General features: G+C 38.2%; 3 protein-coding genes across 8 annotated transcripts; 2 read left to right on the top strand and 1 right to left on the bottom strand.

The window, feature by feature from the left end:
• Window positions 1–10,580: 10,580 nt before the first annotated feature.
• LRRC8B (leucine rich repeat containing 8 VRAC subunit B) lies at window positions 10,581–55,203 on the bottom strand. Of its 4 annotated transcripts, none has more exons than XM_063298228.1 (6): window positions 54,967–55,203; window positions 32,828–32,874; window positions 30,568–30,634; window positions 20,686–20,788; window positions 16,856–19,015; window positions 10,581–15,434 (listed from the first exon to the last, which is right to left on the bottom strand). In XM_063298228.1, exons 5-6 carry the CDS (start codon window positions 18,989–18,991, stop codon window positions 15,162–15,164), a joined length of 2,409 nt encoding a protein of 802 aa, XP_063154298.1. In that variant the 5' UTR covers window positions 18,992–19,015; window positions 20,686–20,788; window positions 30,568–30,634; window positions 32,828–32,874; window positions 54,967–55,203; the 3' UTR covers window positions 10,581–15,161. The 4 variants fall into 4 exon arrangements, with proteins under 4 accessions (XP_063154298.1, XP_063154300.1, XP_063154297.1 ...); XM_063298230.1 differs by having other exon boundaries at window positions 55,088–55,203; XM_063298227.1 differs by lacking the exon at window positions 30,568–30,634.
• Window positions 55,204–62,049: 6,846 nt separating this feature from the next.
• On the top strand, window positions 62,050–86,929 carry KYAT3 (kynurenine aminotransferase 3). Of its 3 annotated transcripts, none has more exons than XM_063298225.1 (13): window positions 62,050–62,182; window positions 70,068–70,126; window positions 70,878–71,022; window positions 74,241–74,390; window positions 75,528–75,614; window positions 76,382–76,507; window positions 76,597–76,717; window positions 80,572–80,648; window positions 81,594–81,683; window positions 82,533–82,719; window positions 83,446–83,519; window positions 83,816–83,902; window positions 85,338–86,929. In XM_063298225.1, the coding sequence occupies exons 2-13, from the start codon at window positions 70,071–70,073 to the stop codon at window positions 85,392–85,394; spliced, it is 1,257 nt and encodes a 418-aa protein (XP_063154295.1). In that variant the 5' UTR covers window positions 62,050–62,182; window positions 70,068–70,070; the 3' UTR covers window positions 85,395–86,929. The 3 variants fall into 3 exon arrangements, with proteins under 3 accessions (XP_063154295.1, XP_063154294.1, XP_063154296.1); XM_063298224.1 differs by lacking the exon at window positions 62,050–62,182 and adding an exon at window positions 66,033–66,131; XM_063298226.1 differs by lacking the exons at window positions 62,050–62,182; window positions 70,068–70,126; window positions 70,878–71,022 and adding an exon at window positions 71,548–71,655.
• Window positions 86,930–90,384: 3,455 nt separating this feature from the next.
• On the top strand, window positions 90,385–124,558 carry GTF2B (general transcription factor IIB). Its single transcript, XM_063298223.1, has 7 exons — window positions 90,385–90,470; window positions 95,313–95,419; window positions 114,258–114,391; window positions 120,838–120,984; window positions 121,116–121,245; window positions 123,068–123,349; window positions 124,035–124,558. Exons 1-7 carry the CDS (start codon window positions 90,454–90,456, stop codon window positions 124,166–124,168), a joined length of 951 nt encoding a protein of 316 aa, XP_063154293.1. The 5' UTR covers window positions 90,385–90,453; the 3' UTR covers window positions 124,169–124,558.
• The last annotated feature ends 3,891 nt before the right edge of the window (window positions 124,559–128,449 follow it).

Raw genomic sequence — 128,449 nt, 5'->3', positions numbered from 1 at the left:
TCCACTGAATATAGTAAGAACTTATTCCCAAATAAGCATATGCAAGGTTGCAGCTGAACGGTGCCAACCTATGCGGGTCTATTCAGAAGCAAACCTCACTGAACTCATGGATGCTTATTGCTAAGTATGTATAGGATCACAGTGCAGCCTCCGTTTAAGGATTGCTTATTGCCCCAGATTTCACCGAACTTCTGTCCTTTGCGCTCATAGGCTTAACATGAAAAGGCAAAGTGGCCCACTTCTGAAGGTTTATCTGCACAGGGTTAAATGATCAGTTATTGCAGGCGCAGGAGTAGGGCATGATGTAAGTTTAGGCTGCTTTCTTCCCTGTCTTTTTGTTACTATAGTTTTTTTTACGTGTTTTTAGTGGGTGAATTATGTTGATCTTTTAGTTCTTGTTTTAATTCTGTACGCAGCCCAGCCACTTGTCACATGCAAGTGAGATGGTTGGCTATATAAGTCAAATAAATAAATAAATGCCGGACCATGTCAGGATTAACATCTCTATAACTCCCATGACTATAACTCCTATCTTCCCTGGTTGCTGGCGGTGCTGTCTGGGTCTGCTCAGAGTTTTAGCAACCTCCAGAGGGCCACAGGAACTCCATCCCTGACTTAATCTTACCTTCTGGAAGATTATTACTGTAGTAAGATAACCAACCTGACATCATCCAGCAGCTAGAAGGGCCTGCTGTGAGGAATATGTTCCCCCTTCTTCCTTTTATCTCTGGGGGAAGGGGGCAATTGGGCCCAATCTTCCAGTTGTTACAGGTCTTCAGAAGAGAAGGGAAACCCGCTCTGCTGTCAGCCAAGGGGCCGAGGTCATACTATAAACTAAGCCCAAACTGAACAAACACCAGGCACTGTGGAAGCATTCTCCATAGACAGATGTATGTGAGTGAGTGAAAAATGGCTGATTTATGTATTGTGCGAATGTGGCTTAGTTTTAGCTTAGTGTGATGTGTGTACCCAACTGCTGTGATTTGTAAACTATGGTATAGCATTATTTATGAATTTGGCCATTGTTTAAACCAACAAAGCATGGTTAAAATAAACCATGCTTTAATGCAGTGTAATCCATGTGGTATTAACTGTGCTTAATAACAACAGTGTTTACCCTGGTGATTTTTTCTTTGGAGAAATTATGCTTACCCTAAGGATTTTTATCCTGGGATCCCAATTTAAAACTTAATTTGGAGTGGGGCCCCACCATTTTTTATTTTATTTTTTATTTTAGGGAAAATATTTCCCCAGTGCTATTTTTCTTGAAGGTACTGTTTGTAGTAATGGGGAGGGGAGAGTGAAGTCCAGCCGTACATATTCCAAATTAGGACTTTGCTTTTTCACTAAAATAAATCCAGACTTGTTTAAACATGTGGTATGACTAAGATTGCCTGTAGTTTGCTTCTAACATCTGTAGTACAAAAGAAAATGACTGTATTCCGTGAATTGGTGTTTGAGAAACACTGCCGCAAATGATGGACTAAAGTATTTTGATGACTTCCAGTTGAATAATTTTATCCTGGGATTTCTAAAGGGAAATACCTCTGTTAAAAATGGCAACTTTTACATTAGTTGTAGTATCTTTCCCCACTTGCAAATATGTCTTGGCAACTTCTTTTTTGCTGTTGTATCCCTCTAATATTGTCTTCATCTCATCCTCCAGCCGATGACTAAGACAAGCTTAAGTCATTCTTTACTGTATCACTGTCTGTCCTTATGACAACACCATCCAAGGGCAGGCTGAAAGTGTATAAAATCTCTTAGGCTTGTTACCTGTTATCTTTTTGGGAAATCAGATAACCACAGTGACTTCAAACAGAGAGGTAAGATAGTGATTCATAATGGGGTTACCAGATATCTGAATAGGCAAAGGAGGACATGAACAGTTAGAAAGGAAAACAAATTTGGAGGGTGGGCACACTAAATGTTTAACTTTCTTGGCATCTGCAACAAAAATTACAGTGAAAAACTGCAAAAAATATACTTGGGCCTACATGTATATGAAATTACTTTTTCCAGCATCAGAAAAACTCTTTTTTCAATTTTCCCAACAAACCTTTCCTTTATTTTCAAGGACATACGCTAGTGATAATGTAGGGTTGATGGCAATGCGCTTTCCAAATTTCACCGTAAATCATATGATCTACAGACTACAGTGATCATAGATTTGAAGGGCTGGAATGAAGCTAATTGATGGAATCAGGAAATTAAATAAATAACATAAATCTAGGCTGTTGAATCTGTGGACGGATGAGGGAAAGAAAGAAGCAGACAATTTGTAATTTGTAAACCATAGTTCATAGCTTAGGATATAATGTAAACCCAGCCAACTCTGGTTTTTTTCAACAAACTGTTGTTAAAATAAACATGATGTTGTACAATTTCTGACCCAGCTGTGAGTTCAACTCATCTTGCTAAACCATGTTTCAAGAGGGCCAGAAGAGCAGCAGTTAGTCTTGACTAAATTGCCTGATAATTTTCAGTGGGACAGCAGAGCTTTTTATCTATATCAATAATAAATGAGCAGTATCTGGCAGATGCCAGTGTATAAATGTGATAATCTGATATTAAGTTTGCAGTCATTGGGCCCTTGAGACCCTGAACTTGGAGAGAATAGTTTGACATCAGCTTTTCCTTCCTCAATCATTGGCAATCCCATTATAAAAAATTCTGCCATGTAGTAAAAGTTGAAGGAGGCATGGTGAAGGTTAGTCAGTTGGGGAGGGAGGTAGAATCTTAGGTTGTAAGGATTGGAAGGGACTGGAGATAATCTATTCCACTCCCCTTAAAAACATTGCAGGAATCCAGTACCATAGCATCATAACGAGATGGTTATCCAATATCTATTTAAACACCCCCAGTTATCCATCCCTGCCTGTCCTCCACATGCCCAGTATTTCAAGCACCTGTTAGGATAATCTAAATATTTTTCCCCTCATTTTGAGTAATCTGTTGGCCTCTCTTGTTGTCCTAACATTCTAGTACTGAATATACTAATTTTATTCCATTTTTCAGTAAAAACAATGCAAGCACATAATTCTCCGAAGAACTTCAGTGATAAAACCTGGTACGTAAGAAGGAACATGAGAAAATAGGTTCAGCCAAAGGCCAGGGAACTTTTTGTTTTTCTTGGTTAAGTCTTCTTTGCTCAGAGCTCTTTACTCTTGGATAGTATGTATTCAAAACTATATTTTGCTGACATTCTACATGCAAACCACAGGTCAGATTCTTTCTTTTGTGCATCTGCTTTGTTTCACCAGAGCTAGAGCAGGTAGAGCTGGCCTTAGGAACTGGCATTAGTGGGTTGCTGCAGAGGACAACCAGCAAGCATAGGTTTAGTTTCTAACTTTCCTCCCACTTTGCTATCTCCTCCTATTTAGCTTTCCTCTTTGAGTGAGAGAGAAATCACACGATGAAGGAAAAGGAGGCGCAACTTATAATTGCTTTATCTTCTTAGTAGTGTGAACCGAGCACAGAGGAGTGAGGCTGGGTGACCTTGGGCCAGTCGCTCCTTCTCAGCCCAACTCACCTCACAGGGTTGTTGTTGTGGGGGAAATAGGAGGAGGAAGGAGTACTAGGTATGTTCACCGCCTTGAGTTATTTATAAAAATAATAAAAGTGGGACAGAAAATAAATAAAATAAATACAATAATATTAATGGAAGGGAAGAGGCACTACTAAGGGAACCTTGCCAAAGAACTCTAACAAAATGGGGCTCCTTCCACTGCCTGGTCCTCAAGTTGTTTCTGAGACTTCCTTTGTATGTATATGTGTATGCATGGTAAAAATATGATTTTTAGATCTCCATAAGCCAAGGATGGAAAATCTCTAGACTTCCAGACGTTCCTCAGTTAGAAATCTCAGCATCTCTCACCACTGCTCTTTTTGGCTGCAGCTGCTTAGCAGAGTATTGTTTAGCAATTTATGGAGATCTCTAGGTTCCCCATGCTTCCCATAAACCATGCATGAGGTGCTCTAGATGTTCCAGAACAAATCTTGAAACTGCAAACATTAATGTGTGGATTTGAATGTATGTTTCCTTAAGCATAATTATATTGTTTCTATTTTTTAATATGCATGCTTGTTAGCTACTCAGAGCTATTTGATTAAGATGGACAGCCATATACATTTACGTAGTAATGTAAATAAATATATGGGGATATACTGTACATGTTAGACCAAAACAAATTTAGTCTTAAATATCTGATGCACTTTCTTGCTGCTCAGAGCACTCTGTTCAAAAAAAAAAAAATACTAACAAGAAGCCTTGTCAAGTAATTCAGGAACTTTGAGACCAGTCTAAATATCTGTATTTTTGTACACTTAAAAATAAACATTGTTTGTTCACCCCAATTAATTGGCCATTTGAAACCTGATGGCTTTAACATTAAAGAAGCCAGAATATTTGTAAACCAAAGTGAGGAATTTTTTTTTTGTTTGCTTAAATATATTAACATACCTAAGTATTTAAGCAATCTAAATGCTATCATTGTTTACAACAATGCCTTAATTTTATATTCAGCTGATTTCAAATACCATGCAAGTGGGAGGGAAGGGAGGAGTGAAAGCTGATTTATTAGGGGCAGAGGAAAGATGACTTCTTGGGGAATTTTTTATTTTTTCCAAAAGAAAAGACCTCTTATTCTGACTGCAGAATGTTATTTTGTGGCTCTTCTTGACATATTTTGGCTCTGACAGGATTAGTTTGTGGTGTGAGCGTACCTGCTATTTGGTTCTCTTTCCCCAAAGCTAATCAGGACAGGTATTTCTTTTTTCTTTTTCTTTAAGAATGCCCAGTAAGATGATTGCAGCCCAGTGGTAAACTTGGGATTTTAAAAACTTTTTCTCATGCCTGTTAGACTCTTGAGACACAACCACAAATCAGATTGATTGGTTGCTTCTTTGTGAGTTTAAATATGGAGTGCTGCAGGAGGGTGCAGTAATGATCATGATCTCTGCACATATTGTACAAATAGGTACTCATTTGCCATCTTTTTAGTGATATACTTTTCTATACCATTGTTACTTATTTATTTTACCTGGCAGAATGTATACTTGAAACCAAGTATGTCAGGGGAGAGTGGTAGCATCATTCAAAAGTGTAATTACTGAGTGTTTGATGAAGAGCATTCAGTGTCCTGTTCCAGCATGATAGAGTCCCAATAGACAATTTTATGTACTTAAACAAAAAAAACAGCACTTGCTGTTAGATTGTGCAGACATAATTTGAAAGAGGATTCTGTATAATGGCTGCTGCAAATACATTTTTTTTTGGCCTGGGGGAAAAAGGAAGAAAGCATGAGCAATTTAGTGGAAATGAAAAATCAAAATTTACACTGAATTTCAAAATTTCTGGCTGACCTTAAACAAATAATTTCTCTGATAGCATAGCTTGCATCATGTCTGACCTAATCTAATGCATTAAAGACCCAAACAAAATCAAAACCACAACATCCGAGCCAAAGCAGATGTGAGGCAACAAAACCAGAATCATTGCTGGTTTACATTTAAAAGGCTAACATATTTTTTTCAATTTACATTAAAAGCGATGGATTTCCAGGAAAAGATGTTTCACAAAACAGATTATGTAAAAGTTGTTAATGGATGGAGATTTTAAGATTATTGCATTGATGACCACATTGTTCCATTAAGAGTTTGCAAAAAAATCAAGATAAAGGGGTTGCGTGCCTTGTATAGAGTGAATCACACATACATTTTTAGCAACAAAGTGCTTTGTAACATCTTAAAGATTATCTCATATAATAATTTGTGTATCATATCCAGTTTTTGGTAGGCAAGGCAATTGGAAAAGGGAAGGAGAGAAACAGTAAGAATAGATGGGACATAGATATAATGTGCTGTGTAATGTAATAAGAATACTTACTTTTGTTTAATCCTTGCAAATTGTATTAAATTATTTAGGCTCTGCTTCCAGATGAAATATCTGTTTATACTTCATTTTCTAAAAGAATGTATGATATTGTGTTACGATTTTTGTATGTAACAAATAATCAAAGAGTTTCAGAGATCCAAGGCTTAAGAGTTAATAATGAATTGCGGGGGTGGGGGGAAATTCTGAATTTTCTATGACCCTTCTGTCTCAATGGAAGCATTCATATTCTTTCTAGCGCACATACATGCACGGTTAATCATACTCAGACCTGTTGGGAAAATTGCTTCAAAATAAGCATCATGTAGAGTTTAGTACAATGAGTGAGAGAGACTATAAATTTAATCAACATTACTAATATTCGCTGAATTTGTTGGAATTGATAAGTGGAAATCTCATGTGGCAACCCATTATTGGTGCTTCCAATATCAAGAAATTGTCTTTTGTTAGGCTGTTGACATGCTAATAATTTAGGATAATCCAGGGAGATACACTGAGGTTGCAGTACTGTCAAGAAATGTTCCTGTCCTAATCCAAAACCTTTCAGCTTTTGCAATTTATCTAAATCAGGGAGCATTAAAAATTTTTTTAGCGAACTGACAAATGCAGTGGGTGGGAAAGTGATGTGGGATTTCCCCATGCAACCCAAGTACACAATATTTATCTACCTAAAAAACTGAAATTTATTATGTGATTTTGGGGGATGAAAAATACCTCTATGCTGCCTACATGTTGCTAATATCTGTTCTAATTAATGGATTATTAAGGCCAAAAACTGAAAGATCTTAACCAAGAATGTAACACAAATCACAAAGAAAGGGAATGATTAAGAGATCTCTGTCAATTGTCAGACTGTTCAGGACAAGAACATTGAAAGGCACATACAAAAAACATTGGAAGGCATGGATGAACTCCATATACTGTTTTCTACATGTATAAAAATCTGTATTTTTTCCTGAGTGGGATCATTAAGGCAAAAAACAGCGCAGCAATATTTAAGATGAACAAAAAGAAAGGTTTACAAATTAAAATGGGACAAATACAGTATAATTTTAATAATACAGTTATACCAATAGATGGAAGTAGAGAGAAGCATAGATTTTTACAAAAATCTTGAAATAAATAACTGGCTTAAAAAACGAAGCACTGCTCTTAAGTAAGGATCTTTTAATTTCAGTTTTTATATACTCCCTTTGTTTCAGTTATCTAGGGAACAGGTAGGCTTTGTCCTCCTTACCTAAAATGGGTTCTTTTAATATGAATTTGGAAACTCAGGAAGCCAGAATAGAGAGAAAATTCAAATATATCTTTGCTGTCAATATACTAAAATACAACTGCAGAAAAATCTGTCTACACACATTTGTGTTCCTACTTTTGAGTTTCTTTAGTATTTGTTGGTCCTACGGAACTACACATTTCTTGAATACTGCATATGTCTCACCTTATTACATTTGAGGATGAGAGATCAAACTGACTGAATTTGCAAAATTGCTGAGTTACAGAATACGTGTGGGAGAAAAGTATTCTGGTCATCCTTTACTTGGGCATTCGTCCTAATGGCAGAGAGAGCACATTATTCTCTACTAATATTTCCTTAGCTAGATTTTGCAGAATACCACAATTTCTGCATCAACCGCCTAGCTTACATGATTCTGAAAGTTTAAGAGGTAAGGTTTGAGTCTTAAAATACAAAAATGTATAATGTAAAATCTATTAACATTTCCTTTGCAGCTCTGTCTTTATTCTAGCAACCTGCCAATTCTATCAAATTGATGGGAAAAGAATTCTCAGTTATTCTCTAGAAATAATCTGGTAAACTTTGAGGGGGGCAAAGAGGGGGGGGGAGAGATATAATGTAGCTACACTATGCACTAGGAACTATTGATTTGCCTATTTCAAAAGAAGTTCCAATCACAAAATAAATTCAGATCTCACTGAAACAGAAGCCTCTTTCACAGAAGAAAACTTTCAAGACACTGGTGCACAAATTTTTGAGTCACAATTGCTTTTATTATTTGTATTATTATTACATTTCTCTACCACCTTCTTTTGAAATAGGCAAATAAAAAGTTCCTTTTAAGTCACACCTGACATTTATGAGAAAGTGTACATAGGCGTAAGTTTTCTTTTTTTTCTCATTTGATTTATATATCAGCACATCTCAGGGCAGTGTACATCCTGAAATAACAATAAATTCCTTACAATCACCCAATAAAAAGCCATAAAAACATAAAACCAAAACAGAGACGTATAAATTGCTGGGAAAAAATGTCATCCAATGGGTCATACCATTCCCAGACCCCATGCTTCAGGAAAGAACCTCCAAAAGGTAAGTAGGGACATCCAGCCAGAGCCAGAGCGGGGGATGGACAATAGGACCCAGAGCATGCTATCCCTGCCAGAATTTATTGGACAGTCAAAAATAATTGGAGATAGACAGTCCTGCAAGTGACCTAGCCCCGTGCAATGAAGGACTTTATAGGTGTCAACCAGCACCTTGAATGTGCCCAGAAGCAAACTGGTAACCAGTGCAGCTTGTGGAGGTGTTATATGGCCATAGGAAGTATTCCCGTAACTACCTGTGCCATTGCATTTTGGCCAAGCTGAAGCTTCTGAGTAATCACCAAGGGCAGCAATATATAGAGCGCTTTGCAGTCCAATCATGAGATGACTAAGGCATAAGTAACCATGAGAAGAGTCATTTGATCCAGGAGTGGGTGCAATTAGTGCCCAAGATTAAACTGTGAAAGGCCCTCTGAGCCATGGCCACGTGCTCTTTGAGCAGGGAGCAGGGAGCTGTGAGTCCAGAAGGATCCTCAGATTGCCCTCTGAAAGTATTTGGGGCAGTACAATCCTATCCAGAAGCAAAGATGAAAAATCTTCAGATTCAGTGGTCCCACAATGCAGATATGAGTGCTTATATTCAGCTGGATAGTGCTTATCCAGGCATACCTCGTTTTATTGCACTTCTCAGATACTGAGTTTGTTTACAAATTGAAGATTTGTGGCAACCCTGTGTTGAGCAAGTCTATCGGCGCCATTTTCCCAACAGATTAGCATTGTTAAGCAATAAAGTATTTTTAATTAAGGCATGTGCATTGTTTTTTTAGATACAGTGCTATTGCATACTTAATAAGCTACAGTATAGTGTAAACATAACTTTTACGTGCACTGGGAAACCAAAAAGTGACTTGCTTTATTGCAATATTTGCTTTACTGCGGTGATCCCGAACTAAACCTGCAACATCTCCGAGGTATGCCTGTAATTAACACTATTGTTCTAGATTTATAAATTTATGCAACCCCCACTCCATTAACAAATTTTTAAAAAATGGAATTGAGACAAACATGGACAAGACAACTGATGTTTATTCCATTATTTATTCAAATTTTATTTTCAACAAATTTGTCCATATAGGCAAGATCATATTCAAAGCCCTCCCCCAGCCCGGCAGCATTACAATTACTGAAACACCATGGTGTACCGTATAAAATAAGTGCTATGTACAAATAAGGTTTGAGCTTATTTATCCTAGAATCATGAAGGAGAATAGTTCATTAACTCCCAGCAACTTTTCCTTCTAATACATAAATAGTGTGATGATGGAAAACAATAGACCAGGTATTAAAAATACTTATAGGTCACTTCTGCTACTGGAGGGATGAGGCCAGACTACATAAAGGAAATCCAGAAGGCACACTGTGGCATGCATTAAGGCTAGAATTACCAGCCTTTCGATTTCTCGCCTTTTGTGAACCATATTTCACAACAAATATTAAAACACCAATTTGTTTGAAGTCTTATTACATGCACTTATCCCTAGAGATTCTAACTATAGCTTTTAAAAAATACCTTATTTTTCAAAAGTGTTGTTAATTACCATTTTTCATTAAAATAATCCCTAAAGCTTGTAATTTTTGAACATGATCAATTACAACTCCCATCATCCAGCAGGCACCAATACAGTTACAGAGTTGGTGATTTGTGGTCATACATCAGGCTGGCACCAAGTCACAGAATGTTATTTTAAAAGCACTTTCTTATCTACCACAGCTTCTTTATGAATGCAACAAGAAACCTTTTTACATTTGTTCCTGCTATTTATTTCAAAACATTATTCCACTCTTCTCTAATGTACTGTCCTCCCAACGTGTTGGACCTCAACTTCTTTATCTTGTCAGCTTGTACAGATAATGGTGGTTGGTGGCAATAGGAGATGGAAATCCAGAACATTTGGAAGGCATCAAATTGGGGAAGGCTTCATTAGAAGATAAATATCTGGATGGAGAGAATGTTCAAAGCTATTTTTGGTGAAACACAGTGGAAAAAGAATGCGGAATATCAGATTCATAATAACCTTAGAATGTTCTCAAGATACAATCCATAATTTTGTAATATTAACATCTCACAACAAACAAACAAAACCCAGCTTTTTTAAAATGGTATTTGGAATTACGATGGTCCTTTTTCTACAGCAGAGACAGGGCAGCCTAAAGTGAGTATCTTCCCTCACACTGGTGGTAAGGTTAAAAAGCTACCTGAAATTGGTTCCTGTGGAAGGAGACAGTTCTTTTCTCCAATTTTGGAATGGCAAGCCAGGAGGAGGACTCAGGGTAACAAAACTTGAAATGTCAGGAATACAAGAGAGACATTACAACTTGCAACTTGTAGATTTGGGGGGGGGGGGGTCAGTGCCTGAGTAGGCTGGATGCCCTGTGTACACTGTAGAAGGACCTTCATGACAAGTCCAATGTACTATTTTCTTACAGTAGACCCAAGGTAATCTTAAGTGGTATATACCAAAATTACACCTTGGCATAGGATAATAGTATCTGGAGGGCCCCTAGTTCTTGCCAGGAACTATTTTCTATAGTACCTTCCTGCTGAAGGATGCTTTGACCAAGGTGTAATCTTATAGTGCTCTATAAGGGTGGGCACAGGATTACATCCCATCCTGATATGCTAGGGAGTCATTAGTATTAAGGGCAGCTGAGTCAGCTGTGCTTATGGAGTGCACCACCTTCCTGTGGGGCAGGCTTATTTTGAGTCTTATAGGCTAGTTTGATGTATACCTTGATTCCCTTGGAAATCATGTTAGGAAGGTTTTGTGGCTGAAGTGCCAATGTTGAAAGTAAACCAGGACATTGTCTGATATTGTGAAATCCTGTTTTGTTCAGGAAGATTTTGATGGTTCATCTAACATCCAATTTGTAATGGCCCAAGTTGGTTAGATGGTTCATCTAACATCCAATTTGTAATGGCCCAAATCCCAATTTGGATTTGGGATTGAGGCAGAACGAAGAGATTATTTCTAGTCCTGGTGGAACACTATATTCACACCAGTAATGAAAGTGTCTAGGTGTAGAGTAATGGTGTTCAGTTGGATAATGTGGCTCTCCTTTTTGGCCAAGACGCACTTCTATTTCTGATATCCACCTGACTATATTGTTATTAGGAACATCCCTTTCCATATCTGGTGTTCTAAGGAAAACCAATGCAAGGGTTTGAACAGGGATGACTGAAGGCTTCTAGTATTAGCTGAAGTCCCATGACAGATACCTGTGGATAGGCCAGCAAGATAGCTCCACTCAACCTGCAGCCATGTAATTGTAAGCAGCTGAATGTGGATAATTGAATCCCCCTTGGCTCAGCAGTTTTGGTGATGCCTGGTGACTTAATGGATGGGAAGTTGACAGAGCAACTAGAATTGAGAGCCAGGGTTTGTTGGCCCAGTTGGGAGTTACCAGAATCAGGTTTCTGGCTTCAAACTAGTTTCAGGAACAGGAAATGAATGGGGGGAAAGATGTATAGCAAGTCTTTGGGCCAGGTGGCATTGAAGGTGTTTGTTGCCTATGCTCCCTAGGATGGGAAGTGTGAGATGAACCGTTCTGTCTTGTGATTGGTAGGAGGTGCTAGAAGGTTCCCAAAGATTGATAAGATTTGTTCAAACAGTCTGGGATTGAAACTGCATTTGCTGCAATTCAAATTTTGGGACCCTGAGCCAGTCTGCCACTGTATTGTGGATCTCCTCAATGTATTCTGCTGTGAGGAAATATATATTGCCCTCAGCCAGACAAGATTTTGTCTGCCTCTTTCATCAGCTGTCTTCATCTCTATGTGGGCTTTGGTGGTCACACATCTGTTCAGATGGCAAGCTGGCCTTTTAGGAGAGTCTGCCACATGCTCAGGGCTAGATATGCTGCATGCAGCACCAAAAGGCTTATGCTACTTTGGGCATCCTCTTGACTCCTGAACTAGGAAGTAGCTGTTTGGTCCAAAGGATAGAAAAACTGGCAAAAGTTAAGGTAGGCAGAGAAGCCCTTGAGGCTGAGGCTGTTAGTTCATGTCCTCTGCACTGCAGTATCTCCATTCTCCTGTCCTCTGAATGTTGGGAATGTACTCCCCATCTTTCCTTATAATGGCCCTCAAAATCAATACTGCCATGGGGGTATCTGCCATAGGGGTTTTGAAGAGGTATAGGGTTGCCTTAGGAAAAGAATAAAGTTTGGCAGCCAGGAAGGAGCCACCCTTTGTTGTTTCATGGATCTCCCCACTCTGTTGAATATTTTTCGGAAGGGAAGGCATGAAGAATGGTTCCTAATCACCAGGAAGACTGCTACCACCAGTAGATCCAGAAGGGGGGCATTTGGGGGGTGCTGTCTCTGGTTTTGAAAGTCTTGCAGACCACCTTGAGTAGTTGTGCAAAATCTGCTTTTTGGAGTAGTCTGGAGGATATAAGGACTGCCCATTGGTCATCTTCCTCATCTACAAAAACTTAACTTCATCCCTCTCCCATTGGGTCTGAAGGAAGATTGATAAAGGAAAAGTGCAGACAATCTGTGATCAGGGTGGTCCTGGCCACGCAGATGTCAGTGAAGCTCATAACCATGCATGTTATCTGGAGAAAGGCAAGGTTGAAACTAGGGATGGGGGATAACATCAGGAATTGACACCAGAAGTCTTTCTAGTTCTGCCTTTGCAGCAGGTGGGACATACCAACTTAATTATGCCCTGGCTCTAGTACAGGAAAATCAAAGTATCCATCAACTTATGAAGAACAAAGCAGGTTAAAATTCTAATAATCCATACTAAGATAAATGCCACCCATTCCTGACTCTTCAGAGGCATGTCAAACTGAAAAAAGAGAGAGATGGAAAGAAGTACAATACAAAAAGATAAGACAGGTAGAACTGCAGCTGCTTTTTACGTTATGGAAGTGAATATGAAGGCTAAAAAAAACTTGACATTGAGAGGTATTTTTACATAAGGCAGACAAAATCAAGCAGTCACACACTCGATACCTATTGAGTTCTATGTCTGCTGGGTTTACATGAGAACCAAAATTTTTAAATCCCAGCATCAGGATTCTCAATGTGCTCATCTGGGCTGAACAATGCAGATATATGCAGATTGTGTGTGTGTGTGTGTGTGTGTGATACTGCAAAGCTTGCTTCTATTATTTAAAGAACACATAAAGGTGGTCTAGGATATTGCACGGTTATAGTTAACATCTAGACATGCATATAATAAATTGTACCTTTAAATAAAAAAGCTGGGGGAATTTGAGTTGCATCAAATCTATGAAATCATAACACAAGTTTGTTCCCTGAGAGTTTTTCTGAAAGGTCTTTGGAATGTAATTATTCTGATGGACGTAAGATGAACGTTGTGAATTTTTCATTTCATAAACAACTCAATTTTATGGCATCATTAAAATAAGTGTGCTGTATTTAAAGAAGCGATAAAAAATTTATCAAAAAATATACCTTTCCAGTATCTCATTCAACTCAACCACAAAATTGGGCACAAAATGAAGATAGCGGACTATAAAACTATATCATACAGAAGTAAAAGATCCATTTTCTCTGAAAGCATGCTATCAGGTTACTGTATTTTTACAATGGAAGCCAAAATCCCCCCAATCCCCACACATAGAGCACCATAGCCACAACAAAGATGTGCCCGAACGAGACTGAAATGAATTAAAAATACCATGGACTGAATCCAGAGCTTTCTTCTGGGGGCAGGAATTACTCTTCCATTCACAGAAGGAACTTCAATCTAATACAGGTTTCTGTTAAAGGGATCAGTTTTCCCCATTCTCCTCTTGTCTCCCTCTGCTACTTTATATATCATCACAGAAATTCTCCTAGTTCTTTAGAGCAGAACTCTGTTAAAGAGTACTACTTAGGATTCAGCTCTGTAGGAATAAATATTCTCTGTCCTGCTTTAGCGAAAATAAGGAATGGTATGTTAGTTTTTCAAAGGACATCTGTGAACAAGAGAGAAATATATAAGATTTGTCCATTCATGTGCTTTTCATTAAATACCTTGCTTTTTATAAAGACCCTCTATATTAAGTGCTTAAGCTGCTATTTCTACCACTACTTATAACTCAAGGACCATCTTTAAAACCTTTAGTATGGTGGGCCAGAAAATTGGGGGAAAAAGACTAGCCAGTTTTTTTAAAAGAAAGGACCCTCTATATTGCATATTGCATTTCCATCGTTGCTCAAAATTAAAGCGCTAGAGTTTTTTCTTTTAATGCAGGCAAGCAATATACTAGTATAGGTTAAAAAAAAAGTGACATGTTGAATTTTACTACTTGCATAGTTCTCCAAGACTTGATTTTAACCTTTACATCAGGTCCAGTTGTATTCCCTTAGGTACACATGATTAACTCCAGTATTAAAGCAGCATAAATTAAAGGAAGTTGGATTGCATGAAGTTTAGTACCATAATCTGGACAGAGTTCATAGAGCCACAATGAAATTTCATTATGCCTATGTAGGAAAACATTTCTATGTTTCATAAACAGAAGTGAACATTTAGTTCTGAAACAGATTTTTTGAAGAGTAGTTTTTATATAGGGGAGTTTTCACTAATAGCCTCTCCTTCCCTCCATAAATGTACCAACAGGTAACAGATATGAAAAACTGTATTAGTTGGTCCTTACACAAACTATTAAGAACTGCTATTTAAAGAAAAGAAATAACCTTTCTAGACCTTGAATAATGTTATTCAATCTCAGCCACTTAACTACTGATTACACTGTCCACTTAATTTTCTGCACATTAATTTCACTTGTAATGTTTTTAATGAAATGCATGCAGATACTTGCCAGGTCTATATTTCTGCTTAGGATTTTAATGTTAATTTCTTATCGGAAAACTGAAATCAGTGGGCAGACCTGTATTTTTCTTCTTTCCATCTATATATTTCTTTTGAACCATGGTTTTGTCCACATGCACACAACTTTTCTCAAACTCAAACTTTGTCCAAGCATATCTGCATATGGTCTGTTACTCGAAGGGGAAGTGTTTTTAACAAGCATTCTTCTACAATTAGACAACTCCGTTTCAGAGAATTACATTCCTCTAGCTCAGCAGGAAGTAACTCCAGATAGTTTCCCTTGAGCTCCAGATGAACAAGGTTGGAAAGCTCACCAACTCGAGGAGACAAATGCATTAGGCTATTATGTCCCAGAAGAAGGTACTGTAGCTTTTTGCACTGGAATAATTCGTCAGGAAGTGCTTCAATCTAAAAGAAACGAGCAGTAAAAATGTTTTCAATTTATAAATCAGTCCTTAATAAGAATATACCATGCAAAGGCAGTATAAGGAATATGCTCCCCCCAATTTATAACAGTACTTGCACTTCCCTTCTCCTGTCATCGGTATAAGTAGTATTAAGAAAATGTATATTTTTGAATAAATTCCTTTACCAGAACAAGACTTATCAAGTAGCAGCACCACATACCTTTTTATTTTGTTTTCTTTCTGTACTTATAATTCATGTCTTCCAACATATAGTAGTAAGATTTTTAGTTATGCTGTCTTTTATATTTTCAAAACAAGCAGAGGATTTTGTATAACTTGTGATAGTTTGCACCATCACTAATACAATTAGTCTGCCATGTTTTGATCAGCAGTTCAGACTATGGAGCACTCAAGGGATATAAAGACAGAGCATTCTAAAATAATGTACTTTGATAAACATATGGGGCACTCTTAGTTCTTCAACTGTCAGCCCTCCTAGGTAGTTTCTGTTTTGGTTCCTTCAAGTCAGTACTTGACTTGACTCCTAGTGACTGCCTGGACTAGTCCCTGCAGTTTTCTTGGCAAGGATTTTCGTAAGTGGTTTGCCATTGCCTCCTTCCTAGGGCTGAGAGTGAGTGACTGGCCCAAGGTCACCCAGCTGGCTTTGTGCACAAGGTGGGACTGGAACTCCTGGTCTCCAGCCTGGTTCCTTAACCACTACACCAAACTGGCTACTAAGTAGACTAGACAATCAACTCCACAGGAAGACTAGAACTATACTTCATTGAGGTAGGCTACAATAAGAGAATCTTGCAAGTCAGATTGTGCTGTCCCTCCCTCCTCCTCATACTCCAGTGAATCAGGGAGGTTTTTGCTTGAGCCACTTCCAAATAATGTGCTCTCCAGGACTTAAAAAATGTTTCAGCCCTCTTGCATATTTCTGTCAAGATCATTTCCCTTACTCTACATCCATAAGCACATTTTTAAATAAGAAATGTGGCCAACTGTGAAAGATGTAACCATGTGACACTCCTTCATATAATCCTGTTTACATCAAGGTAAGCTGACTTGTGGTCCTCCATATATCGCTGAATCTCAACTATCAGCATTTCTACCCAACATGGCCAATTATGAGGGATGCTGGGAACTATATTTTAGCAATGTCTGAATTACCACACCACTTCCTGTTTACAGGGATCTTACTGTGTGCTTTATGCTCCTTAAATAAACATATAAGTGAAAATATATCAATAAAACTGAATGAAGATAAATTACGTCAGCTGAACTTTGCTTGCTGTTAACACACTCAGATCAGAATTCAGTCAAATCTGGGTACAGTATATATGAGAGGAAAGAATAAGGAGGATCTAAAAAGAGTAATATTCCAGAATTCACTTTAAGGCAGTATTAGCTTCTACTTACATGATTCTTTGTCACAGCAAGGTACTGCAAATTTGTTAAATATTGGATTTCATCAGGAATAGAGGTTAGCTTGTTGTAACTCAGATCCAGATGATGTAGCTTTTTGCAAAGAAAGAGCTGTGGTGGGATTTTTTTAATGTTATTGTGATTTAAATAGAGCTGCTCCAAGTTTGCTAAGGTTCCAATCTGCACAGGGATGTAGGAAATTTTATTGTGCCACAATTTCAGGCAAGAAAGATTTTCAAGGTGTTGAAAGCTAATAATTTCTTCTACTGTTCGGAGATTGTTTTCTTTCAAATCTATTTCACGCAAATAGTTTAGGCTGAAAATAGAATGAGGAATGCGCTCCAAATCACAGCTGATCAGTTCCAGGATTCTCAGGTTTAACAGTTTCTTCAAGTTGGTCAACACTAACAGTTTTCTCCCCTCATTGTCAATAGATAATTTCTGTAGTGAAGGCAATTGGTCTGTAACCACCTGAGGTATGCGGGAAAGGCTGTTCTTTAAATGAATTGCTTTCAGATTTACAAGATCCTGAAAACCTTCATTAGAGAAGCCATTCTGGGGTTCTGGCACATAACATCCAGTCAAATACAGTTCCTGTAAGTTTTTTAGATAGAAAACCCAGCGTGGAATCTTTCCCATATCAACAGATTTCAGACGTAGAATTTTTAGATTATCTTCAAGGAAGTGCAGTGCTGGATATTCTACAGTTAATGATGAATGATAAATGTTCAGTTCTTTAAGATTGGATAGCTGGTTTAAAGATGATGGAAGTTTAACCTCAGGAATAAGTTCTAGGGTTAGAACCTCTATCTCTGTGAGTTCAAAGACATCATCTGGAAGACCACTAAGCATAAAAAGATGAAGTTCCATTTTGTCTTGAGGATTTCGTATCAGCTTGCTCTTCAGTCTCTCTAAAGACCATTCATTATTGAGACTAATTTGCTTCAACTTATTTTCACTCACTTCAGAGAGAAATATTGAGAACCGCTTTGAATATAGAGGATCATACTGGTCTGCTAGGTGGAGAATAAACGCAAAATCATTTTTTACATCAGGGATATCACTGTAATTACTCTGCTCCCTCAGCTTCTCAAAAGAATACTGTTTAAGTGAACTTCTCAGCATCCATAACAAACTGTAAGTGCATGTCAGGCCATATAAGATTACCAGGACAACATAAAATGAAGCAAGCACTTTAAAAATTTCAGCCAGCGAATAGACACACTGGTATCGCTTGTAGCCAGTAAAGATTTGAATATCAACTATACAATCAATTTCTAGGTTAATAAAGGTTAAATAATATGGAACATAAATCATTATTAAAATGAATACAATGACCTTGATCACAATCTGTTTTAGGTACACTCTATAAATGACATCCTTCTGCTCAACATGTACCCTGAATCGTTTCACTTTCTCGAATATTGACTTTGCTTGTTCCCCTTCTCTTCTGTCGAGAACATTTGAAGAACTCTCTCTTCCAGCTGTTTCTAGTCCAGTCTGTGAGTAGGACACTGATTGCCTCTTGCTCTCCAGCTCCGTTAAGTTGCTTGGGGAGGAAAGAAATGTTTTAGATTTGGAGAATGGCACAGTCCTCACAGATTGTTCAGCAACTGTTTCTGATAGGGCACGTGTGGTCCAGGGAGAATCAAAACATTTGTGAAGTATGGCTACAAAATGCTCTAGCCTTGAACTGGTGCTGGGATAGTAAAGCCAGAAATTACTGCAAGCTGCAAAAATGAAAGTATGGAGAAGCACTAAGTATGGAAAAAATTTGGCAAACCAATGAAGTTCTCTCTCATAACACACTGCATCAATGTAAGAATACTGCTGCCTGTGAAGGTTAGTCTGGATTCTAAGAGAATGAATTTCTGGTGTTGCAGAGCTGATGGATTCATTGATGTTGCTTTTAACCAGATGCCAAGGCACTGCACAACGATTGTCAAATTCAAGCTTGCAAGGAAGACAACATAACAATCTAGTTTGAGTGAGCTGAAGAGCCCCAGCAAGGACAGCCACAAGCAGCATTATCATGGTAAGATAGTAGCAGAAGACATCCCACCATGGTTTTAAGATGTGGAATGATGCCTGGGCATCTGCTAGACATCTGAGTTCAGTTAACGTGATCATGACTTGCTTATAACGCAGTAGCAACTGGAAAAGAAAAACAAAGGAGAATGCTTAGCTGAGTTATCTGGGTAAAGAGTAAAATTCTATTACACTAAATAAAAATGTAGCTTTAACATTTTAAACATATCAGAATTGATTTATTGAAATAATTGATACATTTATTTATGTTCACGATGTTTATTTAAACATATGTTTACTGCAAGAAACCATAACCTATAGAGAGAAATGCAATTTGTATTTAATTGCAATTTTGTCACAAATGAAACATTTCTACGAATTTGTATAAAGACAAATCTTATCTGTTATTGCATGTATTAACTCAACTGTGGTACAACTGTGGTATGTATTAACTCAACTGTGGTACAACTGTGGTATTGTGAGATATTCATATCCTTTTCAACCACATTCCTTTTGCATGGACAAAGAAAGTGGATTTTCACTGTCCTATTTACAACTAAATGACTTACTCTTCAGAATTAGAAGGATAAACCTATGCCTCAATTACTCAGTGGTCTACAAAGTCAATGTTATTAGCAACATACGAACAAAATACCTTCAGTGTTAGCTATAGATTCAGTTATGGTTACCATTCGTTGAAGTGTTTATGTAGAATTTTTCTACATTATAAAAATTTATTATTATTTTATATCCTACATGTATTTGTTTATTTTACAGTTTTTAGCTTTTTATTGTATTTATGTACTTTTGGGTTTTTCTCTATTAAACTAATAAAAGCAATTTACAGTGCAGTACTGTAAAAATAAATCTATATGCAATTTTAGCTATTTAGTCAAATTTTCTTGGGTTTTTGTTTGTTTGGGATAAAAATTCCCAGGATTTCCCCCTTTTTAATTTCAGTTTTATATGATACATATTATTTATATGGTTAACTGTTAAATACAGTTTGCAAATATTAGTATAATATGAAATGATTAATTTCACATTTGTATTTTTTATTTCTACCATTATGGTATTATTATTTTGATTGTTAAATAATTCAAAGACAATGCTATGAATACATTCCACAATTCACAAGCAACACTGACCAAATATTCAAGGAGCAAACAAGGTAACCAGTCTGGTCTAGTGGTTAAGGTGCTGGGCTAGAAACCAGGAGACTGAGAGTTCTAGTCCCGCCTTAGGCATGAAAGCTGGCTGGGTGACCTTGGGCCAGTCACTCTCTCTCAACCCAACTCACCTCACAGGGTGGTTGTTGTGGGGAAAATAGGAGAAGGAAGGAGTACTAGGTATGTTCACTGCCTTGAGTTATTTATAAAATAATAAAGGCGGGATAAAAATTTAATAAATAAATAACATTGTGTTCACCACACACTACTTCTGTGCTGGATTATTCCCTTTAAATTACACATTAAGTGAAATGATAGGTCTTTTACTTTGAGCAACCCTCCCAGCTCTTGTTTAGAGGGAACTTCTTCTAAACGATCGAACTTGTGATATGAATCTGCATACCGGCAAAGAAGTAGTTTCTTGAGGCTGTTGTCCATTCCCGTGTGAACATTTTGCTGCTAAGGATTTTCACTGAATTTGTTATTCATGCATGGCACAAAACCTATCTTGTTGGTATAGATTTCTGTGATTATAATTACTTCTGAACCTGCTAAATAATAAAAAATAAAAAAGACTTCTGATATAAATGTGCAACTTATATGTTGGAAATAATAATTTGTACTTACTTTCCTAACTGAATGGGATAAAACATAGAACTACCATTTTCAATCAGGCGGTCTGCATCTTTTAAAACTCCTGAGGCATGCCATCTTCACAACTGTCTTCATCCTGAATGTCAATATACAACATACAAGGATTCAAAACTGAGGTTGCCCATATTGCAAGACACACAGCCACGCACAGTATCAGAATTTTGGGGATACTGTGTTGCAAAATAGAGAATCTTTGTTTCTCAGGTTGTATTAGTAATTAGTTATATAAGGAATGGATACAGTATTGAACAGATTTATCAGTTTCAAAGTTGAAAAATAATAACATATTTACTCAATCTTTTTGTAAGTGCAGATGTGGGAGAAAACTACAAACAGGAAATACAGTCTAAAAAATTTCAATGAAATCTAATTTAGAACACCAGAAAGTTTCTCATCCAAAATTCTTGAAATGTCGTATCTCTAGTTTAAACCTCATCCTTAACATGCCATTACAACAATAACACTTACTTGTGTAAGAATGTATTCAGATATAAACATTAGGAGAGTGTTAATTCACAAGTTACTTATCACATGAAGAAATAACGTGAACAAATTCCATACGGCATAATTAACTACTTATTTTTGGTCTGATTATACTATTCAGTTAGAAACACTGCTCCTGACATCAGAGAGTATATAAGTTGCAAGTAGAGAAGCAGCAACAACTTCCACAAAGCAGGTATAAAGCTAGTGTAAACAACCCGACATTAATTCAGAAGGGTATCACCATTGATAAATACTTCTAAAAGCTCTTCAAACCATCCTGCAGTTCTGTGCTGACTTGTACAGTAGATTTTATTTCAAGTTAGCTTGGCATCTCATAATCTTAGCCCTCTATACAGATTAAGCCAGAAATTTTGCCTTATAGGGTTTCTTCCATTGCTTAAAAGATCTCTTGTTGTGCTTAATGGGAAAAGAATATTGCAAACATTCCAAAGGAGGTAATACTTAAGACAATTAGCTCCATATCAGCTCTGCTCTAGTCAATATGATGTGCTGACCCTGTTGCTAAAAGCACATTTTAAAATAGGCTGAAACATTAGAAAATGGATAATATGGATACATGCTAAAATGGAAGTGTATATGTGTAATTATGGATCACTGGAAGATGAAATGAGTGATTCAGCTATGTGTCACATAACAAATATTGGTGTTTTAAAAAATTACTTGTTTAATCCTTATGGCTGAAAGAAGCCATGGAGAATTCTGGGCACCACAAAAACACATGATTGTTTCTGATTTTCTATTATGCTGTCTGAAGGCTAGCAAAGGAAAAGTCCTAGCCAGCAAGGAGATTCTCTGTGAAGAGTAAAGAAGTATAGAAACAGATGCTATTTCCTAGCTATAGTGCCATGTGATTTCTTTCTAGGCTATTTTTACAGAGTATATTAGGATTTAAGGATACACTATGGTAATGGGGGCATGGCAGGAGAAGGCTCATTGTCTGCAGATTCCCTCTGGTTTCACATTCCAAGACAGAATTTTCAACCCCAGTGAAAGGAAGTTCAGTAAATAGCATACAGGTAGTCCTCACTTACTGACCATTCATTTAATGACTGTCCAGAGTTATGGCAGCACTGAAAAAAATGACTTATGACTGTTCCTCACACTTACAACTGTTGCAGCATTCCTGAGGTCACATGATCACGATTCAGCACTTGGCAACTGTCACTCATTTACAATGGTCGCAGCATCCTACAGTCATGTGATTGCCATTTTCAACCTTCTCAGCTGGCTTCTGATAAGCAAAATCAATAGGGATTCGCTTAACGACCACGTGGTTCACTTAATGATCATGTAATTCACTTAATGATCATGGCAATTTGCTGAGCAACCACCACAAAAATGGTTTTGAAAATCGGGTCTGGATTCGCTTAACAGCCACACTGCTTAACGACCTAAATTTTGGTCCCAATTGTGGTCATTAAACAAGGACTACCTGTATTTTGAAATGCTGCATCTTAATTGAAAAAGACTGAGAGAATGTAATTACTGACCTCTTGCTTATCAGAAGCATAGGGAGGAAAATTCTATATGCTTGTGCCACAAATTTATCTTGACAAAATGCTATTATTCATTTCCTCCTACAATATAGTTCTTCCTAGAAAATACTTTTATCTTCCTTGCTCTCTGAATACATTCAATTATTTTTATGACAGCACTAAGGCTATAACTAAAGGTTGAATACATACAATGGTAGGTGCACTTATTAGTCTTAGCTAAAAGCAGTTTAATGTGTGTTAAACGGGGAGATGCAAACACAATTCACTTGTGATTTTAATTCCTTGGTTAGAATACCAAAGCTGCTCTAATATACCAAACTATGTCAGTCTGTAATGAAAAAACCTACTTGCCTGAATATTCCAGTGAAGGCAATGAGACTGAACTTCAAAATGTATTTAGCCTGGAGTGTCCACATGTGACCATGATCCCAATGAAATCCATATAGTAAAAAATGGTTTCATTTGACAAGGACTATGTCCTTAGAAGGAAAACTACTGAAAAAAGGATTGAAAGTGTAGCTGAAACAAACTAGACTAGATTATATTACAGCAAATAGTTTGTCGGGGATCCAAGTGAAGAGCAGTACATTACTCAGAAATTTAGCCACTTGTCTTCTTTGAACAGTACTTTGCTCTCTCGTTTATAGCAGATAGAGCTCAGAACAGAAACTAAGATGTATCCAAAGCCTCATTTTCCACAAAACTAAGGACACAGTCCAATTGACTGAATCCAGATATTGCTTCAACATCAGGATTAAAACAAAATAAAATCATAATGAAAGAAAAGGTGTTCTTGAACACTTTGGTTGAAGAAATGCTAACCTACTAATTTTGTTTAGTTCTAAAGATTATAAAGAAGAATACACACATTTCATGCAATTTAATGGGTAATGCAATTAATAGATCAGAACTCCTTCCAAACAGCTTTTAGCTCATAAAACCATAAAAGCTCTTCAAAGTTCTCTAACTCAATTGTGATTATGTCCTAAAATTGGAACTCGGAGTATCTAAAATGATCTCAACAATTATCTCATCATTTTGGTGATCCTTAGGTTGCAATCCTCTTTGCATTTATCTGCAAAAAAGCCTCAGTTCTACTTTTTGGTATCAGTGTTTCAGGATTAATCCACAAAAACTGCAAACCACACAGTTACCTTACATTGCAGGCCAGCTTTTTAAACAACATTTTAAAAATATATTACTCGCCCAAATGTTTAGTACTGTAGCATTTAGGAATAATAATTTCTATACATGCTGTAGAGCAATAATCATAAACAATATAATAAGTTCAATTTTCTATCCAAATTCTCTTTAGTCAAAATAATATATTTTCTTTTCTTCACTATAAAAATTATGCTATGTTCCTACGTCTTGTATACAAACTGTGCAGTGTGTAGTTCTTTATTGGATATGTTCATAGTTTTGCTCTACAAAGCTGACGTTACAATTCAGCATGTACCCGGAACTAAGTGTAATAGAGCTTAATGGAGTTTACTTCTGAATAGACTTGTCTGATAGGGGTAGGCTTTGGGGCAGGTGAAAGCTGAAACCCTGCTGGGTGGTTTGTACTGGGGTGGTGGTGATAGTGTTATATGTTGTCCTTGGGGCTGCTCATGATTTCCTTTTTATATTTTGTATTTTTTTAAAAAAACTTTCTAATTGTAAGAGTTAGAGTTGTTGAGAGTCAGGTGGTCTATAAATTGTATGACTAAAGAAAGACTTAAGAAATAGACTGCCCAGTGGATATACCAAAGCTCTCAGTACCCTCCTAGAAATCCCTGTCTAGCCCCTTCATGGACGACTTTCCACCAACAAGAAAGTAGCTGTTTGATCATCCTATCCTATCCTATCCTATCCTATCCTATCCTATCCACATTTATGCTTCATCCTTCAGCCTAACAGGCTCCCGGAACAACTTGTAAAAAAAAAAATAAACACAGACAGTCCTGTTCTCAGGTTTATAATCTAAAAAGCCATGGCACCAAAGAAAAAGGAAATTCAGATACCAGTACTTAATATTTCATTATTTCTATAATGGCTAGTTATGATGGAAAAGGATTCGCTCAGTGAGGTCCAGATGATACCATAACTTCCAGAATACATGGCTCTGTTGCTTTTTCTCCCAAGGCATTAGCACTCAATGGCCTCTGTGAAGAGGGAAGCCCAGCCTTATGGGTCACAACCACAGCAAGGAGAAATGGAGCTCCAGTGCATTTGCTTCTTTTTCACTGGGCTGTTAGCTAGGCTTAGAGTTGAATGCTATTTCTCCTATGTTGCAGAACAGTAATCTGACTGATACTGTATTATTCCATTACTAAATTGGTTTTATTTGGTCTTTTATTATGTACTGTATGATATTTGATTTAAATTATTATTAGTTTCATTTTTTTTTTAATTTTTGGAAGACACCCTGAATACTAAATGTGGAAAGACAGGATACACGTTTAAGATACAAAATGCATTCAGAGATACAAATGAAAATCTAGTTAAGCCTTTATGCTGCCACTTTGAGTAGTATCTATGAGGTTAAATAAAACAGAAACGTATTAATTTCTCAGATACCCTTCCTGTGTCTGTAAAAACAAAGCATAGAAACATATGCATTTCATGACCTGAAATGTACTAAGGAGCTAAGCCACAAGAAGAACAGCTGAATATATAATCAGTGAGTAAGGTTATATTAAATCAGAACTACGACCAAGAAGATTAGATTTGCTTCTTTGTTTACAGAGTGCTGGAAGTCTTAAATTTCCAGAACAGTGCTAAGACAATTTAATGGAAAACAGGCTTTCATGTGTATTCAAAAACATCTTCTCTATTAGCTTCCATTTCCAAAGATTTATCTTCAGTAATATTCACACTAATTCTAATCTCTTTAGTAGGTTTCAGTTAATGGAGCCAATAGGCTACCATTCAGAAACTGCGGCTATATGAAGGGGAAAGAGTATCTCTCTGTTTTTATATACCTACACCTATCTGCCTACACAGGCACATACACATGGACCCCAAACTGTATTTATGTAACAGGGCTCTGTGAGCCTTGTTTTGTAAGAGCAAGTCCTAAACAAAAACTGGGACAGCCAATCACAGAAACAAGTAATTTTGCTGTTTTGGCTATTGAAAGAACAATGGATTCTGACATGCCCCCATCTCTGGTTCAAGAATCTGAAAAACCAGGTCTCTGTAGTTCAGCCGGCAGAAAGGTGGTTAACATTACCACTTGTCAGTCACTGAAACGAGGCTTTGCAGATGGCTACCCTAACAGAGGCTAATTCAAGAGGAAATCTTGAATAGAGTGTATTTGTAATCTTAACTCCCAGAAAACAAAGCACGCTAACAGATGACATTTAAGTTCTTCAAGAACTGTTCACTGCACACGTTATTAGAAAAGTATGTGATGACAAGCCTGCGTATGCCATGCAGAATGTGTCAACTGCTGACTTCCATTGTTTGAAGATCATCAAAATACGGTATCAAAACCTGGTAATTTTTATATGCCAAAATACGTAAATACAAACTACCAGCATAAACTAGGATTTTGCAGTCTAGTTCTGTGGAAGAGTTCTCCCTACTTCCTTTTTTTCAAGATGATGAAATGTGGGGCAGAGTGCAATTGGCTATGGAAAAGTGAGTATCTTTTCCCTGCTGGACATGGCTTTCATATATTTAACCTTTCCTCTACTAGCCATGGTTTTAACATTTAAAATTTTGAAACGGTTATAGTTTTGAATGAGGTATTTTTCCAACCATATCAATGTTGTAATTGGGGATGGTTTAACTAAGAGTGGAGTCAAATGTGCTTAGGTGAGGAATTGTAGGAGGCACATTTATTGGTAGAATGTCAAAGAGAAAGTATGGCATTAAGGGTAGGATAGGACAGGAAAAGTGAAGGTGGTTTTGATATTCAAGTGCCATCACTGTTTAGGTTCCAGCACCAATCTATAAATAAGATCTAGAACTCCACAACTATTGAGACTATTTCACATTTGTTACAGGTCTGATAATGAAAACAGTGGAAGGACATGGAGTAATCACACTACTAAAGCTTGATAATTGCATTTTCATACAGACGATGAATGCTTACCTTCTAAAAAGACCTGTTTGCAAAACAGTTTTAAAAAGCCATTCCAATGGCCCCCAAATCCTAGAATCCTGGAATCATCATAGAGTTGGAAGGGACCACGGAGGTCTTTTAGTCCAACCCCCTGCCCAAGGCAGGAGTCCTCATACCATTTTGGACAAATGGTTGTCCAATCTTTTCTTGAAAACCTCCAGGGATGGAGCACCCACAACTCCAGGAGACAAGCTGTTCCATTGCTTCATAGTTCTCACTGTCAGGAAATTCCTCGTTTCCAGGTTGAATCTTCCTCTGATGAGCTTCCACCCATTGCTTCTTGTCCTACCCTCAGCTGCTAGGGAGAATAAATCGATACCCTCTTCCCTGTGGCAGCCTTTCAAGTATTGGAAGACTGCTATCATGTCTCCCCTCAGTCTTCTCTTTGTTAAGCTAAACATACCTAGTTCCTTTAGCCATTCTTCACAGGATTTAGCCTCCAGACCCCTTATATTCTTTGTTGCTCTTCTCTGAACTTTTTATAGGGCCTCAGCATCTTTTTTGTATTGTGGTAACCAGAACTGGACGCAGTATTCCAAGTGTGGCCTCACCAGTGCAGTATAGAGCGATACTATCACTTCCTGTGATCTTGATGCTATCCCTCTGTTGATTCCTTCTATAGGAAAAAACATTCTCAGTTTAGGATCCTGAAGTTAGGGGCATAAACTCTCCTTTAGAACATGGCTAGATGATAGAAAGTTAAACAGCATGTCTTAGGTGCCTTGTACAGCTTCCCTACCTTAGTACTAATATGTCTTGAAATTCCACTTTCAGAATTCCCAAAGGTTAGGATTCAGAACTCAGAAAACTGTATGTACTCTGGAACATCTAGGGATCGCCACTTGGGGAAAGCTGTTCTAATGCAATAAGCTGCAGAGATTGTCAAGCAATTACAATCGCCTCTTGAAATCTTATATATGCAAATATCATGAGCAGTTACACAACTAGGACTATCTGTGATCTTAAATAGCATGATCAAAATCTTATCTTCCAAGTCTTTCTTAACTTCAGACTCTTCAGTTGAAATATACTAATATTCTTAACAGCTTCTCTATCTTAGAAAGCAGCCAGGACTTCATTCAGCCTTATTTAAAATTCTTTGGCAAGCATTAGCTTACCCATGACTGGATTCCCATAAACAGCACATTTCATAAGGCCAGAACATCCTGGCCATATTTTTAAATCCATTACACAAATCAACAGTGTTGCTTAAATACATCTTGCTTTGGCAACACCCATACAGTGAGTTAAGACTGACATATGGCATTCTGTGCTAGGAACTTTAAAAATAACTTGAAAATTGAATTGTTTCAGCCCCACAGTACATATTTTTCAGTCTAATATCTGACTTGCCATTTTTTAGGGAATTTGCTGTAAGCATCAGGTTGGTTGTTACAAATGTTAAAAATAAATGAATAAAGTATTCTTACAATTTATTTAGTATTTTATATGCCATTTACTTTTGTACGGAATTCAACAGAATATGGAATAATCAATTAGCCTAAGTGCCATTTAACACTTACTCATCAATACATTTTTAGTAATAAAAACTATAGTCTTGGTTGAAATTCTTACATAATGCACTGAAATACTTGAAATGCTAATTAGTACTCTGTATAACAAATCTATTGCTATATTAATGAATGCCATACAGTATTCAAAAATTTTATTAAATCAAGAAAACACATACAGTATTCTCATAGACAGACATGACCTACCCAAATCCGTTTATCACCTCTATGCATACTATGCAGGCCTTCCTAAAAATTAAAGGACGTAGATATCTCTTCAATTAATTTCAGTAGAAACATACATGACACAAACTTATTCATTCAGTTATAGACTATGAGAATAACTTTAGGAGACATACAGAAGAACTACAGTCTAAACAATGGTCTGATAAATGAAATCTGAATGCAAAGGAGGGGTTGGGATGGAGAAGGTGTCCCAGAATTGACCCTCCCTAGTTCTCTTGAAGGTAAAGGCAGGGGAGGGGGGAAGCACTTTCAGACTTGCAAGATTCTGTTACTGTAACTTTACAATAAAGGTAGTGTTAGTACTCATGGTTTGGTTTTCTGTCTGGACTACCTTGAAGGGCTGACACATTCCTACCATCTCCCTATGTTCTTTCAGTATTTTTTTTATAATATTGTTTGGTAGAGGCTACGGCATTTTCCTAATTATTTCTTTGTATCAGTGCATTACTTCTCCTCAAATTCCTTTTTTGTTTGATTAGCCAGAGTATTTCCTCTCTAGTTTCTATTAAATTAAGCTTTCCAGTTAAAAAAAAAACCCTTGTATCACAAGTCTTTTTGACAGTTATTTAACCATGCTAGTGCTCTCTTCTAAATATTCATACCATATTCTTTCTAAAATGTGGTTTGATTTTAACTTACCTTCTTTTATAATAGTTTAAATAACTTCCAGTGTTTTCCTGAGGATTTTGATCTTGGCTATTTCCTTAAATAAAACCCTTATTTTCCATTTTGAACATTAATACAAATGTTTGAAAATAACACCGTTTTATTATAGTCTGTATTCCCAAAGCCCCCCCCCCCCAAGTCCTCATCGTGGCAGAGGGTTGTTCCTAGGAGGGATGAGCAAACAATGCCAGGAACATACTCCCAGCAGGCTAACCCAAGGTGTGAAGCCAGCTGCCCATCTAAAGCAAGCAGGCACCTTATATTGGGCAGCAGTGATATAGGAAGATGCTGGAGACAGATGATCACTTCAGTGACAATGGCAAAAGCATCATCTGATACTGTGTGGGAGAAGGCAATGGTAACCCCTCCTGTATTCTACCAAGAAAACCATGTGGATGTACAATATAAAGTGATTAATGATATAGTGCTGGATGATGGGTTGAATGGCACTCAACACGCTCCTGGGGAAGAGCTGTGGATTTTTTTTGGAGCACTAATAGTGTTTATGACATGGCTAGATTAAAACCTTTGGGATGTCTAATTGCTGATACTGCCACATAGGAAAAAAAAATCTGCAGCTGCAAAGTCAGAATTACATTGGGGACATGGAATGTACTGTAAGAAGCATGAACATGGGAAGGATCAATGCAGTGAAAGATGAAATGAATCAACTACTTATTGATGTTTCAGGCATCAGTGAATTGAAATGTTCTAGAACCAGACAGTTAGAAGGTACTACTGTTTACTGCTCAGGACATGGAAAACAAAGAAGGAACAGCATTGCCTTCATAGTCAGGAAGGATACTGCAAAGACAGTACTTGGATACTATGCAATCAAAGATGGAATAATATTAATTAGATTTGCAGACAATCCTTTAATATGACCATTATCCAAGTTTTTGCTCCAACCACTAATGCAGAAGAAAAAGAACTTCACAAGTTTTATGGTCAAGTTCGATCTGAAATCAACACAACATGCAAGCAAGATGTGCTGCTTGTGGTTGGAGACTGGAATGCCCAAGTTGGGAATAGTAAGGAGGAAAATGTGTTTGGACTATATGACCTAGGAAACAGAAATGAAGCAGGAGAATGACTTATCAGTTTCTGTCAATTCAATGAGTTTTTCATTATTACTAATGTCTTCAAACAACACAAACAGCACCTATATACATGGACATAACCAGATGGAGTACAGAAATTAAATCAACTGTATTATTTCTACAAGGAGATGGAAGACCTCAGTTATAACAGCAAAGATATGCCTAGGAGCTGATTTTGAAACAGTTCTACGATATGATCTTGAGCACATACCCACCATTTTCAAGGAGAACATCAGAAATCAGTTTGAAGTCCTGAACCTCATTGATCGGGAACCAGAGGAACTGTGGAATGAAATCAAAGAGGCTGTTAAGGATGAATGTGAAAAGAGACTGCCAAAGACCAAGAAACAGAAGAAAGCAAACTGGATGACAGAACAGACTGTGGAAACTGTGAAGAGAAGAGAAACCAAAGCCAAGGGAAAAAAAAGATCTCAGGAAGGAACTTAACAAAATTTCAGAAAGGTGTTAGAAGAGATAAGAATAAGTATTACAATAACATCTATAAAGACATTGAAGATGGAAATAGGCATAAAGAATCAAGGAAGTCTTCCAAAAGGTCTCTGAAACTTGAAGGATGTTCCAACCTTGACATGGTATACTAAAAGACAGTAACTGATTCCAAGATGATCAAACAAAGATGGAAGGAGTAAACTGAAATGCTGTACAATAGAGTTGTCAGCATCCAAGAGAAGATATTCCCTATTTACAAGAATCTCTACAACTAGAAGCTGAAATTAGATCAGCAATCTGGTCATTACACTGGAAGCCTGCACAAATTAATTTAATAACTACAGAAATATGGTAAACAATATGGTAAGAAGAATCAATAAAGGTTCTAACCAAACTATGTTAGCAAATCTGGAGAATGACAGTGGCCAACAATTTGGAAGAGGTCAATCTATATACCAATAACAAAGAAAGGAGACTTAAACAGAATGTGCAATCTATCATACAATAGCCTTAATTTCACATGCTGGCAAAATAATGCTCAAGATCATCTAATGCATATTAGAGTCCTACATGGAAATAGAGATGCAGATGTTCAAGCTGGCTTTAGAGACGGCCGAGGAACATGAGACATTATTGCTGATGCATACTAAATAACTGAGGAAGCCAATGAATACTTTTAAAAAGTCAGTATGTACTTCATTGATTAGAGAAAGGACTTCAGTTGTGTCAAGCTGTGGAATGTCCTTAGGACAACTGGAATCCCAGAACATCTGATTGTCCTCATGTAGAATCCACACACAGGACAGGAAGCAACTGTCCAGATGGAATATTGTGAAACAGATTGGCTCCAGGTCAGCAAAGCAGTGAGCCAAAGCTGTACAGTCTCCCTTATCTATTCTGAATATACGTTAAGGGAAGCTGGATTGGAAGAAGGTAAGTTTGGTTTTAAAACTGGAGGAAGAAACATCAAGATCTGTAGTATGCTGATATTACCCTGCTAGATGCAAATATGAATTATCTGGAAGCTCTAGTTATGAAAGACGCTTCATTATTAGAACATAGTGAAACAATGGGGCTAAGGTTAAATATAAATGATTAAAAGTAATGAAAATGGGTACCACAAGCAGCCTTAGAATTGATAATGAAGTTACTGAACCGGTGGATAGCTTCTGCCTTTTAAGATGGACTATCAACAGTAAAGAAAACAGAAGTCAAGAAACATGCCACAGGGTAGCACTTGGCAGAGTAACAATGAGAGCCTTAGAAAACATTCAGATGCTGTGGTATGTCTGAACTACAAAGATGAGAATTGTGCAGGCAATAGTTTTCTCTGTGACATTCTATGAAAGTGAAAACTGGACTTAGAAGCAGCAGAGGACAGAAAGAGTACTGACCCTTTTGAAATGTGGTTTTGGGGAAGATTCCTCAGAACACCACTGATGGCTAAGGAACCAAACAAATAGATCACAGAACATATCAATCCAGAATTCTCATTTAAGTACAAATGACCAGGCTCAAATGATCATAGTCTGACACATTATATGAAGACCTAACCCTGGAGAAATCTATAATGTGGACAAAGATGAAGAAAGAGTAACACAACAACAAGCAGCAAGGTGGATGGACTCAATTATAGTGGCGATTGGTGTCCTAGTAGAAGGCTGGGGACAAATCATCTTGGAGAAAGTCTACAGTATGTGATCACTAAGAGTTGATACCAAGATGATGGCACAGGGTCAGTCAATAATCAATTCCTAAAGCTGTTCTGTAAACATATCTAACAAGAATCAGAGCACTGTTATTATTAAATCAAGATATGTTGTCAATCTTGTCAGCTCCGGAAATTTCTAAGGCATGATAATTTAAATCTAGAAATATATACCATCAATATCAGAGCAGATGACCACAAGCTTTACTTTTTAACTTTGAACTCTGCTTATATTTAGGCAAAAAATATAATTTAAATTAATATATTAAACAAACAACAGTTAAAACAGCCAGATAAACAAATTAACATGTTCTTACCTGTCGATGGCCAGTCAGATATAATTCCTTCTGGAACTTGACAGTTCCTATAGAAATATCGTTGAAAGAGTTACTGCATATTTACAATACAAAAGTATAGAACAAGATAAATTTATAACAGTCACATAGTCTGAAATCTCTAATTATGGTTAATAAGGTTTAAATACCAATCCCATCATGTCTGAAAAATATTTAATCCAAGGCACCACCTAGTGGCATGGTTTAATCACAGCACTTGTTTCTACTAAACCCCAAAACTCAATTTCAAGTCTAAAAAGTTTAAATAAACATAGATTTCACAATATTTTACATCAATTACCATTACATTTCTATCACACATACAGTAGACAAAGTACAGACAGCTGTAACCAAGGTACAAGCAAAAGGAAATGCTGCACCGATGATTCGTCAAGCACATCTTGACAAATTTGAAAAGGTCAGTACTGTGAAGCTACTGTTACAAGCTGCCAATCATATTAACCAGTTCTTATTGACAGTGGTTGAACCATTTCTTGTACTCTGTTACTGAGCAGAATTGATAAACTTCTCAGCAGATCTATTGCAGCTTTTTCAGAGAATTTACTTTATATGGAATTTCCTGTACTAGTCAATATTTATTACTGAACTTTTATTGTTCAATACAATTTTGTATTGGATTCATTTTTGTTTTACTAAGCTTATTAGTGCTGTTTTTTTAATTGCCAAGAATATAATTTAAAAAAAAGGTATTTCTAAACTTACACTGGCAATTTTGTATTAGTCTCCAGTGAAGCAGGTTGTAATCCATAACAAAGGTTCAACTCTTTAAAAAGGCCACAATACTCTTAGTTGCTTCTCATTTTAAAAAGTTTAAACTGCAATAAAATAGAGCTTAGATCATGTTTATTCAAAAGATTACTCTAGCTTATAAGATATTATTACTGTGGCAGCCCAACACTTTTATAGGATACATAGTATAGACCAGCATAACATTTAATGTCAGAATGAGCCTGGGAATAGAAAGAGTTTTAATGTGATTATTTTACAGTTGTGGAGAGGTCTAGCTATGGGTGTGCTGAAAGGGAAGTCAAACTACCCTTGTCTAATGAATGCTGTCCCCGATAAGGGGTGGATTCAGATAGGCTAGGGCTACAGATCTGCACAGGGGGAAAAAAGATCCTCATTTTTCCAAAACTGGAAAAAAATTGTAATATTTCCTGTTTCTTTCATATACTGCTACCCTACATTTACATCTCAAACTAATTTTTAAAAATCTATGAACTGGTAAAACATCTGTGCAGGATTATTGAGAACATCAGATCATTACAATTCCCATATGCAGAGGACAATCTATATAGCACAATTCTGAAACATAAGCACAAAACTTCATTTCTTCTTCTGGGAGTCACAGGCATCTACAAGAGGTAGAGGGAGGCAGGCTGTGTGTGTGTGTGTGTGTGTGTGTGTGTGTAAATGATGAAACATGCTTCACAAGCCAAACCATGTGACTTAAGTACTGCAACCAAAAGATCACAAGGTTGGAACACAAGAACAAAAGGCCAGGATTTGCCTTGTGATGTTTCAACATGTTATGTTTTTTTGTAACTGAGGTTTATATCAGATGCCTCTACTGGGAATACTGACATTTAATTTCATAGGAGAAGAATGGAATCAGTCCTCCTTTGCTTATGGATTTGCTTCTCCTTTTTAACACTTGCTTGAGAGGCTGGGTGAAGTTGTTCCTGTTTTCCACTAAACCTCAAAGCATTGAAAATGAAATAGATACTGCTAGCATCATCCATTACAGGCAGAGATATAAAAGTTTGCATATATTTAAATTTCCCAAATTTTCTGGAAAATTATATATCCATAGCCAAGACTTGAAGACGTCATATTTCTTTTTTATTAGAACCTTAAGGTTCACCAAACCAAAATACAGAAATGTGGTGGTATAGCAACAGAGCAAATGATGTCTCAGAAGACAAAGCCAATTATTTACCAAAGTCACGTGGTGGCGCTGTGGGTTAAACCGCTGAGCTGCTGAGCTTGCCGATTGGAAGGTCGGCGGTTCGAATCTACATGACGGGTGAGCTCCCATTGCTAGTCCCAGCTCCTGCCAACCTAGCAGTTCGAAAACATGCCAATGTGAGTAGATTAATAGGTACCGCTTTGGCGGGCAGGTAACGGCGCTCTGTTTAGTCATGCCAGCCACATGACCACGGAACTGTCTACGGACAAACGCCGGCTCTTCGGCTTTGAAACGGAGAAGAGCACCGCCCCCTAGAGTCGGACACGACTGGACTTAATGTCAAGGGAAACCTTTACCTTTACCTACCTACTATCTAAACTTCAAGGCCATGGTAATATATAAATCTTCAGTCTACATTTGAGCTATCACAGATCAGAAATGCTAATAAAAATTCTAGAACTGGATAGCATACCCATACTAGGACCACTGCATAATTGTATAGCTGAACGCTACTGTGATTCAGAAATAAGGATAATTACAACAACATCTGCAATCTTATTTGCTATTGTTAACTTATAAGAAACTATTGCTAATCACCTAAAAAGTGTCCTAGAAGTTTACCAACAGATCCTTAGCTACACTGTAACACTCTTGACATAATTTTAACAGTTTTAACATTTATAGCTTCTAGTCACAACTGTACAATTTCTGTGTTACACTTCAGAGGAATAATGGCAATTTCACCACAACGTTAAAAGCCACAAATATCTGCTTCCTTTAGAGATGCACCAAAATAACTACTGTATGTACCATCATTAGGCAAATCTACCCACAGACCAAGCTGATAAAGACGTAAGTTTCAGCAGGCAAAAACTTAATTATTTTAGAATATAGGGGCTCTGCATCCTTTTTTTCTGTGATTACATCCTCAAGTTTGCACAGCCCAAGTAACAATGTCTAAAGTGAAGCTGTAATAGGAATAGAAAGTTAGGACTACATAGCACTTTAGATTTGAAATGAAAAAGATGCTCAGAATGTGCATTCCTATGCCTGCTGCACCTCTCAGCAACTCCTTAAACCAATCATATCCCCAACAGCCTGTGTCTGAACACATCCAGGAAAGGCCACCCAATCACTTCTTTGCATAACTGGTCATACTTTTAAACTGCTTTGTTAGAAAGCTTTTTCAATTATTCTGTCAGAATCTGCCTGTACTTTAAAAACATTAAATAGTGTCTTGCTCTCTGAGATAAACAGAAAATAACTATTGATCCATTTCTTTAATCAATCAAAATCATTTTGAATTTTATCTGTATCTTTTATGTTTTAACTATCTCATCCAATTTGTATTTATCTGCAAATCTGATAAGTGAAGGGGCAACGTGACATCCACGAAGCAGGTTTTGTGTCATCATTTCGATTGACTTTTGACTTCCGGTGGGATGGTGACGCAGAAGCTGGCACGTATGTGAGCACCTCTAGGTAAGTGAAGGTGCTTTTATGTTTTCATATTGCTAATTGCTTAGGAGATACCACAGATGCTACTAAATATCGGTGACTGTCAATAATGAGACTTGGAGACTTATTTAGATAGTCCTGGTACTCAAGCGTCTGATATTCAGTGCCTCAGCCACAGGCTAATCAAATCCCGAGAAATAAATAGGGAGAAAATCCTAGAGAATCTCATTTTACCACCAGGGATCATTTCCAAAAAGACTGAAATCCATCCTCTAAAGAAAGAGGGGCTAAGCCCAAAAGAAAAAAAAAAGTTTTAGCCAAAAATGTATTAGAGATATCCATCCTCTAGCCTTGAATCTCACTAAGACAGCCTGTAAATGCAGTGGAGGACCTTGAGTTCCAATCTTAAAACTATAAACCAGGTTTTTTTTAGTAAACAGCGCAATTGTGCACTGCAGAGCATAAGTGCCAGTGTTTTTGCTTTAAATATTTTGAGCGCAGCAGATGCCTTCTTCAGTTTACAAGAATTGAAGGATATTAGATATACTTCTCTGAGCAATTCGGGCAGTAAAGGAGGCAAAATATTTTCTTCTAACAAGGTATGAAAAACTGGTGGATTTCTGCAGTGCCACTTGTTCTCAGGAAGGAGGGAGCACATTCCAAGGAGGTGGTAGTGATAAGCGGAGGCACAGTCCGGGAGGCAATGGTGGGAAAAGGAAGAGGTTCAGAATAGCCCCGCCCTAGAGCTCTCCCAGTTTATTTCCCCTTAGGTTAGGTAGAGTAGCTTTAGTCTGGCAAGATTCTGTCTATACGGTGTGAGAAAATAAAGAACTGAAGTTTGAATGGACTGATTCTTCATCATTCTTGAGCTGGGCCTGACAAAATCACCTTCAAATATTTAGAAAATGTTGTCTGCTTGACTGAATGTCCATCTTATATGACACGATAACTCCTGCGTTTCCTGGCAAAGTTCATGATTTTAGTCTTATGATTGCTTTAATTTTGTCCTCCATGCAGAATTGTGTAAGGGTCCTCGGAGCTTTTCCGAGATCAACTGGAATCAAAGATAATATAACTATCAGCTGCATATAGTAGAGTGAAAAGAAATTTCTCTCACAGCTTAGGGGTGGTGAAAGTCCACATTTTTTAGGTAACCTAACAAGTCAAACACAGAGAAGTTAAATAATAATGGGGGCTAAGAGTCAACTACGCTTAACTCCATTTTTAGGTGATACAGCAGATGTTAAATGACCTGGAGGGCTGCACCTGACTTTAAACATCATGAAGAATGCAGATTAAAAATAGCAGCCTTTTGACAATCAAAGGGGCTTTCAGCTTCTCCCACAGTTTACTTTGATTAACCCAATCAAATACTGGCTACATTCTAGGAGACTGTGGAAGAGGAGAGTATTTTTCTATTAAATATTGGAGGACTACACACATTGGTCAATAGTATAGGAATCCTCCTGGAAGCCAGCCAGTTCCTCCAGCAGGAGATTTTCCCTGTTCTAGCCAATCCCTAACCTTCTAATAAATACGTCTCATTTAAGTGTTTGAGCTGATTGTATAAAGCAAACTGATAAACCAGTAATTTGCTGGGACATCTCTCCCCTTTCAAAAAATGGGGACTATAAATACAAGCCTCAAATCCTCAAGATACAATCATACTTACATCTAAATATTAACAGTGAAGCCAAGGTAGGTGCCCACTAGGCTGAATGATTAATTCAGGAGGAATTAAGTCACTGCCTGCAGGCTTCCCTGATCTTAATTGGGCAATTAAGTCCTTAACTTCTGTATTCATTACTGGAGGCCTGCAGAGGGTACAGAAGATGAACTTGATGGAGATAGGAAAGAACTGTTGCCAGGGTGACGAGGGGTAAAACATATTTTAAGTCCACAACAGAGAGATAATATCTGGAAGCAGCTCAGACAGACACCTCCCTAATTCACTGTAATTGAACTGTAAGTAGGAGGAGGAGGTACAACATAATTAGACTTGCAAGGTTCTATTATTATAGCCAATCTCAAGAAAAGTAGTTTTAGCCTTCCTGTGGAATGGATCTTTGTCTAGTCTGCCTAGTGGGGCTGACAAGGCCAAACCCATAGGTCCTTTATACAGTGCCTACATTTTCTGATCCATTACATCATAATTATATAATTCTCAAACGTATTTCTCTCAAGCCTCAGATGAAATGCAGTGACTAACAGGAAACAGGCCATTTTGTAGGTGGTCGGCTGCAATGTGCCAAAAGAGAGCTGAGTTCTTACTGCTTGTGCAAGACATGTCCCAGGTATCTTTTATGGAGGCACTTAATGTAATATTTATTTTTGTATTAAAGTACCAACTATTTTTTGATACAGGTAGGTTTCCTCAAGAGGTGAAATAACTTTTATCTGGACAAATGCTGAATTATATGGAATGAGAAAACATTTAAATCTTCAGTTCCAAATTGTAGTAAGGAATAAAGAAAGAGAAGTGAAGGAAACTTAATATTGAATGAAATAAACAATACAATGCTGTAGAGCTGTTACTGCATTCAATCATATGCAGAGTTCACTTGGAGCTCTGTGACAGATACTCAAAAGTACTGGAGTAAGAAAAGAACACAGGAGATTCTCCACATATATATTACAAGACGGGGCAAACCAGCTTGCCAGTTTATTCACTACAGTGAAAGAATAAAGAAAACAAGAAAAAACCCTCTAGATATGAGGTAAACATTTACAGTATCCATTTACATATCTAAAGCTGGGATGTACAGAATATTTTGAATAGAACTGTTTTGAATGCAGAATAGCCATTCGGAATGAAAAGTAGCTGTTCTGAGCATTTTGGAAGTGTTTTGACCTCAAAAGGAGTGTTTTGTGCTGAGGACATACAGTAAAGGCTTGCAAAAAGAATGTTTTCAATGCACACACATACACACACAGGGACAAGCTTCAAAATTCCTGAAGCCAGTACCTCTAGATACGTCTACGAGAGAGTTCCATTTCTTATTTGCTGAGAGCTAGAAGACGTAGGTGCTTATCCACTTTAGACCAGAAGATGGACTATCTAGGACTGTATTAATGATACGAGAAAGCATTTTGCCCATCTGCTGCCAGACTGTCTACACCGAAGGTTTCCTATCTAGTAGTCTAGGACTTTAAAAATACATGAGCTAGCCAGTGTAAAAGGCATTTAGGCAGTCTTGATCAAGGCAGGCTGTACTGAACACAGGAAATGTACCAGCTTCACAGGCAGTGGGCACCCGGCTCTAGGAATAGCTCTTGCTCATTGGTAAAAATAATCCTTGGTTAGCAGATTGAAGAACAGATACAAGAGTAAGGCAAATCTTGCAAGCACATAAATTACAGTTCTGGAAAACAACTGAAATGTGTTAAATTTGCCTTTACCATTTCTAACAAGGCAAAAAGAAAATTTTGAGTCTTTATTTACAACTAGACATACAGATATTTCTATCATTACTATATTCTGCATATTTTTCTATAGTGGCACTAGATTATGCTCTTTACTAGGCATGTTTAAAGATTACAGGCGGTCCTCACTTAGCTATCACAACTGGGACCGGTAACTCCATCACTAAGTGGAAAATCATGACTGCAATTGGCTTATGACATCACTTCCCATTCGGTCGTTAAGTGAGACATGGTGTGACCACAACTTGCAATTTTATTTACGCATTTTTCATTAACCCTGCTTGTTAGAAGCTGGTTGAGAAGCACACAAATGGCAATCATGTGACCGCAGGACATTGCAACAGTCGTAAATGCGAGGATTGGTCACAAAGCTGATTTTTTTTACACTGTTGTAACTTCAAAGTCATTAAATGAAGCAGTCGGTAAGCGAGGACTACCTGTAGTTGTGCTAGATTATGCTCTTTACTGGGCAAAGTTAGATTATGTTAATTGTCAGACTTAAAAGGCGTTATAGATGAGAAACTATTAATGTCCCCCTGCAATCAGAGTCTAGGTAAATAGTACCAGACTGGATTTAAATTGATGCTTAAACTGCACAGCACTGGTTGAAACATTTGCTACAGTTTAATACCATAAATAGAAGTGAAGTAGCATAGTGTCTGCATAAACTGTGTTTCTGTATTTGGCAATAATGTTAAAATTCAGCAAGGAAATTGTAAGCATTGCTAGGAATAAAACATGATTAGTACCTCTTCCAACCTTCTACATTTCAACTACGCTTCTTTTCTTACTTAGCTTGACTTAGAGGTTTGTGTAGTCTCCTGTGGGTATGGCAATTTGTATGGAATTAAACACATTTCAGGTAAGACTTGAGCTAGGAGTGTTAATTTTTTTCTTAAAGTTTACATAACAAAAAGACAATAGCCCCTATTTGCTTTAATTCAATATTTCATATTCTTCAAACACATTCAGCAAATATTTGCATGATCACTCTTTCTTTCCCATGTTATAATGCTTAGTTTTGATGCCAGCCATTGTTCAGCAAAATAACATATCCTTGCTAAGAAATGAATGTTTAATGTGAATGAAAATAAATATATAGTTATACTATTATTAACTGAAATACTTTGGCCACATAATGAGACGACAGGACACCCTGGAGAAGATGATGATGCTAGGGAAAGTGGAAGGCAAAAGGGAGAGGGGCCGACCAAGGGCAAGATGGATGGATGATATTCTAGAGGTGACGGACTCATCCCTGGGGAGCTGGGGGTGGTGACGACCGACAGGAAGCTCTGGCGTGGGCTGATCCATGAAGTCACAAAGAGTTGGAAGCAACTGAACGAATAAACAACGAAACTATTATTAGCATGGGGGAATATTATGCTGTCCATAAGATTCCCCCATATTAATGTTTCCCCCACTTCCTGTTTGACTGGATAATGTCATGAGTACTGATGGTGAGCAGGAGGGGGCCTCTATCCAGGGGGGAAAACGCATGCGTAGTACTGAGGAGTTAAGCAGCCATTCAAAGAGACACAGATTAGCCTTAACCTTTGGGGTTTATCTGTCTGGGTTTTTCCCACGCTTCTTCAGTTTGTTAGGATTTTCTGTCTAATGTAGCAGTAATAAAGCACTAGAGACCTATTCCTTGTCTCAGCGTGGTTCCTGGATGTTAGGACAGATAATGTGTTCTTGATTATGTTGATTATGTGCCATCAAGTCAGTGTCGACTCTTAGTGACCACATAGATTTTTTTCCGTGATGATCCATCCCTAATCTGGTTCTTCAGGTCTTCCAACAGTGCACCCATCACCACTGTAACTGAGTCCATCCACCTTACTGCTGGCCTTCCTTCTTCTCCTCTTTCCTTCCACCTTTTCCAGCATCAGAGCCTTCTCCAGACAGCTAGGTCTTCGCATAATGTGTCTGAAGTAAGATAATTTGAGCCTGATCATTTGTGCCTTGCCTTGAGTGAGAATTCTGGGTTGATTTGCTCAATTATCCATTTGTTTGTTTTCTTGGCTCTCTATGGATTTTCGGAAGTCTTCTCCAACATCAAAATTCAAAAGTGGCAATAGTCTTTCTATCTGGCTTTTTCAAAGTCCTAATTTCATTTCCATAAAAAATCACATGGAATACCATTGCCCGTACAATTCTGATATTTGTAGGTATAGACATATCAAGGCATATGAATATCTTTCCCAAGGCTTTCACGACTACTCTATCAACTGCTAATTTGTGGCATATTTCTCGATTGCTTGTTCCATTACTGTTGAGAGTTGATATTCAAAGGCAGAAGCTATTTAGTTATTTACCACTTCAGTATCCTTACTGTCAATTCTAAGGCTGGTTGTTGCACCTGTTGTCATTAGTTTGGTCTTCTTTATATTTAATCTCAGTCCTATTTTTTCACTGTGCTCCTTGACTTTTATTTTTATGGCTTGCAGATCCTTTGCATTTTCAGCTGTCAGAATGGTGTAATCAGCATAGTACAGATTATTGATGTTCCTCCCTCCAGTTTTAAAACTACACTCATGTTCTTCCAATCTAACTTCCCCTAATATATATTCTGCATATAGGTTGAATAAATAAGGGGTGAATATACAGCCTTGTTCCACTCCTTTGCCAACCTGGAGCCAGTCTGTTTCACCATGTTGTGTCTATACTGTGGCTTCCTGACCTGTATATAGTTTTGCATAAGGACAATGAGATGTTCTGGGATTCCCATATTTCTAAGCACATTCCACAGCTTGATGTAATCAACACAATTGAAGGGCTTTCTATAATCAATGAAGCACATACTAACTTTGTTTTGATATTCTTTGGCTTTCTCAATTATCCAGCATGCATCTGGAATAATGTCTACTGTTCCTGGGCCCTTTCTAAAGCCAGTTTGAAGATCTGGCATCTCCTTTTCCATACAGGGCTTTAAATTGTTTTGGATGATCCTAAACATTATTTTGCTAGTATGTGAAATTAAGGATATTGTATGATAGTCTGCACACTCTGTTAAGATTCCTTTTTATTGGTATTGGAATGTGGATTGATCTCTTCCAATCTGTTGGCCAGTGTCGATCTCCAGATTTGCTGGCATAACTTGGTTAGAACCTTTACTGATTCTTCTTCTATTGCTTGCCATATTTCTGGGGATATGCCATAAGTTCCTGTAGGCTTCCGACTTGGTAACGAAAAAAGTACCGATCTAACTAAATGCCCAGAGTTCCTCTTTTGGTGGAGATGGGCAGTAACAAAATTTGAATAATAAAATAAATAAATAAAATAACTCCATCTTCTAGTACTAAAAGTTCTTACAAGTAAGGACTATCTGCTAAGGTATCTTGGATGCTGGATCCAGAAAGATACCATTTGGATCTTTCTGTCATGGCCCTGATCCCTGATCAGCACTTCTGACCCACTTCTGATAGAAGGATTTTATTGAGCAGTGATCCAAAGCAAACTAAAGATCTGAATGATCACAGTTTCTAATTGTCAGCATAAATACATTCGTTTCCCGCTCCTCCCAAAAGTTCCTTTCATCTGGTGGCACCTCTCTTCTCACACCTCCCCTGTCCAACTTCACTCTCTGGCATGCTGTTGGTCTAAGGTGCTGAATCGCCATCGGCTCCTCTCCAGCTGCACATCCGCTGGTTGTTGCTGTTTATGGGTTGTTTAATGATCATTCTCCACTGGCGCCATGTCAGAATAGCACCTGGCCAGGGGCTATTCATGACACCTATTCATCAAAACTTCTTTAAGTTCATTGCACAGTTCCTCTAGTTGTCTATCAATGAGGTTCAGGACTTCAAAGCAATTCCTGATGTTTTCCTTGAAAATGTTTGGTGGCTCAAGATCATATTGAGTAAACTGGTTGGCTTTCTTCTTCATTAGCTTAACTTGGGGCTTGCACACGAGCAGTTTGTGACCTGTTCCACAGTCAGCACTTAGCCACGTCTTTGATGCTATAACTGAACTCCACCTCCTTTTAGCAATAATGTAGTCAGTTTGATTTCTATGTATTCCATCTGGTGATGTCCATGTATACAGGTGTCATTTTGGCTGTTTGAAGACTGTATTAGCTACGAAGATATCGTTGGAGTGGCAGAAATGCTAAGTCTTTCTCCTGCTTCATTTCAGTTTCCTAACTAATACAGTCCAACTACATTTTCCTCCTTAATATTCCAACGTTGGCATTCCAGTTTCCAATCACAAGCAGCACAACCTTTTCTTCTTCCGCATTAGCAGCTGGAACATAAACCTGGATGATCATCATATTAAAGCATTTTCATGAAGTCTAACTGATATTGAATAATGCAATCAGTAACTGAATAGTTACTGGTTGCATTGTAGCTACGTGTGGTTCTTGCTATACCCTCTTAGTTATAAAAGGAATGCTGCTCCTTCTTTGTTTTTCATGTCCTGAGTAGTAAGCAGTGTGATCTTCTGACTTAAAGTGTCCAGTCCAAGATCATCTCAAATTGCTGATGCCTAAGATGTCAGTGTGTAGTCATTTTATTTCATCTTTCACCATACTGAACTTTCCCATGTTCATGCTTCTTAAGTTCCATGTTCCCACTGTAATTCTGTCTTTCCAGTTTTGGGTTATCTTTTTCTATATGCCAGCATCAGTAACTAGACATCCCAAAGGCTTAAGCTAGCTATGTCATTAGTACTCCAAAAGATCCCCAGCATTTCCTCAGTAGCATGTTGAATGCCATCCAACCTGAGGGTCCCATCATCCGGCACTACATCATTAATCATTTTATATTTTCTATCCATGTGGTTTTCTTGGCAAAAATAGAGGAGTGGTTTACCATTGCCTTCTCCCACGCAGTATGAATTGATGCCTTTGCCATTGTCACTAAAGTGATCATCAACCTCTACCATCTTCCTATACTGCTGCTGCCCAATATAGGTACCTGCTTGCTTTAGCTGGGCAGCTAGGATGACCTTCACACCTTGGGTGACCCTGCTGGGAGTATACCCTCTTGTCATAGACTCCTAGCCTTCTTTGCTCATCCCTCCAGGAACACTTCCCCCTCCCCGCTACAATGAAGCAGCACAGCAGGACTTTGGAGTGGGGAGGAATGCATTCTTACTCTTCTCAGATTTTGGGAAGAGACCTTATCAGTGACCATATGTTGTTCCTGAAGATACAGAAGGAGGCCTTCAGTGCTATGATGTGTATAATGGTTGCCCCTCTCCATCCTGTATAAAGCTGGCCTGACAACTGGAGATTTAAACAAAAAGGTTGGCTCTGAGCTAAATCTAGCAACTTTTATTGTGTTATTCTTACTCTGACTCTCTCCCCCCACCAGTAATTATACATACTGTTATCATTACTAAACTATAAATAGCTATCCTCAATTACCACTCCCTGCCTATGTGGCTATAAAAGTAAATTTCAGAATAATAATACTATTCATGTTAGGAATATATTAATCTTATAAACTGCCACTGTTAAAACAGACTAACACAATTCTCATTTGGAAATTTTACTAAGAACCCCTCTAATTAAAAGTTGAATATTAGGGGGTAGTCTACATTAATATTCCATAAAACAATTTACAGAAAAGCTTAGCCCAAAGGCTGAACATTACTATAGGAAGTTGTTGCTCATGATAAAAAGATGCACAGAGCCATGTAACCAGTCCACATTGTTAATTCTGCTTTGCTACAGAAGCATTATAACAGTTTTGTGCTAAGATAATTATTACCCTACAGAAAATTCCATTTTTTTACGATTACCTTAGCCAATTTGAACCTTTCAGGATGAGAATATTTTCAAGCATATTCCTAGCCTCCCTGATTGCTTTTGAAAGCAGAAAAGCAGGATATACAGTACAATCAATAAAACAAATTTCTGTTTCTTTCTTCTCCTTGATTCATTGTCATTCTATCAGTCCAGTCACTAGTTAAAAAGTTCCCAAATCTGTCCATTTAATTTAGATTTTACTCAGCTTTCTCTAGTCATTTTCAGATTGACTATATATTACAATTTCCCTTGTTTTTGTGTATACAAGACAACAGTTTCACTCTAGGATCTACAGTATATGGTAGCAATATTAGTGTTTAGAATTATATGCAACAACAACTGGGCTGATATGTCACAGAAGCACATTTTACAGGAAGACCACAGAAATAGTACTGATATTAGAGAAGGAAGGCCATCAACAGTTACACTACTTGTATTACTACAAATAATAAAATAGAAAGAAGGGAAAAGTTCATTTGCCTATTTATTACCCTAAGAATGATTATGAAAATAGGTTCAAAGTACTGTATATTAACATAATTTTCTATCATCAATAGCAAAAGACAGCAGTTAAATGTCTTTTAAGCTTCAAAGTCTTTGTCATAGAATATAATTCCATTAAGCACAAGAAACAGGACCTTTTCTAGGGTCATAATGCAATACTGAAATGTTATCTTGATGTGCAATACCTGTAATTTTTCAGATACAACATTCAGCTTTGCCTTGAAAGTTTTTTTAGTGCAGATTCTTTTTAGAATTTTTTCCCATGGTTATATGTTATCATGGTTATATTGCAAGTAACTCTTGGTATCTTTAGCAGAATCATGATGCAAATATATATGTTGTATGTCTGCTGTCAACACAGACAAAACAATGATAAATATGTATGTATGTATGTAGATGTCATGTTCACCGTTCCAATGTTGCTGGTACATCGTAACGTTTCGCATGTCATTTGGCTGATGCATGTTTCGTCTGGGAGGGGAGGAGGATTCCATCTCGTGGGATTGTTGTATGTTAGCAGCTGGGTTGGAATGTGTTTGGGTTATCTCGTGTGTTCAAGGTTCCTTTCCCAGGACATCAGCAGAAATGGTTACCAGCACCTGGGGGGGGGGGAGTTTGCAACGGCAGGGCGAGGGGAGGGATTACGTTTGAGCCGAGGGTTTTTAGTTTGTATTTGGTGCACTTTTACTCATTCTCAGCTTTCTCTGTATTTGCATACTATTCTTTAATAAAACAGATATCATTAAGTTCCTGCTTGTGAGTCTGAGTCTATTAGAGTAGGCAATCATTACATAAAGCTGAGAATCCAAAAAATTTTTCCGTTAGCCCCTTTCCAGATTTATTTTGTGAGGGAGAAGTGCTAGCGATGAGCAAACCAAATCCCCAAACCACGGAAAGCGAGGAATCGAGCGAGGGGGAACCCAACTCCACAGTGATAAGAACGGAGAGAGTCCCTCCTCGAGAGCCCTCAGAAGTTCGAGAGAGGTCGAGCTCCAGCCTAGGAGAAGAGGAGGTTGGAGGTAAAAGAGCCCCTGAACCGACTGGTGAGTCACCAGGCGAGCTGCTCACCTGGGATGAAACACAGGGATCCCTACCAGGGACGTCCAAAACGTCTTGGAAGCAGCGATACCCGATGTCCCCAACCGTGGTGAGGCAGGAGGGAAAGGAGGATTCCCAAACCCCTGATTGTATAAAACTGGTGGAGGCCAAATTGGAGTCACTAGAATTTATGTTCCGTAAAATGTCCATGGACTGGGGTCCCCGGGAGAGGAGGAGAGAGGAGTCTAGTAATAGGTATTCGACTCCTTCTTTGCCCCCCCCTTCCCCGGGGGAAAGGAGTAGGACCCAGCACAGAAAGGAAGTAAGAGTGCCGAGGGTGAGAATTTCAAGGTCCCCTCCTCATGAGCGGAGCTCCCAGGGAGCTAAGAGGAAGCCCGACCGACCAGCTGTGGCGAAGGGACCGCCCGGAGTGGGGGTTAAGGACTTTACCATTAAATTTGATGGAGATCCAACTAAGCTATCGTTCTTCCTTACCAATGCAAGGAGTTATATGGATGAATGGGAACAGTGTTTCTGCTCAGAAAGAGCCAAGATTAATGCCATTGCCACTAAGCTCAAGGGGCGAGCTGCCGATTGGTATGTGCAGTTGTGTCAATCGGATGCCCCTGAGCTGGAGGAGTTCGAAGAATTCCTGTGGGCGTTGAAACTACACTTTGAAGACCCGTTAGCTAAAGAAAGGGTAAAACGGGCATTGAGGGAGCTGCGCCAGCGGGCATTGAGGGAGCTGCGCCAGGGGCCACGATCGGTGGCAGATTACGCTCTGGAATTTAAGGCTCTGGCTGGGAAGGTTGAGGATTTGTCCCAATCCACATTAATAGAACGTTTTAAGGACGGTCTGAATACGGAGGTCCTGAGGTGGTTGCTTGGCAGGGACGACCCAGATACCCTGCATGAATGGATACAGCTGGCAGGGAAGGCTGAGCATGCCCATGAGACTTTTGCTCACCGGAAGGTGATGAGATATGCTGGGCTCAGCAAGGGTTCCCGCATTGCCTCACCCACTGGAAAGACCAGTCAACGTACCTGGGAAGAGGAGAGAGAGCGCCGCTATGCGAAAGGACAATGCCTTTGATGTGGGAAGGAAGGTCACCGAGCGGCGGCGTGCCCGAAGGGAAAGACCGATGATCGTCCGGGAAAGTCGTCGGGGAAATCTCCTTCTTTACCCAGGAAAATGAAGGCAGCCATGGCTGAAACTGAAGTGGAGGAGATTCCTTACTTCGGGGACGAGGGGGAGCCCGATATACTCCAGCCGGCGGGAAACACCAGCCACCTGCTTTAAAGAGTGCCTCTGGGCAGGTGGTGGAGGAGGGGCGCGACCATATTTCGATGAGTGGCAACTATTGCACATTGACAGTGAAAGTGAAGCTAGGCTCCCGCACAAGAACCGTTGAAGTTTGGGCATTGATCGATTCAGGGTGTTCGTGTTGCTTGATGCACCCTGACGTGGTGGCTGCTTTGGAGTTACCCAGCTTTCCACTAAAATGTCCCATGATTTTTACCCAACTGGATGGTTCTACGGCGGGGGGGAAGCCAGTCACCCATTCCACGGGCATGGTGGCGTTGCAAATGGGCAGCCACTGTGAGGGGCTGCCGTTTGTGGTGGCGCCTGTGGGGGGTCCCTTAGTCATTCTGGGGATTCCTTGGTTGGTCCAACAAAACCCATATATAAATTGGGTGCACAGGACTTTGACTTTTGGGGATGGTTTCTATCAAGCCCCTGGGGAGGATGATGCTCTGCAGGCTGCAGTGGGAAGGGTGGCAGCAGCAACCCCGCATTTCGCTGTCACCCCACTGGAGGGCTTGCCGGAGCAATACCAAAGCTTTGCGGATGTGTTTAGTGAGAAGGAAGCGGACCAACTTCCACCTCATCGAAAAACTGACTGTGCGATAGAGTTGGTCCCCGACGCGCAACTGCCCAAACCAAAAATCTATGCCATGACGCAAAAGGAACTGGCGGCGTTGCGGGAGTTTGTGGACAAAAACTTGGCCAGGGGTTTTATTGAACCAGCAAATTCGCCAGTGGGCGCCCCCGTCTTGTTTCGAGCGAAGAAGGATGGGACATTGAGACTTTGTACAGATTACCGCGGATTAAATGCGGTCTCGATATTAAATATCCTCTGCCAATAATAAAAGACATGTTAGCACATCTGGCTAAGGGGAAAATCTTCTCTAAGCTGGATTTGAGGGAAGCCTATTTCCGTATCTGCATATGGGAGGGGGATGAGTGGAAGACTGCTTTCAATTGTCCTCTGGGTTCTTTTCAGTACAAGGTTTTGCCTTTTGGGTTGGCAGGGACACCAGGGGTGTTCACGCAATTGATCAATGAAGTGTTACATGAACATTTGTTAAAGGGTGTACTGGTCTATTTGGATGATGTTTTAATTTATACTGAAACGGAGGAGGAACATGAGCGCTTGGTGAAACAGGTGCTTAGCAAACTGAGAAAGGCTGAGCTTTATGCTAAACTTTCTAAGTGTGAATTTCATCAGACTCAGCTTGACTACCTGGGGTACAGGATCTCTGACAAGGGCATTGAAATGGATCCAGCAAAGATTCAAGCTATTTTGGGGTGGGAGCACCCGCGTACCTGCAGGCAGCTCCAAAGTTTTCTTGGCTTTTCCAACTATTACCGCCAAATCATCCAAGGGTTCACAGAAATTGCATTGCCTCTGACTGATTTGTTACGTACGAAGGGGTTGGGGGACACATGCAAGGTGAAGAACCCGGGGGCATTGCTCAATTGGACACCTGAATGCCAGTTGGCTTTTGACAAACTCAAAAGCCTGTTCACTGCTGAACCCATTTTGCAACACCCTGATCCCACTAGACCCTTTGTGGTTCAAGTGGATGCTTCCGATTTCTCAATTGGAGCGCTCTTGCTGCAAGCGGATGCTGCTGGCCGCCTGAAGCCCTGTGCGTATCTGTCCCGGAAACTTTCCGAGACGGAAAGGCGATGGCATGTTTGGGAAAAAGAAGCTTTTGCAGTCAAGGCTGCTTTGGAGGCATGGCGCCACCTCTTAGAGGGGGCTAAATGTCCTTTTGAAGTTTGGACTGACCATAAAAATTTGGAAGCGCTCAGCACGCCCCGTAAGCTCAGTCCTAAGCAAATCTGCTGCGCTCAATTTTTCAGTCGCTTTGACTTTAAGTTGAAGTTCATTCCGGGCAAGAAAAACTTCCTGGCTGATGTGCTTTCCCGCCTGCCTCAGGATTCAGTCCAGGCACCTGACGTTGTGGGTACGGTGTGGACAGCACCCCAATTGGGGTTGCAAGCTGTCACATGCAGTCAGACTCATGCACAGCTGCCCCCAGTGTCGGTTTCACCGGCTGGGGGAAGAACACCAATTCCCTCTCAATTGCAACAACAGTTTCTGCTAGAGCTGAAATCTGACACTTGGTTGCAAGCGAATAGAGACAATGTTACATTTGACAGAGGCTTCGCTTGGAAGCAGAACCGCCTCTATGTCCCTGACAGTTTGCGAAGGGAAATTTTGATTAGGTCTCATGATGATAAAGTGGCCGGTCATTTTGGGTTTGTCAAAACCTTACACCTCGTGCGCCGCCAATTCTGTGGCCCACATTGAGACGTGATGTAAAAAGTTATGTTGCTTCTTGTCCTGTCTATGCCCTGTCTAAACGGAAGGGGGGCAAACCGCAAGGGCTACTTCAGCCGGTGGCCAGCCCCTCCCGTCCTTGGGAGGAGGTTTCCATGGATTTCATTGTGGATTTGCCTCCTAGTCAGAGAAAGACTGTGATTTGGGTGGTGAAGGACTACTTTTCTAAGCAAGCCCATTTTATTCCATGCGCTTCCATTCTGTCTGCGCAGCAATTGGCCCGCCTTTTCCTAGTCCACATCTACCGGATTCACAGGAGCCCCTCCCGCTTGATCACGGACCGCGGAACACAGTTTACTTCCCAGTTTTGGAGGGCATTTTTGAAGCTGGCGGGCACCAAGCAGGCGTTGTCCACTGCGTCGCATCCAGAGACTGACGGATCTACGGAGGCTCTTAATTTGACCCTGGAGCAATTTTTGCGGGCATTTGTCAACTATCAGCAGGACAATTGGGTTGATCTGCTGCCTTTTGCTGAGGTGGCTTATAATAACGCTGTCCATCAGAGCACAGGGCACACCCCTTTCCGTACTGTGTTTGGCCGGGACTTTGTTCCCATTCCTGACTTGCCTCAGCCCTCCACACAGCCCTCCTCCACTTCTGATTGGGCTGCTCACCTGGCTGATTCGTGGCCGGTAATTCAACAGGTGTTGGCTGATGCCCAATCTGCCTATAATCTGCATGCTGATAAGCGACGAGCCCTTCAACCTGCTTTTAAAGTTGGTGATAAGGTCTACCTTTCCACAAAGTTCATTAAATCCCCTCAGCCCTCAAAGAAGTTGGCTCCTAAGTTTGTTGGTCCTTTTCCCATTGTGGGAGTTGTGAACCCTGTCACGTTTAAACTCGATTTGCCACACAATCTAAAGCGTTTACATCCTGTTTTTCATTGCAGCTTGCTCAAGCCTGTCAACCACTCCGATCATTGGCATCCGCAACCCCCACCTCCTGCTCCGATCATGATTGACGGACAGCAACATTTTGAGGTGAAGTAGGTCCTTGATTCTCGCAGACTTCATGGCACCCTGCAGTACCTCATTCGGTGGAAACAGGTTTCCCACCCTGAGTGGGTGTCTGCCCGTGATGTTCAATCTCCTGTTTTAGTTAGACGCTTTCATCTAGCTTATCCTATGAAACCTGCTCCTTAATATTTTTTGGGGGGCGGTATGTCATGTTCACCGTTCCAATGTTGCTGGTACATCATAATGTTTCGCATGTCATTTAGCTGATGCGTGTTTCGTCTGGGAGGGGAGGAGGATTCCATCTCGTAGGATTGTTATATGTTAGCAGCTGGATTGGAATGTGTTTGGGTTATCTCGTGTGTTCAAGGTTCCTTTCCCAGGATATCAGCAGAAACGGTTACCAGCACCTGGGGGGGGGGGGGAGTTTGCAACGGCAGGATGAGGGGAAGGATTACGTTTGAGCCGAGGGTTTTTAGTTTGTATTTGGTGCGCTTTTACACATTCTCAGCTTTCTCTGTATTTGCATACTATTCTTTAATAAAACAGATATCATTAAGTTCCTGCTTGTGAGTCTGAGTCTATTAGAGTAGGCAATCATTACAGTAGATGTTTCAGGTACAGGCAAAGGGAAAGAAGAACCATGCTCCTGTACTCAACAATTAGCCCATTAAGTATAATATGTGGATATTATTATCATAATGATCACGTCCCAATGCTTCTACTTAAATACAAAATGATCGGGTCAGTTTTATTCCCTTTTATCTTCTTCAGATAGTTCTGAAAAGGCACTTGAGAAGATAAGTCTAGATTAGGCATATTAATTGAGTTCAACTTAATGAAAGCATGTCAAACATAATAAAATGCATCTTGGGGGATGGGAAATAGATGTATTTTCAAATTGTCACATAGGAAAGACATTCCACTCAGATGGCACCATGGTTTTTAGTGTCTATAAATTTCACTCTAATCACCAGTTAGCTTTCTTCTGGGAACATATCTTTGCAAATGAGCAGTAAATGCCACATTATGCCAAGCTAACAGGCTGCTACACTTTTTCTTAACAATGTTCTTTGTGACCCAGCAGATGACTTATGAATTTTTCAAATCAAATATGCCTGTTTGATTTAGAAATTCTGAACTACTGTACACACAAATGGTAAAAGTATGTAAAAGTGTTTTATGTTATAACTGATTTTTTAAAATCATCAGGGCTGACAACAGAGCATAAGCAATATTTCCTTTATTGTAAAGCCTATTAGAATAAAGAACATGGATACAGGAATTTAATGGAGGTGGTAGCGGACAAAGAAACTACTGGAGAGTTAATCCCTGCTCCTACGCAGGATGTCTACTAATTACAGAAAAGTAGCCACTTTTTTTCTCACCCTTAATTATACAAATTTTAGGATGGAGTAGTATTTGATCCTACTGGACAGTGAATCCAGAAATGCTTTTGGGATGCTGCCTAATGCTCCAGAGGGTAAAATAATTTTCTAAGCATTTTTTGAGAGTTTTGATAAAACTGCTGGTTGTCTTTTTCTGAAAGGATTGATTGCAATGAAGTCTAAATTATTCAACTTGTACCAGTTCTGTAATTAACAAGAGGCATTTAAAAATCAGATAGAGTGTCAGTACTTTTTGAATATCAGGTCACCCAAGTCAGACTTGGGCTTAAGATTTACATTATTTGGAAGAAGTTTAATCTAGCAATTTATTTAGATATATCTTGGGTTTATCAGAGAAGTAAAACAATTATTAGTGCTTCTAGTTTCATTGAGGGACACAAACATAACCCAAAATCAATTTTATTAGATTACCAGAATTTAAGATTACCATATCTTGGCTGCATAAAACCAGACCACCACTTTCTTCTACTGTATTACATTCCCTTCCTAAATATATAGAATCTCGCCTATTACCATTTGCTTGCAAGAAAACAACTAACAGCTCACCAACTTGTTTTTACTCCTTCAATATTAACATGACTGGCTCTGTACCTTGAAACCAGAAAGGAGAGCAAATTTTTACAATAGGATTCATACTGTAAATGACTCCTTATAGTTTATTTCTTAAAGATAATTATAGAAAAAAGGTAATCAAACAGAATGAATGTGTTAACACAGTCTCAATAACACATCCCACTGGGTGACTTTGGGACAATCAGACTCTGTCAGCCCAACTTACTTCACAGGGTTGTTGTGAGAAAGAATGGAAGAAGGGAATGCTATGTATGTCACCTTGAGCTCATGAATAAGAGGATATATATCTAATAAAATAACTAATATAAGTAATCAAATGTAATGGTTATCTTCATACAACATTCTATGGTTTATTGCTTTTAAGTCAATTATGAAAGCCATATAATAACGATTTCTGCTATAATACACTGAAAGACTAAGTTAGGTTAATAAGTTGTGTGAACCCAGTCAAGAGAACATTTCTGGCTCAAAGAATTTTAGATAATACAGAAATTTTGATCATAGTATATGAGCTGGGAATGTACAATGAATTAACTCCTATCCCATTCAAAGCAAGTTAACCCAGTCAATTAAAGAAATAAGATTTAGCCTGCAATCAGTCAAAAATCAGGAGTCTGCTAACACCTTTTCAAACTAACAAATTTGATTAGCTCACAAAAGCTTACGCCTTTTTAATATTTTTTTTTTGGCCTGAAAAGATGCTAGCAGGCTCCTCCTGATTTTTGGTTACCCTAGACAAACAGGCCTTTTCTACAATGCCTGTGATCATTAGGACTTTGTAAAACAAAAACATACTAACGTGTGACTGAATAATGTTTATATTTGGTACATTTCAAAACAAGTGTTTTTAGGCAAAGAAACCTACTTCTGCTACTGGAAGAAATGGCTGTCTTCACCATAACAGCATGGCCTCAGGCTTCTCTCAATACCAAATACCTCTGAGAAGTCCTTCCCTTCCCTGTGATCTCTGTTAGTGGCAATTGGAACCAGCCACTTCAGAACCAGCAAAGCAGAAACAGTCTTGTGGCTCATAAAGGCTAATATTTTTTTTAAAAAAGCAAAAGCTCTTTCAACCTAGAGTCCACATTTATCAGAACTGAAGCAATCTATTCCAGATTAAGCTCTAATACTTGCTACCTTTTAACACTTCACCAGGAGCTGTTGCAGGCAAGCCATTAAGCAAAACAATCTCCATTCACTGGAAAGGGAAAGGCACTTAACACATGCCCGGATTCCCTTTTTCGCAAGTTTTAGATTCCAGCGAGTAAGTAGCAGGTTTGACAGCTTAATTAAGCGCGGGGAAAAAAACAATCGCTAGGGGTTGAGAAAGAGTTGCAAGCAGAGAGACAGCCGATTACTCTTTCTCGTAATCATTCCCCACCATCTTTCCAAAACTGTGAAAGATGCCTGAAGAACAGATGTCAGGAATTTGCGCCAAGTTCCTACCTAAGAGAACGGGCGGAAACTCAATCCTTAATCGTCACGCCGCAAACGTCAGGTAAACCTTCTCAGGTGCGGCGCCTCTGCCCGCCTTCTCTTTCACCTTCCGACTTTCACTCCCGCTTACCGGATCCAACCGCCGCCCGGCGTGCACGCTGGGCCGCCCGGCTCCTCTACGCCAGCCCTCCACGGCCGCGGAAGGGCGAAAGGAAAGCAAGCCTCCGAAGAGGGAAAATAAATAAAAAAGGGGCGGGTTCGGGAGCCGGCTTCGACCAGAGACTCCACGGCTCAGACTCCGCCCGGCTCTTTTTGATGCGTCACCAGTCGCGTCTGCCAATAGGATTCTCGCTGGCAGAACCGCTGACTGGGCGCGGAGGGAAGCGCAAGGCAGAACCGCAGGAGGGGAGGGGAGCGAATAATAAAAGGGGCGGGACAGAAGGGCGAAAACAAAAGGAGTGTTGCCTTTCTTTTCGCCTCAGAATGGAGATGGGGGATGCCAGCCTCGTTCCTACTTCGGAAAGGGACGCGGGGGCCGACCGCACAAAAGTGTCCTCAGATGACCCTGTCAGTTTCATGTTTTTGCTTTGGGGACGGGGAATAAGCCTTGTTGAGCGCAATGGGGCTTCCTCACAAGCAGGCCTGTCCTGTATTTAGGTAGCTGCCGATCCTTTGACGTCCCTCCCTTACATTTTAAGTTGTCTTAAAAGCACTAGATTTGCTTTCCCCTTATTAGCCTCTTGAATGTTTGCCAGAGGCCTTCTCCGAAGTGCATAGTGTATAGAAGTGTAAAGCATGGGCCAATTAAGCTTGCTCAGTGGGGTGGCAAGGCTTTTGTTACTGCTTCTTACTATTCAGACCTTATGGGTCCTTATGAATAAAAGAGCTGGGTGTAGCTATTTATAAAATAACAATGCCTAGGATACAGGAGACAGCTTGATAATACAGGTAGTCCTTGTTTAGTGACTGCCTTGGACAGCGACTGTTTGCAGTTATGACAATGATGAAAAAGTAACTGTGACCAATCCTCACATTTACTACCTTAATAGGTCTGTAAAGCAAAGGAAAGCTGAAGTAAGATCCTAAGCACAGGTGCAGTTTCACTTAGTGACTGCTTTGCTTAATGACCAATTTGCCAGTCCCAATTGTCATTAAACGAGAACTACCTGTATAACAATGATCCTCCAGTGGCTGCATTAGGTTACCAATAGGTTTCCAAGACCAACTCAAGATACTTGAGTCTTGGGTACAAGATACCTTATGGATTGTCTCCACCATATGGAGTCTGCCTGGCCTGAGCATGCAGGCAGATGAGTGCAGTATTTATGTTCCCATCCCTAACAGAAATTAAGGGGATCAAAGGCAATGCTTTTCTATGATTCATACCTTGCCTGTGCTTAGGATCTTCATACCTTGCCCTCAGGGATACTGGGTCCCTCTGTATTATCCTTCTGTGAAGATGGTTTGTTTAAATGGGTATTTGCTTGATTATTTTATTAGAAGTATATCCTGCTTTTATTTTATACAACTCAAGCTGGTGTACCTAATGGTCCCATTTTTATCTTGAGATTTTTATGGTGACCAGGCTGCCATTTTTATTGGCTTTGGTTTTATGTTGCATTTATGTGATTTATATTTTTATCTTAGTAGTGTTAACTGCCCAGTCTTTGGAGCTGGGGTGTATGTAATGAATTTAATTAGTAGAAGAATGTTTCAAAATGGAATTTAGGTTGTTAGCTGTGTCCTAAAATAGGATGGAGTTACTTCTGAATAAATATGCATAAGCTGAGCTTGTAAAATTTTAACATTTTTTACTCTGCCTTTTCTTAGAAGCAGCACAACAAGCAGGAGGGTGGCTGAACTGCTATCATATTGGTAACCTAGCAGGATGCAGTCTTTTGCTTCCTGTTACTGTCTGTCCCATCACAAAAGCAAACAGGTGGTGAGGGGGCTAGTGCTGTTTCTTTTTCAGGCAGAGTCATTCAAAAGGCTGACATTGAACTTACAACTGTACTTTCTCTAGAATGAGCTGTCTGTAGCTCAGTAGGAATCTTTCCCAGAATCTGTGCTGTAAAAGATGCAGGTATATTTAATTTACCCTTGTCTACTAATTACAGATGAATGGGCTAGTCAGCTTTTCTTTAGTGTGTGATTTTGCAATCTAAAAATAGTTTTCCTTCTCTCCTAAAGTCTTATTAATTTATAAAGAAGTTTTTTTTAACTTACAGGGCCTCCTTTAAAAAAAATCTAAACTGATAGATGATGTAACAAAATCAATTGAAGTCTGTGTTTGTATGATGTGGTTAGCTATGGTTAACTTTGCCATGGTTTAATCAATTGATCCATTTTTTGGCCTTACGTGAAACACTGAACCATAAAACACACACACACACACAGATTGTTTTGCCCAAAATACTAGGTTCATATGTGCTTGGCTAGTTTGTGTTTCAGTGTATCATGAGAATGCAACCATAGTTAGTTAGTTGCATTGAACTGTGTTCCAGGAAATCTCCACAATAATACATTTGTTAATCTTTAAGGTATTGCAAGATTCTTTGTTGTTTCTACTTATCTACCTAAATAAAACAACCTGATGCATCTTTAACCCAACCCTTGGATGATATGCATCTATTTGCTTACGTATACACAGAACCTAAAGAAACAACAGGCCATACTGTGATGATTGAGATAGTAGAACCATTGCCACTATCTTGTGGTAGACTGGATGCCAACTCTGCTCCTATATGTATTATAGACCTAATAATGTCAGCTCAATATTGGAGAAAACATATTTTTCAATGTGATAGATGACATATAGCATTTTGAATATCTCTATATGATGGAACCAACTAGCCACTCAATACAAATCATATATCAACAATGGCAGCATCCAAAAAACAATGGATATTTCAGTATTCCATACATTCTGATTGTGTTTGCACAATTCATGTACCAATTGTTAAATTTAATAATTTAACCCAATTTTCTGAGTTTGCACCAATGGGTACAGGTATTCCAAATGTGAAAGGCAGGGTAATAAAGAAGATCGGGTTTTTATTCTGAGCATTTTTATTCAAAAATTCAAATTTTTGAATTTGAACAATTTTAGCTTCAGGTTATTGATGGATTCCCAGGGTTGGAGAGTGACAGAGAGTGATTTTTATTAAATATGGAATAAAGGGAAAGCTCAACACAGTGAAATATGAAGTGAATCAGTGACACATCTTAGTTATCAGTGAATTGAGATGGACTGGAATTGAGCACGTTCAGTCAGATGATTACACAGTTTACTACTCAGGATGTGAAAAACCAAGAAGGAATGGCATTGCTTCCATAGTTAGGAATGGTATAGTAAGAACAACACATGGCTACAATACAACCAGTGACTGAATAATATCAATTGGACTTTATGGACAACCCTTTAATATAACACTAATCCAAGTTTATGCTGCAACCACTGATTCAGAAGAAGAGAGGGTTGATGAGTTTGATACCAAATTCAGTTTGAAATTGTCTGATCATGCAAACAAGATGTGCTGTTTATGGCTGGAACCTGGAATGCTGAAGTTGGAAATAATAAGCTGGAAAATGTAGTTGGACTGTATAGCCTAGGAAACTGAAATGAAGCAGGACAACAACTAAGAGTCAACACAAACTTCATAGCCCATAATTGATAAAGAGACCAGGCTACCATGAATTTCTAACTTCTAGATTCCTATATTGTCTAGCTTTCAATAAGGCTTCAACAGTTAGTGTATAATCAAGTCTTAGCAATTCTGATGTGGTTCATGTTGACCTGGTTCATTTGTTTTGAGACAGTGGCGTTACCTACTAATTATTTATACTAAAAGTTCAGATTCTGACTTCAAACCTTGGCATGGCTTGGGTTCTGATTATTTTACTGAACATTATTAAAGCATTTCATGGCCTTAGGCTAATGTTTTAAGTATGCCTATATAAAGGTAAGCTCCATCATAAGACTTGCATCTGAGTAAATATATACAAAGTTTGGTTTACAGATCTTGTTTGATGGGAAAAAGTCACAATAAACATTTCTGGGACAAAGGAGTAATGAACATTCTTTATTTCAGCAAATAAAAACCAACACTTTTTAGTGAGTAAGCCACATTCAGTATAAGTTAACTTTACCAAGTAAATAGAGGTAGGACCAGGGCACAAAAATATATCTGTCGCTAGCTTTAAAACTGAAGTTCTTCCTTTCCTTATTGCATCAGCTGTCTTGCTTAAGAGTAATGCCAGAATAAAAAGGAAAACAACAATATGCTATTCCAAAAATAATGTTAAAATTAATAAAAGTCTCTCATCAGTGTGAAAAATATTGATTACTGAACTAATTGATGAAGTGTTGATGCTGAAAATGTATATTTTTCATAAATGTATATGTAAAGAATATATAACATATTCTTTCTTACTTACAGAGTGTGTTTGCTTTACAAGCCATCATACTATGCTATTGTTTGGATGGTGAGAAATTCCAGAAGAAATAGATTTTCATCAAAAACAACAACTACAACATAAAGTTTCAGTATCATGAATATATACCATAAAGAAGACATTTGTTAAAATTGTTTTTCACCTAAAAGTCTCAAGCTTTAAAGAAATGTAGTTAATGGAACACTGCCCTCTACTGACCAATTTGGAGTAGTTATTTGAAGATTGAAATAGGCAAAGATTCTGAAAGTTCAGTACACTACAGTATTTATCTCTTGCTTAACTCAAATAATCTAGTCCAGAATACTCTCTCCCCAGATTTTCTGATGGAAAGCTTTTCTTCTACTGCTATTCAAAATTATTTAATTAAAAGTGCCAGGAATTGAAACTGAATGCAAAATATGTCATGCTGTTTTTCCACATTACAGACTGCCCTTCCACATTACCCTGTATTTTGTATGAAGCAGCCATTTTTACAATTGAAACCAAAACAAATATTCATCCCTTAGGCAGGGCTTGTTCATTTTCATCTAAAATAATTTTATTTAGTGTCCATTCTCACAACAATTCCAACATATATAATCAATATGCTACTACTTGTCTTTGACAATAAATGGTAAATATATCAGTAGCATGCAGGCAAAAGTATGTTGGCTTGCATGATAGTTTCTAGACTAGAGATCCTAGCTTGCAAAAACTGGAAGTCCTTTAGAATCTTGGCTTCATCCCAGATTTCCGGGAGCGTGATTATTTTCTCCTCCATATGGTCCTGCAGCAGCATTTTGCTGGTATCTATACTGCATCAGCCATTGTGATGTTACTGGATTCAAGAATGAACATGGGAACATGCAGCTTCATCACAAGGACAAACATGGGGACAGTGAGGCAGTGGAGGAAGCAGGTTTAATCATGGCAGCTTTCCACAGAAGATCAAGGGAATGATCACACGTAACACAAAAAAGTTGCCACAACAGCTGCTCCTCCTATGAGTGCTGTAATGAAATGGGCTTCAGTGGGCACCTCTGGAACTGATTCTCCCTATACTCTCTTCCAGTTGGCCCCTACTCTGTGAGAAACCCCAATAACCATAGCAACATTACACACCCGAGACTCCCTCTCACCAGCTTGGATTTTATACCTTCTTGAATTTTATATTTATTTATTGTATTTTATAATAGTGATGTGGCTGCTTTTATGAGATTTTAATGTTTATGTTTGGAGCTTGATTTTATTGTAAACTGCCCAGAGTCCCTCTTTTGGGGGAGATGGGCGGTAATTAAATTTGAATAATAAATAAATAAATAAATAAATAACATTGCACTTGTCCATTTATCCCCCAGATAGGAAACCCCACATTTACACTGCTACAGTTCAATATGGAGGAATAAAGCACATGTGGCGCATGGGTTCCCAAAACTCAGCCAAAGTATCCAAAGTAATGATAATTGATACCCTGCCATAGTGAGTTTTGGGACTGGCTAATTACCCCGTCATAGCAATGATAGGATGATGATATAAATTATAGATGAATGGGAATATCACGATTGCTGGACCAGTAGAGAGCACTGGGATATGAGTAGCTGGTATTTATTAAGGAAGGAAGTGGTGGGCTTATCATGCTTGTGCAATCCTTGTGCATTGCTGTTGTGCAATTGACCTGAAAATTTAAAGAGAGAGAGAAGAAAAAAAACCTTGGGCGAGTGATTTCTTAGTCTGATTCTCATGAGGCAAATGCTGAAGGAGCATATGAGGTCATGGCTGGGGGAAGAGAGCCATCCAAAGCACAGCCTCAGAGGCAAATGAAGGTCCTAGCTGCTGCTACAGAGATTGCATCACATGCCACAACTTGCTCCAGCAGAAGATGTGATACAAGGGAAAATGCTGGCAGAGGAACAGAGCCTCTAAATCTGCCATCCAGGTGTCTCAGCTACAGGCTGACCTCAAGGTGTGGGGCGGGTGGGGAAGTACAACTATGCAGCATGGGAGCAGATACTAGGTGGGGATGACTGGGTGGGTGTGCCCATACTGAGTATCTTTTATGAACAACAATGATGCCACTCTCTTTCAGATTCTTTACTGAAGAATTCTCTGAAGCAATTCATATGTGGCCCAACACAGATACGGTCTTCAGGGACAAGCTAAAACTTTGAAAGAGACAGGCGAACATATCATCTTTTCTGCTCAATGTGTGTTTGTGTGTCTCCAGTGAGTCCGATGGACACTCACCCGAGAAAGTGTACATCGGATTTTAGCTTTGTTTAAACAGTGGCGGCTTGGTTCTCTTTTTTCTGCTAAGGAGAGATGGCATCTCTTGAAGAAAATTGGAACAGATTGGTATTATTCGCTACTTTATATATGCTGTATACTCATAGTTTTGCTGGACTGTACCACTTAAGCCTACAGGTGGGATGCTACATATCTGATCCCCCCAAGGACAACGCTCCTTACACATGGAAAAAAAATAGTTTGTAAAAGCAAAGACCAGACTGAATATCTCATGCTAGCTTTTTGCGTGTCCGGCGAGCATGCAAACATGCCATTTGCATGTTGAGTCCTTAGTTTCGAAATGGTACGGTCTGGGAAAAGAGACACAGAACGGTGGACTGCCAGCTGAGATACTTACACGCGTAGCTCCTTTGCTTCCGGTCGCTCTCGCGTTTTGTTGGGCGACTGTGATAAAGGACTCAAAGTAGGCAGCGCCTGTCCTCCCCAGCGATTAGTCTTGCCCACTTTGTTTCCACCGCCTCTTCGGGAAGGACGCGCCACATCCTGGGTAAGGACGCAGGATTGTTGATTTAGACACAGAAAGTGCTGAAACTCGTCGCTTCAACGCCGAGGGAATGTGAAGCGCGTCTCTGTGGGCTTCTGTTCCTTACCTTCCGTAGTTAAAACTGTCGCTAGTTTCTTCCCAAGCGATTGAGCAAGAAGACGAGGGGAAAATGGCCTCCGCGGGAGGTTTTTTTTTTTTTTTTTTTTTTTAAAGAAAATCCGCCTTTACTGCCCCAGGAGGACGGGAGAAACAAGAAAGTGAGAAAGTACTTGGAGTTAGCAATGGATGGGAACAACCGCACTCTTTGGAAAAGGACAATATGGGTTTGGTCCAGGGAGTTCTTGTAAGATTTGCTTGGCTTTCACCTCTCCGCTTGGACAATAAATGTTTTGAGTGTGTGTGTGGAGTGAATTTTGCTCTTTTATGAATAATTACAGTAGTCCCCTTATAGCTAAGATTTTATCACAGAATAGTCTGCGGAGTGGTGAAAATATTAAGTCTTTTTAAGAGACGAATGAGCAAAAGAAACCGAGGTGGGTGGCTATAAATGGGCATAAATACAAACAGATACATTGAAATCTTGACTTTGAAATTGCCGAGTCTGTTTAGTGCTAGATAGCCCCTGAGCTCAGTGTAGAATATCTGTATCTGGAGAGTGTTGTGCACCATAACAGATCCCTTTTTTTTCTTTTATGCTTCAAAATGAAAGCCTAACTCAACTATTCCTAAATTAATCAGGATATCCCTATTTCTAAAGGATCTATTGATTTTGCCCTTATCACCAAGCCCTTTCCTGATCTGAAAATTCTGGGTTTTTTACCCCACCCCCCATTTCTGTTCTGTTCTGTGTTTCTAATATAACAAAGTTTGGTGGAAAGTGAGGAAGAACAGTGCAGTTCACTTTTGGAATAAAAAGGAACTGAAATAAATATTACATTATTTATAATAGGTTGTAAACAGGCTCTTTAAGATTATATTTCAGATTAACTTCATTAGAGTATGTACTTTCTTGGGCTTGCACTGCAAGATGACTTGTAGTAACTTATATTTTACAGTGTATCTATAGGCTGCCAACCCTTGTGTTCCCTGGCACTAAATATATATTCATAAACCTGTTATTCTGACAGATGGCTATTTTTCTGTAGGCAGGACTCCGAGCTTCTCTGAAACCTACCCACCTTCCCAAATTCATCCCTCCTGATTCCTCCCTGCAAAATATTAACTGGGAGGACATGCTTTGTATTACCATGCTTTGACTGACAGATCTAGTACCCAGTCATCACAGAGAGATCCAGCTTTATTTATATTTGATTTCCTTTCTGTAATAATTATAGTTACTGAGTTCAGCTTAGTTATGTCTCTTGTCACACTCCCAAAGCATTTTTTTTTCAAATTTATTCTTATACAATCGCTACCAAGTTATATTTGCAACAGAAATAACATATAAGCATTATAGGATATAAAGGTCAGTAGTTCCTGGACTTTGACAGGAAGCAGGCCCTCTATTTAGCATAAAAATAACTTCAAGGAGCTGCTTGTAAAATGTGCCAAAATTGACAGCTACTGTCCTTACTACATCCTCTGGTCCATAGAATCACTGAGAATCAGACATGATTGTACAGATAGCATCATCATCATCACTGTCCTTAATATTAACAGAGGATGCTGCATTTGGCAGGGGTGTGATTAAGGCTGGATACCTAATCAGGAGAAACATAAAAATAAATTGAATGCAGCGGTAATGAGTTATTTAGGAAATACATGTGATAAAGCAAGAACTAGCATGATAAAAGAATGAGTGATGAATGTATGCGGATTGAATAGTGGGTTGACCAACGTTATGTAAGAAATGTGCTAAGGTTCGGCCGTACAGAAAAAATGAATAGCAAAACAAATACATGAACTGAATTGGTTGAGAGAAGGTGGAAAACTGAGAAAGTCATAGTAGGATAGAGTTGAGAAATCCTGAAAAAGAGAGAGGTGAGACATTTAAAGAGCAAAAGGCCTTATATGAGTCTATGTAAGGATTTGGGATCAAGGCTGGTTCGCAAAGGATTGAAACAGGTATAATGAATAAAGTTGGTGTAAACTAAATTGAACTATATATCCTTTCCTTTTCTCATATTATGACTTACTTGGCATAATAGTTCTTACCGGTTTTGGCACTTTGCATAAAGTTGCTTAGCTTGAAAGGGAATAACATGAGTATACTACTGTCTTATGACAGACACCAGGACTCTCTTTACTTTTTAGGAAAACACAAACTCTCAATACTTAGATCCCTTCCAACACTTCGTTAAAACTCTCTATAGATCTTTCTTCAGAAGAAACTAAGCTGTTTCAAGCTTTTAGTTTTGCTGTATTTTTTCTATATTGAGCCAGTCCTGTCACATAGCCACCCATAAATCCAAAGAGGCACTCTGTTCTGGTTAGCTGAGAGTAAGAGATGGCTTAGAGAACCAGTCTGATGTGGTGAAGGCATACATGAGTTCTAGTCCCGTCTTAAGCACAAAGCCAGCTGGGTGACCCTGGGCCAGTCACTTTCTCTCAGCCCTAGGAAGCAGGCAATGGCAAACCACTCCTGAAAATCCTTGCCAAGAAAACTGCTGGGACCTGTCCAGGCAGTCTCCGAGAATCGGACACTGGACATGATAGAAAGGATTTTTAAAAAGGAGAGAGAGATAGCTTACCCATAGAAAGATTTTTCCCCTTGAAGAAGGGAGGAGCAGCTGCTGAGCTAGCAGAGTTGGAGTCTTTAAAAAAGGGAAGAACAAACTTTTTGGAAGGAGAGGTGGAGGAATGAAGTCTAGCATCTCACAAAGGATCTAGATGATATTTCATGTTGAATACTTCTTTTTGGATTGTTAATTCAAGGAGAGTTTGAAGTTTCCTGAAGTGAAGCCAGGCACAATCTGGAGAAAGTGCTGAAGCAGAGGCAGGACAAATTAACACTGGGCAGATGGTCTTCACTGAGGTCAAGGTCTATCAGCCAGAGACTAAGTGACTGCTAGTATGATAGAGAGAGAATGCTGGCCAATCTAATTCGCTCCTGTCTTTTCCCCGGCATTTATCAGGGAGAGAACAGAGAAAAGATTTTGGGCTTATCTGGTTGTAAATAACTCTTGATAAAACAGAAAATAGAAACCATTTTGTTGGTTGTATTAACAAAACAGAAAAAATCCCAAATGGTGCCTGGTGTGTTATTGTCAGCTCTCCCAGGTAAACCATATAGGAAACATGACCAGATGAGCTAATTCTACTTTATTGTAAGGCAACATTAGTAGAATCTTGCAAGTCCGAAGTACAAACCTCCTGCCCTCCCTATTTGCCTCCAGAGTAATTAAGATGAGCCCTTCCTAAGTTTCTTTGGCCGTCACTCTGTTGTGGACTTCTTTCTCTTTCTGGTTTTCTTGCTTGGGAATACTGGTACAGATCTCGGTGGATGGATTCTCTACATAGTGAAAATGGTCTTAATGTTTACTTTCTGAATTCCTTTTAAGAAATTATGAATTTCCATGAATGGAGCCAATCTATAAATTGTGATAAACATTACAGTGAAAGTAATTCTCATCCTGTTGCTCTTTTCTAACTAAATATACTTACTACTTTTTGCACTTGCATTCTAATCCAATAGGTGCAGCAAGTAGGTTTATCCCTCCTGACTTCCTCATGTTTCTTGATTTCCTATTTCTCATTTATTATCTGCTGGCTGATTACCACAACATATAATATAAATCTATATGTGTATATTAATTTTAAAATATTTTGAAAAATAGTAATATAATCTTTGCCTGTTATTTGGCTCTATGGTATCTATTATTTTATATTCTTAAAAACTTATTGTTACACAGGGATGTTCTTTGCTCATCAGTGCTTCAGTTGTCTTGGCATTAGAACAGCTCTACTGAAGATTAATTATCCTTTGAGATGCTTCAGATTTTCAGCTTCCTCAGTATGTATTCAGTCTCTTCATAGATTTCATAATTATGCATGTTACTTTGTTACATTTACAGTACTATTGAATCACTTATAGCAGCTACTGTGCACTGCATAACACAAATTTCCTCAAAATACTTTATTTGCTTTCCAGTACTGCCAAGTATAAAAGATGGACACATCTAGAGAGATAATAACTTCAGTTTCTCATCGTATTTGTAGAATGTGCAAAGAGGAAAAAAGACTATGGGAAAACTAGAACTAAAATGGAAAGTTACCTTAAATTTGGTCTTGCTGGTCTTTTAAGCAGGAAGGGAGGGCAGCTTCTTTTAGACAATTAGAATCACCAACCAAAAAAAGGAAAAAGTGAGGGAGGACAAGCACTTACTGAGTTAATTTTGATGTTCCTTTGAGGAACTGTTAGAATGACTATTGGCATCATGGTATTAAAATAAATGGTTCTGATGCTTGTACTTGGTTTATAAAGTTTTTATAATAATGAATCAAGGCCGAATTCCTAATAATATTTAAAAGATTGAGGGAGATACAGAATAACAGAAGTATTTTTTCATATATTCTCTCATTCATCCAGGATTTCTTTGTTCAGCTGGGTTGTATGACCAATGGGTACAAAGACTGACCATAAGCCAACCAAAGAAATTTAGCAGGGGTGTATTTTATAATGTTGCTATACATACATGTATGCATAATGCCCATTGTGCTATTCCATTTTGGAGTAAGAAATAGTAAGCCAAAGATATTAAAGGTATACAGTATTGAAGAAAACCAAAACAAATGTCCAAGAGAAAAGTGAAAAGTCATAAATGCTGTGAAATGTTAAAAAATCATTAAAATGTAGGTAGGTATAGATAGTGTAAAAGGACCCGATGGCACTGCGGGTTAAACTGCTGAGCTAGCCGATCGGAAGGTCAGCGGTTCGAATTCGCGTGACGGGATGAGCTCCCGTTGCTAGTCCCAGCTCCTGCCTAGCAGTTCGAAAACATGCAAATGTGAGTAGATTAATAGGTACCGCTTCGGCGGGCAGGTAACGGCGTTCCGTGTAGTCATGCCAGCCACATGACCACGGAGAGGGTGTCTACGGACAAACGCCGGCTCTTCGGCTTTGAAACGGAGATGAGCACCGCCCCCTAGAGTCGGACACGGCTGGACTTAATGTCAAGGGAAACCTTTACCTTTACCTATAGATAGTGTAAATATAGAATTATTAAAATATGGATGTGGTTTGTTTATGGAGCTTATGCAACTTGTTTAATGTGTGTGAAGACTGCATCTATAAATGCTGTTATTGTTTCATATATACAATACAAAGGGAAAGACAGCCAGAGCGAATGCAAAAAACGGGGGATTAGTTTGTTAAGTGTGGCTTGAAAAGTGTTTCACAGAATTTTGATATGGTATAAAAGGTGACAATAAGCAAAATTTGGGAACTGCAGTATAGGTTTGTGCTGGTCAAATCACTGAAAAATGTATGAATGTGAAAAAGAAAGTTGCTATATGTTTGTTAAATTAGGAAAATAATAGGATAAAGCAAATAGATTTGAATTGTTGAATGCTTTACACAAATACAGAGTAGAAGGAAGGTTGGTGGTTGAATCAAGGAAGTAGCATATGATGGAAGTAAAGCATTAGTGTCAATCCTCCCAGGTAAACCAGACAGGAAACATGACTAGATGAGCTACTTCTACTTTATTGTTAGGCTACATTAACAGAATCTTGTTAAGTCTGAAAGTACAAATCTCCCACCATCCCTTTTTACCGCATGATCAGTTAGGGGGGATCCTTTCTAAGTTTCTTTCTCTGTCTGTTACTCAGTTGCAGGCTTTTATCTAATCATTCCCTAAGCAACATCTCCCCGTGCCCCTGCCCCCTTCCAAGCTCTTTCTCACATCCCATTACAATTAGTGAGAACAAACTGAATCCTTAGTGAATGGTTCAACACTGAGCAGGAAGATACATGTGTTTAATGTCCCATAATATATTTATGGATAATTTTTTAAGGAGTTCTGTGATGATGTTAGAAGTGGGGGGTGGGGATGTAAATGTATATATAATTTTGTATGCAGATGATGGTGATGTAGTGTTAGCCAAATACCTGATTGATCTGTCCATGTTCTTTTGTACTGTCAGTGTTATAGGGACATTCACCACCAATTGATTACCCCCCCCCTCACCTTTTATTCAAATTCCAGGGGCACTTTGATAAATTTTACTCGCATTATCCGTTAAATAGCCAAGACAAATGTATTTCTCTGAAAGTAGCAAAATTCTGCTACATGTAAGCTTCGCCCACAAATGGTTGCCAACAGTTATTGATATTAGGGGATAATTCTGTTTGTTTGTTTTATAGAATGTATTTTTATTGGTCAATGACCGAAATAAAGTTTCTGTCTGTCTGTCTGATTGATTTGCAGCAAATGTTAGATGGTATGATGCAATTAAGTATATGGATCTGAAAATTAATGTATCAAACACCAAGGTAGTGGTGTTTGACAGGGAAAATGAACAGTTGCAAGTTACATATAAAGGGTGAAAAACTAGAGCTAGTAGATGGTGATAGAATATGTATTAAAGATGGGAAAATGGGTAGAGAATGTGGTCTGTTGCAATGAATGAATGTTTATTGAGAGAAGTGAAAATGGCTATGTACTAAAAGCACACTTCGACCCAGTTTGTTATTTGGAAAGGTAGTTATGTCAGGTGAAACATAAAAAGTAATTGAGTGCAGTTGGAATGGAGTCATTAGGAAGTATGTGTGATAAAACAAGAATAGTTAGATCAAGAGAAATGAAGGCTAAATGAGTTTGACTGAATATAAAAGTGTGTGATCAGTATGAAAGAAGCACTCTGTGGTGGTTTGATCATATAAAGAGAATGAATGGGTCAAGAGGAAAAGGAAAAAGGAGAAAATTGTGGTTAGATTAAGTTCATGATAAAAGAGAAAAGAAAGAAATTTAAAGAACAAAGGCAATGTATTAATTAGTGTATTGATGTGCTGGAAGCAAAGATGATTTACAGGTAGTCCTCATTTAGCAACTGCCTTGTTTAGCAACCATTCACAGTTACAACACTTATGAAAAAGTAACTTTACGACCAATCCTCGCATTTATGACCTTCGCAGGTCTGTAAAGCAAAGGAAAGCTGAAGTAAGATTATAAGCACTGTTGTGGTTCACTTAGCGACTGCTTCGCTTAATGACTGAGATGCTGGTTCCAATTGTGCTTGCTAAACGAGGACTAACCTGTATATCATTCTCATTTCCTAACAAATCTCAAAATACTCAAAATAACAGCATTTCAACACTTCAGTTTCATCCCAAATCATTTTACAATTTCTAATTCCATTCACTCTGCTGAAAGCTCTTTGTTCAGCCCTTCACCCATTCTCAAATGATTTTTTTAAAATTTTCCTTCAAAATCACTTCGTGTTCACTCTTTCTCTTTTAAACTTATCTGTTCCTTGTTTTCTTTGACTACTTTCTTTGTAACTATCTTTTTGTCCATAGATACATTTACAGAATCTTTTGTGGCAATCCTGACATGCATTTGTTCTTTCACTTCAGCATCCAGCAAACATCCTTTTCACACTTCTCCTGAGTGTAACTCTACACATACTTCCTCTTACTCCGATCGAAGCAGCTTCCACACTCTTGTCCCTTACATCCATTTTCCATTCATTTGGATCTAGTGCTTTTTCATACAGGATGCACTTCCTTGTCTACCTTCACTCTTGTTTTCTTCTTCAGTGTTGAGTGAAATTAGTTTTATATTGCAGTATAGTTGTAGTCTATGTTATTTCATCAGTGGGGATCGGTTTTAGAGGGAAATACAAAAGGAGAGGTGGTACACATTACCATACTGCATAATAATATGCTCTTTTTTGGCTCTAACAAAACGATACCCTCTTTTTTTGTCTCTTTGATTTTTGCTGATAGGCCATGAGCTTCAAGCACAAAAATGCTAAAAGAATTGAAGGGCTTGATAGCAATATGTGGTAAGTCCTAATGAATGAAAACATTAATTTAATTTAATGAATAATTAAACATCAGAACTTTGCAGCTTAAGAAGAGTGTTTGTAGGGAAACTAATGTTTCATCTGCCTTTGTGCCTTCAGTATCACTTTGCAGAAATCAGTGGTTTATATCATAAGGAGATAAATTTCTAAATAATACTTGCACAGCACGCTGCTACTAAAGGTGCAGCTACAGAAGTCAGCTCAAAAGTTGGCGATTTTCATTTCAGCACTTTTTTTCATCTTTTTTTCTAAGTTCACAGGAGAAATTTTGGCATTTTTCCTGATTTTATCTTCATTGAGGTCTATCCATATACTTGTATTTAAAAACACCAGAAGTCAATGAAAAAAGCATTAATTGAGATTCCTAAAAATTAATTTAGTGTACATTTAGCATGCTCTAGTTTGAAGGGGTATTGTGAATTTGAAACATTGTTAAACTTTATGGGAGATATTCTGGTGCTCTTCTGATCATTTCAGAAGTGTCCCCAAGTTTGAAATTGGTTTTCTGAGGGAGGAAGGCAGTTTTGAGCACAAAGTATTTCCAGAACAGTCAAAACAGCATTGGATACACTTCCCATAAGGTTAGAACAGTTGTTTCAGACTCAAAACGGAATATTGGAATTTGAAAAAAAATGCACATTGTTACTATTTTTGTGTTATAATTTCCACAGAAATGGAGTTAGTCTTTCTTGAGATTTTATAGGATTGCAGTAATTTCTATTTTCCATAGGGTGGAATTTACAAGTGCCTCTGCAGATCCCACTATTGTTAATCTTGGACAAGGACTTCCAGACATATCTCCTCCTAACTATGTAAAAGAAGAATTAGCAAAAGCATCCTTGGTGGATAGGCTGAACCAGTACACCCGGGGTTTTGTGAGTACATCATGTGCCTGACTTTCTCAGAAGACAGTTCTTTAAATGAAATGCATGGCCTCAATGTTTCTCATCTGGTTTGTTTATCCTGCCTAGTTTTGGATTTTATTCTGAATAGAAACACAAGGTCCTGTTCTCTGGCTGGCCTTCATCATCTGAATTAGGGCTGTGTGCAAGTGCAGCTAAATCCCATCTCATCCATCCACACAACGTATTAAATACATTAAACTGGTGTGGATTTCCCAGAGTTCTCGAGAGCGCATTGAGATATTTGAAATAGGAATTTTTGTTCAGGTTCAAACCTTATTCTGTTCAGTGCCCTGTTTGATGATGATGATAAAGCAACATGCTTTGCAAGACTCAGTACATGTGTGAAACTAATACGAGTGTTTACATAGGTAGAGTGATAGTTAATATGGAATTGGTCTTGGTACGTTTTCTTAAGTTAGTTAATCTGTCCCACAGGATTGTAAAGAAAAGTTTAAGTTGTCTGTTGCTACATCATTTTTCACAGGTTACACAAAGATTCCCCTTCAGTAGAATCTTGGTTATGAAGAAGAAATTCCATGTGTATTATACCATATAACTATGTCATATTCAGATTTCTCTCAGATGTCTGGTCAGCCCCTAGTTGTATGTGTCTGGATCTTATTCTTAGACATACTGTTGGGGGCAAAAAAGCCAGAAGTAATTCTGCAATCAGCACTGCAGGTGTATCATTTGGATAGTTTTATTATATTATTTTTTTTACTGTGATGGAAAACATTGTATAATGTGTTTCGTTTAGTTCATTAGGAAATGCTAATTTTAGTAGGCTTTAATTGCGGTATGTACATTCATTCTCTCTCTCTCTCTTTTTATTGTAATGGGAGTTTTAAAAAGCCAATATAATTATTCAAATTTATTTTTGCCTTATGAACCTAAGCCACCTAGGAGTTGGCTCTTTTGAGCTAATTTTACTGCATCCAGCCATTAGAAAGGTGCTATTCCTCTTATCCAACAGGTATGAAGATTTAGAGGTACAGAATGTAGAGAAACGAGACTTAAATGTTAAAACATTAAACATTATCCACGATAAACAGGTACTGTAGGTGAAGGGAATAAGTACAGTCTTCAGTGTACTCATAGTTACTTCCCTTAGAAAGAACAGTGAGACAGGCAATATGGCATTGGCTCCTACAGTTTGCTGAAGGGGTTCAGACTTTTGGGGAAGATAGAAATCATTAGGGAGATGTTCTCAGTCTGTGGTTGTGACAACCCTGGGGGTAGGGTTGCAACGTTTCTTTAAAAGCTAATCAGACATGCACAAGTGAACCAGGGAGCAAGCCCGGAGGGCCCATGTAGCCTACAAGGCTTGGGCCAAGCAGGTAGTCTGAGGACTTCTGTTATATTTAGATTAAAATTTAATCATTAAAAGTATGTAATAAATTGTTTGCCTAACCCCAGTGAAATCATTAATTTTGTTCATGGGGCATGTTGCATACATTCATTTATCATTTTAGGGGTTGGGAGTGGGAGGCACTGTTTTGGAGGGGTTCTCTTCCTTCTTCTATGGCTGGGTTGGTGGGGGAGCCCTAGGCCCCTGCAATGTGTGGTACCCCAGGGTTTGGGACTTTTGCCTCTCCTCTTTAACACCTACATGAAACCACTGGGCGAGATCATCTGACAGCATGCCAGTATGCTGATGATACCCAGGTATACATCTCCACCCCTAGCCAGGCAGGTGATGCTGTTGCGGTGCTGACCGACTGCCTGGAGGCTGTAAGGGTCTGGCTGGGGAGAAACCAGCTTCAACTCAACCCTGGCAAAATGGAGTGGCTTTGGGTTTTTGGCCCCCAGGCCGGTGATATGTCATCTTTGACTCTGGACGGGGTGACACTCCCCTGGACTGAGCTGGTGCACAATTTGGGGGTCCTCCTAGACTCATGGCTCCTGCTCGAGGAGCAAGTGGCAGCTGTGGCTAGGGTGGCTTTGCACAGATTTGTTTCATGAGCCAATTGCGCCCTTTACTGGACTGAGAGGCCCGGCCCGGCTCACAGTCATTCATGCCATGGTCACTTCTGGCTTGGATTACTGCAACGCACTCTTCATGGGGCTGCCCTTGAAGACCATCTGAAAGCTATAACTGGTCCAGAATGTGGTGGCACATGCAGTGTTGGATGCCCCTAAGTTCACCCACGTTACATCCCTGTTCTGCAAGCTGCACTGGCTCCCAGTTTCCTTCTGGGTGCAATTCAAGGTGCTGATTATCACCTTTATTTGCAGCACCACTTCTCCCTGAGGACATCTGCTTGTCCCACCAGATCAGATAGGATAGGCATGCTCCAGGTTCCTTCCCTTAATTGCTGCCATATTACAGGACCTAGGAAGCATGCCTTTTCTGTGACAGTCCCTGCCCCGTGGAGCACCCTTCCCCCTGAGTCCAGTAGGGCCTTACTCTTTTAACCTTCTGAAAACCACTTAAAGGCCTGGCTTTCCCCGCAAGCAATGGGATAGGGTGAGATTGGCATGGGATGAATTGGAAAGTTTCAGAGGCTGTATCAGAAAGCTCAGCTGTGGTGCCGGGTCTTTTTTATTTTTTCCTTTATTGTTTTTATTTCATGGGTGGTATATAGTGTTTTATCCTTGGGCTGTGAGCCACCCAGAGTTTGGTTTAAGATGGGCAGCCATATAAATATATTAAATAAGTAAGTAAGTAAGTAAGTGTTGCAGAATTTGAGATCTCCTGCCTTATGGAATACAGTCTTACTGATTATCCATCTCAGCTTAGTTGCTTTTACCAAACAGTGAAATAGTTCCTTTCCTTGTGACATGAAATACTTCCCATCTTTTATAAAAATATATTCTGACGTTTAGAACTACCAAGGCCCCAGTACAGTGATTAAGACATAATATTCTAAGGCAGAAGTTCCCAAATTTTCTTGATTCACAGCACCCTTAGTGTCTCAGTAATTTCTTCATGGTACCCCTAGGCCAAAAGACCACCGAAAACCCAGCTTCGCAAATGGACATAGCAAAAATATATCCCATGGTGCCCCTGTGAGTTTGTTGTGGTGCCCTGAGGCGGCACACAGTTTGGAAACTGTGGTTCTAGAGATTTATGATCTATCTACTTGTGTTTTGAACTAATGCATGCATCGCTCATACTACATATAACTTGTATTTTTCTGTGTTTCTCATTAACTATTTTTCTTTCTCTTAAAAAAAAATGTACTCAGGGTCATCCACCATTGGTGGAAGTCCTGTCCCAAGTGTATGAAAAAGTTTGTAGAAAAAAGATTGATCCGTACACTGACATTCTGGTGACAGTAGGGGCATATGGATCCCTATTTAGTGCAATACAGGGACTTATTGAAGCAGAAGATGAAGTAAGTCTCTATAATATTTCCTGATATAAAATAACTGGTTGATTATTTTTTTTTATTAAAAAACAGTGTTGAAATTAAATGCAATTTAATTGAGTCTCCTCCCCTCACCCAAGTCCCCCTGTTCGGGGGGAGATGGGCGGTGATAGAAATCTGAAAAATAAACAAACAAATAAATAAATAAATTTCTCAGTTCATTTCAGTCTGAGTAATAAGTTTCCTTGTCAGATGTGCATTAAAGGGTAGAAAAAGGACATTCCTTACCTTTTGATGCATAGAAATCCACTTTCAGTTAAAGATGATTTCCCATTCCCCCCTTGTATTTTTTTAAATGGTTCCATACCTGTAGCTTTAACACCAGGCTGATACACATACTTTTAGCAGTCAACGGATACCCTGGCATTGGGATAATGCTTTTTGCTTTCAAAAACATAACACTAGAGACAGTGAAAAAACGATTCTAATAGGACAACATTCTATCATGGATTTTCTAACAATTTACAATAATTTTCAACCCATAGTAAATTTTATTTCATGATGTTTAAAAATTGGATGCTGACTCCTGAAGTCAGGAGATATGATTTCAGCTTTGTACCAAGTCTTTTGCTTGAAATGATACACGACTTCCAGTAATGGGGTTTTCTCTCAGATCTTGTAAAATTAGGAACCAGGTAGGTTCAAAATTAGCATACATAGGTCACTTCATTTAGGGGAAATCTGACAGTGAAGTCATGGCTTCCATATACACACACACATATACAGACACATTCTCTCTCTTCACTGTTCAGTTCCATTCTCTTTATTATATATCTCCAATTCCCTCCTGTTATCTCCAGCACACACAGTGTAGACATTACCTCTTGATCTGTTATTTACTGCATCCTTTTCTATTTCCTTCCATACTTCTTGTTCATTCTAAAGTTATAATAGCTGTGGTATTTTACAAAAACAGACCCTGAGAAAATCTGGTATCTAAAATACTGCCCCTCTTTGCAGCCCCCCAAAGACTTGGTTTTAATGCAGGAAATGTTTATTAATGTGTAGAATGATCTTTAACTCAGACTAAATACTGCTTCTGACATTAGAAAAAAGGTAGCTCACTGTTTAAGTTCTTATTCATGTACCTTACATTTGTTTTAGGTAATAATAATAGAGCCCTTCTATGACTGTTACGAGCCCATGGTGAGGATGGCAGGAGCCACACCTGTTTTTATACCTTTGAGACATGTGAGTAGTTTGGGTGAACTACAGATTAACAAAAGTGGAAAGAAAGCTTCTGAACTGCTCTTTAGAGCTTTGTGGGAGGAAAAGAAGGGAGGGATGAATGTCCAGGGCTTGCCTAATTCATTCCAACATTTCGAATACTTGGTGTGATATATGGTGTGATATATGAACATAGCAATTACCTAAAACGTAAGAAATTAAGAAATTATTTGCTTCAGGACTACATTAAGCATAAGCAGTGGGACTGTTATATCCTTATCTTAATTCTGTACTCATACCCATTTTAATATTGCTGGTTTCTCTCGCCCATCTATCCATATAGAGATATACTAGGAAGTAATTAATGTATGAATATGCAACAACTGTGTGATAGTAGTAAATTCATTCATATCACTGTGAAAGTTTTGCACTGTCATTGCTGTATGTGCATGGTGACCATATGTCCTTTATTATAAAGGACAGTCTTTTATTTTAGAAAGCAGCCCTTTAGATTTATTTAATTATTTATTTTCTTGGTTTTGCTCTTGAATTTTCCCTTGTAAAGCAAAGTTATAAACATAAACAATTACTTTTTTATCCTTATGAACCTCTTTCAGATTTGCCCTTTATTTTTTCCAAGAAAATATGGTCACTGTATATATATGTGATATCTAATAATTTAGCATTCATCTGATTTTGTTTGTTGGGCCTGGATAACAACAGAATCTATCGGTTTAGGAGATTTGGCACTGGGCAGTCCCAGCAGCTAATAAAATTTTACTTTATTCCAGAAATCTGCAGTTGGAGAAATTGCTTCTAGTGCTGACTGGATCTTGGATCCCACTGACCTTGCAAATAAATTTAATTCCAAGACTAAAGCTATTATACTGAATACCCCTCATAATCCTATAGGAAAGGTGAGATTCCTGTTTTAAAGACTGCCTCCTACACACACACACACATTATTGAATATACTGATCAGTATGCTTGTTCCTTTTTATTTTAGGTCTATAAAAAAGAAGAGCTCCAGATAATTGCTGATCTCTGTATTAAATACGATACACTGTGCATCAGTGATGAGGTGTACGAATGGCTAGTTTACACTGGAAATAAACATACTAAAATAGGTACTAAAATTTTTAAATGGTATGGATGGTACACGATGGGAAACCTAAACACACATTTTAGTTACAGTTTTTAAGAAATAGGTTTTACATAAGGAATGTTACATAGTAATTTTTAAAAAAACTATCAGTAAGTATTAAATGTATTTTTAAAAATATAAAGTATTTTGAATTTAGCTGTTGAACAAAAGAGAAACATATTAAGTCTATATCTCCTTATTTGAGAATATGGTTGTATTTGTATGTAATGCTAAGCTTGTATAATTCAACCAGGATGTGTTGAACAAGGTATAATGGCCTGATTTACACACAATGATAAATCGTAATAAGTGGGTTCACATATTATTCTAAGCCAAAAACAAATCAACTGTTTATAGCTTAGAGTGATGGGTATACCCAACTTATTTAATGAAATATTGCCTGTTAATTACAGCAAATTAAAAAAAAATTAAATGCCCAAATGCCAAAAGGCACACATGTTTGATTTTAGACAATGGTGTTGACACTGAAGAGTATTAAGAATCTGACTTAAAGTAAGTCACATAATTCAGTGAAATTTTACTAAAATGGTAAAGAAGTTCTCAAGCCGAGCTGAGCTCCTGGGGACCACATGCATACATCCGCACCGTTTTCTTTGCAGCCATGCAGAAGTGGCTTGTCACATTGCCTTCTTCAAGGAAGTTTTTTTCCCCCCACTTTCCCAATCTAGCCTACAGCCCTGAAATGGTGATCTCCTATCCAGGTAGTAACCAAATCTGACCCTGCTTAGCTTCCAAGCCCAGACAAGAGCATCCAAACACTATTTGATATGTTCAAATTGTGGTATTTGATATGTTACCCAAAGGTAACTGAATATTTTAACTCCTAATTTTCTTCCTGTTGGCAGAGACATAAAACATATGGATGCAAATTGATTATAACATTCTGCTCTATATATTGATTTATTTTCAGCACTTTAAACTTCATACACCTTAATTAGATATACATTCACCCAGTAGGTGGGATGATGTGGTTTGGAAGGTTTGGATTCATCTGATACCCAGACATCAGAAACAGAGGTGTCTGGAATCTATCTGGTTATTTTTACAGCGTATGTATCAGAGCCTACAGTTTTTGAAGCCTTTTTTCACCCTACTCTGGATAAGATTCTTTTTCCTTTCCTCTTTTCTCCGGGCACTGGAGGTGTAGACAGACCTTGGATACACTTAGCTGTTGTGTGTCTGAGCCATTCAGGCTTCATTGCTTTCACCCAGTTTGGATGCTTCCACACAAAGGGTTCTTTGTGCTACCAGTCAAAAGACTTTGTGCAGCTATTCCATCTTTTCTCTTTGGCTGATTTTTAATGAAAAAAATATAGAAGCAGTAGTGGGAAAACATGAGAGTTACCAAAAGAAAATCAGATTGCCTGTACTGTTGCAAAATGAAACAGTATATTCACTGAAATGTCTATGAATGAAGAAAGGCATTTGCATCATAAAAAGCTGCATCTGTGAATGCTGAATTGATATGGGACAACATGAAGAATGTTCCTAGACTCTTTTAATAAAATAATAGAGTTGGAAGGAGAAGTTAATCAATGAAGTTCAACCCCTTGCTCAATGCAGGAGCATCCCTGACAGATGGCTATATAACTCAGTTTAAATGCATCCAGCAGTGGGGGAGCTTGCCACCTTTCTCCATAATTGGTTCTTTCTGTTTTGTATAATCCATAATAGGTTTAGTATTTATTATGCATTACAAACCATTAATGAAGTTTTATATCGGAATGGGAATTGAAAATGGCTTCTTGACAAATTTAATTGGATACATTCATTGATATTACTACCATTTATTATTATCATTATTATATTTATGTGCCATCCAACTCCCAGCAACTTTGGGACATTTACAGATTGTTAAAAACATGAAAACAACACAAAACAAAAACAAGAACAAAGATGACAGAGATAACAAACCAGATGGGAACAAACAAGAAGAAGAAAAGGGGGCTTCAATCACACTTGCTAAAGGACTGGGTGAAGAGGTCAAATCAGCAAATATCTGTTTTGTTATAATTACATTCTTATTTTATTTGTGAATTGTGTGTGTGTGTATTAGATAATATGTTCCTGATAGACATAAGGCATTTTTACTGCACAGCAGAGAATGTTTACAAAATTCAGTATAAATTATTTGAGATGAAGTTGTTGTTAACATACATGTAGCCGTCGACTTATGACCACAGTTGGGACTCGAACTTCTGTAGCTAAGCAAGGCAGTTGTTAAGTGAGGCACACCTTATTTTATGACATTTTCTGCTGTGGTCATTAAGTGAATCACCATGGTTGTTAAGCAAATCTGGCTTCCCCCCATTGACTTTGCTTGTCAGAAGCTGGCTGGGAAGGTTTCAAATTGTGATCATGTGACCCTGGAATGCTGCAGCCATCGTAAGTGTGTGCCAATTGCTAAATGCCTGAATTTTGATCATGTGACCGCAGGGATGCTGCGATGGTCATAAGTGTGAGGACCAGTCGCAAGTCATTTTTAGTGCTGTCGTAACTCTGAACAGTCACTAAATGAATGGTTGTAAGTCGAGGACTGCTTGTACACTTCTTTTTCCTTGGTCACTTTTAAGCAAATCCCATTAAACAGTTTCAGATCATAAAACCTAGGTGTAAATGTCAGTTTTGTTTATAAACTGAGCAAGCCATTTTTCCCTATTTTTTAAAAAGTCCTCTTACTTATTTTGTACATGAAGTTTATACAAAGAAGAGAACATAAATCCTCTCCCTGGAGACAGAGTTGTTATATTACGCTTCTTATATTCCATCAATTGAAGTACACATCCATCATGAAAATACAAAATGAATACTGCATCAATTTACAGCATTGGGTTATAGTTCTCCAATACCTTCTTAATAGAGACTGTGAGTGATAGTTCATAAAATCAGTATACTCTTTGTGCTGTCATCAAGATAGTTTCCTCTAGTGTATAATACTAAATCACTTTTCTTATCTGGCTTGTGCAAAATGGAAGTTGTGCTGACAGATTTAAAGAGTGCATACTGTAAATGAGGATTCTCCTGGTAGCTCTATAGGGATAGTGCTGATGTGAATCTGTATGTTGCCTTACTGATACTACTTTGTAACCTGACTGGATATGAAAATGCATTCAGTCTGTTACTTCATATAACGAATCAGTGATGCAATGATAACCTTGATTTTTAAATCTACTGCTAATATGGAATGGCTAGCTTTTGGGTCAACTTCCCCAACACCTTCCAGATGTACTGGGATTCCCAAAATTCCTGGCCAACTCTTATCTGGAGAATGCCAATTTAAGACTTTTTTTTTAATCCGTTCAATCATGTCCGATTCTCGGAGACTGCCTGGACAAGTCCCTGCAGTTTTCTTGACAAGGTTTTTTGGAAGTGGTTTGCCATTGCCTTCTTCCTAGGGCTGAGAGAGCGGGACTAGCCCAAGGTCACCCAGCTGGTTTTGTGCCCATGGCAGGACTAGAACTCATGAAGACTGATTTAACTCAATGCCAATTTGTATTATAGAAAAGTTTTATTATGCCTATCCTTGTGAACTTTAGAAAAACAATTTTATCTTCTCAGATACTTATCTTCAGTTCATTATGTACAGCTCTGAATGTATTTGATTGATCCGTAAATGTAATTATTTCTACCTCTCTTTGTACTGTCATTTTAATGGATGTTTGAATGTGTTTGTAAAATTTTTATTGTTAGTAAAGTGAAGTGTGTTATCTCTGCAGAATGTACTTACTAACACTGCCCTGAATGGTGACCATGCACTAGAAGGGCAAAATATACATTTTTAATAAATAAAATATTAACTTGTTTTAATGTGAACAGCTACTTTGCCTGGAATGTGGGAGAGAACAATAACCATAGGAAGTGCTGGAAAAACATACAGTGTAACTGGCTGGAAGGTAATGGATTCAGTTAGAGATTGCTTGCATGAAAAATCATGTGTTGAAATAGTGTTGAATTATAATATCGTCACTGGTGAATGTGGAGCAATATTTGCAAATTATTAAAATATTAAAGGCTGGAAAGAACTGAAGTTGGGAAGCTTTCAGTATCCACATTAAGTAGTAAACAGTATATTTCATAGGGCAATTTGAATTTAAAGATGAATATTACTGAGTGAAGAACTAAATCTAAATCTAGACCATGCTTCTGCAAGGCATTTTGGTCTTCTCTTCTTCATAGTCGTACTGAAAAGATACTAATGAAAATTGAGACATAACCACTACAATAAAATATGTCATGAAGGGTTGCATTCAGAAATGGAAATTGAGGAAATCCCATACATATATAGATAGGCCTCAAATGGGCATGGTTGTGGGGGAAATTAATATGTCAGCATTTACAGCTGTTTGTGGAAGCTATAGAGACATAAGTGATGCATGTATGTGTATTTTCAGATCATTATTATATATGTCACTTGTATATAAAACACAGATGTTTAATTCTGGAAAGCATAGTTTTCCTTTTTCTTGGAGGGTTTTTTTTAGTTTAAAGTATACTTTTAAATAAAGGGTTAATTGCAGAGTCCCTGATTCTCTTGTCTTCCACTGCTGAATAATAACTGTTTCTAAAAGACTTAGGGAGAAAATTTCTCATCAGCTAAAAGAGAGTTCTTTTTCTCTAAGTGTATCAGTTGCCTATCAGTGACTGATGAGGTTTGTGTGGGCAAATAAATGTTTTTGTAGGTTATATCTTCGGTGAATTTATCTGCACAATAGTATAGCGTATACATCATGACATAGATAAAATGAGCGAATGCCTGAATGCTTCTTAGCATTCATTGTTTGTAAATGTACTGTAAGTAAACAGTCAAGTAGTAATGCACATTTTATCTTTCATTTCAGCTTGGTTGGTCCATTGGTCCGCCACATCTGATAAAGCATTTGCAGGTTGTTCAACAAAATACCATCTATACATGCCCAACTCCATTACAAGTAAGTACAAATGCATACAAAGGAAATTGTGTTTTTATAAAAATCTTACACCATCTGGGAGGTTAGAACTATAGAAAGGCTGTAAAATTGATTAGAAAGAAGTGTACTGATGCAGACTGTAGGTGAGTTCTTCAGTGAATAGGCCCAATGTGAATCAGCATTGGAATATTAATGATATAGCCACTTCTTTGTTAATTGAGAAAATAGACACAAGAAATGAAACCTGGAGTGGAACAGACAGATTACCATTTTACAATACATTGCTTACATGAAACGTATCCAGTAGTTTCAGATGATTTATGGACAATTTTAATTTGTCCGAGCATCATCTATATACAACCTTTAAGTTGAATTGTAATGTCCTGTATACTTATGGTTCAATTTAAGCTTTATAAACATTTGGGAGCCTTCTTCCTTTTGTAAGTAAGAAGAGAGGAATGTGAATAGATATCTAGACTTTATTCAGATAATGAAAAATTATGAAAAGGTATTGTAGATTCCATTATAACGTTATATTATCTTAAAACCATAATCGTGGTTAAATCATTTGGAATAATATTGACAAATGTTAAAGTCAGATATGAATTCCATTAATTAAAATGATGAGACTGAAGGTTGAAAGAAAACAAAAGAACCTAAAATGTAGCCTAAAATGTAGAAGGGTATCCATTGGGCTTATGTGTTTCCTGTTAATTGAATATATGTTTTGCTGGGCACTCTTAGGGAAAAAAAATTACAATTTTGAGCTTTAAAGGTAGCGTTTTTTTTAATATTAAAACTGGATCTTGTAGGTATCTTCCTGTTTCTACTGATTATTTCAACTTTTTTTTAATGGGTTTGGCTTTTCAGGAGGCTGTAGCACAAAGCTTTCTGCTTGACTACAAACGCATGGATGATCCAGATTGCTATTTCTTCTCCCTGCCTAGAGAACTGGAAAGTAAACGGAACCGAATGGCTCAGATGTTTCGGGAGGTTGGACTGAAGCCTGTTATTCCAGAGGGAGGATATTTTATGATTGTTGATGTATCCACACTAGGTTAGTGACATTCTTAATTTATGGCAAGGAGGAGGTTATCTTCATCAGAACTCAAGCTGCATCAGAAATGTAGTAGGAGAAAGGAGTCTGTAGTGAAGGCTACCTGAATTCTGCACTCAGAGGTTTGGAACAGTAAATGAGAAAATATCCAGGTTGATGACCTCAGGATTTAAGAAAATTATTCATTGCATTTTACAGGGAATGTGATTCTCTTTTTTCGCCAGTAGACCTTTGATTATCATAATGTCTAATTCTACAGTTTGAACAGCAGTTGCCAACTGATAATTCATGAGGTCCTGATGTGGGTGCTCCCTTCTGCCAAAAATAAAAAGGCCAAAATCTTGAATATGGCCACATTTTACAAGATTTTGGCATTTTTGTCCAATGTAAGGTTTCTGGCAAGAACATGAATCTTGTACAATTTGAAGATTTTAGCCATTAAAGGAAAAACAAGTGTCCTGCAGACGTGCACCATGATGCCCATGAGTGTCAGGTTACTAATCTCTGACTTGTATGGTGGTCCTCAAAACCTTTCAGTGACCATGTACTGGTCTGCAGAAAGGAAAAGTTTGGGGTCTGCTTCAGAGTAGATACAGGGAAAGGAAAGCAATAAAGCAGTTCTCATGTTATTTTCCCAGCTTAGATTGATTTGGTTTATCTGCAAAAATCTCAGTGTGGAATTGTCCTGCTTGACGTTTCTGTGCTGTTATTTATTTATTTTTTAAGATATAGATCTGTCTGACATGGAAAAAGAAAAACCTTATGATTATAAAATTGTGAAGTGGCTGATAAAATCTAAGGTAGGTTCTGCTTTCTTTTTTCTTCCTATTTCAGTTATCCATCTGTAATATTTTAAATAAAATTGAAATGGGTAATCCTGATATAGAGGTGTCATGGAAAGTTATATGTCCATAAATGTGCAGAGCTTTTTATCTCCCAACTGTGGGCCTTGGCATTTAACATAGAAAAGAACTTCTTTACTAGAAGCAATAAATGAAACGATATGCAACATCAAAAAGCTTCATTTAAATAGATTCCAAATACTAAATTCATTTTAATACATTGCAAGCTCATAATTCTGTTTTGTTTTTTTCAGAAACTATCAGCTATTCCTCTGAGTTCATTTTGTGGGCCAGAAACCAAAGATCAATTTGAAAAATATATACGCTTTTGCTTCATCAAAGTATGTTCTATGGTCTATTGGTCTTACAGAATTTCCTTTTTTTCTCTTCTAATTTAAACATGTAAAGATTGTTTTCATCTGCTACTATCCATTTCTGCATCTTATTTATATAACATTTACATTATGTTTTTTCTAAGTCCAAAAATGCTACTTAGAAGCAAAATACTGTTTTGATTCTAAAGTATTCATTTCAATAAGAAAGACTTTTCAGGAGTAGAGTGTTGAATGATATTCTCTTTCTGGTAAATTTCTGTTTTTCATGATTCCATTTTGAGAATGTACATATTGCTGCTGATTCCTAGACTAGCAGCCAGGTCATTGATAACCATTTACTTATTGAGAGTAAATGAACAAATGAAACAAAAAAATAAAGTTACAAACAAAAGCCAGTTTGGTGTAGTGGTTAAGGTGCTGACCTAGAAATCAGAAAGTTTCTGGTTTCTAGGCTGTGAGTTTCTGGTTTCCTAGACTGTGAGTTCTAGGCCTCCCTTAGGCAAGAAAATAAGCTGGTGACTTTGGGCCAGTCACTGTCTCTAAGCCCAATCCACTTTACAGGGTTGTTGGTACGAACATAGGAGGCAGGAGAATTAGGTATGTTTGTCACCTTGAGTTGACCAAAATAGATATATAAAAAGGTGGGATGATGATGATGATGATGATGATGATGATATGGGAGAAGCAGAGGAATGTCCCTGGGATTACACCTGCTTCCTGCGGTTGGTGATCTTGGTATCCTAGCTCATTTCAAACAATTACTGTTCCAGCTGCATCCTGAACTGTATCAGCAGCTAGTAATGCCTAGCTGACTTTGGCTGATCTAGAAAGTTAAGCATCAACTCTCCCTGGTTAGTATTGGGATGGGAGACCACATGGCAAGTAGAGTTGTAGATCCTGTACAGTTGAAAAAAGTCAACTCCTCAGAAGACAATAGCACACCACTTTCATAGCTAGGAATCAAGTTGGACTCAGGGTAACCTGGCTTTACATCCTGAATTACATTGTTCTCTCAGAGCAGGAGTTGGTAAAACATTGAGAACAGGTTTTGTGGGGTAGGAGTGTCATATGAATTCGTTCTCAAACATGCAACTAGCCTTTAATAAAATCCTGCAAAAGTTATTATGGGGAAGATGAGAAATTTCTCTATTGAGTTATGCAGTGACTTCACTGGATACTCAAAGAGAATAATAATTACTGCTCTGAGAAGAAGAAGGGTTGGTGTTGAGATGACCATGCTCAAACAGATGCTACTTTCGCTTGGTCTCCTGTTAGTTCTCTTTCTTTATATGCTTTTCAGTCCTAAACTGAGTTCCTGGTTTGTTAGAAAAAAGATATTCACTATACTGTAACCAAATCACTTTTTTCTCTCTCTGCTCTTTGATATATTCTACCATGACTGAATCTTGATTTTAATCTTCATGGCATTCTTTCTTGACAGAAAGACAGCACATTAGATGCGGCAGAGGTGATTCTGAAGAACTGGAAGAAACAATGACCTAGAAGTGAACAGCTTCTGTCATGGGGGGGCAAAGGGGGAGACAGATCAACAAATTATTTAAGATTGCAATGTGCTGCCATCTGCTGGGTGTTTAGAATTAATAATTTAAACTAAAGGTGCTGCCATTGCTATCTTCCAATTATAGCATTTTTTAAAACAAATTCAGTAGAATTCTACCCCCCCTAATTATTTTTAACAGTCTTTGATAAAAAGTATAAATATTATTGAAAAGCGGTGTTTCTCAAACTTGGCAACTTTAAGACATGTGGATTTCAACTCCCAGAATTCCTGGCTGGGGAATTCTGGGAACTGAAGTCCACAGGTCTTAAAGTTGCCAAGTTTGAGAAACACTGTTCTAAAGGAATTCAAACTACTGTGTTCCATTATACTGGCTACCAAAAGATACTGTGCTTTTATTGCATGGCATATGATTTCTTTTTGTCTGATAGCAATAATTCTACATTTAAAAATTGTCAGCATAAACTGGTATTTGATATCCTTATCCATATAGTGAAGCATGGCAATAGAAAGATGTACACATTTTCTGTACCTGATTGTACAAACGCTGAGGATCTTTGCTGTGAATTCAGGATTCCCAGCATGTAGAAGAAGGAGATGGCAGGATGGTAGAATATCCATATCCCCAGGTGCCATGCTAATCTTGCTATACAGTACTCTTTTTCAGCATCTTGTGTTGTCATAAACAATTTTAATCTCATGGTTTTTAAACAAAAAGTAGGGCTCATTTTCATGTATTATTTGTTGTACATTTAATCATACATAAAATAGGAATACATTACCTTGGCACTAGCATTTGTAAAAAATTCTGTTCAGTGCTTTCCCTAAACAAACAAACCTGCAACTTCTATATAATTTAAAAAGTAGTAAAATACAGACCTTTCATTTTTAGCTTCTTGCCCAACAATATGATAGAATTCTTCAAGTACAACCTTCTAAAAATTAGGAAATACTTATTAAATTCTCCAAATTGTAAATGCCAAGCTGGCTAGAAATTCTGAGATGTATAATGGAAACCTATCTGGAGGACACCAGGGTGGAAAACAATGTTACGTATGTATTTCATCTTAACAAAGCATCATTTTTGTACTGAAAATTATACATAAATGAAACATTTATATAGATATAGTTCTAACATATAAAGCTAATAATGTAATAGAAAGAATGTAGGACAACTATGATGGATTACTCTAGAAAAAAGGAACCAGATTGCTTTAGAATCTGGGTTCTTCATCTCCCCATTTTGTGTAAATTAGATAAGCCATTTGATTTTTTTTTTCAGTTGACAAAATGAGATGTCTCATCTGTCTTAACTGGCTGTTTCAAATGATTACCATTTTATGTTATAATTCTATTCCTTAAGAACATGTTAAGAATTGTCAGCTAATTTTATGGAATGAAAAATTGATTTAACAAATCATTAAAAGTGTATAGTCATAAATCTTACCTGATTATTTGTCTTCGTTGATTTCATAACTATGAAAAAATATATTAAACATAATATAGAAATATAAGAGATTAGAGTGGATTTCTTCATTTTCTTGTTTAACTAAAGAAGAAAAATAAAGTAAGATGGGCAAGGAAAAGTTTTGTAAAATTGATGTTAAAATAGGTTTGTAGTGGTGCTGTGGTGGTTGTTGCTATTATATTTTTATCCCGCCTTTTTTTTATATAGGCAAACACACCTAGTAGTCCTGCCTCCAATTTTCCCCACAATAACAACAACCCTGTGAGGTGGGTTGGGCTGAGAGAGACAGACTGGCCCAAAGTCACCCAGCCGGCTTTCATGCCTAACGGAGGCCTAGAACTCAGAGTCTCCTGGTTTCCAGGCCAGCACCTTAGCCGCCACACCAAACTGGCTCTGTATCGTATGCAGCATTGTTATCTAGCTGGGTCAATTTGGTTCCCAAGGACTGATGGCTAACTTTTTTCCCACGACAGGGTGACTCCCCAGTTAGCCTTCAGGAGGATATGGAAGGCAGAGTCCTTAGAAAGAGTCCCATCAAAAGTATTTGCCAGTGGCAGCCCAGAAGCACAAGGGACTAAGCACAATGTGAGGAACCATATCCCACTGCCTGGAGAGCAGAGTGAGAGGAGAAAGTCCTTTCCCCACTGCAGAAAGTCATCTCTGAGTGCACAGATCCTCCCTCCCATTGCTTGATTGTCCCATCCTTTATCTGCTAAGGAACTGGTTGTTGCCTAATTTAGATAACACACCTGTTCTTTTTTATCTATTCAATCATGCCCAGTTCTCAAAGACTGCCTGCACAAGTCCCTGCAGTTTTCTTGGCAGGAGTTTTGGAAGTGGCTTGCCACTGCCTCCTTCCCAGGGCTGAGAAAGAGCAACTGGCCCAAGGTTACCCAGCTGGCTTTGTGCCTAGGGTGGGACTAGAAATCAGTGTCTCCCGGTTTCTAGCCTGGTGCCTTAACCACTACACCAGACTGGCTCTGTTTGTATTTGGAAGTAATTTCCCATTGTGCTCTTACAAAATTCATAGGACTGCAAACCTTCCAGAAAAATCATATGCATATTGACAAAGAAGTTAGTTGAATTGTAATCAATGTAGCTTACTCTCAGATGCATTAAACTGCACCATCATGCAACTGTATGCATTTATTCTGCCATGAATCTCACTAAGATCAATTATACATATTCCTAGCTAATTCTGCCACCGAAATGGCAAAAGACAATCACAGATAGATCAACAAGATATGTCTCGTATGTGTGTTCGCAGAATTAAGAATGTCGTCCTGCAAATGGGCAGCAAGTCTTACCAATATTTGTAGGATTTCTCAGTAAATAATGGGTGTGACTTTCATTGAGCCTGGTAATCTTTGACCTAACTAAATTTATAACCAGAAATGATAATTGCCCGACATCCCTTATTTCAGAACTTAAGTTTTGAAACTGAATTACCAGAATAATCAGAGATGGTTAGATTTTTTTAAAACTTTGTGTTATGTAGCATGTAACTGTATTTTAATATTTTTAACGGTGTTTAACTTGATTGATTACATGCCATGTCATTGTTGACTCTTAGTGGCCACTTAGGCAAATTTTCTCAATGACTGTCCCTAACCTGGTCTTTCAGCTTTTTGGTGTACTCATTGCTACTGTTACTGAGTCCATCCACGTTGCTGCTGGTTATCCTGTCCTTTTTCTTTCCATCTTTCTCAGCATTAGCGCTTTCTCCAGAGAGCTAGATCTTCACATAATGTTTCCAAAGTAGGATAATTTGAGCCTGGTCATTTGTGCCTTGAGTGAGAACTGATTTGTTCATTGATCCATTTCTTTTCTTGGCTCTCCATGGTATTCTCAGGAGTCTTCTCCAACACCAAAGTTCAAAAACATCAATACTCATCTACTCTTGCTTCTTCAAAGTCCAACCTTCACTTCCATAGAGTGTCACAGGGAATACCATGGCTTGCACCATTCTGATCTTTGTAGGTATAGACATTACAGCATTTGAATAACTTTTCTACAGACTTCATGGCTGCTCTACAAAGTGCTAGTCTGCTAGTCTATTTCTTGACTGCTTGTTCTTTTACTGTTGATGGTTGAACCTAAAAGGCAGAAGCTATCCACCACTTCAATATCTTCACTGTCAATTCTAAGGCTTTGCATTTGTTTTGTACAGTTGCTCAGAGAATTTCATAGGACTGATTTTAAAAAAAATAAATTAAAAAAATATTTTACTAATAAAGCTCTATAGCTTTTTATTCAAATAGAAAGTATTGTCTCTGATAAATATAAGCTGAATTATTTCTCATAAGATTTTAGGAAGCATGATAAAACTACTGAAATAAGATTTTATTGAAGTTTTTTTCTTTCTTCAAGTGTATGCTGGTAAAGCTTGTAATTTTAATTGATGAATAAACAACCTTTCTGCCAATCTTCATTAATCTAGTCATCTATCTGCTTGTAAGGATTTGATGTTGAGGCTGAGAAATTATAGTTAGCTTCTAAATTCCCCCCGCCCTCTACTTTTCCTCAAGACTTTTTATCTTTTATTGCTAGCTCCTGCTCAAAAGATATTCATAACTAGGTAACATTAACTGACAGGTGTCTGAATTGCTGAAGAAAGTTTTCAGAATGAGAGCAGATGGGTTTCTTTACCCAGAATAACGATCTCATTGTACTACAAGGAATGCATAGAAGAGTTTCTGTAATACTGGCAGGAGAGTGAAATCCAATACTGACCTCGGCGTCCAATGGAAGGTGTGATGGAATAGCACGTTGTTACATGCCAAAGTCTTGTCTATACACTGTATGCTACACATGCTCAAGTCCTAAATACTATTTTTGTGAGTTCTAGTCTTGTCTTAGGCATCAAGGCAGCTGGGTGACCTTGGGCCAAGCACACCCTCTCAGCCCCAGGAAGGAGGCAATGGCAAACCACTTCTGAAATCTTGCCAAGAAATTGCAGTGACTTGTCCAGGCAGTTGCCAGAAGTTAAGACTGACTCGAAGGCACTATCATAGACATACACTACAGACAGACAGACAGATACTCTGCAAGGTAAACTACTATGTTAGTGGAAAATTTAAGCTAGAATCTTTCCCTTCCTGTCTTCCAAGTTGCTTTTGCTCTTTTATTGCCTGGATTTAATCAGTAAATAAACAGCATTCAAACGGTTTATTTGTAAATAGCATTCAAACGTCCTTATCACCCTATGCAACATTACATGCATATGTAATACACAGGTAAATGCTGTCAATATTACTCACGCAATATTACCCTACAATTTATAGGTATGCAACAGGAGTATAAACGTCTTTGCTAAAAGTAACCCCACTGAGTTAAATCAACCACACCTCCTAGCAAATATCCCTAAGATTACCCCTTTTATGCAGAACTGGGAACGGCACTGCCTCTCCCATTCCCTCCTTCCCGCGGAAGCGAGGAAAGCGCCATCCTTTGCTTTTTGACCTGTACGGCTTTCCGTCGCCGAGGCCTCGGCGAGTCCAGCCCACCGGAGCTTCGGCTTAAAAGGAAACCAACTAGTCTGCCTGCTGGAGTTGACGCAGAGGGAAGAAGATGGCGTCCACGAGCCGGTCAGTCGGGAAGTTGTCTCCGGTGGGAGGCTTTGCGTGCTTCGGGAGCCTTGACATCGGGTTTCAGAGGGAGCGGCGGTGGCCGAGAGAATGAAGGGTGTCCGGGGAGGCCGGGAACAGCCATGGCTGTGGCTGGAGCTCCTCTTAGGCCTCGGCCGCCCTTGCTTTGACTTGCTCAGGCCGTTCTAGCGAGCATCTTCCCTTTATGGCCTCCCTCAGCGGTTTTCCGCCCCTTGGCTCGTCTTTCTCGCCTTCTGCTCCCTCCTCGGCCCTTGCTCGTGCCGTTCTTAGCGCCCATCGGCGCGGCGCTTTGAGCCCCTAACCTAAAATAGGCTTCCCGTTTTCCTCACGCAATACCCGCCGGCACCCTCCCCTTCCCGCGACGCTCCCCTCGCAGCGAGCGGCAACGTAGCCGGGATTGGATCGACGGAGCAGAAATGAGTGCTTAAGCCTTTAAAAAAATAACCACCACTCTTTCCCCGTTCTCCGGCATCATAATCCCTTCGTATGATATATGAATTTGCATGACTAAAGTTAATGATTGTGTTAGAGTTTGGCGAGAAATAAGCGTGCCGTTTTTAATAAGGGGATGTTGTAATTTAAATATTTCAAATTTTGAGGTGTCATAAGTGCCCACTGGGAACTTGCGCAGGCAAAGGCCGGAGTATATTTGAAAGCCCTTTCTCTTGCAAAGAGTTACATTGTCAATCTCACTCCTGTGTAAACCTGTAGCCTGCTTGTATAAATTAACCGGCGAGCAAATCCAGGAACTAGTTTTGCCAGTGCCTCATTTGTTCGTGTGAGCCCAGTCTGTTTAGGGGGAAAAAAATTCTCCCTTCTCGGTTCATGATCTTCTGGGGAACCTAACCCATAACTTGAGAACCCTCTAAGCCAGTGTTTCTTAAAGTGTGGTCATAGTACTCCTGGGGGTCCCCCAAGACCCTCTTAGGGGTCCCCAAAATAAAAATTATTTGCCAGCCTATGTTGAAAAATAATGTATTAAAATACCATTAAACAACTGTGAGACGCAGTAGTGAATGCATCAAATTTAATTTTTAATATGGTAAATAATAAATATATCCCATAAAAACAAATGCTCTTTGGGGTTCTCCATAATTTTTAAAAGTGGGAAGGGGCTCTGAACAGGTTTATGTGATAGTTGTAAAAATTTATGCCAGAAGAAATTCATTAATTTCTAAAGCAACAGGAGGCTTACTTTAAACCTCTGCAGGTATAATATAAACTTCATGGCCATTTCTGATGTTGCTTTTGTATGTAGGAAAATGTTTTATGATATAAATGCTGGGGATTTGCTTTGGATTATTCACTGTGGATTATTCACTGTGAATCTTCACCTGTTTTTATGTTCTTTATCAGTACTGTATAGCATGTTCAGTTTTCAAATTAAAAATATTTATCATGTAAATAAGACTATCCTTTTCATTTTCTAAAAATATCAGTTCTACCCAATAAACAATTACCAGCCTTTGTTTGGGGTTATTAGTTGTCTTGTTTCTAAAACGTAGCTAATAAAGATACAGGAACTGAATGTGCAAAAGTTTGGTTTGTTTTTACTTTTGGGTGGGATGGAAAAGGAGTTACGTAATTAAGCAGCAGTTTTAGAAGGAAATATGTACTCCTGTACTGTATGTTCTGTTTGGTTTTCATTTTCCATGTTTTCTAGATTGATTAAAAATGTGTATAGTTGTTGAGAAAATATATTACTAAGAAGGTGAACTTTGTTGATCAATACATTATATTTTTCTATACAGAGGAAGAATGATAGCTTAGTAATGATTGCCAAGAAAAAAAAACCCATCTCTGCTATCTCCTGCTAGTACTGAGAAATAATCCTATCAGTCAAATGTCAATAGTATTGAGCAATATGCACCAATAAATTCTTTTTATATAAAGATGTTCTATATTCCTAAACTAGCTACAGATAGTCCTTGTTTAGCAATTGTTAGTAGTTATGACAGTGGTGAAAAAGTAACTTTGCAACCAGTCCTCTCATTTACAACCTTTGCAGGTCTGTAAAGTAAAGGAAAGCTGAAGTAAGATTGTAAAATTGTGATGTTTCACTTAGCGTCCACTTCGCTTAATGATCAAGTTGCTGCCCAATTATGTTGCTAAACAAGGACTACCTGTATTTCTAAAGCAGTAGCAGTGAACATATAATACAGTTTAAGAGCACCAAGGGTAATAAAGTGCAGATTAAAACTGGTAGCAATGAAACATTGTGTGGCAATAAAATTAAGATCAAGAATCTTAGCTTTTCTGGCAGAAGACACAGGTAAGGAGAATGACTGAATTTAATTGAAGGAGTCCTTCAGAGTAATGGAACAGTAACAGAAAAAGTCATTTGCTTACTAAATATCTTGTGGTAGTACCTAGAGCAAAGCTCAAAGACCTTCAGGCATGGAAGCAAATGGTTCTTAATGCGACTTGGCCCATTTAAAGGTTTTAAATGCTAGAAGCAAAACTTTGAATTCAGCCTGGCAATAAACATGAAGCTAGTATACCAGAGCTGAAATAAGATTTGACTTACATCCCTCAGTGTTTTCCTACCTAATTCTCTCCAGATGAATGTGGAAAACAGCTCTCAGAATGCTTGCATTAGAATTTAAACAGGTGTACAAGTTTGGCTTGCAGGATACATTTTATTGGACTAGTTGAGATGTTAGGGCTAAGGTGGCAAAATTGTTGGGTTCCTTTCTATGTGCATTCATGAGTGTGCATTCCTGTTTGTAATTTCAAATCTTTTATAGGAGATGTATGTTTTCCAAGCTGATACAACTTGGGGGTTGTGATTACTTTATGACTAAAGTTCAGATTAACTTTTAAGAGTTAGTAGGCTTACTAGAATCAATGTGGGGGGGAAATGTTTCAATAACTCGTTTGTCATATAAAAAAAGTTCAAATAATGTAAAGATGTTTGCTTTCTGAAGGAGGAATCAGTTAAGGGTATATTTAATGTACACTATGGTTTATCTTCAAAACGTTACCAGTGAAATTATTTTTAGAGTACTGACAGAGTTTTGTGGTTACTTCCAATTCTGTTTTTTGAATTTCACATCTACAAAATTCATTGTTAGGCAACATTCTAGCTGCTCTGTGTTTCCTTACTATTAGTACCATGAAATTGGTAGTTTGAGGAATTGGCTTAGATTAGTAATGTGAAACAGGTAATTTTGTGTGTGGTATTCACATACTAATTTACTCTTGCTGATGATACTTTCAAAAGCCAGAGGCCAAATGATGTAGGCTAGTTCTTATTTTCAGTCCCTCTTTCCTGCCAGGAGATTAAATTGTTTTGGGGTTTTTTTTTGGCATTGTTTCCAAGATGCAGACAACAGCAGTAGAATAAAAAGTACATTTTTTCCTATCATTAGTCTGTTGGTATTCTTAACTTGTACTCATCGTGTTTATGAATATTATTTTACTTCCAGATTCCTAATGTTATGGATGACATTTATATATGCATAAAGGAAAACGTATTTTTGAATTCAGATACCAATGAAGTTCAAAAAACACATATTGTCTTTTTTTTGATAATTTTTATTAGGATGAATAAAAACATACACATTTTTTAAAAATAAAACAATCTGAAGTTAGTTTACTTGCTTGAGAGCATCTAGGGGAGCCAGGAGACTTTTTGATGCATTGGTAACATTTTAGCTTCCAGTTGGATTCTGCCTGTTTTTGTTAATGGCAGGAAGAGTTTGAACTCTCCATAATTCTGGCTCCTTATTACATGCAAGAGTAGCTAATGCTTTTATTTGTTTGTTTGATTTCTATAGCCGCCCATCTCAGCGAGTGACTCTGGGTGGCTTACAACATATTGTTTATCCCATGGGCCTATTGCAAAGAAGTTAAACAAGTATCAGTTAAACAAATATTAAATTTTAGTACCACCAACAGACAAAAGGCTGTTCTTCCCTTTAATACATTCAGCCAAAACACTTGTAACATGCAGCATTCAAGTAGAATAGCTCGTATATTAAAGTTAAGTGATCTGATTTCCATTTTACTCATGTAGTGTTTACTTCCCTAGTTAATAGGTGGTAAACATAACATGGGGTATGTTTAACATACTTCTTTTGAATAATGTACCCGTTTCTTGAATTTGATGCAGTTGCTTTTGAAAAAGAGGCTACAGTGCTGCATGTAGGATTATTTTAAGGTTGTTAATGGTAATTCTATAGATAAGTAATTGTAGAAACTTCTGTTCAAAGGAAGAAAAATCAGGAATTTTATAGGGCATACCCTTTGGATATTTTTCCAGTATGGTAAACTGGTATTCTTGAGTGGCGCTACCGCTTCCAATACTATTATCTATAAATTGAAGTATTTTTTTAAAAAATCAGTGAGCAAATTCTTATCGGTTTGATTAGTTCAGCTACATGAACTAGGCCTCTATATTTAATTTTGCATAGTTTGTTTCCCATTCAGGACTATATGTGACTTTTAAGTTAAATTAATTAGTAATTTTATATGTTAATCTTAAATAACTACATAAACCATCTTCATTTATGTAGTTCCATAGTACTGAACCAGATTGTCCCCCCCACCCCCATTTTGGTAGTGGCAACTCCATCAAGCCAGCTAGCATGGCTGGTGATAATATATGGCAACAGTAGTCTGACACATCTGAAAAAGACCAGCTGGGGAAGGCTGGTTTATATAATACTTTAGCAAATGATATCACTTTGTTGTAGCTATGAATTTCATTTAAAAATGAACTTTCCAAAAGCACTAGAAATGAATAATTCAGAAATTAAACAAAAATGTGATATTTACTGTAAATTGTCATATAAAGTTGAATTTTATATTTTTTTAAAGCTTGGATGTTCTGCCTAGAGTGACATGTCCAAACCACCCAGATTCCATTTTAGTAGAAGATTATAGAGCTGGAGACATGATTTGTCCAGAATGTGGACTTGTCGTAGGTAAGTAATTATATAGCAGATATTTCATTCTTTCGTTTTTCATAAACTTGATGTTTTATAATTTTCTCAAAAGTTTAAAATGACTGTATATGTATTACTAATCACTGCATTTTTCAAACTGTTCTGAATAAACTTCCACATTCAGTAACTAATAGATGAATAGCCTGAACATGTTTATGCAGGTGATTTGTGTTACTGAGTTAAGTACTCTAAGCATACTAAAAGAGCATCTCTTAAAACTTTGTTCTTTCCTGTCATTACTGGCTCTCGCATTAAGTTGCTAGAGAACTTGCTCATTTGTGGCAGCAAACATACTCAGCCTTACCTTTAATGTAAATCTTACTGGATTTGTAACTACAGTTTAGTTCTTTTTTTCCCCTTATAGGACAGAAAAGCTTACTTGGGAGTTTGTAGTCTGTTCTGAGTTGCTCAGGGGCTGTAAGAGTTCTGCAGTTTGTATGATGGCATTTAACACCATAGCTATTTTTGACATTGATTTTTAACTCTAATAGGGCTGCAAGGCTCTTAATCATAATTAAGCCTTCAAATGTAAACCAGTGCTTTCTCAACTATGCTGATTTCCAGTCAGCTTCCCAGACCAAGTCAAAGAGCTAGTTTTAAACTTTAAAACCTTGGTGTTGAGCAAGACGATCTGAGTGATCTCCTTATTGCATATATACCTATCATTGATGTTTACATTTATGATCATTTGGGTAAAACATAGGTTGAGCCTGTGGCTACTGCAAGGAGGATCTTTTTAGTGATAACAGGTAGATGTGTGCAAAGGTCACAGTTCCCTTTTTTTTCCTGGAATACCTTCAATTACTTTCGGGATATTTACTTCTAGAAAAATGCTGAACTCTTGAATGTCCCAGTTACCTAAAGGGTTCTATTCCTAAATATTAAATTTTGTCCATCTGTAGTAGCAGTTCAGTTGTAGAATTCCTTCTTTAGAGAGGTTTATTACCTACTGTGTACTCTTGTTGGTGCCAGATGAATTCCTCCCTTTGTAAGAATTTTCCGGGATTCAAGTGGCTTAAATAGAATTAATTGGTGATTTTTATGGACAGGGGGGGGGGTCTAGCTTGAATCTTTGCTTCTGCGTTTTATTATTTGATCTCTGCAGTGTGTTGCGTTATGTTGTGATTGTATTTTTATTGTATTACAAAATTTAAATAGTTGGCCTTCTGTTTGTTGACAATTTATAGAGACAAGCCCAGACTGATTATAAACTTCTGGACAAGTAAATAACCTCAGACAGCAACACCTCAGTAGCCAAATGGGTTAAAAAAGGTTGTATGTAGTGTTGATGGCTTCTAAAATGCATCTTTAGATGGAGCATTTTTGAAAGGGTTATTGTACAAAATGAAAGTAATGGCTTTAATCAGGTAAAATAGCTGTTTAGGGAAAACTGATTTAAGGTAAATAATTATACTGCAAAGCTTCTACTGAGAAAAGTAGTGAAATGTTTATAATAAAAAGGAGACTAGGTGGGAATAGGGGTTTGCAAAACATGTAAATCCAGGAATACCATGTTTCATCTGGAACAGGTCAAACTGCATCTGACTCAGGATGACCCTGGAATTGTATGGTTATGGTAGAGGTTTAGCATACACTACAGAAAAACAAACTGCTCCAGAATTCTATAGATTGTTCTGTTTCTAAATTGATGAATTTTGGATGTTCTCAATTGGGAGTATGTATGGACAAGTCACATTTATTTTGAATACGTTGGATTAAATATTGAAAAGGGTCTGGAGGTAGGAGCTGAAGGATAACACTTAGTGGTTTGGTTCATGTAGCATAGCAAACAAGGTCAGTTAAAGACCTAGTAAACGTGTTTGCATAAAATGAGAGACCTGGTTAGGTTAGGTTTTTTAACATGTATAAACTTTGCCAGTTTGATTAGTTTATGATTCATTGTACTAGGAACCCACAAAATTAATCAAGTTAAACAGTCTTTGAGAACTCCTGGAGTACAGGGAAGTGTCAAAAGATTGGAGAAGAGCTGATGTTGTTTCAATCTTTTAAAAAGGGGATAATGTGGATCTAGGAAACTACAATTAGTTTAATATCAATACCTGAGAAAATCCTAGAAAAGATAAGCAATGGGTTCCTTAGCAAGGAACAAGGTGATTACTAAAAGCCACCATAGATTTGTTAAAAATAAGTTGTGCCAAACAAATCTTACTGCTTTTTTTTTTTTGACAAACTGATGAGATTAATAGACCAAGGGAACACTGGATCTAGTGTACCTAGACTTCAGTAAAACATTTGATAAAGTTGACCATAGTATCCTTCTTGAAAAATGGAACAATGTGGGATGGATGGATGGTCCCACTAACAGAGGGATTTACAGTTGGTTGAACAACTGCACCAAGCACATGGTCCTTAATGATCTACATCTAGATGGAAGGAGGTACTAAGGCTTCTGTCCTGGGCCCTGTATTTCTCAACATTTTTATAAATGACTTAGATGAGGGGATAGAAGGATGCTCATCAAATCTGCAGATGACACAAAGCCTGGGGCATGTTTGTGCTAACATTTCAGAAGATAGTGTCAAGATTCAAAAGGATCTTGATAGACTTGAATGTTGGGCCCTACCCAACAAAATGATGTTCAGTGGTGAGAAATGTAAGGTTCTGCACTTAGAGAAACACACAGATGTACAAGTACAAAACAGGTGGTATCTGGCTTGGCAGTAGTACTTGTGATCTGGGTGTTCCTACTAAACCATAGATTTAAGCCAGCAGTGTGCTGCAGCTCCTAAGAAACAAAGTATTGAGCTCCATCAACAGAGGTAAAATGTTGAGCTCATGAGAAATGATAGTTCTGTTCTGTGTTGCACTGGTCAGATTGCATGTGGAATTCTCTGTCTAATTGTGACCACCACAGTGCAAGAAGGATGCTGAGGAACTGGAAAGAGTGCAGAGAAGAGCAACAAAATTAGTGAAGGGCTTGGAGGCTAAATCCTATGAAGAATGGTTAAACGAACTAGGTGTGTTGAGCCTGAGAAAGAGAAGAATATGGAGAGACTGATAGCGGTCTTTGGAGGGCTGTGACAGGGAAGAGGATATGGATTTACAGGTATTCCTCATTCATTGACCACTCAAAGTTATGACCATGTTGAACAAGAAGACTTAATGACCGGTCCTCCTAGTTGCAGCTGTTGCAGCATCCCAGTGCTCTTGTGATAGCAATTCGGGTGCTTGGCAACTGGCTCACAATTATGACATTGCAGTCCTCTTCAGTCACATGATCGCCATTTGTGACTTCATTGCCGGCTTCCAACATGCAAAGTCAATGGGGAAGCCAGCAGGAGATCTCAAATGGCAATCATGTAACATCGTGCCCAACTACCACGTGGGATTCACGTGGACCCCAGTGGCGTGGACTATGGGGGTAAAGCCGGTGGAGCGTAACCAGTGTGGTGGTGCTCAGTGACAGGGAATGATGAGCCTTGGTGACTCTAGGCCCCTCTGCCAGAGTTCCCTGGATGAAGACCTTGGGGGTGGGGGTGAACCTTTATGGTCTCAGGCCCCTTCCCAGAGCCCCCTTGATGAGGAAGGGGAACCATGGGGGGCACGGTTGGCAAATTCCAACAGTGCAGAAGACCCAGCTGGCATAATGGGCCTTGGCATGATAGGCCCTGACAGTGAGGAGGGGCAAGCTTGGAGTTGAGTGCTGGTCATCCCCTCCCAACCTACCCAGGTAGTTTCATATACTGGTAGTCCTCACTTACTAACTGTAATTGCTCTCTGTCGATTAGTGGTACAGTCGTTAAGTGAAACATCATGTGACCATGCTGACTTATGATGACAGTTCCAGCTGCAGTCGTTAAGCAAATCACTGCAGGTCATTAAGTGCCATCACGCAATCATGATTTGTGCCAGCTTCCTCATTGACTTTGCTTGTCAGAAGCCAGCTGTGAAGGTCGCAAATGGCAGTTACATGAACGTGGGACGCTGCAACCATTGTAAATGCATGCTAGTTGCCAAGCACCTGAATCACAATTTTGAGGACCGATTGTAAGTTTCCTTTGTCAGTGCTGTTGTAACTTTGAACAGTTGTTGAACAAGTGGTCAGTAAGCAAGGACTACCTTAGCTCTAGACTTTCCTACCCTTAGTGTGCAGCTTCTCCAGATTATCCCCAACTTTTGCAACCCCCAACCAAAACATAGTATGCTCTGATTCTACATGGTGTAAAAATCAAGATGCTGTGAACTAATTGGCCATAATTGAATGAAAATATTTTAGTCGGTAAAGACTTGAAATTCCTGAAAGAAGATTTCCTGTTGAAGATAACATAAAGGTCAAATTTTAAGGAACTACTCTAAAGTTAGATAGGCTTTTTTACACAGTAATTATCAATGTAGACTTGATGCTTCTAAAGACTCGGTAGTCTAGAACCAGGCTGGTCTTCCTTTGTTAGTGATCTGCTTAGGTAAAGCTGCTGCAACTGATGTAAAGCCAGAGTGTGGTTCTCCTGACTTTTTAGTATAAAGGAGGATGCTTGTAATTGGAGCAGAGTGGTTTTTTAAAAAAAAATTCTTTAAAAAGAAAAAACATGAAGCTAAGTTACCTGTAGTGGTTCTTCTCTGGCTCATGGCTGAGCCAAGGCTGATTTTCTCTCTGCTGTGTGTTGAGGTTTTCCTACTAACAGATTAAGACTGCTATATGTGCCTAGTCATTTTGGCCAGGTGAAGGGGTTGTATTAGATTGTCTCCTCTCACGTGCTTCATGCAAAATAGCCTGGGGGGAGGACCTGCCCGGACTTGTTTTCTCACTTCCTTTTTTTCTCACTGCCGATATGTAGCTCAGCAAGGCTTGCTCCAAAAAGGGAGCTAAGTACTTTAAATGTTTTGCTTTTGTTTTTGCTTTCTGTAAATAAATTATTTTTATAGAAATGCTTGGTGTGTGACTTTTTTGACCTCTCCTGGGCTAAAGGCTTTCCCAGCATCTGCCAACAGGTTATGGGCCCAGTAAAACCCAGAGAAAAAAGAGAGATCAACTCCACACCTCATGCACAATTTAAAGGCAGGTAGCAAAGACCTGTGAAGATTTTCTTTGGAGCCACCTGGAGATTTTCCAGCAACTGCCGGTCTACAGGACAAAGAAGCTAGCTGAGGTGACTTGCAAAAGAAGGAAGAAGCCATGGCTACCTCCCAGCCCTCAGCGATGCCTCTGGAGTGCCTGTCAGAGACCAACTATTTGAATTGGGCCCTGAAGATGGAGATGTATCTTCGCAGAGAGAATCTTTGGCTGCAAATTGGTGAGCAAACCCCCCAAAATCCCAGTGCTGAATGGCTGAGACAGGATGAGCGGGCTAGAGCCACCATTATCTTGGGAGTTGAGGACAATCAGCTAGTCCACGTGCGAGGCATGCAGTCTGCAAAGCAACTTTGGGACGCTTTGAGAGACTTATATGTAAAGGCAACAGCAGGGAGTAAAGTTACTCTGACGAAAAAGCTGTACAGAGCCTACCTTGCAGAAGGAGATAGCCTTCCTGAGCACCTGCATCATATTCAGCAGCTGTTTGTTGAGTTGCAGGAGAGAGGAATGGAATTTACACCTCTCACAAAATCCTATATCCTCCTGTCCTCACTAAATGAAACGTGGGACACGCTGATTTGTACCCTGGAGGCTATGCCTGAAGCAGACCTCACCCCATCGTATGTTACACAGCGCTTACTCGCTGAATGGGAGAAGAGAGAGGAAAGATTCCCCCCCATCTCTTCTGGAAAGCTGCAAGACCAGAAAATGAGGGAAAAGAAGGGAAAGGAACCTGAGGCCACAGCGCTAGCAAGCCAGCGATTCTTCACTTGTGGTTCAGCTGGACATTTGCAAAGAGACTGTGCCATGAGACCCAAGGGTAGAAAGACAGAGCAGAAGAACACAAGGGCAACACAGAAGAAGGCTCTTCAGACAACCCAAATTGCACAGGTTGCTGAGAAGGGTAATTCTGATGTATGGGTGTTAGATTCTGGGGCCAGTTGTCATTTATGTAATTGTAAAAGCTCTTTTGTGTCACTGTCTAAAACTGAAAGACAAAGTGTATCTTTGGCTGATGGGTCTGACCAAAATTATGGGACAAGGTGACTTGTATTTATCCTGCTTAGGAGAAACTGTAAAAGGTGTGTTGTATGTGCCAAATTTACAATCAAACCTTTTATCTGTGGCACAATTGGCTGCAACAGGGTATATCATAACATTTAAGAAAAATGGTTGTGAGATACGTAAAAATGGGAAATTGTGTGCTACTGGTATGTTAAAAGACTCCTTGTACATTGTGCAAAATGCAAGGAAGCCAAGCTGCAAGGCTGCAGTTGGCAACATTCCATATCATGACCAATGTGTACACCTGATGCACAGGAGATTTGGTCATGCTAATTTCAAGTATATAGCACAAATGCCACAGCTGTGTGCTGACCTAAAGATAAAACCCTGTAATAAGTACTTAGACTGTGTAGTTTGCAAAGAATGCAAAACACTAAAAGCTCCTGTGAGTAAGCACAGTGACAGAGTTACAACTAGACCTTTGGAAATTGTACACTCTGACATTATTGGTCCTTTTGCTCCAAGTCTTGGACAAGCAAGGTATGCAATGACCATCATTGATGATTTCTCAAGATACACATTTATCTACATCTTAAAACATAAAGATGAGGCATTTGAGAAATTTAAAAGTTTTGTGACATGGGCAAATGGAAAATTCCCTAGGCCTGTATCTGCACTCCAATGTGATAGAGGAGGAGAATACCTTTCTCACAAATTCAGAAGGTTCCTAGTGGAAAAAGGGATAGAACAAATTCTTTCTAACCCGTACACCCCTCAGCAAAATGGTGTTGCTGAAAGAAAGGGCAGAACCTTGCAAAATGCGATGGAATGCATGTTAAAAGATTCACGATTATGTTTTAAGTACTGGGGAGAAGCTTTATCGACTGCTTGTTATGTACAGAACAGGTTGTATAACTCTATGATTCAGGACACTCCATTCCATTTGTTTTATGGTGTGAAACCAAAGGTAAGCCATCTTAGAGTGTTTGGTAGCACTGCATGGGTTCACATTCCAAAACAGCAGAGAAGGAAAGGAGGCCCCACAACAAAGAAAGCCATCTTTGTTGGCTATGAACAAAGCCAGAGGAGCTACAGGTTCATAATGGGAGAGAAATTAATAATTAGCAAAAGCGCTTCTTTTGCTGAACAAAACTGGGGGAGATTAAATTCTAGCTCTCCAGTTGAACTGACCACCACAAGAGAACAGCAAGGACTTGCTGATGGTGATCTTTTGCCTGATGAGGACATTAAACCAGAAAAGCAAACTGAAGATCTGTCTGATGAGATAGATGCTTCTCAGGAAAGTGATAGGAGTCAAAATTTAAGCCCTGTATTAGCTCGCAGATCTCAGAGGAGTAATAAAGGCGTTCCTCCATCACGTTTTCAGGCTGAAACAGTAAAGGCTTTTCACATATTTACAGAACCTGAGTCTTTAGAACAAGTGAATGCTTTACCACCTGAGATTGCACAAAATTGGCATTCTGCCATGCAACAGGAATTAGCATCTTTGAAAGAAAATAAAACATGGAAACTGGTAAATCTACCTCCCAATGAACGCTGTCTGGGTTGTAGGTGGGTTTTCAAACTGAAAAGGGATGCTGATGGCAAAATCCAAAAATATAAAGCAAGGTTGGTTGCAAAAGGGTTCACTCAAAGGAAAGATTTAGACTTTGACAAGACTTTTGCACCAGTTACTAAAGGTGAATCAATTAGATTACTGTTAAAAGTTGCTGCACTCAAGGGAATGTCAGTTAACCACTATGACATTCAAACTGCATTTCTCTATGGTGATTTAGACCACAGATTATACATGCAGCAACCCCCTGGCTATGAAAAAGGGGAGAATCTAGTCTGTGAACTGCAGAAGTCAATCTATGGGTTAAAACAAGCTGCTAGATCCTGGAACCAAAAAGTAGATGAAAAACTGCAGAATTTTGGTTTTGAAAAAGGAAAAGCAGATCCCTGTGTATATATGAAGGACAAACAAGGCTGTATGTATCTGTGCATTTATGTTGATTTGCTGCTGTTCACATCAACAGAAAAACAAAGGCTTGATTTTGAAGCCTGCATGAAAAGCCATTTCACATTAAAAAGCCTTGGAATTATAATAACCTAGGTTTGGAAAAACACAGGAAGAAAAATGGTAACTTTCTGTTAAACCAAAGGGGAGATAATGGTAATGTGAACGGAAAGACATATAAAGTCAGAAGATTGGTTTGCAACTTAATCTATAGTGTAAAAAGGGGAGTGTTGAGGTTTTCCTACTAACAGATTAAGACTGCTATATGTGCCTAGTCATTTTGGCCAGGTGAAGGGGTTGTATTAGATTGTCTCCTCTCACGTGCTTCATGCAAAATAGCCTGGGGGGAGGACCTGCCCGGACTTGTTTTCTCACTTCCTTTTTTTTCTCACTGCCGATATGTGGCTCAGCAAGGCTTGCTCCAAAAAGGGAGCTAAGTACTTTAAATGTTTTGCTTTTGTTTTTGCTTTCTGTAAATAAATTATTTTTATAGAAATGCTTGGTGTGTGACTTTTTTGACCTCTCCTGGGCTAAAGGCTTTCCCAGCATCTGCCAACACTGTGTTCTTCCTGGGAGGTAGGAACTGCCGTGCCTCAGTAGTAGTCTCAGTTTCCATGTTTTTTGTTCTGTAAAATTGCTAATGTAGGAAATAGCATAGAAAAAGGTAACATGACATATTATAGAACAGGGCTGTAGGAATCTTTGGTCTCTAAGATAATGTTGAATTTAACTTCCCAGCAGCTTATTTGTGGCATTTCTGACATTTAAATAGATCTCAAATAGCAGGGTTCAGAAGGATCGCTGCTAGAGCTCTAGAGAACTTCTTTTAGTTAGTTCAGCTAGACAACTCAGTCTAGATATGGTCTGAGCCGGAACAGGGCTGCTTTGAATGTATAATAAATCGTATGAGATCTCTGAGGTTGCATAAAATAGTGTAATTGATAGACTAAATTAGTATGCGTTTCTTTCCTAAATTTTGTTGCCATGTAAGAAAATTTGATTTTCCTAGATCCATATGCCACTACTCTTTAACCTCTCAGACATAATCCAATACTATTCTAATTTTATAACTGTCCCTTTATTCTGTTATATTCATTTTTATGGGTAGTTTTCTGGTTTTATGATTTTGACTGTTTTAATTCTACAAAGTTGGTGTCTTGAAGTTTTTGTTTTTGAAGAGGGGAGCTGGTGACATTGCCAATCATTAGAGGGCAGCACATTCCCTATTTAACATCTGAACAAATTATATGGGATTGTCTTCTATTTAATGTTCCTAAAATACAGTGCAGTATTTACATTGGGGAAAAAATATTAAAACAGATGGCAGCAGAAATCCATAGTATGGAATATTAACATAATAGTTTACGATTAATTAGAATTAGATATGTGTTTTACAGAAGTAATTGGCTATCCACGGTCTCCTATTATGGGAAATACAGTCAGGACCAGAAATATTGGAACAGGATAACTGTTTTGGAATTTGGCCTCTGTACGCCATCACAATGAAGTTGAAAGGAAACACACCCAGATGGGAGCAAAGTCAGGACTTTCAGCTGTAATTCAAGGGGTTTGACAAAAGTGGGGCACTAACCATTCATGAAGTTCAGCCAGTAGCATTTTTTTATGTTAATGTAGTTGGAAATAAGTTTAAATTTGGTATTAAGAGAAAAGAAGCCAAATTGGGCTTCCAGCTTCTGAGTGCTGGAAAGATTGTACCCTGGAGAATAAAGATCCAGCTGCTGGGCTGGAGAGTATTATCCAGTATTTTTAGTATTGATCTTGCAAGCTTGGGGAGTATTTTAAAAAAGGTACTAAAATTTTATCTGCTACTTTGGGTGGTTCAGTAGCTTCAGAGACCTGAGCGGGAGCTTTGGTATGGGAGGGGCAATGCTTACAGCCCCAGAAACTTGAGAGGAGATGGGCTCATTCATCCATTCATTCCCCCACTCAGTTTACTCACAAGCATCCACGCTGGCGTTCCAGTTGCCTGGCTAATTGAGCCACACCATGACGTTTTCAGGAACGTGCCAATGTCCATAGGCAGCCTCACCCCACCCACATCCTTAGCTTACAAAAGTGAACTAAGACAGAGCGTGTGAGAGTGTGTAGGAGAAAAGGAGGTAAGAAAACAGCAAGCAGATGAGGAAGCAGGAGGTGGCGTCTGCAGATTTACACTATTAGAGGCAGGCAAGAGGGCTATCAGTCAACTGCCAGGACCGTAAGCTACGGTAAGCAGCATATCCTGGTGGGAACTTGGCTTGGGAGCTCAGCTGGAGTGCTCAAAAGCAACACTGTTTAAGAGCAGTGCTTGGAGCTTAGCCTGGAGCTTGGCAGTAACCAGGAAAGGAGCAACCATGCTGATGCAGCACCTAATCCCAACAAATGCAAGAACTTTTGGAGGGAGGCAAAAGTTGCATGCCACTTTACAAACTTTAAGACTTTTATTTGTTATAAGGATTAACCATCAAAGACTTATTTACTTAGCTACATCAACTTGCAAAGCCTGGGGGGGGGTGGAGTCAACCCAGGGCAACAGCCTATTATTGGGAAAGGTGTGTGCTACAATAAAGCATTTTGTACAGTTATCTTCTACACTGTGGTATCCAGTCCTTGGAAAACAAAGAGCCCTCAGAGTCTCAGATATTGATATTGATATTGATATTTTTATCCTGCCTTTATTACTTCTATGAATAACTCAAGGTGGGGAACATACCTAATACTCCTCCTCTTTTCCCCACAACAACAAACCTGTGAGGTGAGTTGGACTGAGAGAGTGTGACTGGCCCAAAGTCACCCAGCCGGCTCTCATGCCTAAGGCGGGACTAGAACTTTTGTAGATGATATCCTTGGTTAGATACAGTTGGTTGTTAAGGCAGAAATGGTGCCTAATTCACAAGAGGGTACTTCTCTCCAGTGAGTCATATAGGTCATTCCCATGTGTGTGGAAAAATATTACATAATAGCTATGCTCAGTGTTCTATTTATATAGTGCCAGAATTTCAAGTACATCTTGCTTTTTTTAGATGCAGTAAACAGTAATGAGAGTTTGTCTCAAAGTGAAGTTATTGCTAGGCCTTAAAAGGAACAATGCTTAAATATTTACATAGAGACTAACAGCCAGAAAGAGAACATGAATCCCAATGTAAGCTTGCCAGGAGAAGATATGATGGTGGAAGGAATGCATCTTAGCTGTTCTTGCTGTCAGTGTTTTAACCTAGTTTTTTCTTAATATATACTTTTTTAAAAAATACAATTACATTAGCAAACAAAAAATAAATTCACCTCAGGGGTTGGTTGATGCCATCATGAGAAGCAATCAAAATGGTCCCGAAGTATTTGCAGACATTTAAGTTCTTCAGAACTTTTTGTTAGACAAGATGTTGCCAAAAGTAGGGGATGTGGCAGAAGCATAGATGTGCAGACATTAGGCCAATTATGAGATCTGTAGTTTAAAGTCTGTTGCAAGATGGAGATTGTACACAAAATTAATCAGGCAGTGATTGGTAGTGTTGTGTCAAGTTACACCTAGCATGCAAGGCAAAGAATAATGGCTGACCTACTGCAGTTCTGAAAAAAATCTGTTCTCAGCCTTCTCAGTTATGATTCATCCCCTGCCATATCTGTTTCTAGAATAATTCTTAATTACTTTGTAGAAGGGACGCGGTGGCGCTGCGGGTTAAACCGCTGAGCTGTCGATCGGAAGGTCGGCGGTTCGAAACCGCGCGGCGGGGTGAGCTCCCGTTGCTCGTCCCAGCTCCTGCACACCAAGCAGTTCGAAAACATGCAAATGTGAGTAGATTAATTGGTACCGCTTCGGCGGGAAGGTAACGGCGTTCCGTGAGTCATGCTGGCCACATGACCCGGAAGTGTCCTATGGACAACGCCGGCTCCAAGGCTTTGAAACGGAGATGAGCACCGCCCCCTAGAGTCGGACACGACTGGACTTTACGTCAAGGGAAACCTTTACCTTTACCTTTTACTTTGTAGAAGCTATTTTGTCATTTTGTTCAATTGATTCAGCTGGGGGTAAGCTGTAACACAATTTATTACAAAGTAGCTAGATGTTACTAGTACTGTAAATGTTGGCAAATCTCAGTCATGGTATTACCTTAGCAATACATCTTTTTAATTTGATCTTAACTATTCATAGCTATTGCTTAATCTGATTGGTATAGCTGACAAGATGCTATGTGCAATCACTATACTTTATATATTCTGAGAGAAGTCAGATAAAATTCTTGATGTTCTTGCCTGTTTTCTATGTGCATAGCCTTAGTAGGTGTCTTCTGAAACACGGGTTAGTACAAAGCACTAAGTTTAATTATTTCTAAGACTTCTTCAAACCTCTTGCCTTGTCTTTTTAGAGGAAGCCTTTTTTGAGTCATGATTTGGAAAATAGCTCCACTTAATAATGCCAGTTATTTTGGCTCATTTATAGTTTATGAAATCATGACTATATCTGGAATCTTTTCTAATGACAGATTGTTTCTACAGGCTTGATAGCAAGCCAGCAGCTGAATAGCTGAATACCCTTCATTAGCAACAAATCAGCCTTCACAGTTTATATGAAGTATTGTTTATATATAGTGGGAAATTTTTGGGCAGTGAGATTATTCTCCACTTTAACATATAGTTCATTAATTTTAAATGCTATTAGGAAGGGCTCTATTACAGAATTTCTAATGTAGTTTAAAGTTATAATACAGTTCACTTTTTTAAAAAAAGTACTGTAGTTATGAATGGAGTATTAGCACAGATGATGCATTGTGTCAGAAACTTGCAACTCAAAGATCTTCAGACTCTGAACTAATGTAAACTTTATGCACCAATAAAAACCTGTCAGTAAATATATATACAGTGTATGTATGTGTGTGTGTGTATGTGTATATATATATATATACACATACGCGCACACACACACACACGTACCAATCAATTGGGGCCTTGTGTGGCGCAGAGTGATAGGGGTCAGTATTGCAACCGAAACTCTCCCCACGACCCGAGTTCGATCCCAGTGGAAGCTGGATTCTCTCTCCGGTAGCCAGCTCAGGTTGACTCAGCCTTCCATCCTTCCGAGGTCGGTAAAATGAGTACCCGGCTTGCTGGGGAAGGTGACAACTAGGGAAGGCAATGGCAAACCACCCCAATATAGTCTGCCAAGAAAACGGTCTGAAAATGGCATCCCCCCAAAGGGTCAGACATGACTTGGTGCTTGCACAAGGGACCTTTCATCACACCCATGAATTATTGAATTTCCTTTTTGGACAAGCAGCATAAAGCAGACAGTAGAAAATAAGGTAGAATTACTAAGCTACAGAAACTTATTTATGATCTCTCCTTTATCTGGGAAGACCGTGCCAGATAGAATTCACCATCTGGCTGCTGATCTCCCCCACAATGCCATCCTTGCTTCTTCAGGAATGACAGTCTCCATAAATCCTCACCTGGAAGCCCACTCTGGACAGCTGCTCCTTGTGAGTAAACTGCAGGAACTGAGATTTTTGCAGTCAGCTTGTGAGTTGAATAGCTGGGAGTCGAGGGATTTCAATCAAGTTTACAGCCATAATGCGCTGTATATGGACACAAGGTTCTCACAAGCCTCATTTTCTTAAACTCTTCGGATGTAATTAATTCACAGCTAAAGAGAGATTTTCTGAGCAGCAGGATAAGAGAATTCCACTTGGTGAGTCAACATTCTTTCTGGATAAAAAAGGGGATATTAAAGATTTAAAAACTTTTGGCAAAAAGCTTAACGAGTGGATGTAAGAAGGTTTAAAACAGATAAAGGGGATAGTTATTTTGAAAGATGTTTTGGTGAAAGTGCTTTTGAATAAATTGGAATTAAAATAGACTAATGAACTGGACCTTCATGAGAATGTTTCTTGTTTACTATTAAAGAGCAGACAATTGGTGGATTTTACAAAACAGAAGGTAAAGGTAACATGAGCCAGACTGTGATGTTGACTGTAACTACAGAGTGCTATTTGAGACTAAAGTATTAAGGGCACAGGAAGACAAAATAGAAAAAAAGGGAAAGCTTGCCTTTTACTCTTTCCCTTGCAACTGAGACTTTCACTTTTGGATTACAATATTACAATGGCAACCACCAGAAAAGCAGCAAAAACAGCAGAGGGGAAGAGAGGATTGCTAGAGCAACCTGCTCCAAGGGGTGTCTTGATCTCTTTTTCCAGACAAAGTGACCAAGTTTTGCAGTAGCATTTTAATACAAGACTGAAGATTGATAATACAGATGTAATTGTTCTTAAAAAATTCCTATTAGAATCTTGCATAAGAGAAAAGAGTGTTCCTTTTTTGACTGAGAGATTAAATCAGAAAAAGATTACATTTTGATGAGACAAATTGGAAGGTGTTAAACAGAAGTTTTGACTGAATTGTGGTTGCTATAGAAAGAAGCAATAGTGGAGGATTATAACAAGAAATTAACATGATTTTTTTCAAAATAAGGTACTGATTTAAGAATGGTTTGGGACGCAAGTAAAGCTTTTATTAGGGGTCATTTTATACAATATAAAAGTGAAAAAAATCAAGAAAAAACAGGCTATTTTGGATGAGATAAAGGCAAAATTAAATTTCTAGAGAAAAGTATTTCTCAACAAATTAAGCTTTTAAAATGACAATTATCTGTGTTAACAGTAAGAGAAATGGAAATAAAAATTAAAGTAAAAAAAATTGAGTTTGCAAACAAGCCAAGGAAGTGGTTGGCATATAAATTATGAAAAGAAAAGAAAATGATACTGAAATTACAAGAGATACTGTATTAACAGATAGCATGGTTATACAAAAAGCATTTCATTAATATTATTCCAACTTGTGTAAAGGAAGTGACATTGTTAAAATTATTGTTAGACATGCCATATTGAGAATATGGAATAGATGCAAACCCAGTTTGTGCCCGAAAACACCTTTGTGGGTCTCAGTACAAGAAGCATTTTAGAGACAAGAAATAATATGCAAACATAAATAGGTAACCTGTTGTGAGATACTAGAATTTTGTCAAGAAGGCAATATAAAGTAAAATCAAGAAGAACTGGTAGCAGAGGGATAGTTGCCAATGGTTTTCTTATCTACAGTTATTAGATTTAAAGTAGACAAAAGAGTTCATGGTTTTGAACCTTGTAAGACTGAGTTTGAAATAGAATTGTGTACAAATGATGTGCAAAACATGTAATTGCTAAAATGTATAAACTTGTATTGCAATTTGAAACAGACGAACAAGTGAAAGAATGTATGATAAAGTGAGCTAAAAACTTAGGTTATAATATACAGATGGAAAAATGGGAAAATATGTGGTTAAAAGGATTGAAATTTACAGTATGTTACAGTCTTAAAGAGCTTTTATAAAATGATGTACTATTGGTATATGTCACCAGAGAAATTGCCTAGAATAATGTATAAAAGCACTTTAAATTTATGTTGGAAATGTGAACAAGAAGGGACATTTTATCATGCTTGGTGGACGTGTAAAAATGCTAGAAAACTTTGGATTTAAATACATGCACTGATTGAGAGGATGTTAAAGATTAATATACAACTAAGACCAGAGGTTTTTCTTTTGGGACTGATGGACCAACAGTTGGAAAAAAGTCATGGAGTTTTGTTTTTGTATACGATAACTGCAGCGAGATTATTGTATGCACAAAGATGGAAAGATTCAGCATTACCCGGAATGGTTGGTGAAGATGATGGAACTTGCTGAGATGGCCAAATTGACTTCTTTGATCAGAGAAAAAGACAGCATCTATGTTTATTGCTGACTGGAAACCTCTTACGGACCTTTTGCGTAAAAGGAAAAAACGAACTTATGATTTATGGTTTCGATGATTAGACTGGATAGATTATAGAAAGAAGAGAGTCATGTTGTAACTTTAGAGTAAGGTAAATTTATAATTGTACTTCTACCTGCTGTAAAGAAGATTGGAAGCCACTTCTTTGTATCTTTTTTTTTCTTTTTTCTTTTTTCTTTTTCTATTTTTCTATTACTTTTTTCCCTTTCTTGCACTTTTAGCTTTCTCTTTGATTTCTTTCTTTTTCTTTTCTCCTCCTTACTTTATATTAGTTTGTATTAGTTTTTACCTTTTTTCTTAAACTTTTAATAAAATTACTTACAGACATCCATCCATCTATCCATCTAATTTATTTCTTCCCATTCATATAGGTACCCATCTGAACCCAGTACTCTGGTCAGCTAACAATAGTTAAATACAAAACATAAGAAATAAATATATATTAGCAGCTAAAATAAAACAACAAATAATAATCAACATAACTACCTCATGGGCTCTAACTGACATTCTGACATTCACCCCATGCCTAGGAACACAGCCATGGGTTATATTAGAGATATGAGATAATAAAGAGAGGAAAGCATAACTAAAAACCAGTTTACACTAGCACCATTCATTATATCTTTCCATACTTTTCTATGATTGCAAACCATCCTTCCTTCTACCATATCCGTACGTTTCATATAGTGCATTTTGTACTTTAAGCTTCTCACCTTTCTTTTTTTGAGGATCTTGTTAGCTTCATCCAGCTGCAGTGCTCTCAGCTGTCCTCTTCTTCATTTATTGTTCCTTCATATATTTGTTTTGCAGTTTGATATGCATGACCACCACAATGTACCTACATTGTACTGATAAGTCACTTTTGTATTCAGCCCACATTCAGCACCATCTATTCTTGACCTTATTTTATCACAAGGTACACAAATTCTTGTTCAACATTTTTTACTTTTATGTATAAATTGAAGTTGTTCATTCTGTTTTGTCTATCCAATACAACTGTCTGGGTCTTTGATACATTTTTAGAACTATCTCTTGCTGCATCATGTAATTTGGTATTTGCTGCAAATCATTCCAGTGTAGTACAGCATCATCTGCATACAATATGGCACTACAAGCATTCCTTATAAATTCATTCATAAATATATTAAACAGTCAAGAGGACTTCACACATCATTGTCTAACTTCTTGCTCAGCGTTAGAACAAACAAATATTTAGTTTGTTGATATCAGCACCAATACAGTGGTGGTGAGCTTCCCAGCTAATAGGGTGTGGTCTAATTATATGGTATCCTTTATTGTATGCTGCCCAGAGTTATGTGACATGGGCACTATATAAATGTGATAAATAAATAAATATCCTGATATTTTGCTAGCAACTGTGGCTGGCATATTCATAAGTGAAAGTGATCTGCTCTGAACCTCATCACCAAAGTATTCAGATTATTCTCATACGTGCTTTATTTCCATCATATACTACTTATATCACATTCAGCAATGCACTTTCAATTCTGTATTTGCATAAATTAAAATTTATTTTATTATACGTTCTAAATCAGTGGTTTTTAACCTTTTCCACCTCACGGCTCAATATTGATAATATCAATATCAAAAACATATTGAGCCACCTGAATAATTCACCAGTCCCCTGGGGTCCCCAGGCCTGATGGCACAACCAGGTTTTGAGGGACCTTTGGAAAATCAAAAGTGATGAAGCCAGCCTCACTTTTGTGGGGGAGTACCTATGTTTGCAGTACTTTTAACAAAATGTGGCTTTGGCTGCTTGATCTACTAGCGTGGTTGTACCTTGAAGCTATTTTGCCTCTGAAGGACTTGTGGCTACACTTGAAAGGATTAGCTAAGCCCTGTGCTTCAGATTCTTCATTTTGAGAATTTAATATTTTTCTTTTCATAAAACCAATATTACAGAGGAACGCAAGGAACAATGAAATCAGATTAGCTGAATAATCAAACAAATAAAATCCAAAATAATTGTTTTTCTGGGATCACATCTTAAGTTATGGCATAAAGGATTTTGTTTATAAGCGTTATCTCATTTTTTAAAAATTTCCAGATGTGATTTCAGAGCACAAAATTCATATGCAGTTAGTATCTGCTAGACTTCTGTAATCTAGATTTTTCACAACTCAGGCAAATGAATTATATTTCTATATAGTTTTAAATTATAAATTATATTTATTTATTTATTTCTCAAATTTTGCTACTGCCGATCTCCCCCCCCCAAGAGGGACTCTTATATCTATTAGTCATGGCATTTTTCTGATTTGTCCTTGATTACTGAAGTAAATGGCTTAGCACTGATTATATGTTGCTGAATATGTTGTTTCATATTGATGCTAGAAAGCTAGAGTTGATTTTAAAATGCTCTGCTTGATATGAATGTCATGTATGTGAAGTTACAATAACTCACATGAGACTTGCTACTAATGATCTGTTTGTCTATTTCTAAATGCATCTAATCCTCTCCATACTTCCTCTTGCCCCTAACTGAGGTGCCAGGTGCCAAGAGAAGCGCTGTCCGTAAATAGTAGGCAAGTTTGGTTCAGTGACATAGCAATGCTTGCAGATTTTTGATTTCTTAATTTCTAGAGAAATATATCACTTTGTACAATAGTAATGCCTGTGCTGCTCATTGATTGCCCATGCTTCAGCTGGTAAAGTTTGATAGTTCTAAGGGTATAGTGCCATCACTATGAATATTTTTGAAATACATTTGACTTTAAGGCCTGTTGTTATTTATGAAGAATTGTAAAATGATTACTTTTATATAGGCCGTTCCACTGGAACTTTTTCATCTGAAGCCTCCCACATGTTTTCTAATTTGCTGTTGTTTTAATTGTCTAGACATAGCTACAAATGCCAATGAGAAAAAAAAGAATGATGTTTGTAAACAACTTTCCAAAAGGAATAAACTATAATAGTTTTTTGCATATTCAGGTGACAGAGTAATAGATGTAGGGTCAGAATGGCGAACATTCAGCAATGACAAAGCAACTAAAGACCCATCTCGAGTTGGAGATACCCAGAATCCTCTCCTTAGTGATGGAGATTTGACTACAATGATTGGCAAGGTAATATATAAATTTTTAACCTTAACATGTGTGAATGTTTTAATGTTCAAAGATATATTGCATTAACAAGAAAATTCTGCTAAACCTGAATTTCTTAGTCCTAAGACTGGGAGTGCTTTTGTTTTGATAATTTCTTGATATTCTCACTTGTACAGTATTGGCTAGTTTTTTCTCCCAATATGAACAATGCAGGAAGCATTACCTTGAATTCTTTGAGAAATTTATATCAGAAGTTTAGCTTTCTTATGCTTTCTCACCGATTTATCGTTCGTATATCCAGGGCTAATTCATATAAATCTAATAGTCTGGTGCTATTACCAAAATAAGATGCTTTCACATATCCATATGAAGTTCTTCATCACTGTGAAAATCTGAAAGTAATACTTTTATTTTGTTTGCCAAGTAGAGACAAAACTACTGTCTTAGCATACCTTATACATCAACAGCATTTTTTACTGCAAGAATTTCTAGGGTTAGTTTCCATAACAGGAAGAACTATTGTAAATTAGTAAATGAACTGTAAAATGTAGTACAGTGATAACCATTTTTATCTCAACTTGTTGTATGCTTTGCAAATTTTCACCATTCTTTCCAAAAACAAATTGAGGAGTTATGAGGGCTGGAATGGTTTGCTTTTAAGAAGTTTTAAGATTATTATTGGAGTACTGAATGCATCTGCAGGTGTACTTGACAAAGTATATATGTTTTGCCAGGTAAACTAATGTGCATAAAGAATGTTGGGCTAAAGATGAGATTAGCTTCAAAAGGATCTCTCTAAGATGTATATAGGGATATGCCCAGGCTCTAAACATTCAGATTCTTCTTTGTGATCATTGTGACCTTACACATTGTTTTTTGCACCTGTGCAAAGCCCCATTGATAACTTTCCATAGCTTAAGAGATTTTTGATGGCAGTCTTGTCTTCTCTGCGTACACACTTGACTGCCATATTATTTGCATATTATTTGACTCTGAGCATTCGTTTTGTCCATAGATTTTTATTCAGACTTTGACATGGAGACAATAGCTCACATACTTCTGGAATGTCCTATCTACCACTTTTGGAAGGCAGAATTACTCTCCCCTCTAATTACAAATTATTCAGACCACTCTCATATGTCAGTTGTGCACTACCTATTAAGCAACCAGAATCTGGAAGTCTCTGAAATTGTAACTAAATTTTGTAGCATTGATATGCCAATTAGGAGTTTTTGGACCTGACTATTTTCGTAGATGTATTTAGTGCAGGCATAAATAGGCTTTTATTGGATGCTGTGTAATATATTTTTTAACTTCTGTGTATTTGGTCTCTGACCATCTATTTTAATAAACTAAACATGTCCACTGCAGTCATTCAGTATGACAACCAAAAACACTCTAGGAGCAAGCCTGGAAGTGCTTGTCTACCAATCTCCTTGCCACTGGTGACAACATGGTGTCATCTAGGTGATTTCCGAGAGGAGATACTGATTTTGAACTGTGTTAAAAGGGAACAAGGTGAGTCACTCACATTGTTCCCTTTTAACACAGTTCAAAATCAGTATCTCCTCTCGGAAATCACCTAGATGACACCATGTTGTCACCAGTGGCAAGGAGATTGGTAGACAAGCACTTGTTCCAGAAAAGACAGGCCAGCCTAGTCCTGAACGAGTCCAAAGATAAAGAACAAAAAAATGTGAAACTTACGCTTTAATCCTGATCTCTGCCTTTCTGCCCTAAAAGCCAGTCCTCATCTTCATAAAATGGGGCTCCTTGCCTGACCAGTTACCTCAGGCTCCCCTGCCACCAGTAGCTTAGTTAGTGGACTCTCAATTAAGTCTTCTATTCCCACATATTGTTGAAGTAATCAAGAATCTATCTTTGTCTTGACAATGAGCAATCCAAGATAACATTCTAAAGACTGTTGTTCCTTGTCTCAGTATTACTGGAACTAAGACATTGTTCTCCAGTTCAGGACCATGTTGACTTGAGTGGCTCAGTAGAGTTCATTTTGCTGGTAAGGAATAAACTAAAACAAGAAACAAAAACTTTTATTTAATCCTCCCCCCATTAGAAGGAACTGGTACACTACCCAAATACAATTCACATTATCAGTTAAACTAAAATAAAAGCAGTATTTACAGAAGCACTAAAATATCAATATACATGACGTATTTACTGTTAGTATAAAAATAACAGATAAGCATTCAATTCAAACATGGTTCAACTTACCAGTTGTGTGTTTTACCATTACCATTTACCACATCCAGTTCATGGGAACTGTCATCAGTGCCACCAGAGGAGCTGCTTTTCTCCCACAGTGATAGCCCTGCAAGTTGGGCTGGACTCAGTTTGAGAGTGAAAGCTTGTACAAGCTTTCCAGTTGCTCAGAGATGCGTTGGCAGTTACTTTGGTAGATGATGTTGCATGACTTCAGAAATGTCCCTTACAAATGTGGTACTTCCATACTGTCCCATTTGGGACAGATGTCAGGCTTCTTCTGTATCCAACTAGATGTCAAAGAGTTGCTGTGTGGTAGTTGACTTCAGATAATATAAGAAATAACCTTTGTGCTCCCTTTCTGATTCACTACTGAAGCATCCATGTCAAGACCTTTTGTGTTGAAGATACTTGGTAGACAAACTTACCTGACATCAACAATGAAGCTGCTAGCAGTTTGGAAGATGCCATGAGTGTTCAAGGGTTTACCCTGAGGTCAGATAGATCAGGATGTATCAAACAATAGTTACATAAAAGTGCATGAAATCCACCTTCCTTTTGTATCTCACCTTAGAGCTTTGGCCTTAATACACAATCTTCTTAGTGACAATCCACATGGTAGATTACATGTTGACCAACTAATTCATCCAGACCTACCAGTGACATATGAATTGCAGCAGTACACTTCAGTGATGACCCTCATCAAATGCTATTGGAACCAGTTTGGTATAGCGACTAAGATGCTAGACCAGAAATGTGGAGACTGTTAATTTTAGTCCTCCCCTAGGCATGAAAGCTGTCAGGATGACTTTCAGCCTAACTCACCTCACAGGGGGATTGTGGTGGGGAAAATAGGAGGTGGAAGCATTAGATATGTATGCTGTCTTGAGTTGACCAAAAATAAAAGGCAGGATAAAAATGTAATCTGCTGAATGATCTCTCTGCATTTCATGGCAATAGAAAATTACTCCTAATGTTTTTCTTCTCCTGGACAATAACTTAAACTTTTTTTTCCATAGTTCCCTTGATAACCAGGTATGTGCAGGAATTTAACCAACTATATTCTCATTATCCCTTGGTGGTCTCCACAACCATGGTTTGCTTCATATTTACGGCTGGGTCACTACAAATAACTTTATCTCCCCAAATGCTTGAGTTGGTTATCCCTCTATCAGTGATAAGTTTACCATTTGAATTTTAATCTTGTCTGTTTTATGATGTGGAGATTTTGGTCATGACTCCCCTCAAGTCACAAATAGATAAGATTCTGCTGTCTTTCAGGAAACCTCTATCATAAACTCTTAACACCAAAAAGTTTAGGTATTTTACTAATTATTTGAAAAGTAACTCTGCAGTGTCAGATTGTTTTATGTTTTAGCTTTCAAGTTTAAGGAAGTGTGGTTTAGCTTCTTTATCTTCATTGAAAGTATATATAGCAGCTGTTTTATCATTTAACCTGTTTGAATTTTTGTCCTTTTTTTTTGTAATCTGAGTTATAAAGTTTGATACATTTTCATCTGCCAGTATCCTTTCCAGTTTGACACATTATTTTGTTGATACTGTTCAAGTTAATGTCAGAGCTTTTTGAACTGATGGCTACAGGTCTTATCCATACTTGTTTCAGCAGTCATCACAGTATCTTAACTTACTAGGGAGCTGTATGTTTTGCACAGGGATGTACATTGTATCACTCTGTTTATAAATAGAGTGGTCTTCTACTGAGACATGGGTTTTTTGCCAGAATCCATGTCTGAGTTACATAGTCAACAAAACATTGTAAGCTAGCCTTGATATATTATGTTATCAGTGGAGCATGAGCTCCCACTTACTTCTTCATGGGTATTAAGAAAGTAAGACCCAACATTTACAGTGTAGTTAACTGTGAAATTAGAATATTGCCATATCTTTGTTTTGGGAAGAGGTTAAGAAAAGCTTTCCTCAAAGTCAGCTCAGTGATAGAATGGCTAACTGGACAATTAATATTTGCAAGACAGCTTAAAGGTGCTACAATGATAGGGCTGGATATTTCACTTTTAATTTCTGCAATTCATTGTCACAAGATAGGTCTATTGTTAGGTATTTTGGTGTCAAGTTGCAGCCCGTTGCCCCAAGGTTCCTCTCCTTCCATGGATAATTCATGCAGATTATTGGATTTGTAGGGAAGAAATAAACTTTAATATTTATTTAGCAAAACCAGATATAATTTTCTATGGTGTAATGAGTATAAAGTGAATACCACCTTAATCTAGTGCCTAGAGATTTGTCTTTTAATTTTTTCTTTTCCGATTGCATTGAATCTTCTTCCTCGGAAGGTAGAATTTAAGATGTGTGGCTAAATCCAGTAATTCCCTAAGCACATAAAAAGAAAAAAAAAAAGCATATTTATCTCTGGGGGGAAAACACCAAAAGCTGTAGCTGGGTAATATCTTTCTTAAGACCAACCAACCAAAGTGCACCCAAAGAATGTGTAAGCTTTCCAAAGCTCTCCTTTAGGCATGGTGTTTCAAAAACAAATCTGATCTTCCTACTTTCCCCATCCTTTTTTTTTTTTTTTGGTAATGCTTGGTACACAGTTCTGGGGAGCTAAAGAGTAGCGCTCTGTATAATATTTTGGTTGCTCCTAATACAGGTATTACTCAGTTACAGATTTTGTCACATGCACAAACAAACACACAATGACAATGATTATTTTATAAAAATATAAATCTTCTACAAGATCATGCAGTATGTAAGGTCAGCAGCTACTACATTGGGCATTTTTTCTATACTGGACAATGGTTTGGCAAACAGAATAGTCGTCTTGTTGATAAGAAAGAGAATGTTAAATGTTGGATTCAAGTTGTTTTACTCTAAAACATTAGTGGATACTGAATTGAAGCCATGAGTTGTGCGGTAGGACTCTGGGGAGAAAAAAAGGATGGAAAGGATTCCTCCTGCTTCTGTTGCATAGGCTGTCTGTCACTTGCCCAGAGTTCCTGCTTAGATAGTTCTTCTCTGCCATTGAGTTTCCCCATCCGGTGCTCTCTGTCATTTTGGACTACAGCTCCAGTTGCCCCAGCCAGTATGATTCAGGCAGGGAGGAGAGGGAACATTCTTGGGTTGACAGTTCGTTCCTTCAAATATGTTCTCCACCCAGATCCTACTTTCACTCTTCACTTTTTATTTTCTGGAGTGTGCTTGGTCCAGATTTAAGAAATTTTATTTTTTGTGAACAACAGAAGGTGGCTCTCTTCCTCCTCATTTTGTTAAGAAAGCGTAGAAATAACGTATTATGGATAAATAGCACATTAAAGCATATGTATGTGTGGTTCCTCATCTCCCTGGTTTCAGGTAGACAATGAAATACATAAGATAATTCAAACCAAAAGTACTCCTTTCCAAGTTGTTTTTCTTCTGAGCTGACCTGGCTGGTGGCAAAGACTATACTTCCCATCTGTGGAGTTTTACAGAAGGTTAATAGTTCATACTTGCCTACTGCAGAAGGCCAGCAGGAAGACAGAGAAAATAGGTGGCCTTCTTCTGAATTTTCTGCCAGTTCCATGTGCTTTTAATAGGAATTGAACATAGATAATGGCTGGTGATGAAGTAAGAAACAGTGGCATCCTAAATATATTTAACTCCTCCTCTGCTTTCTCTCTGGTTCCAAATCAGCGTCAAGCCATCTTAATAGGAGAATGCATGAAGAAAAAAAAATCATTAGTTCATCATTTGGTGGAATTTTTATAGGAATTACCTTGACCTTGATTTATTCAGTCCATGCTTTAGATACTTAATCAGTACCATGGTAATGTATGACTAACTGTACATCAGTCTGAAACCCCACTGAAATTCCACTTTAGTTGTTCCTTTTGTTCTGTGTAGTGTGGTATTTGCTTTGAGCTTGTTAAAATGGGATTTCACATTCTATAAAAACTAGGTAGGCAACTGATTTCTAAATTTGAGGTGCTAATTGCTTGTGGAAGGATAGCTTTTATAAATGAACGAAATGAACATTATAAAGCACTTTATCTTTACACGATATGTGCTTTATGGATTTTAAATTTGTTCTGTAATCCATGTTGAGAGGACACATCTAATCTCTTCTTTGTTGATAATCCCCTTATTATTAGGGAAATAATAGTAAAGAGTGGTGTTTAAGTTAGGTGGTGTATTGTCTCCCAGTTCATCTCACCTCCCAGAAGATATTCTTAAGATGTGTATTTCGTGTGAATGTGAATGCGCTCTGTTCCTCCACCATTTTTCTGCAGGGCACTGGTGCAGCTAGTTTTGATGAATTTGGGAATTCAAAGTATCAAAACCGTCGCACTATGAGTAGCTTTGACCGTGCAATGATGAATGCCTTTAAGGAAATCGCTAGCATGGCTGACAGAATCAACCTTCCCCGAAATATAGTTGTAAGTTACGCTTTGTCCTCTGAAATTTCTCTGGCATTCATTTCCCATAATATAATGAACACAGGTATTTTTGATATTATTGCTAATTAAATGGCCTGGAGTTAATTGAATTTTGTCTGCTTGCTTTGAAGGATCGAACAAATAATTTATTTAAGCAAGTGTATGAGCAGAAGAGCCTGAAGGGAAGAAGTAACGATGCCATTGCGTCTGCTTGTCTCTACATTGCTTGCAGACAGGAGGGTGTTCCTAGAACATTTAAAGGTGAGTGTTCAGTGACATGTGCTTCAACTGCTTATCAACATAGTTGACACCAACTTGTATAATCTTTCTTTTTCTTCAGTATGCAAGTACAGTGAAGCAAATCTTGTACTTCCAAAACTTGCCTGTGCTTTGTACTTCAAACTTTTCTGACCTGTGTTTTTGTGTAATGTAGGATTTAAAAGACAGAAACTGCTTAAAAGGGTGATAGTGTGGTTGTGTTAAAGCAATGATGGGAATTAACTATACTGAGGTGGGCTTTGCATAGAAGATGTAATACAAAGAACCCCACCCCCACTATGTAATAAATATATTCAGGCATCAGGCCTGCCTCATTAAATAGCTCTTTGAAGAATATTCTAAAATATTTGGCGAGCTGAATGGTTAGAGGAATAGGACATTATTACTCCCTGTATCACTGTAGTAAAAATTATTATGGTTCAAATAACAAGCAGCCAAAATCAACATAATTTGATTAACTGTATGGTAGCTGTGAGAGCCCATTTGGTGTAGTGGTTTAGGCATCAGGCTAGAGACCGAGAGTTCTAGTCCCATCGTAGGCACGAAGCCAGCTGGGGGACTTTGGGCCAGCCCCCCTCTCTCAGCCTTAGGGAGTAGGCCATGGCAAACCACTTTTGAAAAACCTTGCCAAGAAAACTGCAGGGACTAGTCCAGGCAGTCTCCAGAAGACTGACTCTAAGGCACCAGGGGAAAAAAAGAAGGTAGCTGTAATTGCAAGAAGCAACTGTTCGTTTATTTATTTACTGTCTTATTTAATTTTTTTTCCACTTTTGTTTAAGTCAATCAAGGCAGCATATATATCTAATGCTCCAGCCTCATCCACAACAACCCTGTGAGGTGGGTTTGGCTGGTAGAGAATGACTGGCCCAAAGTCACCCAGCTGGCTTTCATGCCTATAGGAGAACTAGAACTCTCAGCCTCCCAGTTTTATTATGCTAATCAATGAATCAATCAATCATGTATTTATTGTTTTGACACTGGTCATTACAAATAAGATAAAACCTGCAGAAAAGTGGCCAAAGATTAATAAAATACATTAAAATGTACAAAATTCAGTAAGAACCTGCCAAACTGGTTCTCTGTTGCACCAAAGCCTACTGTTACCATGCATTGTTTGGAATACCATTTCTCCAAGCAATTAACAACTTCCATGAATGTTTGTATTAATGTGTGGTTTTTAATACGTTTTTCTAACCTTTGAACAGTTTAAGGTTGCAGAAAGTTATATGCAGTTTGACTTAGTGTTGCATCCCAGTAAAGCTTATATAGATGTAATTGTAGTGATTCAAAAAAACAGGCAAAGCCACACATTGATATATAATTTGAAATCAACAAATTGATTACATTTTCCCCCTCATTTTGAGGTTTTTTTTTTCTTGAAATGAAAATAAATGAGGAAAGACTGATGCAAGGAAATTAAGACTTTTATTTCTCCACTGTTCCAAAGGATATCATTATTCTTTGCAGTCGTTGAACTAGACAAGTATTTTCACTTCCATAACCTTTTGCTGAAAGTTCAACATGTTTTTTAAATAATGTCAATTTCTACTTTGTGTATGTGTGTGAATGAATATAGCAATTAACCCTGATTTTATCAGTTAAAAACTGCCATAATATGACACAGAGTTAAGCTCTCAAAATTGACCTCAGTTTATTAGTTACATAGATTAATTTTATATCTGTGCTATGAAAATGTAACCATTAACAATGAAAGAACTGAGTGTTGAGCTTTAATTGTTGGGATAGGTGACTGAAAGTGTTGATTTTAATTCACTGTGACCTTGTTTATGGCTTTTTTTTTTAGAAATATGTGCTGTGTCCAGAATTTCCAAAAAAGAAATAGGTCGGTGTTTCAAACTCATCTTGAAAGCTTTAGAAACAAGTGTGGATTTGATCACTACTGGAGATTTTATGTCCAGATTTTGTTCAAACTTGGGTCTTCCTAAGCAAGTCCAGATGGCAGCAACGCACATTGCGCGTAAAGCTGTGGAATTAGATTTAGTTCCTGGGAGGAGCCCTATCTCAGTTGCAGCTGCAGCTATTTATATGGCTTCGCAAGCCTCAGCTGAAAAGAGGACACAAAAAGGTAATACCTTTGTGTTTCGACGAAAGTATGTTTTGTTCATGCCAGAAGTTGTTCTTTTGAAAAGAGAAAGAATTGGCACTGATGCCAGAAGCCCTGCTTTGCAATAAGGACCCTTCTGTTTTACGTGAAGTACCTGTCCAGTAGTCAGTGCCTGAATTTCTATTACTTCTTCTGGGTTAAGTTAGTAGGCTGTCAAATTATTTGCAGAGCATACTAAACCATGGTTTGCTGAATAAGCCACAAAGGCTGGGTTTGTACCCCATATTAAGTTAAAATAAAACAAACCATATTTTTGCTTTGTGTGATGAGCAAACCCAGCTAATGGCAGACTGGGCACTTCTCAGAAGAGAAATCAAACTGTCCTGTGAACTGTAGAGGTTACTATAGGCACTTCAGGTTGGACCAGAAAAAACTGAAAATAAATATAAATGTCTGGAGCACAGGTACCATGTACTGTTGTTGACCTCTGCAGCAAAACCCTCTCTGTTTCTCTACACCTTAGCTGGTTTGTGTTAGTCGAAACCAGCCTTAAAAGTGTCTGAATTTAAATATCAGGGCAAAAGTCCTATGTTGTAAATTATAAAATGCATTTTGGAAGCACATCAGAGTTTTAAGTATTACTTGTGAATTTTGAGGATTAGATTTCTAGAAAATGCTAACTTACCTACTTTGGTTTTTATTTCAGAAATTGGAGACATTGCTGGTGTAGCTGATGTTACAATAAGGCAGTCATATAGGCTGATTTATCCACGTGCTCCAGACCTTTTCCCAGCAGATTTCAGATTTGACACTCCTGTGGACAAACTGCCCCAGCTGTGAAACTTCAAAGGCTACTTCTAGATCCTCAAAAATAATTTTTGACTTACAAAAGCAGTAAGCATATAAAAGCTGTACTGCCAAGCCTTCAGTTGCAGGACTGGTTAAAGGATATGGAAAAGCCTATTGGATGAATCGGAGCACACATTCCAGATATAAACAAAATAATTTTGTGGCATTTTTATGTATATATTAGTGAATTTAAGTATTTAACAACCATTGCAGCAAACTTAATTTTCTATTCTGTGTATTTAGATTTCTTTCATAGAGATCTAGTGAAATGTATTTTGGAAAATTCAAATCAGAATAAACTGTTTTCGAAAAACAGTACTGACCTATAAGTTTTGCTGTATGTGACTTTGTTCTAAATAAATATCCAAGTGGAAAATGTAACCTTTAAAAATTGTTCAGTTTTCCTAATTAGATTCTGTCCATGGATTTTTATATTGTTTCTTGATAACTATTAGTTAATTATAATGGGAAGTTTTAATTCAGAGAAAACATAGTTCATATAATAATAAAAATACTTGTAGAAAATTTTTTCCATTCACCTTAGGAAAAGATTTAACCATGTCAAGGTTATGCTTTGATTCATTCTATTTAAAGTCCCACAAATCAAGAGTATGACTCTTCATTTTCTTGTGTGGCTACTTGAAAAAGTGATCCAGCCATTTTATGTTCATAGTCTCTGTCATAGGAGGCAGATTTTTCTGATGCCTAGTGTTGATTTTTTTTTTTTAAATCAGTTCAGTCATGTTTGATTCTCAGACTGCCTGGACAAGTCCCAATTTTCTTGGCAAGGTTTCTCAAAAGTGGTTTGCCATTGCCTCCTTCCTAGGGCTGAGAGAGGGGGACTGGCCCCAGGTCTCCCAGCTGGCTTTATGCCTGAGGCAGGACTAAAACTCACGGTCTTCTGGTTTCTAGCCTGATGCCTTAACCACTAGTGTTAAGGCAAACTGTTGAATAGAACTGGACATCATCTTTCCTCTCTTCACAAAGCCAGGAACATTCTTCTGTCAGTAACTATTATCTAGTTAAAAAGAACTGGACTATTAACAAGCCATCTGAAGACACTTGAGTGTGTTTTGAACTATTGTTGAACAGGAAGATGGAAGCTGAATCCAAGGTTCTTCACCCCACATGTTCAACTGTTTCTCTCCAACCTGATATTCCAGCAGCTACCTGTTGCCATTGCTGTTGCCTGTTTTTCTTTAGCAGAGTTGAAGTCATTTTAACTACTGACACAAAGCTGAGGCCAAAGAAAACTGTGTGTGTGTGTGTGTGTGTGAAAAAAAGGGGGTGAGTGGGATCTATAGTCCCTCCAGGCCATTGAGATGGAACTGGGAAATTGCATACTTTGGTTTAATGATTATGCAGCATTTTTAGGTGAATTATAAATAAACTTTTTGCGGCTAGAAGCCCTTGTCCAAACTGAGCAGTTTGCAAAATCAGGCTCAGTCCTCTTCGGGGTTTTGTTTTTGTGTTCCTTTGTTGCTTCTGCATTAAGCTATAACAGCATGGCAACTTTTAAAAAATCTTATGTCTGCTTGGCACAAAGCTTCACAATGTATATTTAAAAATAAAATTAAATCCTGGAGGTTCATATATTTCTGTAATATTCATGGTTCATGAGAGTGGTTTGCAGTCATACGATTTCACAGATCCAAGATTTGGCATTGTTTTGTTAAGGGATGTTACCAAAAGATGGTATTGTCCTGGCAAGTTCTCTCCCACTTTGTATTAATGTCTGAGTGCCATGAAATGGCTTTGTCAGTCTTTGCCTGCAGCAGTCTGTACCATGGAGTAAGGGCACAGAAATACAACTCACAGTAATCAACAGTCATGAATTGGATCAATTTCACCATGTTGTTACAACTGTTATTGGGAAGATGTTCTTACCTTTATCAAGCCGATCTTTGCAATGTTCCCATTCCAACTTAAGATATTCATGGGTGCCCTTTCTCTACCAAATCTGTTAACATCATTTGGTATCTAAATCATAGGCAATTTTTGATATCAGTGGGCTGCACTTAAAACTATTTTTAGAGGCCAAAAACTGCAGTAGATGGAGTATGTCACATTTATGATCGAGGGGATTTTCAGTTTTATCCCTAGATCTTGGAAAGCCTGTTTTATGGTATACATTAACCTTGATCAGCGTTTCACACCTTAAAATGACAACTCTTTTTGATCACCTATAATTTTTGTCACAGCCCCCAGCCCAACTGGATTGTGGGCTTAAATCAGTTTATTACAGCCATAAGGCCAGATACAGTAAAACATCTAATAGAATGGTTACATCTATCTATCTATCATCTATCTATCTATCTATCTATCTATCTATCTATCTATCTATCTATCATCTATATGAAAAACAAAATGAGTAAAATAAGATCTAAAAATAACACAAAATAATGGTATGACTTAATACAGATGGTAGCACAAAACTGGGTGACTTGGGAGGATATTTTTGAGTCCTTGTCCAAAAAAAACGCCTGGAAATTTCTTCAAGATCCGATAAATGAACGCCTGGAGTCCTTATAGAGGGAGCAGCACATTAGCATATGGCTTAGCTTTTCTATTGAGCCATCACCACATGGACATAACCAGAGATTGGGAGTACCCATAAAATGTCCAAAAAGGACTGCTGAGGGCAATGCATCTAGCCTGGCTAAGGCCTTACAACATTTCAGAATTGTCATGGATGAGAAGTGTCTGGAGCAAACCCTTTTGGAAGACGCTGAAATAATGGGGTGTGGCACCTTGCTTTAGTTTGGAGAGCTATATTCTAGTGCATTGAGTGCAGTTCTAGCACTGTCAAAACCTAATGAGCACAGACTTTTCATAGGGAGTCCAATAAATGAATTTTATCTAGGGCTTTTTAAAACCACGATGATTTAAAATAATTAAGTACCAATGGGTCCAAACCTATAGGAAGTAGGGTTAACTTCAGCCAAAATGACTCCAATCATCCTAGTGTCTTGAATTGACTTAGTGCCCAGCAGCATGACAATGTACTTAATATCACGTAGAACACAGAATTGTAGGGTTGGAATGGGCTATTTAGGCCATGGAATTCAAGCCCCTGCTTAGTAGAAAAATCAAAATTAAACCTCTTTCAGCCTCTGCTTGAACATGCCCAGTGAAGAATATTCCACTGTTTAGTGGCTTTTATTGTTAGGAAGCCTTTTTTCCCTAATAGTCACGATCTGCCTTTCTGTAGTTTAAATTCCCTTCTGTCTCCTGTCATCTGGAATGGGAACAGATCTTGACTGGCTTCTCTGATACCATTTCAGGTATTTGAAGATTGCTATTGTATTAACACTCTGTCTTAAATCAGAATTTTCAGTTGTGTCAAATTCCCTTCCTAGGTCTTAAGTTTCTAGTCTTTTGATCATCCTGACCTTAACTGAACATGTTCTAGTGTCTGAATGAAAGTGCAGCACCCAAAATTGGACATGAGTTAGGGTCCGATTAATGCAGAATTCTCATCAGTGTTCCAGTATCTTTTTCGTAAGTATGATTACCAAACCAGATATTCTCCATTTTATTCCTGTGCATTTGATTTTTGTTTCCTAACATTACATCCAGCTCAAAATTAGTTTTCTGATCAGAATCTAATGGGATATTTTGTCAAGAAACAAGATATATTATGAATATAGCTTTCCCATAATATATTAAGGAAGCTACTGAATTAAAATAATGTGGTTTACTTGGCAACAATTTTCTTGACAAATCCATGCTGATCTTTAGTAATTGGAAAATAAGGGCTTCTCTGAATAGTTTGGTAGGGCCCTCAAAGTATTTCAGATAATCGTTTTCAGTTGCTTTTCTCTTGTGTACAATCACGAGAAGGCAATGCATAAGGAAAGAACAGTTTCATTTTGCACATGAAAGAGAGGAGCAGCTTTAAAAAGTATGTCAAGAAAGACTGGCTAGAGATAACAGCTGAGAATTATTTTAAGACCAATCTTTAGCAGCACCCCGTAACAACCCAAGTCCTCCCAAACTTTCAGTGCAGGCCTTTGTCCCCCCTTCCCATGAATTGTAATGTGTAATGTAAACATGCTTCACATAATGTTTGGGCTTACTGGATTATGTGAATCCTTTCAGTGGTGGTGAGCTAGGCTACTGTAATTAATCTAAAGCATGGCTTAGTGTAAAGCATTGTTTCTCAACCTTGGCAGCTTGAAGATGTGTGGACTTCCAACTCACAGAATTCCCCACCCAGCATTCAACTCCCCAGCTGGGAGTCCACATATCTCCAAGCTGCCAAGGTTGAGA

This window comes from Candoia aspera, chromosome 3, assembly GCF_035149785.1.
Source record: "Candoia aspera isolate rCanAsp1 chromosome 3, rCanAsp1.hap2, whole genome shotgun sequence".
NCBI classification, from domain to species: Eukaryota; Metazoa; Chordata; class Lepidosauria; order Squamata; family Boidae; genus Candoia; species Candoia aspera.
This window is presented reverse-complemented; position numbering and strand designations above follow the sequence as displayed.

Coding starts and splice junctions, on each gene's coding strand:
- LRRC8B (XM_063298228.1), bottom strand. CDS start 18,991: ATGATCACGTTAACTGAACTCAGATGTCTAGCAGATGCCCAGGCATCA. Junction 15,435..16,855: donor TTGCTGTGACAAAGAATCAT/GTAAGTAGAAGC, acceptor CGTTTCTTTTAG/ATTGAAGCACTTCCTGACGA.
- GTF2B (XM_063298223.1), top strand. Junction 114,392..120,837: donor TGACTACAATGATTGGCAAG/GTAATATATAAA, acceptor ATTTTTCTGCAG/GGCACTGGTGCAGCTAGTTT. Junction 123,350..124,034: donor TGAAAAGAGGACACAAAAAG/GTAATACCTTTG, acceptor TTTTTATTTCAG/AAATTGGAGACATTGCTGGT.
- KYAT3 (XM_063298224.1), top strand. CDS start 66,033: ATGTTCTTTGCTCATCAGTGCTTCAGTTGTCTTGGCATTAGAACAGCT. Junction 71,023..74,240: donor ACCAGTACACCCGGGGTTTT/GTGAGTACATCA, acceptor AAATGTACTCAG/GGTCATCCACCATTGGTGGA. Junction 74,391..75,527: donor TTATTGAAGCAGAAGATGAA/GTAAGTCTCTAT, acceptor CATTTGTTTTAG/GTAATAATAATAGAGCCCTT.